Here is a 132,574-nt window from a genome sequence, read left to right on the forward strand (position 1 = left end):
TTACCTCAAGCTTCCCTTGGGGATCAGAGCTTGTTTGTATATTGCTCCCAACTTTTTTTCCCTCTCTTTTGCAGCCACCAGAGACTGGAAACTCCTGTGGCAGCCTGGAGGCTCCCCTGCCCAGTCCTGGGGGCTGGAAAATTCAGGGTGGTTTGTGCTGTCTGTCTGGTCTGACCAGGTCCTTTCCTGCTTTGGCAGGTTCTGGGAATTGCCCTGCAGCCCTCAGTTCTTCAAGCAGATCCCCATCTGCTGGTGAGGGACACAGAAATGGACAGCAGCCAGAATGTGGCAGGGCACGTTTTTTCTCCTGTTTTCAGCATGGGGTGAGCCCCTGTGGTCAGATAATTCTCCATCCTAACACAGCAGTGGTGTCAGTGATCCTTGGGCTGTGCTTCCCTTGGGGAAGGTGGAGCAGCCCCATCCTAGCACAGGGCCCAGCAGAATCCCACAGTAAAGCAGGGGGGAAGGGACAGAGTGAAAAGGACTGGGTTTTAGCACAAGCACAGTTATTGTACAACATGCTGTGCTGGAATTATTCTGTCACTTGTTTCATCCAACACACCCTCTGTGTATTCATTTATTCTCTTCTTTTTTTTTAAGCAACCTCTTATTTGGGGATTGTGGAGGAAGAGCAGGACACAAGAGAGGTCTGAGTAAGGAAAGTCACCCTGTGTGGCCCAGAGCAGGACCAAGGCAGGGTGGTGGTTCCCCACAAGGAATCAATAAAGAGATATCATTCTCCAAGATGGGTCATCTGCCACTTGTTCTCACTCTCTCTCTGTAGAGGATGGGGTTTTGTGTGGTGGAAATGTGATTTAAGGGAGGAGAGCTGAGCCTGCACAGGAGCTGCTCAAATCCAGAGAGGATCAGCACCAGCCTGCAGGAGACAAGACCTCACAGGAGCTTCTCTTATTAAGGTGGGCTTAGATTTGTGTGTTGGATGGAAATTTAGGATGTTTATGGCCAGGAAATGCACTTGTCTGCATGAGGCAGCTCTGCCTCCCAAAGGCCCAGGAGCAAATCTGCAGTGTCCCTCAGGCACAAACCTGAGCAGAGCAGCACAGGAGCTGCAGCCCTCCAGTTCTGGGAGCTTTCTGCATATCCAGAAGCCTTGTTGTCCCCCATTTCTGGTCCTAATATATTCCTGCACCTCAGGGCTTGACTGGGAGAGGGTCGAGGCACCAAGTTACTCTTGAGCGTTTCTTTTAGTTCAAACTTATGAAAACATAAAGTTATGTCAGAATTAATTACCTGTAGCAGTAGCAGCTCCTGGTCTGTTGTGCCCTGTGGGTTTTGTGCATATCCTGCCTCCTCCCCTCACTCCCTTGGCTGTGGGAGAGGGGGCAGCCAAGGCTGGGCAGTGTGTTTGGGGCAGCTCAGATGCCAGGCAGGAGCAATGATGGGCCTGGTGCTTCCTGGGCAGGGGGAAGTAGAGGCTGAGGAACACGGACAGAATGGGTTTGGCAACACACTGTGTGCCCACACAGTGGCAGAATGTGGTGCTGGGGTGCCCCAGGTGCTGTGGGTGCTGAGTCAGGCCTGGGCTTCCCCTCCCGTGAGGGGAATTCTGGACACTCTGACTATTCTTGGCGTGTCCTCTGAGCTAATCACAAGTGAGGGGTGGGCAGGGCAGTTTAGGTGGTTGGAGGTTCTCCCTTTTCATGACTCAGCCCGGGGGATGCTGAGCCAGGGCTGTGCCTGTCCAACCTTTCCTAAGAGCAGCCAGGGAGCTACAGGGTGGCCTTGACTCAAAATACCACTATCCCACAGGGGTCCCATGAGGCCATGACGAGGGGATTGAGCCAAAAGCATCAAGAGGGGAAACATGTTTTAATCTCTTTTGTCTGTCTGTCTGTTGGTTGCTGAGGCCTGGGGAAGTGACCCCTCTGGCAGGCAGGACCAGGGGCCTGGTGAGATCTGTCCAGCTGTGGCTGTGCAGGGAGTAAAAGAACTTGAGGGAAACCAAGGTAAGGATCTGAAGTCTGGACACTGCTTTTAATGTCTCCCCTTTCTAAAAGCTCCTGGATTAAAACTTAGGTCACTCTTTCCTTATTTAGCTAATGCTTCCCAAGGAGTTTGAGGGGGATAATCTGGGTAGAAGACTCTCTTCTAGGGGAGGTGTAATCTATGAAGACTCTTCCCTCTTCTCCAGTTCCCTCTGACACCTTGATATGAGCAAGAAGGGTGACTGTCACTCCAAATGCCAAATCATGCTGCTGTTTGGGTTTGATGAGACACTGAAGGGGCTCTATTGCAACAGTCCAGCAGTTCAGGGGGTATTTTGGGCAGCATTTGGCCAGTCACATGGCACAGACTGGCACATTTCCGCCCCACAGCCCACAATTCCTGTGCCTTGCACAAGGGCTGCAGAAAAGAGGAAACGTGGTGGGCACAGGAAAGTGACCAACACACCAACACATGCTGTTGCTACACCCAGACATTCGTGGCTCTGGGTGTTGGCCACTACAAACTTGTTCTACCTCCTTTAAAGGTGTAATGTCCATCTCCTTCAGAGCCTGCTGTCAGACCTGCCTGATCCCCACAACTTAATTCAGGGAATGTCTAGTGCCAGCAGAGCCACAACTTCCCAAATCTCCTCTGGGGGGAACTGGACCTGATGGCAGGAAGGATGTTCAGCAAATAATTATATGGACCCTGCAGTGTTAAATAGAAAGAAATGAAGAAATAGAATGTCCTGGGAAGCAGCCCGGGCTGGCAGAAGAAACAGCAGTTGAAGAGGGGTAAGGTACAGTGAAAACACAATTCCCAGCAGTGGAACAAGGAGGTAATGCTGGTGTTTGGACAAAGAGCAGTAGGAAAACCATGAGTGTTGCTGTGGCTCCTGAGCAGAAGTGTTGGCTTCACCTTTTCCTTCTTGGTAGCAGCTGGAGTCCTCACTTGAAGCTTCAGTTGTGACTGTGCCTGTTTTCAGTGTCAGTTTCTGCCTTCAGGATGCCCAGGGTGCTGGTGGAAGGTGTCACACACGAACCAGGCAGCAAGTGCAAGACAGGGGTTTAATCATTAAAAGTTTATCCATAAGCTCTTATATACACATAGTTATACACAAAGTGGTTCACGAGTCCCTCAGCTTAGAGCTGTGCTGGTGAGGCCTTTGTCAGCTCACAGATGGCTGTTCCCATGGGAAATGTCAGGGTTTGGCTCATGGAGGGGCTTTGCTGTCCTCAGCTGGGCACGGAGAGGAGCCCATATTCATCTGCTGTATCCAGGATTTTACAGATGACTGGAGACTCCACCTGCAACAGAGACACCAAAACCTCAGAGACCATGAACTCAGCACTGCAGGAATCCTGGGAAGAGTCCTGGGAAGGAAGGGGACACCTTAAACATACAGCTGGAGACCTGGCACCTGAGCTCAGGTGTGTCTTTACCTACCCCAAGGATGTATTGGCAAGAATGAGGCTCTAACATGTAAATGGTCACAGCGTGAGGGGAATCAGATTCCTTACATCTGAAACCAGAAGAGAAATTGGGCTGTTTGGTGTGTAACAAGCACAAGTATTTCACTGCTATCTGCAGCATTTTTACTAATTTAACAGTTGTTGCCCTGAGCTCTGTCCAACAGCAGCAGCTTCCCCCTCAGACCCCCAGGAAAGACACAAAACATCAGTTTACAAAGAGTTCACTTACTTCAATTTCACGGTCACCTGCCTTGGCTTGTCTGTCAAGTCACAAACATCTCCATTCCCATAGAAATGAGACACCATCCTGCCAGGAAAGAGCAGAGTGGACGGGTTGGGAACCACTCAGCTTTTGAGCAGGCAGGTAAGTGGTGTGAGCCAGCACCTCATCACTGGTCAAGAGTTTAATATACAAATTCTAGCAGGTTCTGCTGCAGGCACTGCAGAACCAAAGGGTTGCTCAGTGCTGGAAGACTTTTCTCTATGTCATCTCCCAGGTACTGAATTACTTATTTTTGCTGTTGATTGGGGGGATAAATCTAAATGTGCTGCTCTCCAGTACGTGCTGTCCCTGCTCCAAGCTATGCTGGCAGAGCTGTTGCTGTCCCTGCCCTCCTGTGCCAGGGCAGGGCCATACCTGACCGTCTGGGTGCCGTCCTCACGCAGGTAGAACGTCCTGGCCGCGTTCCTCCTCGACCACTCCACGTGCTCCTCCTTGCTCCACGTGCCCACCACCACTGAGGTCTTCCCATTCTCCTTATCCTGGCAAAGACAAGGCTGGTAATTGTACACAGGAGTTGTGCTCTGAAATCAGCTCCTTGACCCCAAGCTGTTGATCAGCCACGACAGGGAGGCAGATCCTCTAACCCCCCACCAGCCATCTATTAAAGGCACTATGAAACTAACAGGAGGTGTCTTTCCTCCAGATTCTCTAATCCCCCCAGCTATCTATTAAAGGCACAATGGAACTAAAATAACTCCAACTGCAGGAAACCAGTAGAACTCTTTAAACACACCTCGTGGTACTGATGGACGTATTTGCCGTAACAGAATTCGTATTTCCACCAGCCAACACCCTGGGCAGAGCGACAAGCTCAGTGTTAAAAACAACAAAGAGAACATCTCAAACAACCAAAATACCCCAAACAACCCCCTCCCTTTCCCTCCAGACCCTAAGCCAGCTATTTGAGCTGTACAACTTGCTATCTAGCAATGAACACAATTAGATTCTCATTGTCTCTTCTCATTTCACTGCTCCAATGAACTGAATTCCAACAGGCAGGTTAAAGGTAAAAGTAAACAAGTAGATCCAGCAGGATGTGCATTCAGGAGCCTCGTTCCTCACCCCGTGGAAGCAGTAGGAGCCACTGAGGAACTCCTTGATGAGCTGCTCATCAGTCAGTTTGGAGATGTGGGTTGTCCCCACCGTCAGGAGCTGCTGGCTCCCAACAGCCACGGGCTTGTGAATGGAAGAGAACTTCTCTTCTTTTGTTGAAGGCATTTCTTCCTGAAATTAAAGCATTCAATTAAATCCCCTGCAAAGTCCTTATAAATCATTGAAATTACTGAACATTGGGCCAGGCTGGCTGTTTTGCTCAGTTTTAGCTGAAAGGAAATTCCAGCCCAAACCTTCACAAATTTGTGAACTGCAGGTTACAAAGGCTACTAAAGTTTTAAATTAGTAGCCCAAAGTGACTTGCTTTGTTTTCCTTTCAAATAAGGGGAGTTACAGGTGGTTTCTACAAGCTTAAAGACTATTTGAAAGACTGACACCATCTTGCAGAATGTGCTAAAGATGGGAAATACTCCCTTATTTAAAATGAAACAAATCCTACCTCCTTGACTCTCCTGAAAGGCATCTTCAGGGTTTCCTGCTGCTTCTCCAGCTGCTCCAGGTTGTGGGGTTTCAGAGGGGATCCTGGCAGAGACTGGCAGAAGATGTCATTGACAGGGGACGCCCTGAACCTGCACAGCAAGGTAGGAACATGTTACACCTCCAAGTAAAGAGATCAGGTCTCTGTGGGAGGTCGAGTGGCTCTGCTGCTGCTCAGGAGTGCAGGTCCACCCTGGGTGAGATCCCAGGGGCAGGGACAGCCCTGGAGCTGCTCCAGAAATAACACAACAGGAGAAAACTGCATGGACCTTAAAACCTGGGTTGTGATTCCTGTGGTGCCACGGAGCACATTTCCAGCCTGTCACCTCCACCCTCCCTCATTTACTGAGGTGGAGAATGTTGATCCTCTGTGTTTGTTTTGGGTATTTCCAGCTGGTGGCCAGGAAACATTCCCTGCCTTCCCTTTGGAAGGAGGCAGCTGCTCTGGGGTTGGTTCTTATCAAGTGACAGAACCATCGGCCTGGGCACTTTCTGTTTATTTTGCTACTGAGAGAGAGGCTTAAAGACTCACCCAGTGAAGAGATAACAGTGCAACAGATAACAGAGCAAGGCCAAACCCATCCACAGGAGCAAGTTTATAATGGATATGAAACATTTAACAATAGCAGCACTTGGTTATTCCAGCTGCCAAGTGTTTATAAAATGCACAGTGGAGGATTTTGCCTTTAGCCTTTGTGGCCTGTTTCAGATCAGGGATTAAACACTCACCTGTTCTCACATCTATGTAAATTCAGGTACCCTGTCCATGATCCCCTCATGTTTGTATGTCATATTCCCTTTGTACTTCTCTTTACAGCCCTTGAAAGGTCCAAACTCTGTATGACTGAGGCCAAGGGATCCCTCAGGTGCACAGTACAGCTCAGGGAAGGGGAGGAAAACAAAAATCCTACTTGATTTTTGGAAAATAACATTGAAATTGTGAACTCTCCATATGAAATCCCCTCATCTTGGGAGGAGCTAAAATCAAGGTTAAGGTTAGGGCAGAGACCACCCTTTTGGTTCTGTACATAGACTTTTAGTCTACATACACACATAACACACGTGTGATATCTGCAGCCTTCAAACAGCATGAAGAGGATCTCTCCAGGTTTTGAAATCACAACCTAAGAGAAGATTAAGTGTTCTTCATCTGCCTTTAATGCCCAGTTTGTGGTTCTATTGGAAGTGAAGATCTGCTGCAACTTGGGATCAAGCGAAGGCAACGTGGACCCAACCCAGGTGTGTCAAGGTGAGGACCCCAGGTGCCAGAGCAGTGCCAGAGCAATGGCACAGCAGTGCCAGAGCCCAGGGCAGGTGTGTGACCCACAGGCAGTGCAGGGGAACACAGTACCTGTACTTGGGGTGGCTGCAGAGCAGCGGGGTCAGGATGACCACCTCGTACTCGCAGGTGGTGACCTCTGCCACGGAGAGGATCTCGTGCTTGGCCTCGGGGTGGCAGATGTAGAGCAGGGTGGTGGCACGGGGCCGGTTCTGCCGCAGGCTGCAGGGCGTGCCATTGCCCAGCTCCACGGGGTAGTACGGCGTCATCTGCCCCTCGATGTTCTTCGTGGGGATCTGGGCACACACAGCACAGCTAAAGCTCCTCCTGCTCCTCTGCAGCTCAAGGGTTTGATTTCCCACCCAGTCACCGGGTTGAAACCACACCCTGCAGCCAGGCCACTTGGTGTTTGTGCAAACCCCTCCCTGCACAGGCTCCCTGGCACCTGCACTGCCCCTCCTGGCATTCCCAGCCCGGGCTGCTCCTCATCCACAGGATCCCACACCGCCTGTGGCTCTGGCTAACCAAGCCTGAGGGAACACAAAGTAAATCCCACTTCCTCACACCTGTAAGTCAGCTCTCCGGGTTTGTTCCCTCACATTCCATCCAGAAAGGAATTCCCTAAAGAGGCAAAGCCCCTCTCCTGGCTCCTGGCTTGGAAGCAGCTGGAGTTCTTGGGCTCCCAAAGTTCTGTTTATGGCAGAGCCCACAAACTGACCTTTTCTTCCCTGTGCTGCTTGAGCTGCTGAAGGTTCTCAGGGCACAACAAAGGGGACTCTGTGCTAAAAGGTGGGACACTCAGAGGATCCAAGGTCTTCCTGTCCCTCACCTGCTTTGGCCTTTAAGCCACATCACCCTGTCACAGGCCACTGAGCCTCCCAAAAACTGCCCCATGAGGGAAGCAGTAAGACATTAACAGGGCTGAAGAGTAAATATGCCCTTCCCTGACTAGAGATTCCAAGTCTAAATTCTTTATGGACTGAAATCCAGACACTGAAAGTATGTCACAAATAGTGTTTAAAAAAAAAAGGGCAGTAAAAGACTTAAAATTTCCTCTGACACTGAAGGAAAAAAGCTACACTACAGCAGACCTGGGGTCTTCTTGACTTTCCAAGAGGCACAGCAACCACTGTCAGTAAAACAGTGGCAATGAGGTCAAACCTGCTCTTACTAATTCCAAACTCCAACTGCTTCAGGTACTCCCATTGCCTTGATACAAAATTAACAACTCAGAATTGAGGGTTGGGGCCTGAACAGGTGGGAAGGGGAAGCACAGAGTGGGGTGGGTCAGCAAGTCAGTCTCTTAAGGATTTTGTGCTTTGTTAAATGTTTCTCCCTACCCAAAATCCATGGAAGTGTCACTAAGGGAATGGAAATCTCTGATGTAGCTGGAAAAATAACTGTCTGTGGTTATTTGTAGCTACAGAAGGAGAGCACAGAATTCATCTTATTTAAGATAAGCATAATTTAAATTTAAAGAAATACACCAGCAAGAAATCTGAGCAGCCAGACTAAATTAACTTTCTGAGCTGGAACTGATCATTAAAAAGTTAAAATAGATGTTTTTCACTTGCCTCTTTTGCACTGTCTTTGGAATTTTCCTTCTCTTCTTGATCTGGGGAATAATTAAGAAAGAGGTAAGTCTGTGCACTTGAAATTAAATGAAATTATAGGCAGAGAAGCTTGCCTAGGTTGTGTATTTACACACTGCCAAGAGCCACTTGGAGGTGCAGAAGAGGAAAGAAAGGAAACAACCAGTGAACTGGAGTGCAGAGGAAAACACAAGTCAGCATGGCCTGAGAACAATCTGGGGCTGGTGGGACAGGCCCTGGCCCAGAATTACACAGTAACCCCAACACAGATGATGCTTTGTCTGTTCTTTCCAGCAACCCTCACAAATGAAGGCTTAGTCTATGGATTTTTAAGACTTCTTTGGACTCATTTACAGCCCAAAAGTGCTCTGAAAATCAGTTTTTCTAAACTGCTCTTTGAGTTTGGGGCTCAGCGACCTGATTTCCACCCAAGTCCCGCTTAAGGCACTTGAGGATTGCTGAGGATCTGTGCCAGGCTCCCTAAAAAAAGACTCTCAGACTGTTCAAGGATCAAATCTACCACCAAAGGTGTTTGGATTTGCAGGCTCTGCTTTCTTAGGGAGCAGCAGAGCCCAAGGTGTGCTGTGTGCTCAGCCCTATGCTCAGTGTGAAAAACTCTGCTCCCCACCCAAAAAAAATGGTGCATTGCCAAAATCTGGGCTGCCCCACATTGAATCCATGTCTTACATCCTGCATTTTCTGTCCCTGACACTGATTATTGCAGATTAATGCAGCTGATTAATTAGCACAGCAAAGGCAACTGGATGGATGCAAGGAGAGGTGCCAAAAATAATTAAATGAAACTCATTTATTCTGTTAAAACCCCAAGTAATCTACCAAATTCAACTCTGTTGCACTGGGAATCAGTTTTCCACAATGTGTTTCTCAGCCAGGAATAATTAAAAATCAAACAATTCATGACCATCAGCAAACTATAATAATCTAAGACAAACCTGGTTCTGATAACGGGTTCTTGATCATCATATTCCCCAGATAGTACTCCTGGATGTTTATTTTCTACAACCAAAAGAAGGTAAAACAAGGATCAGTGACCATTTTCCGTGCTTTTTGCAGGAATTCCAGCCTTCTGGAGGAGCTGAGAGCAGCCTACCTGCCCTGTTTCCTTCTCCTCGTGGTACTGACGGATGTGTTTGCCATGGCAGACCTCGTAAGTCCAGTAAGACTCAATCTTAAAATACATTTAAAAAATATATTTAGATATATTTACACAGGGAAAAAAGCCCCAAATGTTGGCTTTTGGGCAGCCCAAGCCCAAAAACAAGGACACAGTGAGTGTTCTCTGTTCCACAAACATTTGGGTGATGTTCCAAATAAGCACATCAGGCAAAACTTCATTGACTTTCACACAGATAAACCAAAGGGAAAATAAATAAATGAGTAAAACTGTAAATAAAATCCACATTTTTCAGTTGCTACCATAGGAAGTTGATTAATCTGAATCTTGACATCTTCAATCATATAGAATTTTAACAGCAATATTAACACATTATTTCAGATTGCATTAGTGCCTGATTTACGACCCTAAACCTTGACATGGAGGGGATTATAACCTTTTAATTAGCATTTCATTACCAACACAGAAGTAACATACTCTGTAGGAACAGCTGCTTTGCTTAAAGAGAGGTTCCAGCAGCTCCCCTGGGGTAGGACCTTTATAGTCCTTTTCTTCTTCCTGGAACAGAAGGATATTTTGTCACATTAAAAGTGACATGATAAAGGTTCACCTACAGTTTCTAAGCACAAAATAGCCCTGCAGGACTCACCTCGTTGCCACTGGCTATCAGAGGCAGCATACACTTGTACTTCTCTTTATCCACAGTGGTCATGATGATGTAATTGTCCTCCTTGTACAGGACACCGGTCGTGGGCTGTGGGACAACCAGCTTTGTGTCAGCCAGGTGGGTTTTCTGGGGGCTGCTGGGCAGGGACCGCCCACCCACTGCGGGGCTGCCCCTCCTGGGTATCCCCTGGGCATCTCCTGGGCCTCACTCACAGCTCAGCATGGGGCTGGAGCTCAAACTGCCTCCCAGCTGCTTGCTGGTCCCTGTGCTTCGGTCCTGCTGGCACCCACATTGCCACTGCTGCTCCTCATCCCTCCTGCCCCCAGATCCCAGTTCTCCACATCCCCCTGTCCCCCAGATCCCTCTTCTGCTCCACATCCCCCTGTCCCCCAGATCCCACTTTCTCCACATCCCCCTGTCCCCCAGATCCCACTTCTCCTCCACATCCCCCTTATTCTCGCTTCCCTATTTCCCTACACGATTCTTATAAAGACCTTCATCACACACCCAGACCCAGCCATGCCACTTCACCGCCGGAGCCCTCCCGTGCCGCTGCCACACACGGTCCCCGAGCCCTCCCCGCTGCCACACACGACCTAGGGATTGTCCTCGCTGCCAGACACGACCCCCGATCCCTCCGATCGAGCCCTCCCCGCTGCCACACACGGTCCCGGGGCTGTCCCCTCTTGTCACACACGGTCCCGACCCCTCCCCGCTGCCACACACGGTCCCAGGGCTGTCCCCGCTGTCAGACACGGTCCTCGAGCCCTCCCCGAGCCCTTCCCGCTGCCACACACGGTCCCAGGGCTGTCCCCGCTGTCAGACACGGTCCCCGAGCCCTCCCCGATCCCTCCTGGCCGTCACACACGATTCCCGAGCCGCCCCTGCTGTCACACACGACCCCCGAGCCCTCCCCGCCGCCGTTCCCGGCCGTATCCCCCCCCCTGGCCCGGCCCGGCCCCGCTGCCCGCCCCGCTCCGGGGCCCGCGCGGTACCGACCAGGCTGAGCTCGGTGCCGGGCCAGTTGACCCTGAAGGGGATGTCGTCGCTGAGCTGCGGCAGCGCCCGGCCCGGTTCGGCCACTCCGGCCAGCGCCGCCAGCAGCGCGCAGAGCCCCGCGGGGCCCGGACCGGCCCCGCCGCCCCTCATGCCGGCCCGCGGCCTGGCCGCCGCCACGTCGGCTTCCGGCACCGCCATCAACAACCGGGGCAGCGCAGGGGCAGCACCGCCCCGTCCGGGCCCCGCCGGGAGCACCGGGGCGGGCTGGGAGCGGAGCAGGGTGAGCGGCGGGGAGGAACGGGCAGGGAACGGGGAGGGTGAGGAGCTGAGGGAGGGAAGGAGGGAGGGAAGGAGGGAGGGAAGGGATGGGTGGGTGAGGAGCTGAGGGAGAGAAGGAGGGAGGGAAGGGAAGGGATGGGTGCGTGAGGAGCTGAGGGAGGGAAAAAAGGAGGGAAGGAAGAGTGAGGAGCTAAGGGAGGGAAAAAGAGGGAAGGGAAGGGTGAGTGAGGAGCTGAGGGATGGACAAAGATGGAAGGGAAGGGTGAGTGAGGAGCTGAGGGAGGGACAAAAGGAGGGAAGGAAGAGTGAGGAGCTGAGGGAGGGAAAGAGGGAGGGGAGGGAAGAGTAAATGAGCTGAGGGAAGGGAAGGGATGGGTGAGTGAAGAGCTGAGGGAGGGGAAAAAAGGAGGGAAGGAAGAGTGAGTGAGGAGCTGAGGGAGGGAAGGAGAGAGAGAAAGAGGGGGGAGAGAGCGAGTGAATGGCGGGAAGGGGTGTGAGGAGCTGAGGGAGGAGTGAGTGGTGTGAGGGAGGGAGTGAGGATTTTAGTGAGGGGATGAGGAGGTGAGTGAGTAAAGGCACAAAGGAGCGAGTAAGTGAGGGGCGTGTGAGGGGTGGGTGAGAATGGGATGTGAATAACTAACTTGGGGCCTTGGTGTCTGCACGAGGGGTTAGACACGACCAACAAGTACGAGCTTAAGAGTGTAAGAAGCGCTCTATGGGTTCCTGTGTGTGTCCCTGTACACCTGTGTGTGTATATACATATATATGTGTATATATATTTATATGTGTGTATATACATACACACACGTGGGTACCTGCAGGCCCAGCACTCTCCCCCTCAGAACAGGCTGAGCCAGTCCCGTCGGATCGTGGGGAACACGGAGCAGGCAAGTGTTGAAAAAGGAAACACACCCAATTACTGGCCATGCTGCAGAGATCCCATTGACTGGAGAGTCCTGGAATCCCCTGTGCTGGGAAATACCTTGGGGATGGAGTCCAGCCCTTCCCTGTGGATTTCGCTGGTCCGTGTGTGTTCTCTGTTAGTGATGGGTATGACAATTCCTTCCCCAAACGGTGTCTGGCAACAAGTTTAGCAGTAGCTTTGTGTGTGTGGTTGTGTAGTGAAGCCCTTTGCACAAATATAGATTGAGTTTGAACCAGCAGGGGAAAAAATGAAGTCCAAATGGCCTATGAAAGGTTTATATTAACTTTTTTGTGGTGACTAATGAAAGGCTTTTGGTGGTGACTGAACTGCATGCAGGCAGAGCAGAGGCTCAAATCCCACACAGCATAACCAAATTTATATGTTTATTAATCTATTCCTGTGCTTCAATTAGTCCCTAATGTGACACAGTTTATAGTAGCTCTTGTGTGCTGTTTTTCATCCCTGGCCCCAACATCATTTGGGTGCAATTAAGGCACACCTTGATGTCCATCCTCTTGTGGACACACTTTAAAGGTAACATTTTTGGAAACTTCCAACCCCATAAGTCAATGTGATACATTTTTATTGCACTCAAGTTGTACACACACACTGGAATGTGCATCATTGCAGGGCTTTATGGATTTGGGAAGCAAATGAACCAACAAAAAGCCTTGGAGACAATTAAAGATAGAAAATGTGGAGCTACAGAGAATCACAGTGCTTAAATAATTAGTTTTAAAGAGAGAAAAATCCGTGATGAGTTTGGATCATCAGTGAGTGTCCCCTGCCCTGCTTTAAGGAACAAGGAGAGAATTCTTAGATTTAAAAGAATCTTTAAAAGAGCAGAGAACATTCATGCCATTGCACATGGTTTTACTTTTACAAATCTAAACCAGGAAGATGCAAAGAAGAGAAAGGGATGACCTTTTTAGGAGAAACAGACATTTTTTGCAATTACTGATGCAGAATCCAGGCCTCCAAGCTGGTACTAAACACATTCCCTGGAGCAGAAAACAGGACATTACGTGGTGGTTGAAATAGGACCATTTATATTTAGATATAAAAATATAATTTGTTGAAAGTTAATAAAAATAAAATTTTTGAGGAGCAAAGCAAATCCATGCTGGGACGGAAATTCCATGTGCTGATGGATTGAGTCAGACTGGCCTCACTGGGGGCTTCTCTACCCTCTTGGGATGTCACTGGAAAGAGGGTTCCTTCCTTAATTACCTTCTGACAGTGAATCCCTGAAAACTGGCTGAAAATCTGTCCTTGGAGCTGGGTGGAGTTTTCAAGAGATGGGGTTAAAACAGTATCTGAAAGGAACAGGGGTGAGAGTTTCTGTTCTTGCTGTGTTGTGACTTCAAGCCATGCCCTTAGTTAATTTTAACATTTTAGGGTTATTTTTTACATTGGGCTGAAGAGGCACTGAGAGATCTTGGCTTGTTGGAGTCAAAGTGCCCAGAGCTTTGGTTTTCAGGGCTTGACAATTAAAGGAATTATTTCCTTGATAATACAAAGCTTTATCCTTGGTATTTAAGGATAAATTAATACATAAAGGATAAGATGACTAATTCAGTGGAGTAACTTCAGCTGAACATGGATATAAATGTTCTGCTATGCAATTTATAACAATCACTTAGAATTCCTCTCTGTAGCAGCACCGGGCCTGTGGTCTTGAATCAGAACAAAGCACCACTTAAATCTCTGGGGCTTGTCTCTGAATGCTGAGTTTGATCTCAAAAATAATCTAGAGATTTATGTTAAATCTGAACTAATAATTTTAAAAAATCTTTAAACAATGAGAAAAAAAATCTTTAAACAAATTGAAGCTTAGAGAAACTTTCATGCAGGTGTAGTCTTTGGATGAAAAGCCAGGACACCAAATTCAAACCTAAACCATTTTCCCTGCTGTATGACATTGGCAATGCTCCCCTGGCAATTTCAGTTTCTTTTTCGTGTTGTTTTTTAAAATTTTCTCCCTTTCCAAACAGCTTTTGGGGATGAGGAGACATCTGACTTCTCACCCGGGGGTAGAACAGGTTGGACTTGATGAGCTCAGAGGTCTTTCCACCCCAATCGATTCTGTGATTCTGTGAACACCATGAGGTGGTCACTGCCTTTGGTGATTCTGTTTTAATGACCATCTCCCATTCTGAATGCAGCATTAATTAAGATATGCAGCATTAATTAAGGTAGCATAGCACAGAGAAACACTCCCTCTGAGGACGCACCCAGGCTGTTACGAGCTGTGCTTTATAGACAGTTTTGGTTCTGGTGCTGTTCCAAGAGCTCCTTGACGAGCGTCTCCAGGGAGAAGAGGTGCTCGTCGGCGTCCTCGGGCACCAGCAGGCGGATGGAGTTGGCGAGCTCGAAGAGGTACTCGGTGTTCCTGCCGCTGGGCCCGGCGGCGCTCAGGATCTGCCGCGCGATGTCCTCCAGCGGCGCCGGGCCCAGGTAGTTGGGGTTGTCGCGGGTGCCGATGTAGAGCAGCACGTCAAAGGGCGGCACCGCCGCGTCCTTCGGGTAGAAGATCACGCTGGTGGTCCTGTAGCCGCCCTTCTCCCTGAAGTCCAGCTGCTCCTTCACCTGGCCCTCCTGCCCCGCCGGCAGCCGGTAGGCAACGCCCCACACGCAGCCCTGCCCAGACAGGAGCCAAAGGACACGCCACAATTACTGTGTGTAGCCAACAGTGTGCCCAGGTGGCCAAGAAGGCCAATGGGATCCTGGCCTGGATCCAAACTAGCGTGGCCAGCAGGCCCAGGGCAGTGACCCTTCCCCTGGACTCTGCCTTGGGGAGGCCACACCTTGAGTGTTGTGTTCAGTTCTGGGCCCCTCAGCTCAGGAAAGAGATTGAGGGGCTGGAGCGGGGCCAGAGAAGAGCAACGAGGCTGGAGAAGGGACTGGATGTGGCACTGAGTGTCCTCTTAAACACCTCCAGGGACAGAGAATTCACCATGTCTTGATCCAACCCCACTGTGATCACCAGCCCATGGCACAGAGTGCCAGAGTGATCGCAGTGGGGTTGGATCAAGGGTTGGACTTGGTGATCTCAGAGGTCTCTTCCAACCCAACTCAGAAGAGAAGAGCAACAAGACTGGAGAAGGGACTGGAGCACAAGTGCTGTGGGGAGAGGCTGAGGGAGCTGGGGGTGTTCAGCCTGGAGAAGAGGAGGCTCAGAGGTGACCTCAGCACTGTCTGGAACTGCCTGAAGGGAAGTTCTGGCCAGCTGGGGGTTGGTCTCTTCTCCCAGGCACTCAGCAATAGGACAAGGGGGCACGATGGGCTCAAGCTCTGCCAGGGGAAAGTGAAGTTGGAGAGCAGAAAAAATTCTTCACAGAGAGAGTGCTCAGGCACTGGAATGGGCTGCCCAGAGAGGGGGTGGATTCCCCATCCCTGGAGGTTTTTCAGCTGAGATTGGCCGTGGCGCTGAGTGCCATGATCTGGTAAAGGGACTGGAGTTGGCCCAAGGGTTGGACTTGATGATCTTGGAGGTCTTTTCCAACCCAATCCATTCTATGATTCTATGAAAACTCTTTTTGCTCCTTTTCTTCCCTTTTGCAGCCCCACAGCTGGTTCTTTATTCAGTGATTGCACAAATTGATCAACCTCCTTGCCAGTGCTGAGTATTTCTGACAAAGCAGTTTTTTGTTATGTAACATCTGAACTGGTGAACAGCCTTGGTACAAACTGCTGAGGAGCTGGCAAAAAGGACAGAAATATCTCCCTGCCCTCACAAAACTTCTATCTGAAAATTACAAATGTAAACAGTGCTGAATTCAAAGCAGTTTTGGTCAGGTCCTTTTTGTGTGTGGTCACAGTTTCATTGCCAAGGCCCTGAGTGTCACCTACACCTGTTAAACCTCTGCAGTGCTGTGGCCTGCTGAGATACCTTCACAATCAGGGACACCTTGTTCAGCTGCAGGAGGTGAAGCTGAAATTACAGCAGAGCTGTCATACCACTTGATGTTTATATCAAATTATATATATATATGGTTGATATATATTTATATCAAATTGTGCATCTTACAACTGTATGGCCAAAGTGACTATTACAGAAAATATTTAAAATATTTATATTTTAAATATTTATGTATTTTAAATGTATATATTTCAAAATAACAGACCCAGCTACCAAGTTCTTAGCTTAGATTAATTATCTCAATCAAGAGCCATTGGTGTAACTTCAAGAAACACTGAGAGAACTTTCCCCTAAAGAATTATAGCCTAATTATTTGCTTATAGAGAAGCAAAAATTAATGGAATGGGAATGCAACAGGACATTCTGGACACACAGACAGGAATTCTGTACCTCAGCATCTTCAACCAGAGTCACAACTCTTCCAGGCTAGAATTCAAAAGGAGAAATCAAAACTCAGTTAGAGGCTTTTACCCTAAATCATGAGCAAAACCAAAACAAAGCCAGAAAAGAACAATGGAGAGGAGAGAAAGGCTCAGAGAACTAAGTCAGGACAATCCCAATAAGGTCCAGATCCAGTATAAATATTTTCTGAGAATAGCTTTTGATAAACAAACTGTTAAATTCTGAGTGGACAGTGTCTGCAACACAGAGATCAAATGAAGGGCAGTCAGAAATGGGGAGGGTTTGAACACCCTTGCTTTATATTTACTGTCCAGGCTCAATTCTATTCCAGTTTAAAACAGTGGTAATTAATTAATGGTACGGTAGCAGTGATAATTAAGAGTTTTGTTAATGTAAAACTATCCTAAGGAGCCCTTGGACAGAGGGAGGATACCTTAAAATGGCTTATTTTTCCCCGTAAGTTATTTCTTGTAGGAAGATTAAGAAGCCATTGTGTAAATACTGGAAATAAAATAGTTGAAATTAATTATACAAAGTTTTAAAACATAAACCCCTCTGTTGAACTACATCTGCAGTTTAAAATTGCTAATTTTGGCACTGAATTAGTTCTCTCCCAGCATGAGCCATCTATTCCTGATCTGATAAAATAAGGCAACAAAACTACATGAACACTAAATGATTCCTGAGGAGAAAGAGGTCTGTTCCCAGGATCCATCAAAGATAACTCAGATATTCCTTTTGGAAAGTTCTTCCATAGCTATTAATGCATCCATAACTTGTACACTCCACACGGGTGAGGAGGATTTTTGTAAATTACGGATTTAAAGAGCCATTCCGTGGTGGAAACAACTTTTTGTTGTATAACCACAGCCTAAATTCTTTAACTTTCATCTAAATTAATCTGATTCCAGAGGAGGGGACGTACTTTGTGTTCAGGTGGGCTGTGTGGTGGGACAAGGATCTGTGTGCTCAGGAAGGGCGGGGGAATATTCAGTGTATTCAGAGCCCTTGGCTTGCCCGCAGCTCCCCAAAACAAACACCAAGGAACAAATAACCACTTATTGATACAGGAATTACTTAGTATTTGTACTATGAGAAATATTCCTCTGAGACGCCTTTTTAACCACAACTAATGTGCAGGTTGCTGAGTGTTTTACAGAGCGGTGCTTCCCCTTTTTCCTCCTTTTCCCGCTGTTCTTTATCGTGTGTCACGACCGAGGGCGCAGCTGCGGCTCCAGCCACGTTATCTTTAAGCGCCGTGCGAGTTATTTTATTCTGTTATTTACTGTTATTTACACCTACATGGCACTTTCTCCCACGCCACACACCGCAGGCTGCTATTTTCAAATAATCCTTCAGCTTTTTTCCCGGAGCAGGAGCTGTTTTAAAGCGCTATTCCAGTGCAGTCCTGGCTGCGGCTCACTCGCTCTCCTCGCTCCCCTGTGACATTGGCAACGCTCCCCTGGCAGTTTTAGTTTCTTTTTCGTGCTGGTTTTTAATTTTTCTCCCTTTCCAAACAGCTGTTAGGTGTCTCCTCATCCCTGACTTTTCACCCCGGGGGTGGAACAGGTTGGACTCGATCTCGGAGGTGTTTCCACCCCAATCGATTCTGTGATTCTGTGAACACCGCGAGGTGGTCGCTGCCTTTTCCCGCTGCCTGTGCACAGCCTGGCACCCTGGCCAGGGCTCTCCCCGGGTGTTACGGCCCCGAATAACAAACAGGCTGTTCCTGCGCCCCTGCCTGACCCCTGTTGTGCTGTTTGTTTGTTGTTGGCTGCAGCTCCGCCGCTCCCGGACGGGCCGCGCTCCCCGCCCGCTCACCTTGCCCGGCACGCCGCGGTGGTCGGTGCTGCCCTGCCAGAAGCGGCGGCTGTAGCCGCGGACGCTGCCCACCAGCTTCTCCTGGTACGGGAAATCCACCTTCCAGATCAGGGATCCGTAGCCGAACACCCACATGGCGGCCCGGCCCGGCCCCGCCGGGGCCTGCGCGCAGCCGCGGGGCGGCTCCGGCACGGGTGGAACGGGCACGGGCTGGGAACGGCCCCGGGACAGGCACGGCACGGGTGGGTAACGGCCCCGGCACGGACACGGGCTGGGACTGGCACGGGTGGGTACCGGCCACGGGGCTCCGGCAGGGCGGGTGGTGCCTCTGGGGCTGCTGCTTGAGGGGACCGGTTATCCCTAACCAAAACCTCCCCCAAACAACCACGTCCCCCAAACAACCCTCTCTCCCCCAAATCCCCCTAACAACCACCTCCCCAAACCCCCCAAACAACCACCTTCCCCTATCAAACACCTTCCCAAACCCCCCAAAAAACACCTCCCCAAACTTGCCAAACAACCACCTCTGCAAACCTCCCCAAAAATCACCTCCCCAAACAACCCTCTCTCCCCAAAACCCAAAAAAACCCTCTCTCCCCAACCCCCCCAAGCAGCCACCTCTCCCCCAAACCCCCCAAGCAACCACCTTCTGCCAAGGCCCACAACCAACCATCTGCCAACCCCACAAACCGCACCAAAGCCTCCACAAAACAAACACAAACCTTGCTTACAGAAACTGTGCCAATGTGCATCTCTTTTCCCCTCCTCTCCCTGCAGGTTCACCCCGAGGATGGATTTCACTGAAGCCTATTCCGACCGGTGCTCGGCCGTGGGCCTGGCAGCCAGACAGGGGGATGCTGAAATGCTGGGGAAATTAATTGCTCAGGGGTACAGCCTGGACGTTGCCGATAACAGGGGCTGGGTGCCCCTGCACGAGGCGGCAGCACACAACTCCCCGGAGTGCCTGAGGCTGCTCCTCCAGGCAGGTGAGCGGGACGTGGGACATGGTGGCGTTTTCTGCTCAGTTACCCTGTTGTAGAAAATAGCAAGGACAGAGATTTATCCTGTTCTTACTTGTTTAGGGAATTTCTGTGTGGTTTCACAGCTGTGAGAAACGTAGTCTCAATGTCATGGGTTTTTAGTTAGAATTTATTATATGATAAAAGCAGTTTCAGCTCGCTGAGTGCGACGGACACAAATATTGTTTCACCATCTCTCACTGAACACAGTGTAACTCCAAAATTTATTTAGTCTCTATATACATATTCATTAGACTCATGTATAAACATTCTAAGTACATTGTTAAGCAGTTTAACATGTACTACTATAGCTAAGTTACTTTTACAGCCTTAGTCATAACCCCGCCATAAATTCTGCTCCCCTTAGATGTGGGAAAGTTTAACTCTTATCACAGAATCATAGAATGGATTGGGTTGGAAAAGACCTCTAAGATCATCAAGTCCAACCCTTGGGCCATTTCCTGTCCCTTTACCAGATCATGGCACTCAGTGCCACGGCCAATCTCAGATTAAAAACCTCCAGGGATGGGGAGTCCACCCCCTCTCTGGGCAGCCCATTCCAATGCCTAAGCACTCTCTCTGCAAAGAATTTTTTTCTGCTCTCCAACTTCACTTTCCCCTGGCAGAGCTTAAGCCCATGCCCCCTTGTCCTATTGCTGAGTGCCTGGGTGACAATTCATGTGGTCCTTGACAAAATGATAGGAGTTAAAGTAATTTAACACTATCCTCTTTATCTCTCCATGTGGGTGTTAGGTGGAATTTTTGTTTAATTGGCTGGCCATGTGTTTCTTGTCATGTCACTGTAGGAGCTCCAATAACTCGTTGGTTTTACTGACACAAATCCATTCACACTCCTCACACAGCTGTGGTACAGAGGAATTGGCACGTTGTGGTTCACTGTGACATGTGAAAGAGGAGATACCAGCACATTGCCAGGCCTCACATCTCCCATAACTCCCTTCTTTTCTAACATAGCTGCAGTTTGTAATTCCCTGCCAAACCCCCCTCTTTGCCCCCTCGTCCCTCCCCAGCCCCATCTGATGACTACATCCACTCGAGGACGTTCGAGGGGCTGTGTGCCCTGCACCTCTCGGCTTCCCACGGCTCCGGGGAGTGTCTGCGTGTGCTCCTGGAGGCTGGCGCTGACCCCAACAGTGTCACCACCGATGCCACCACCCCGCTCTTCTTGGGTGAGCCTCCCTGGAACCCCAAACCCCCAGCTGGAACTCACACTGCTCTGAGTTTGAGCTCTCCAGCGTTCACTCACCACCTGCCACGGGCCATGTGTATGGAGTCTTAATGCCAGGCTTTAGACTCAGAGAACTGCAAATTACCTTTTATTTATGGATAAATCTGTTTCAGGCATTGTTTAAGAAAAAATCCTCTAAACCCAGACAGGTTTGCTGCATCACGTCTTCTTTATTTCTAGTACACAAAAGCTTTAGGAAGTACAAGTTTATATCTGTGTCAGGCTGTTTTAAGTCTTTTTGATTTTTTAGCTCCTCCTTTCTTATAAGAAAAGACTTGCTTTTTAAGTGTCATTCCTAGTTTAACACTTAAGGTCCATTGTTTTAGCATTTTTTTTCTGTGATTTACATTGGACCTAATTAAATGCTTTAAAGAATGACTCCTCAGGGTCTAAACCATCTGATTAAATATGTTTATTTTTTCCCCTCCATGCCCAGGCAAACATCACAGGTCTCTGTTACCTTTGTTTCCAAGTCTGGTCAAAGATTGTAGGAATTTGGGTATCCCTGTGGATTGTCTGTTGTGGAACTGTCTCCATGTTCCATGGGAAAGAGGGAGAAGAGAAACTTGTTTTTGTTACCTGTGGTGTTTTAACAAGTCTAACTGAAAACTTTGGATAAATTCCCATTCTCCAACACTGTTTTGGGGCGTAGACACAAAAGGCAGTAAGGAGATACAAGAGCAGTTTAAAAGAATTGTGATGCAGGAAGTTGGCAGTGAGGCCTTTTGAGTTCTTAAATGCAAATGTTTAAATTCTTTCTTTTTACAGTGCTTTAGTAACAATTATTTTTCCTTTTTTTCATTACTGTTCTGTTGAAGCTGTTAAAAGTAAACATGTAGAGGTCGTGAAGTTTCTGCTCCAACACGGAGCAAATGTTGAAGGCCCTCATTGTTGGTCTGGATGGAATTCTTTGCACCAAGCTTCTTTTCAGGTAACCTGTCAGCACACCCTATGATTTCCATGTAACTGGTGTATTCTGAGTGGTAATTTACTTATTTTATTGCATTTTTATTGGGTAATTTTTCCTAACCGACCTGAGCATCATCAAGTTGTAGTTACAAATATGTTGGCTTAATGATTCTAATAAACCTCTTTGATTACCATTTGTATGTATCATGTAAATGAGCAAATGTGATCAATTAATTTAAACTTATCTGCTTTGTTTTACCATTAATTTTTCATCCCTCTTTGTAATGCTGAATATATTGTGTCTTTCCTTATTTCAGTTTGGAATGTGTGGGGAGAAACAGACTGTGTAATTTCCTTGCTTTTCTGTTGGTTAAGAGTGCAAATACTTATTTCAGGGTTCCACTGACATAATGGAAATTCTGCTGGAGAAAGGGGCAATCAAGGACTGCAGGGATGACTTTGGAGTTACGCCCCTGTTTGTTGCTGCTCAGTATGGCCAGCTGGAGAGCTTGAGGCTGCTCGTGTCCCACGGTAACCAGGAGCCTTCATTTCCCTTCCTAAACCTTCAGCAACTGTCACTCAATGCAATTTCACTTCTGCTCTTGAATGTAGTTTGAGATTTTAGTTGGTTGGGTTTTTTTTTCCTTCCTTTATGCTGTGAGAAACTTGTTAATTGAGAAATAATGAGTGCTGAGCGTGACTTTGATGTTGTTGTGCATCAGGAGCAGACCTGAACTGCCAGGCCGAGGACAGAGCCACCCCCCTGCTGATTGCTGCCCAGGAGGGGCACCTGCAGTGTGTGCAGCTGCTGCTGGCACAGGGGGCAGACCCCAACCTCTACTGCGACAAGGACCAGTGGCAGCTGCCCATCCACGCTGCGGCCGAAATGGGCCATGTCAGGTGGGTGGTGGGAAAGGGTGTTCAGGAGGTTCTGAGACACAAATCTAAGCCCCAAAGAGGAAGTTCAGCCCTAAAAGGAAGACAAAGGAGTGTTCAAACGGATTTGTAGTTTAGAAGTCATAATTATTTTGATATTTTAAATGTTTGTTAGTTGTCTCTTTCAAACTGGCAGAGAGCAGGGTTGGATGGGTGTCACAAGAAAGGGGGGAGAGACAGACATGCAAAGACTTCTATTCCCACCTGTATTAATATAAAGTTATTGGCTATAAGCATCCTTGGAGCAATCAAAGCTTTATGAGCCCAGCACTGCCTGTTGAGTCTGGACAGAACACTGGCTGGAAAGATTTTTGACTCCCCTGTAAGGACCACACTTAAGCCAGGGAGAACTTATTAGCAATAAACGCCTCCAGACAATCAGATCCTTATGTACCCAACACTGCCTACTGACCATGGACAGCACACATGTTGGAGGGGTTTCTGACCCCTGGTATGAGACCACACTTAAGCCAGGGAGAACTTAATAGCTATATAAGCATCTCCAGGCAATCAGAGCCTTATGGAACCAACACTGCCTACCGAGCTAAGGATAGCACACAGGTTGGAGGGATTTCTGACCTCTGATATGAGACCACACTTAAGCCAGGGAGAACTTACAGCTATATAAGCATCTCCAAGAAATTAGAGCCTTATGCACCCAACACTGCCTACTGAACATGGATAGCACACAGGTTGGAGGGGTTTCTGACCCCTGATATGAGACCACACTTAAGCCAGGGAGAACTTACAGCTATATAAGCTATATAAGTGTCTCCAAGAAATCAGAGCCCTATGCACCCAACACTGCCTACTGAACATGGATAGCACACGGGTTGGAAGGGTTTGTAACCTCTGATATGAAACCATACTTAATAGCAAGAAAAGAACTTTCCCACAACAGCTCCCGAAATAACATTTATTAATACAAGTATGTGACAGTTATTGTGGGTTTTGCGTTTAGCTACAAGATTGTATTTAATTGATTACTAAAGACTCCAAAAGAAACCAGCACAAAACACATTTTACAGAGACAAGCACACCAAACTTAAGTTTCAATACAGCAGAGTATCCCACTCTCACGACAGACAGAAACTAGAAACAAAAAACTAGTAACTAGAAACACAACCACCTAAAACACTTCCCTGGACACCCCCTCAATCACATACGGCAATAAAATAGCTTGCAAACCACATTCTCTGTAGCACAAAGCACAAGGAAAGAGCAGAGCTGCTTCTCATCAACACACATGTTGGAAAAGAACTGCACACTGCAAAAGAACCCTGGTTAGGATTGAAATATTTATTTGTAGCCTAAACCCATGCCAAAGCACAGGGTGTGCCGAGGGTTTGTGTATGGAATTACAGAGGTTGTGCTATGCAAACTCAGGAGTGAAACCCCCCCAGGAGTTTCTTCCAAAGTTGCAATGACTGTGTGCAAAGTGACTGTGTATTTCAAATGGGTGATTGCCCGAGATGCCAAAGCAGGTGCTGGGAACACTTGCAGGATCCTGGAGCTGCTCATCCCGGTCACGGAGCGGAGCTGTGACAGGGCCGAGGGCAAGGTGAGCCCGGTGTACTCGGCCATCGGCGGGGGGAGCAGAGAGTGTTTGGAGCTGCTGCTCGAGCGGGGCTTCAGCCCAGATGCCCAGGAGTGCCCTGCCTTTGGCTTCAGGTCCCCCATGTGCAGGATCTTCGAAAAAGAGTAAGGAAATCTCACTTCTTCCTGCTTCTATTGAACTGATTTGAAGCGTGCAGTTTCCTGCCTTTCTCCCTCAATTGCTGTCTCTCATTTAATGCTTTTCCAGAATTCTGTTTAGTTCCCCCTTTTCAGCCACTGCTCCTTGGGAATATTAATGTCAAGTCCTGCTCTGTGCCTTGGGTGCTGCATTAAGGAAAACATCTTCAGTAAAGGCTTTTAAATCTTCTGGAACCCCAGATTCTAACAGAGTGTTCCATGTATATGGATCAAAATTTGTGGCTCAGGTGCTGCCTCTAAATTCATTGGGTTTGTTAGTGGGGAGTTCAGTTCATGGCATGCTCCTGGGAAGTTGCCTTTAAAAGTCCTGGGATGTTGTTTTTCCCATTCTCTCTGGGTTTTGCTTAATAATAAAGAATTTAGTAATGTCCTGTAAATGGGCAGGTAACAGATATCACCACTTCCCTGAAGTAATGTGCCCTCTAGTCATTAGCTGAAAAGCAGCACACTAATTAACACTCATGATCTCAGTTGTTATCTTAGTACCTTGTTGTAATGGATAGTGATAGAAGAATTTTAGTAGATAGTTTTGCTTTCAAACGCATAGCTGCCTGCAAGTACAGCTGGGTGTAGAAAGTGGTAGACGCTTTCTGAGGCAGAACTAACAGGATGCCCATTCATTCCCCTGTTCCAGGTGTTTTCACTTGGCCGATGTTCTCCTGAAGTACGGGATCACCCTGCGAGCCATTAACCTCGGCCAGTGCCTGTTCAACAAGCAGTTTGCTTTGTTTCGGCACTTCCTGAAGCTGGGCTGTCCCCTGCCCTCAGGGGAGGAATTACCGCATTTCATCCACTGCAGCAAGAAAGGGCAGAAGCAGTACAAGGAATGGCTGCCCTGCCTGCTCCTGGCTGGCTTTGATCCCGTGCATTTCATGTGTCAGTCCTGGTGAGCAGAGCTGGGTGTGGTTTGCTGGAACAGCCCGTGCTGATGTGCAAAGCTGTCAGGAGTGAGGGCTGGCTCAGCACGGCCCTGGAGGAGCAATTGGCACCAGCAGGAATGGCAGGGTCTGTGGGAAGGCTGAAATAAATCCTTCCCACCGAACGTTTGGAGCCAGGAAAACAGTTTGATGGAGGAAGAAAGCCAGAGTGGAGGTTGTTTTATCACTACCCCAGAAAAAGGCCTCACTGCCCAGCTTTTGTACAGAACATCTCTTAATAGCCCCCAAATTTAGCTGGAGTTTTGTCTGTGTGTAATACTGGAATCCAGCAATGGTAAGGAGAATTTCAAAGAGGAGTAATAGGTCAGGAGGGATGGGAAGCAAATGGGAAGTGAAGCCAGACCAAGGCTGGGAGGAGAGGAAACGGATGCAGTTCAAGATTGTTAAACAAAACAATGTGGCAAAAGTTCCAGTCTGGGATTGGTTTTGGTTTTTTTTTAAGTTTTTCCACATACACATGGTGGCTTGGTGATGTTCTCTATTTAATGAAACACTACAGAACTAAAGTTGTATTTAAAGTTCTGAAGTATCTGCATTTTCTGCTGGCTGTAGGAAACACTACAAGCTGCAACTGTGTGACTAAAATCTCATTGTCCTTGTGTATCACACATGATGCTTTTTGTTATTTTCTTTCCTAACTCCCAAATACTTTTATGCCAATCACTTCCTTTGTTTAAACACACCATAATGTAGAAAAGTAACTTACTTTTGGAAAGAAATGGAGCCAGATAAAATGACATTAGTAAAGGTTGTGCTGTCAGAGTCACTTTGGATTTCTCTGTAACGGCTTCCTGTTTCTAGACATGGGATGAGGGTTGTTAAGGATGTGTTAAAAAAGCTTTCCTTCTGTTGTTCTCATGTTTTGCTGTTGTGTAAAATGGTGTTTGAGGGGAGTTGTTGTTCCTCAGGATTCTCTCTGCACGTGACCGTGTCCTTAGTTTCCTCCTGGAGTTCCTGAATTGGAGCAGACTTCCTGCAGGGGTGGAGCAGCACCTTTCCCAATCCAAGGAGTTCACCTGGCTTCCCAAGAGCCACTTTGGTAAGCAACAGAGGCAGGAGGAAAAAGTCTGAGTGTGTGCCAGCTCCCAGGCTGGCAGTGGGGCTATTTAAGGGAGGATTATCAATGGGACTTAGTTATGTTTTATTTGTTTAATTTGATTTGCATCTGGGTCTAACTAACCCAGGACACCAGTGGAGGTCCTGTCCTGTTCTGTAAGCTTTGGACAGTAGTTAAGATACAAACCACAAAAAATCAAATCTAATCAAAAATGTGGTCAGCCAAAAAGATGCAGCTGGTTGTCCAGGAATTTTTGTCAGTTCACCCTTCAGAAAAGAGGCTTTAACACGCAGGTCGTGCATTGGTGACTGAAAACTTGTGCTCTGGGGTCTGGTAGTGGCTCCTTCCAAAGCAAATTCTTCCTTAGAAGGTCTATGGGAATTTTGGAAATGTGTGACAATGTTATTTAATAATATGTAGGGGTGACAGTGTGTGTGTGTATCTCCTGATGTCTGAGGTAATTAATGAATGCACCCTTAAGGATGCATTCATCAGTCACATCAGTCATTAGGAGATCCATACACACACCTTGTCACCCCTACAAGAATACTTCAAACCTTTGGAGTGTTTGAAGCTAATGAGGATGTTTTAGAGTTAAAAAAAACCTGGTTTATTTGGGGAAATTGAGATGAAATTGCCTCTTTGTTTCCTTTTTTGTGTTCTAAGAGCATCCAGTAACTAAAGCTGAAGAGGGAAAGCGAGGTGTGGGGGGACCAGTGGAGACAAAGGAAGGGGAACGGGAAGGGCTCAAGGATGACAACTCCCCTCTCTCTGGAGGGCTCTGCTCGTTCTATCACCGGGATCAGGGCACTGCAGGCCATGCCCCGTCCCTGCCTGACCTGGGTTTGGTTTTGCAGCCTCCCTGGCGCCGCTGTCCCACCTGTGCCGGCTGCGGGTGTGGGCCCTGCTGAGGAGCGAGCGGCTGCCGGCGGAGCGTGTGGTGCGGGCGCTGCCGCTGCCCCTGTGCCTGCAGGAGTACCTGCTGTACCGCGACGTGCTGCGAGCCCAGGCCGTGCCCCAGCGTCTGTGGAGCGAGCAGGGCGGTGCTGCTGCCCCTGCCCCTGCTGCCCCTGCCGCCCCTGCCGCTGCTGCCCCTGCCCCTGCCGCTGCTGCCCCTGCCGCTGCTGCCCCTGCCGCTGCTGTCCCTGCCCCTGCTGCCGCTGCTGCCCCTGCTGCCCCTGCCCCTGCTGCCCCTGCCCCTGCTGCCCCTGCTGCTGCTGCTGCCCCTGCTGCTGCTGTCCCTGCCCCTGCTGCTGCTGTCCCTGCCCCTGCTGCTGCTGCCCCTGCTGCCGCTGCTGCCCCTGCCGCTGCTGCCCCTGCCCCTGCTGCCCCTGCTGCTGCCCCTGCTGCTGCCCCTGCTGCTGCCCCTGCTGCTGCCCCTGCTGCTGCTGCCCCTGTCCCTGCTGCTGCTGCCCCTGCTGCCGCTGCTGCCCCTGCCCCTGCTGCCCCTGCTGCTGCCCCTGCTGCTGCCCCTGCCCCTGCTGTCCCTGCCCCTGCTGTTGCCTCTCCCTGCCCGGCTGAGGGCACACAGAGGGCAACCCTCCAGAACACCAGCGCTCCACAGCGGCACTGCCAGTGCCAGGACTCAGCAGGGGTTCCCATGGCAATGAGGAGACACAGCTGCAGATACCTCTTGGATTAATTCTTCTTCCTTTTGTACCAGTAAAAGTGTCTCTCTTCTGTTACAGTAGAAGAGAAGTTCACAAAGGCCCAGTTTGCACGTGGTTTTTGAGCAAACTCAATATTTTGTTCTATGAGTTACTTGTTTAAAAAGTCTGTTGTAGTTTTCTAAGTGAATATTTTCTGGGGGTTTTTCTAACTGGAGAGTAAAATGAGCTTATTCAATGAACACAGCTTACAGAGTGGTAAAAATCTGTCAGGCCATGCTTTATTCTAGGTACAGCCTTTAGCAAATGGAACAGTCTGACAGTCAAGGAACACGGTACTGTGTTATGTTGCCAATTTATGTGTTGGGGAGGAATGTAGCTGAACCAGAGAAAGGCAAATAACATAAGAAAGGAAATTGTTTGCTGAAGGAACAGTGGGTTTCTGGTTTTTTCTTCCCTTGGTCTTCAATAGTTGCCCAAATGTTGGAGTTGGAGGCTTGGAGCCTGTGCCTAGTCCCTGCTCTTGCACAGCCTCTGGACAAGGCAGGAAATGTCCCCATGAGCACCAACACGTGTCAACAAAAGTCCCTCCTTTGGTGAAGTGAAGAAGGACCTGCTGTCCCCAGAGCTGGGCAGGGACACCTTGGGGAGGACAGTGGGATCCCTCACTGGAAAGCCCTTGTCCTGCCGAGGAGAAGCTCTTGGATCACTGGTAGTAGATGCTGAAGGCGTGGAGGATGTACAGGAAGGCCGTGAGGAAGGCGAAGAACTGCACGAGAGGAAGAGCAAAAATTGGGGTCAGCTGGGCGAGTCCAACCCCACCTCCTCCCAGTGCTCTCCACATGGAGAAGCCTCCCAGCGTCGAGCTCTCCAGCCTCAGAGAAGAGGCAAAGTTCCCAGCTTTTGCCAAGACCTGGCTATGCAAGGTGGACCCTGGAAGCTCATGGTGGCTGCACAACACATCCGAGGTGTGGAGCTGAAGCTCTGCCCAGTGAGCCACTGCTGGCCTTGTGGTGGCCCTGCTGTGGTTGGAGATTTGCTGCTGCCCCTCCTGAGGGGCCTGTGTGCCCTGCAGCCTGTGGGGTGCTCTGGGCCCACTCACCGACGCTGCAGTGTTGAGTTGGTAGTAGAGCGGCGAGTTGATGCCAGTCTCAGACGTGATGGTGGCATTGGCCTGCAGGACAGCGGCGCTCATGTACAGGATGGCCGTGGCACCGTGGTACAGGCTGTCCTGCAGGGAGGCACGGGTGAGTGCCCAGTGGGACACACCGGGCAGGGCAGGGACTGAACCTGGGCAGGGCAGGGATGGAAGCCCCCAGGCAGGGCAGGGCAGGGACAAAGCCCCCCAGGCAGGGCAGGGACGGAACACTCCAGGCAGGGCAGGGATGGAAACTCCCAGGCAGGGATGGAAACCTCCGGGCAGGACAGGGACAGAACCCCTTGGGCAGGGCGGGGATGGAACCCCCTGGGCAGGGCAGGGATGGAACCCCCTGGGCAGGGCAGGGATGGAACCCCCCGGGCAGGGCAGGGATGGAACCCCCCGGGCAGGGCAGGGATGGAACCCCGCGGGCAGGGCAGGGATGGAACCCCCCGGGCAGGGCAGGGATGGAACCCCCCGGGCAGGGCAGGGTAGGGACGGAACCCCCTGGGGCAGGGCAGGGACGGGAACCCCCCGGGCAGGGCAGTGACAGAACTTCCCGGGCAGGGCAGGGACAGAGCCCACCGGGCAGCCCTGCACTGGCACAGCACAGCTCCCCCAGCACCTCCAGGAGGAGGAAGGGGCTGGTTGGTCACCAGCCATGGGGATCCTGCCCCCACACTGCCAACCCCTGCCGCTGGCCCGGCCCTCCTTACCAGCACTTTCCAGTTCTCGCTGTTCCTGTGCAGGCCCAGGAGGTAGCTCAGGAGGAGCAACAGGGAGATGAGGCAGGAGGTGAGGGACACGTACATCACCCATCCCTGCAGCAGCGGCAGGGACACCGAGGTAGCAGCCACGAGGATCCACACCCAGGTCCCGCAGAGCTGCCGGGGACAAACGGGCGCCTTGGGTGAGTGCGGGCTGAGGAAAGCTCCTTCTGCTCCCCAGGGCCCTCCTGGGCTGGCCCAGCAGCCAGAGGAAGCCCTGCATCCTTCCCAGAGCATCCTGGCACGACAGCGGCCCCAGCTTCCCTCAGCACTCAGGGGAAGTGAGCGTTCCCACCAAAGGGAGAGGTTTGCTGCTGCTTTCCACACAAGGAAATGTCTCACCCTGAGGCATTTGCTGCAGAAGCCAGAAAATATGCTTCTATCTGGGAAAGGTGAATGGGCCACCATGGCATCGACCCGGCTCGGCCCGGCCTGCCCCTGCCCGCTCGTTCATCTCCAGAGCTTGGAATCCCACACAAACCCTGCTCAGAATCCTGCTCACGACCCTCCTGTCCTCACGACCCTCCTGTCCTCACGACCCTCCTCTCCTCACGACCCACTCAACTCCCCTCACAACTCAACTCCGCTCACAACTCTCCTCACAACTCCCCACACCAGCTCGGAGTGAGTCACTTGCTCTAGATACACCCAAAATATTTACAGTGCACAAACAGCACCAGGGCTATGGGGATGAGCCCGTGCTGCCCTGTGCCATCCCAGCTCTGGTGGGTGAGACCCTGGGAACTGCTGTGGGGAGCTGAGCCCACTGGTGGGCACAGCAGGGATTGTGCCTGTGGAGCAGGGGGTGTGGGTCGCCAGCCCAGTGTCAAAGTACACCAGCTGTTATCGCAGCCAGTGCCACTGGATGCCCTCTGGACCCATAAGCAACCGAAAGAATCATGGAATGTCACACATCCGAAGACGCCCAACTGCCTTGAAGCCCTGGGAAGAGTCGATACAGGACAGATACAGACAAAGGCTTGATAGGGAGAGTGAAATTCCCTTCATTTTCAAGCAATTCCCATGTGCTGGCCAGGGTTGCTTGTGCCCAGGAGCAGCCAGCAGCTCTCCAGCCGCTCCCAGTCCCACGGCAGCCAGAGACTCCGGGATGGAGCTGCAGTGTTCTCATCCTCAGGCCGTTCCAAAATACCCCATGGTGAACACCAGCTTTGTGCATTCCGTACAGGCTCACAGACAAGGTGTTACTTCCCATTCCTGCTGTCCTTGGGATGGTTTGGGGGCTCTCCCAGGATTTCAGCCGCCAGCCGGGTGCCAGAGCGCGGCGGAGCACGGGATACTCACGATCTCAGGCAGGATGAAGGCGTAGGGGATGGTTTTGAAGACGGCGGGTCCGGAGGGCAGAGCGGGCTGCGTGGAGGCTGTGGAGGGACCCACCGAGGCCATGTCTCCTCAGCTGACACACACCAGGATCGCTCGGCTCAGCTCCCACTCGCCCGCACCGGGCTTTAAGGGACACACCCGCGGGACGTAAGCACAGGAACCAGCCCTGGCTGGCACCGTGCCCCGGAGCCCTCGGCACCCGCCTGGGGCTGCGTCTTCACGTGCCCCCTCCCAAGGATGTACAGCGTCTTCACGTGCCCCCTCCCAAGGATGGCACAGCACCAGGACCCCGGCGCCCGCCACACCGGCAGCTCAAGGTCATTGCCCACGGGGGAAAGGAAAAAACTCCTCCACGGCACCGGCAGAGATGTTTCCTGCAAACAGTTGTCCTCGGCACACTGCCAAGCTCAAAATATTTCCCTTGCACTGTTGTTGCCTCCTCCCCTCTCTGTTCAGGTTTCTGCTCCCTGTTCATGTCAGGCCCCTCCACACCCTCCAGGTGCATCCAGCCTTTGGAGACCGACTGGCAGGTGAGCAGTTTGGACAGACAGCACCCCAGAACATGCCAGGAGAGTTTGCCCCTGAGCTCCCAGGTGCCCAGAAAGGTTTGAAGGAATGCTGCTGGCATTTCTGCCTCCTGGCAGATGCGCTTTGGATTCAGGAAGCACTTGATGCTTCATCCAGCAGGCTCTGCCTCACCCCAGAACTCCCTAAAACCTGGTGAGATGAAAGGCTGAAGGTGACCCAGAGAGGACAGAATGACCTCACTAACTCCAGCAGGAGGAGGACACTGTCCCAGTAAGATATCCCATCTGTGTTAGGAGAGCCAGGTGATGCCCCAGCAGCTTCACTTCCGTGCCAAGCCTTGTGCAACACAGACCAAAGATCAAATCCATGTCTCTTATCTGAGCCCTTCCTTGGCCAGAGGAAATGCTCTGGGATTTCTGGAGGCTCAAGTTACCATGTGCTCCACTGGGAGCTGGTTTGGGGCTCCGTGCACTGTGCTTGAAAGATCTTGTTTTAAACCATTTCCCACCTGACAAAACTGTGCCTGGCCTGGGCTTAAGTCCATGTGTGACTCTGCCCAGATATCTCATCAGACACGGTGGCAACGTCCCCATCACCCTGCAGGAACATCCAGATGCTCCAGCACTAAAGAGAAACCAGATGAAGAACTTCCCCCCTGTAATGGCAGCACGCAGAGCCTGTGGTCACAAAGTGCTCAGGGAAGGGCAGCCAGCACAGGGGTCAGCACGGAGGGAGCACCAGTTCCCCTGACTGGGGGAGAAAAACAGGCAAACAGTCTAAAAATGGAGGAACCTGCTGTCCACAGATTGGGCAAGAGAGGATTTTTCCCCTCCCCTGGCTGTCCTTGCTCAGCAGCATTCTTAAGGATCTCTGCTATTTCCCTTCCCTGCTCCCAGCCTGCCGGGGGACTGGGACAAAGAGCCTTTTGTTCATCCCGATTAAACAACACTGGAAATTAAATGGAAACTGCACAAGAGAGGGGCAAAGTGCTGAAAAATGCTGCCTCAGCTTCGGAAAATACAACACTCGGTGTGGCTACAACAGGTACTGATGGACAACCAGAGCCTTGTCTAATGTTGCAAAGTCAAAAGTTAGTGTTACACTGCTAAAGTAAGTGTAGTCTCTCCCAAAAGGGAAATGCGTTAAATATTCATTACAGTTCAGTAGTACAGAGTCTCTTTGGTAAGAATTTATTTATATTGTTCCCCCATCCTTGGAGAGCCTGAATTGTCCTTGAGTCCATTCATTCTCCAGGATTGTTTCTCCTCACTTCTCCTAAGAAATCATAGGCCAGCTCTGAGATGTCAAAGGCTTTGTGGGTGGTTTCTGAGGACAGCAGGTACTGCAGAGCACCGTCATTGTCCCGGCTTTTCTGCAGGAAGTCATGGATCACCTTCCAGCGGGACACTTCCACCTCTTCCTCAGCCCACTTGTAGCTGGGCAGGAACGTGGACTGCAGGAGAGGCAGCACAGAGTCGTGGTACACCAGCACAAACAGAGACTTGAGGAATTCCTGATCTCTCTGCAGAGAAGAAAATACTTCATTGCAAATTCCTGGTGTTGCCAAGCTCTTCTGCAAAGTATTGTACACAGGGAGAAAACCCAGCCAAACAACCAACCCCCAGTTCCCAGGACGACAATGGGAAGAGATGTGACCTTCCCAACCAAACATCTGTTATCTCGGGTAAGCCTAAGGAATACAACTCACAGAGCAACAAATCTGCTCCCCAAACCCTGCCAGTATTCCCACAAACCACGGGCACCGGGAGCCCCTTGCTTGTAGGGTATTTATATTCCTTCCTAAAGCCAGTAGCACATCCTCCCTGCCCTGGAAACCCTCCAGCATTCCCACAAACCATGGGCACTGAGGGCCCTTTGCTCCTGGGGTATTTCTATTCCTTCCTAAAGCCAGTGGTGCATCCTCCCTGCCCTGGAAACCCTCCAGCATTCCCACAAACCATGGGCACTGAGGGCCCTTTGCTCCTGGGGTATTTCTATTTCTTCCTAAAGCCAGTGGCACATCCTCCCTGCCCTGGAAACCCTCCAGCATTCCCACAAACCACAGGCACTGAGGGCCCTTTGCTCCTGGGGTATTTCTATTCCTTCCTAAAGCCAGTGGTGCATCCTTCCTGCCCTGGAAGCCCAAATTCCACTCGTTTTCCTGGGGCACAGAGCCACTGATCCTGCACTCCTCAGGGCAAGAGGGGAGGCTGCCCATGGGTGCTGCTCTTTCACACTGTCTGTGCACGGTGAGAATTATGTGCTCCCCTGTAAAGGCCAGTCTGGAAAACACAGAGACTGAAGGATCATGCTGGTCAGACACACAGGAAACATCCCAACTGCTGCCTCCAGGAAACCTCCTTGAGCATGGAGTGTTCCAGAATGGCGAGGGCCATGCCCAGCATGGAGCAGTGCACGGCTCAGCAGGCAGCTCAGGGGCACAGAGGGTGAGCCCTGACAGGAGCTGTGGCAGCTCAGGGGCACAGAAAGTGAGCCCTGACAGGGGCTGTGGCAGCTCAGGGGCACAGAGCCATGAGGGTGAGCCCTGACAGGAGCTGTGGCAGCTCAGGGGCACAGAGGGTGAGCCCTGACAGGGGCTGTGGCAGCTCAGGGGCACAGAGGGTGAGCCCTGACAGGACTTGTGGCAGCTCAGGGGCACAGAAAGTGAGCCCTGACAGGGGCTGTGGCAGCTCAGGGGCACAGAACCATGAGGGTGAGCCCTGACAGGAGCTGTGGCAGCTCAGGGGCACAGAGGGTGAGCCCTGACAGGAGCTGTGGCAGTGCAGGGGCACAGAGGGTGAGCCCTGACAGGAGCTGTGGCAGCCCAGGGGCACAGAGCCATGAGGGTGAGCCCTGAGCTGGCAGCAATCCTCCCCTGGGAGCGGCACATGCCAGTCAGGTAGATCTGGATGGCTCTGGGATCCCAGGCACTCACCCCTTCCGTCAGCAGCTCACCTTTCCTCTTGGATGAATGGCCCTCAAAAAGCCATTCTGACTCAGGGCCCTTGGGTTGGTTTGTGTAAACAGGGAGCAAGCCTTGAGTATCTACTCAGTAGCTGCACAGGGAATGAGACATCCCAGTGCTGTTCCCAGCAAGTCCTGGACTGACAGCCAGTGGTTTTCTCACTGAATTCCCTGCAGGAGCTCCCTGTGCAGGGGACAGGAGGGAGGACAAGGTGTGGGGGAGCCTGGTGACAGCCAGGTCAGTTCTCCAGCTGCCTACACACCAAAACATGGGATTAGAACTGTCTGGGTAGTGAGATGTGAGGAATTTGGGGGCCTTTTCCCAGGCAGATTGTGGGAGGATGAGCTCAGAGGGTGGAGGGAGGAGGATTTTCTCTCCATGGAAAGCTTTTACCACTTGAGTACTGGAAGCACATCATGACAGGGAGCCACACGTTGCCTATGAGCCCATAACATCTTCCCTGCTAAAAATATTTCATTGCACTGAATATATGGAAAGGAAACTGTAGTTTTCTTACCTTCTCAGTTCTCTTTAGTGTTCTTTCTCTGTCTGCCCAAGCGCTCTAAAATGAAAGGTCAAATCAGCCCAAGGCTGTGGAGAACTTTTATCTTTTCCCAGGACAAAAAAGCCCTGAGATTTGGTCTGGAAATCCTGCCAAGGTAACGTACCCGAAGCGCATCCATCAGGTCTGGCTGATCCAGGAGCTGAGGGAAGGTTGCTAAAACAGGGTTACAGATTAAGTCTGAAACAGAAAACAAGCACATTCCAGGCTAAGGATTTGCACATCCAGGTCCTCAGCACATCCCCTCAGATTACTCCAAAGGACAAAGGAGCTGTAAGGGTTCTCCAGAGAACAGGGAAGGCAGGAGAGCTCCCTGACAATGGAGATCTCTGAGTGCAGCCAACTCTCCTTGGCTGGGAAACAGGTCAACCAGGAGAGGAGACATGCAAAAACCTGGGCTACTGACTGGAGTCTTGTGTTCCATCCTGAGAGAACCAGGTGCCAAGTGGCACAGAGAATTTACCCAGTGAGGCACATCAGCCCAGAGGAATTTTGCCTGAACTATTTTCCTTCTCTTGTGATTTCACATATTTAATATGCACTGTTGTTTCTTCACCTTGAAGCTGGTGGAAAGTTTAGTAAACACAAAGCAGTTACTAAACCAAAACATTTAAAGGATGAAAGGCAGAAGTGATGCCTTCTGTGAGACACAACAGGCATTTTGTCTTTTTCTAAAGTGATGGGTGATTTTGAAATAACAGAAATCTCCTTTAGTCACACAGCTGCCAGAACAACTTCTGAAACACCTTTCAGTCACTTCAAATGAAGTCTGGATCCAAAGGGATGCAGTTTAATCCCAGGAAAGCTCATCAGCCTCATCTACTGTCCTACATTATGAGGATCAGATCAGGTAAGTGTGGCAGTTCCCACCTGGTCTTTAAGCACTTTAGTGGTAAGTTTATTAATTAATGCATTAATTTATGAAAAGGTCTGGGTTTCAACTACTGAAATCACCATGGGATAGATATTAAAGCTGAAGAAAATCAGGAGGGAAGTTAAGCACCTCTGACAGATGAACCTGGTGCTTAAGGATGGCAGATTCTAAGTTAAAAGTGTCAGTAAGTGCATGAGGAAATGTATTTGTATAGGAACAGATGATTCATAATTCACTCTGGAGAAGAGATGGGGGAAAATACCAATATAAATTCACCTGTAGTTCAGTTAGGAAATGTGATTTGTCCCCATTTCAAAGTGATTTTAAAATGGAGAAGGCTATAAACTATTACAGGTCTGCTGGAGGAATAACAAAGAGTTGCAAAATCAGGGCAAGACAGAGTTCCAAACCCAGAACTCTTCCACTTCTGTCTCTCCCTGCATTAGTCAGTTAGTAAACAGTAATTAAAAATAAAAATGGAGAGGATGATTTACCTCAATGACAGAAACATCTCAGAGGGGTGAGCAGAGAGTGATGCTCTGAAGAGCCTCAGCTCTGCCTGTTCTCACCTGTGCCCTGCAGGCTCCCCCTGTCCCTCAGGAGGGCGTCTCCCAGGATTTGCCAGTACAGGGCCAGCAGGTGGATGCAGCTCATGCTCCCAAGGAACGTTTCTGGCAGAAAACTGTTGGAAAAACAAAGGACAACAGGTGAGAGTGGGACTGAAAACTGCTGCTCCAGAACATCTGGGCCTCTCAGTTCAGGAAAGAGATTGAGGGGCTGGAGCGGGGCCAGAGAAGAGCAACAAGGCTGGAGAAGGGATTGGAGCACAAGTGCTGTGGGGAGAGGCTGAGGGAGCTGGGGGTGTTCAGCCTGGAGAAGAGGAGGCTCAGAGGTGACCTCAGCACTGTCTAGAACTCCCTGAAGGGAAGTTCTGGCCAGCTGGGGGTTGGTCTCTTCTCCCAGGCACTCAGCAATAGGACAAGGGGGCACGGTCTCAAGCTCTGCCAGGGGAGGATTAGGTTGGATATCAGGAAGAAGTTCTTTCCAGAGAGAGTGCTCAGGCATTGGAATGGGCTGCCCAGAGAGGGGGTGGATTCCCCATCCCTGGAGGTTTTTCAACTGAGATTGGCCGTGGCACTGAGTGCCATGATCTGGTAAAGGGACTGGAGTTGGACCAAGGGTTGGACTTGATGATCTTGGAGGTCTTTACCAACCCAGCTGATTCTGTGATTCTGTGATCACTCCCCAAACCAGAGGGCAAGGACAGCTCCATGGAGATTACTGTGTCCATGGCAGCTCCATGAGTCCTGCTCCATTTCTGGGCATGGATTCAGCTTCCAAGGCCCAACTCCTGCTGCTACTCTTTTCCATCTCACCTAAACTGAAAGACTTGATTTCCAACCAAACAACCCTCAGTATCAAACAGACATCAAGGACAACATGCAGGTGACACAATCCTCGGGTTCTTCCACAGCCAGTGTTCCAGGGAACAGGAACAGGATCCCTGGCACCACTCTGGACACACAGGCACTTCCTTCAGGCTCTTCTGTACTTACTTCAGGACATCTCTGCACTGCACACTCGGGGCCCTGAGTTTCACCAGCAGCACAGGCTGTTTCCTGAGCGTCAGGAACTGCTGGAACACCCCACCACCTGCTGCAGGAATAAATCCCAGGATGGAATCAGCCATTTGGAAAGTGCAGTAGGAATTGCATCAGAAAATGGAGTTCTCAATGGCTTGGGAACTCCTCAGCACCCAGCACCCCCCAGCCAACGTAAGTGGAGGGGAAGAAATAATTCAATAGATGCCAAAGGAGAACACACCCACCCAGACCAGGCTGCTGTAAAAGAGGCACAGCATTTGCCACAGTGTTTATTTATATCATATTTAAAAGAAACCACACCTCTTCTGGATATTGAGGGGTCAACCTCAACCCCTCTCTCGTAGGGAGTTCCACCACTCAGCACCAGCTCGTACATCCTGGCAGGGAGAGCAGCACAGCTCCAATTAACACACTTGGGGACATGGGAGAACAGCACAAGCACTTGCTGAGAAAGAAAAATCTGCTGTCTCAACCCCTGGCCCAGCCCCTGATGGTCAAACCAGTGTGTTTGTCTGCAGTGGCTACACCTGATGAGGCCACCAAGCCCCAAATGATAAATTTGAAACCTGTATTATACCAGGGAGAATTATTTTGGGAATTTAATTGTATTGGGAGGTTAATTATTTTATAAGCAATTGGCAGTGCTGTTTCTTTCCCACAGCTCCAGTAATTTTCTTGTGTGACATTTAGCAATTGTTTCACTAAAATGTTTTTGAGGAGCCCTCACTTCAACATTTCAGATCTTCCATATTTAAAATTTGTTAAAGAATAACTAATCTCTGCTCTGTTGAAACCAGCATGAAATTCAGCCTGCAGATACCACCTTTGAATTAATGAAACATATAACAAAATTAGAAATTAGATTTAGAAGAGGTTTGGAGGCTCACAGAACAGTGGGTGTTTTTTGCCCTGTGATCCAGATAAATTCAGAATTTATATATATATATCTACCAATATTTGGTCAAAACCAAGTTGTGCCAGCCTGAACTGCAATGAATCATTTGTGTAAATGAACAGAAAGCTCTCCTACATTAATAAAATAGAACTATGTACACTTCATTATTCTTTCAGATCACTGCACCCACAAGCTAACCACAAATCAGCTGCAAAATGTAAGTTTATTCACACTCTGCAATGTGGTGAGAAATTCCTTCCCAACAGCTCTTCCCTGTTCCTAGGTCTTGGAATGCAGTCTCCTGATTTTTACATGGCAAAGGGATGAGCAGCAAAGTGCATGGAAAGAAGAGGCAGAATCCCAGAGTGCTGGTGTGGATGAGGCTTCACCAGCAGTGTGTGAGTATGGAAGGTGGGCTTTACTCATGGTGTAACACAGATGTATGTAGGGGGGTGTGTAAGTGCAGAGAGCAGGAAAACACCCCAAACTCACTTGGAAGGAACAGGAATTCCATTAGGAGTGAAAAGCTTCAGGAATGCCCAGCCACAGCTCAGCTCTCCCCTCACACCTGTTGACTGGAAAAAAGACAAACATAAACAATTTGAGTGGCTGACCAAAGCACAATTAATTACCACAATCCCATCAAAACCTTGTCCTCTTTCACCCCTGTGTGTCTAAAATCATAATCTGCTTCCCTTTGGGGAGCTTTTCTGGCCTTCACCACCTGTTGTGTTACTACCTGTTGTGCTTCCCAGCAGCACAGCCCAGCTGGACAGGCTGGGTCTGTCTGGGGAAACTGGAGTTACAAACCACTGTAAATTTAGTTCCCAAACTGTACAGCACTTTAGTGTGAAACAAAGCAGAGAGACAGCAAACCTGCAGAGAACTGGTCCTTCCCCATGACATGGCCAGGGGCTTTGGAACAAGTTATGGCAGTGTAAGGACAGGTGTGTTCATGTGCATTAGTCATTAGGGGTTTATTCTCTAATTAGGGCTGTCTCCAATAATAGAATCCCAGCAGGTTTGGGTTGGAAGGGACCTCAAAGCCCACCCAGTGCCACCCCCTGCCATGGGCAGGGACACCTCCCACCAGCCCAGGGTGCTCCCAGCTCTGTCCAATCTGGCCTTGGACACTTCCAGGGATGGGGAAGCCACAGCTTCTCTGGGAAGTCTGTGCCAGGGCCTCACAGGGAAGAATTCCTTCCCAATTCCCCACCTAACCCTGCCCTCCCTCAGTGAAGCCATTCCCCTTTGTGCTGTCACTCCATCCCCTGGTCCAAAGCCCCTCCCCAGCTCTCTTGGAGTCCCTTTCCACATGGGCAAGACAGTCAGGATGTCATTTTCATGGAGAGACTCCCAGAAATGCTCCAAGTAGCTCTTTGGGAAGTCCTGGTCAAACACTCCCCAAAACTTCCCTTTGGGGTGTGGAGGGGCAGGTTTCCCTCAGCTCCCCACTCCTCACAAACACTGGGAAGGAGCTGAGGGGTTGTCTGTCTCCTGGAGAAGTCACGGAATGCCCCCTCCATTCCCTGCAGGCATTTTCCACCTGCTCTCTGTGCTAGGTGTCCCAGTTCAGGCCCATTGCTTGCTCTCATGGATGTGGTTTCTCTAACTAGGGGCAGCTGGTTCCCTTCATAACCCCGCCCTTGGAGAGGTTCCTGCTGCCCTTCCCACACTCACACTGCACCAGTAGGTGATGCCAAGCTCAAATAAGATGCCAATGTCCGAGGAGAGGGAGCTGGACCTGACAAAGCAGTCCCCGTCGAGCAGGGTGGGTAAGAGACCCATCACCTGGGGCAGAGAGAGGGAGGGGGAAAAAGAAGTTAATGGACTTATGAAAACCAAGATCTTGATTTTCAAAGCACATCCCTCATGCACACAAACCTCAGACCCAATCCCACTGCATATAAAAATGAAGAGAACCAGTGTCAGTCAAAACCTGATTCTCTTTCCATGGAGCACAGAGATGGCACTTTCTAATGACAAGGTCCTGTCCCCAAGCAAGGAGCTGTCACTGGTTAGTCAGTGGCTGTGTCACCTACCCTTGGAGAAAAGGTCCATGTCTGAGGGCTTTTAGGCAGCCACGTAGCTCTCACTGTGTGGATGTTACTCAGCACCTAAACATGACAGTGGGGAAAAAAGCTCAGGCAAGTTCTCCTGGAAAGCTCTGCTGCTTCAGGAAAATGCAGAGATATCCCAGACCAATCCAACCCTGCACACAGCAAAGACACCCGGGAGAAAACTGCTGGATTTGGGACAAAAAGCTGCTCTGCACACACACAAAGAGGGACAGAGGATGGAGGGCAGAGAGGGAATCTGAGCCTGGCCCAGCTTCTCCAGGGCAGAGGGGGAATCTGAGCCTGGCCCAGCTACTCCCAGGGTAGAGGGGGATTCTGAGCCTGGCTCAGCTTCTCCAGGGCAGAGGGGGAATCTGAGCCTGGCCCAGCTTCTCCAGGGCAGAGGGGGAATCTGAGCCTGGCCCAGCTACTCCCAGGGCAGAGGGGGAATCTGAGCCTGGCCCAGCTACTCCCAGGGCAGAGAGGGAATCTGAGCCTGGCCCAGCTTCTCCAGGGCAGGGGGGGAATCTGAACCTGGCCCAGCTACTCCCAGGCCCATGACAGGAGGGCAGCCCCCAAAATGCTCATCTCCACAAACACAAAGGGGCCACGAGCACAATGGCAGGTGGGGGAACTGGAATTATGGGCTCAGAGAAACTCCCGCCCCAGCCCCTCCCAGGGCCACCCAGCACAGCCCTCAGCCCCAGGGCAGGGTGTGACTGTCACTGTGAGTCAGAAGCAGCTCCAGGGGCACCTCGGGCTGCTCAGGGCATGAGAGGGCAGGGGAAGGGCACCTTGGACTGTCCCTGACTTAGTGGGATGGAAGCAGCAATGGGCAGAAAGCAAAGGCAGAGGAAGGGAGGGCTGGAGGTGTTTGTGGAGTCCAAGGGTGGGACAGAGGGGTGAGTGTGCATGTCTGGCCATGCCTGGTGCTCTCAATGCAGTCTGGCCTGTTTGCCCATTAAACCCTTTTAGAACTATTTTTCTGGCTGAGTGGGCTCAAAGCAGAGCAATCTGAGCATGAGTTAAGCAACCTAGGGGGCAGACTGTGACTGAATGAGACTGCTGAGCAGCTGGGCCCAGGGAACCCCAGAGTTCCTGATGGGCCCAGAGAACCCCAAAGCCCTCCTGGTGGTCCCAGGGAACCCCAGACCTCCCAGTGGGCCCAGGGAATCCCAAAGCCCCTCCTGGTGGGCCCAGGGAAGCCCAGAGCTCCTGGTGGTCCCAGAGAACTACAAAGTTCCTGGTGCTCCCAGAGAGCCCCCAAGCTCCTGGTGGGCTCAGAGAACCTGAGAGCTGCTGGTCGTCCCAGAGAGCCCCCAAGCTCGTGGTGGTCCCCCAGCTGCTGGCAGTGCCAAGCAGAGCTCCTCACCCGCGTGCCATCAAAGAGGCCGAACCGGACGTGCCTGCTGAGGATCTGCAGGCTGGCTCCTGGCACAGGGATCATCCTGCAGCCACACAGGCTCACAGCCTGGGCCACCCGGGTGGGCCTGGGCCAGATCTGAAACACAGACAGCGAGGGTCACCCCTGGGCACTGCCCAGTGCCTGGCATGGGCACCGTGTGGCTTCCACCAGCCTCAAACCCTGGGCACGGTGTGGCCTCCCCCAGCACAAACCCTGGGCACTGTCACTGCCCCCAGCACAAACCCTGGGCACTGTCACTGCCCCCAGCACAAACCCTGGGCACTGCCACTGCCCCCAGCACAAACCCTGGGCACTGCCACTGCCCCCAGCACAAACCCTGGGCACTGTCACTGCCCCCAGCACAAACCCTGGGCAGGGTCAGCAGCCCAACTCCTCAGGGAGCCTCTGTCCCACTAAAACCCCTGCAGAATCTCCTCAGGACAGAACCAAAGTCCTGGCTGGAGAAATATTCCAACAATAGTGCAAATTAAGACATAATTATTAGGCAGAAGGAGAGAAGACAAATTAAATTTGTGATTTCACAGTTTTCACAGTTTAAAACCTCACACTGGTCACCCTCTGCTCTACCCCAGGTAGGGAAGGAACCCACAGACTTAAATGACTCTTAAAAGACACTCAACGTGACAATTTATCCTGATTTTTTTGCCCAGGGGAGAGCAGGGTGTGCCAACATCTCCTGCCCAAGGAGCCTGGAAGGATGTGGAAATCTGCTGTGTTTCACAGCAATATTCATCCCCCAGCAGGAAATCCTGCCAGGAATTCCCACCTGGAGGTCCCACCACTTCCCAAACCCAAAGGCATGAAGGTTTTCACCAGTGATACTCACAGTATTTTTTTCTGAGTTCCACACCAGGTCTTTGAAAGCCAGCTGGGATGGGGTAAGCCCAGGCTGCAAGTAGGAACTGGCTCGAAACTCATGGCCTGCAACGAGGGTAAGTTCAGAACTCCTTCATTTGTTAATTGTCTGTGGTGCCACACAATGAGCAGTCCCCAAAATTCAGGTCCAGGGGGATGTTTGACCAACTAGAACGATGGAGGTGCTTCCTATGAGCACTTGTTACAATCTGGGAGTTCTCTGCTGTATTTCATCCCAGGAGCACAATAATTTAATTAACAAAAAGAGCTGAAACATTTTAAACACCAAGACTAACAAAACATGAGATGTGTAATAATCTTCCCCAAGAAAAAAGGGAACATTAAAATAAAATTAAAAAATCATCATTTCCTCCAGTGTCAACAGGATCTTCCAAAGAGGAAAATTTTGAAACCACAAGGAAATTTGTCAGGATTTCAAGTAGATAAATTAAAACTTAATGGAGGGGGGAAAATTAGCATTTCACACGTTATTTGATGGGTCAAGTCCAGCCAATTCCCCAATTACAATTTAGCAATACTGATTGCAGTCCAACAGGCTGGTGCCCAGGGTGAGGAACTCGCCACAGCCACCCGAGAATCCTGCACTGGAACTTCAGGAGGAATCCTCACCTTCCTCCAGGAGCTGGAAAAGTGTGGAGGGGCGGAATCCTGCCGGGACTGCTCCTATGGTGGTGAGAACCTCCACTGTGTCACTCTGGGGAAAGCAAAAGGGACCAGAATTCCTGATATTCAGCAGTTAATTCCATCCTAATCTAAACTCTGTTTGGAGCCAGAGCCCCGGGGCATCAGCATTGCTGGGGCACTTCTTGCTACCTAAACCTCCCCAAAGAGATGTTAATTAAAAACAAAGGTCTGTAAATGAGGCACAGCGTTTGGCAAAGGGCAGAGCTTGCCCCTGAAATAATTAATTAACATTGTGGCAGGTTTGGGGTGTGAGAGGGGCACCCACCTCTGTGATGGCTCGTACAGCGCTCCAGTGAGAGTCTGTCCTGGAAGGAAAACAGGGGGTTTGGAATAACCCATAACAAACAATCCTTGTGTGGACAGATTTAAACACTGAGATTTCTGTTTTCAATCAGCAGCAGCTTCATGACCAGCTCTAAAATCTGAGATACTAATAATGACTCAGCCCAGCCACTCAGAGTGATTGTGAGACTGTCCCAGGAGCTGGGACATAACCTGATACATGAGCTTTTCTTTGAGTTTGGAAGGGAAGAAACCAATCAAGCCAAAACTCTACAGGCAGACCAAAGCAGAACTCCCCAGCAAACCCACTCAAGAAACAAACCACATGACTGTTGTACTGAAAAGAACCAAACCCCCCTGCGAGGTGAGGAGGACTTGTTTGCTTTCACATCACTCCCTTTACCTTCTTTTAATTTCAGTCCCATCTGCTGTTTCATCCACCACTTCTATGTGTTCTTCCCTCTCCTCCTGGCTTTCTTCCTCTTCCTTAGGAACCTGTAATTCAGATTCACAATGGCAAAATGCTCGATTTCTTCCCAGTTCTGCTCCTAAAAATGCCTTCTCCCACCACAGCCCCTGGGAATATTTAGAAAAGGAGAATTTCTGTCTGTGATTTTCAGTGTAACTGCAGACAACTGTCCAACATGTTCATGGACTCACATTGCAGACACATCATTAAAAGCCCAAATTAACCCACAGCAGTCTGGAGTCATCAGAGTTGACCTTTAGTGACAGAGGTGATGACTTTTGTATTCATGAAACTTCTCTGCCACATCTTCACCAGGCACAAAAATGCTGCTTTTGCTGGGGATCTCCAGCATAGAATCATAGAATGGATTGGGTTGGAAAAGCCCTCCGAGATCATCAAGTCCAACCCTTGGTCCAACTCCAGTCCCTTTACCAGATCATGGCACTCAGTGCCACGGCCTATCTCAGGTTAAAAACCTCCAGGGATGGGGAATCCACCCCCTCTCTGGGCAGCCCATTCCAATGCCTGATTACTCCCTCTGGAAAGAAGATAAAAACCACGGTGCTGTTTCCACAATCCTGGCACCATTTCCCACTAACTGGTGTTTTCAAATGCCACACTGCTGCATGTCCCCACACAGGCAGGGGGACCAATTCCAGGCAGCTGTAGGATCATTAATGACTCTAAAGAGCAGAGTGAGACAGGACAGAGGGCACAGCACACCAACCATGAGGTAGGTCCTGGGAACAAGGCCTCTCTGCCCCCTGGAATTCTCAGCCACCCACCAGCCATCCGCCTTCTTGTCGTGGATCAGCAGCACTTCACCTTTCTTAGGCATTACAAAGACAGACAGAGACAAAAGACAAGCAAATATTTAAAGCCCCACAAGCTCTTCATTCTCCCTGCAGCAGATCCAGAGGGTGCCAAAGGGGCTCCCAGGAAACACCATTTCCCCCCAGCTCCCACCAGGAACTGGCTGAATCCCCAAAGCACAGGATTTCATTATAGTTATTGCTCCATATAGACTGATCTGCAGTAAAACCCCCTCACAGAGTGTTTACCTCAAATGTGAGATCCCCTTCCTGCTGTGCCTCAAAGTTTCCAACAGCAACACATTCCTTGACATTTGGATCATCCAACAACTTCTCCTCATCTTCTTCACTGTCTTCCTCCTCACTACTTTCTTCATCTTCACTCTCCTCCTCTTCTTCATTTCCATCTTCTCCATGAGGACCTTTCTGATGTTCCTCATCCCTACCCAACACAAATCAGACCTTTTTTATTCTCATTTTCACCAAACTTTTTGGAATTGCTGCCAGTCTGGGTTTTTCTGCAAGGGCACTATCCAGACACAGCATTTTCAATCCTGTGTTTTATTCTCTGTCCTGGAGAAACTCCACAATCCCCACGCTGTGTCCTCTCTCCTTCCCTCTCCTCCAAACATTATCCAACACCCTCACAAAATCCCAGCAAGTCATTAATGACCCCCCTCATCTTTTCTTGTTATTTTTTCAGATAACAAAGGGGATGAGAAAACAATTTTTCAGGGTCCTTTCCAACCATTCTGTAAAAACACAGGTTCCATTTGTGTGTTTAAGCGGCTCACTCTGTGTAATCCTTTGTCACACTCTCCTGAGCCAAGGCAAGAAGGACTTTCTGCAGCTGCTGGGAGAGTTTCAGCAACAGCTTTTCCTCTTCCTCCTTCCTCTGGCTGTAATTCCCCACTGGTGCAGGCTCATCAGCCTGAAAAAGAACACAACAAATTGCCCAAAGAATCAAAGTTCCTCTATAAATTTAGTTTTCCAGACGTGCCTTACAAGCTTTCCCCTCCCTGGGCTGCTCTCACTCCCTCTTTGGTGACATTTTCTTTGCTTTTTCACTCTGACAAGGTGGAATTCCATGTTAAGTTTCAAATTGCATTCTCTGCTTCCAAAGGATGCATTGGGCTGATAAAGATTTTAAGTGTAAAACTTGGACACAAAAAAGCACTAAAGTGAGTTTTTAAATTACAGGAATGGTTATAAACAGTGTACACTGAGGAAAAGCCAAGCAGGGAGTGTGCAGAGCTGGGCATTGCTCTTGTCCTGCGGCATCTAAAACAGAAGGTTGGTGGTCTTGAAATGCTTTCTGGGGTGAATTTTTGAGAAATCCAAACAAATTCATCTCCACACTTACTTTTTTCAAAGCATGGAGGGCATTTGTGTTCTCCTCCACCAGTTTCTTCAGCTGGATACATCTGCATGGGAAGCAAGACAGACAGATGGTATTTTCTTGAAATTCTCCCCCAAACTGTGCCTGCTGACTGATGTGTGGCATTTTAGGTGCTCTGTGTCTGGGCAGCTTGAGGATTCCAAGCCCAAACATCAGCCTGGGTGATCATTCCCTGTGATGTGCACCCTCCCCCTTGCATTTGGCAGAATCCCAGAGTAGCTGGGCTGGGAAGGGACCTCTGGAGGTCACCCAGGCCAACCAAGGCAGGGTCACCTGGGGCAGGGACACAGGAACACATCCAGGTGGGTTTGGAATGTCTCCAGAGAGGGAAACTCCACAGCCTCCCTGGGCAGCTTGTCCAGGCTCTGCCACCTCCATGGGAAGTTCTTCCTTTTATCGAGGTGGAACTTGTTGTGTTTTAGTTCATGGCCATTGCTCCTCATCCTGACACTGGCACCACTGAGCAGGGTGTGGGACCATCCTCTGCCTCCCCCTGGAGATGTTTGTGTGGATTGATGGGCACCACTGAGCAGGGTGTGGGACCATCCTCTGCCTCCCCCTGGAGATGTTTGTGTGGATTGATGGGCACCACTGAGCAGGGTGTGGGACCATCCTCTGCCTCCCCCTGGAGATGTTTGTGTGGATTGATGGGCACCACTGAGCAGGGTGTGGGACCATCCTCTGCCTCCCCCTGGAGATGTTTGTGTGGATTGATGGGATTCCCTCTCAGCCTTCCCTTCTACAGGGGGAAGAGCCAGCCTGAAAAACAGGAGTGCCAAGGGGCAGGGAGACACCTGGACAGTTGAGGGAGGATGCAGAGTGACTGGAGGGATCTGCGGGGGCTCCGCTCATCCCACACACGGCACAGAGCCGGGCACTCCTGGGTAAGGTGACAGAGGGGCGAGGGTTGGGGACTGCCCTCACCTCTGCCGAAGGAGCTCCCGCTGCCCGGGGGTCGCGGCCTCGCTATCCGCTCGCAGCGCATCCACCTGCGACAGGAACACGGCCGGTCGGGGCATGGCACGGGCAGGGCCACCCCGGTACCTGTCCCGGTTCCCGTCCCGGTTCAGCCCCGGTTCCCATCCCGGTCCAGCGCCTGTCCAGCCCTGGTACCTGCCCTGGTCCAGCCCCGGTACCCGCGCCGGTACAGCCCCGGTACCCGTGCCGGTCCAGCCCCGATCCAGCCCCGGTACCTGGTCCCGCAGCTCCCGGCTTCGCCGCTGCACCCGCTGGAGCGGCCCCCGCGCCCGCCGCTCCGACATCGTCACCGGGCAACGGGAGCGCGGACGGCGGCGCCGAGAGATGACGGGCCGGGGCGGGGCCGGCGGGGGCTCCGCCGCACCGGGGAATGCTGCGGGGCTCGGTACCGCGCCGGGGAGTGCCCCAGCCCGGGCTCAGCCGGTACTCGAACTCGGTACCGCACACACGGATGGGGGCTCAGCCCGCCCCGAGGTTCGGTACCGCACACACGGATCGGGGAATGCCCCGGGACTCGGTACCGTTGGTAGCCTGCCCCGGGACCGCTTATTTGGCTACACGTTATTTGGCATTTTGTGATTCTATTCACGGTGGGAAAGAGCTCCAAGACCATCCAACCCTCAAGGGCCGCTTCCCCCGCCCCCCGCCCCCCGCCCCAAACTTTTAAAACTTCATCAATCCAGTTGAAAAACAGCGGCCTGCAACGTGCAGTAAATCCCTCAGCACTCCCTTCTCCCAGACTCCAGGAAATACTCTCCTGGAATTCCCTAAGAAGGGAAAAAGGAAACATGCTACAGCCTTCTCCACAGTTCCTTATCCAAAGTGCCAGGAGGAATTCTGACTCCAAAGCAAACATCCTACATTTAATTTGCTGGTTCACCCTGCCAAGGCACGAGCACTTTCACCACCTAATTGTCCCCAAGCGCTGCCATAATGAGAGTTGTTACAAGTGCCCATAAGGCACATTTTTCACATTCATTTCAGAAACAAACACGTGTAGGAACACCATGTCATGATTTTGGCTACTTTATTGTGCCAGCAGCGCTTCCTGGCAAGGGCAGAGCAGCAGAAGTAGAGCTGGACAAGGGCAGGCTACCTTTAGAATATGGAAATCACAGAACCACGGAATCATTGAAGTTGGAAAAGACCTCCAGGATCATCGAGTCCCACTTATGACCAATCTCCACCTTGTCACCCAGTCCAGAGCACTGAGTGCCACATCCAGTCGTTCCTTGGACACCTCCAGAGTTGGGGACTCCAAACCACGCTGGGCAGCCCCTTCCAGCTTTGGTATCGTTGCTCCTCCTGGATCCTTAGTATTTTGTTAGGTCTGTCAGACACAGTTTGGGATCCTGCCTTCTGAGGGGTGGAAGAGAAACCTTGGTATTCCATGGATGTTGTCCCTCTCCAGCAGCCCTGCTATTCCATGGATGCTGTCCTTTTCCAGCAGTCCTGCTATTCCATAGACACGATCCTTTTCCAGCAGTCCTGCTATTCCATAGACACGATCCTTTTCCAGCAGTCCTGGTATTTCATGGATGCTGCCCTTTTCCAGCGGCCCCGCCGTCGCACGTGTGTCACCCTTTGCCAGCAGCGCTCTCACTCCGTTCCCCCGGCGTTTCCCACTCCGTTTCCCCGGCTCGGTGCCCGGGGCAGCCCCGCTGCGCTCCCACTCCGTTCCCCCGGCGTTTCCCGCTCCGTTTCCCCGGCTCGGTGCCCGGGGCAGCCCAGCCGCGCTCCCGGCGCTCAGGCCGCCTCCAACTGCTTCTGAGCCGCGTCGAGCCGGCGCTGCAGGTAGCGCTGCCTCCAGCGCAGGAAGCGGCGGCGGAGCCGGCCCGCCTGCCAGCCCACGGCCACGCCGGCCGCGAAGGCAGCGAGCAGCGCCCAGCGCACGACCCGCGGCCGCAGCGCCTCCAGCACCATCCCCGCCCGGCCCGATCCCGATCCCGGCCCCGGGGCCCGGCCCGGCACCGCCTCCTGTTGCCGACGCGCCGGGGGCGGGACCGGCCCCTTAAAGGCGGAGGGGCTGGGGAGCGACCGCGTCTGCCCAGCCATGGCCGAGGGGGATGCGCAGGTTCGCCCCGGGGCACCCTAACCCCCCCCCTCTCGCCCCCCCTTCCCTTCTTGTCGCCCTCCAATAGCTTCCCCTTCTCAACCCTCTTCTTGTCGACCCCCTTCTCCCTCCCTCCAATAACATCCCCTTCTCAGCCCCCTTCTCCCTCTCTCCAATAACATCCCCTTCTCAGCCCCCTTCTCCCTCTCTCCAATAACATCCCCTTCTCAGCCCCCTTCTTCCTCTCTCCAATAACATCCCCTTCTCAGCCCCCTTCTTTTGTCGCCCTCCAATAACTTCCCCTTCTCCCCCCTTCTTCTCGCTCCCCTTCTCCCTCCCTCATTTCCCTCTTCTCCAATAACCTCCCCTTCTCGCCTCCTTCTCCCTCCTTCCAAAATTTCTCCCTTCTCGCCCCCTTCTCCCTCCTTCCAAAATTTCTCCCTTCTCGCCCCCTTCTCCCTCCTTCCAAAATTTCTCCCTTCTCGCCCCCTTCTCCCTCCCTCCAATATTTCCCCCTTCTCGCTCCTTCTCCCTCCTTCCAATATTCCTCTTTCTCGCCCCCCTTCTCTCCCTCCCTCCAGTATTTCCCTTCTCACCCCTTCTCGCCCCCTCTCCAATATTTCCCCCTTCTCGCCCCCTCTCCAATATTTCCCCCTTCTCGCCCCCTCTCCAATATTTCCCCCTTCTCGCCCCCTCTCCCTCCCTCCCTCCCTCCCTCCCGTAACTTCCCAGAGTTTCCTCCAGCTCCTGACCGCCCTGCCGTGTTCCCCCCGTGTTTCCCGCAGGATCTACTGTTGGCAGCCGCTTTTGTGTCCGATGCGCAGTACAACAGGAACATTCCCTTCAGGACCTCTCCGGGGGCGCTCAGGTAAGCCGGGATGTGTCCCCAGGTCATGGCAGGCAGCCGTGGGGACAAACTGCACGCACAGCCACTGCCACAGCTCCCAGAATCGAGAGTGAAGCTGAAACGCTTAAAACGGGGCTCAGCGTATCTCTGTGTTGAGGGTGGGAAAGGGAATTGGAACCTTGTGTTTTGCTGGAGGAATAAAAACAGCATAAAGTCTTCCAAGCCTCGGTGGGGATGAAGAGCCTGGGAGGCTTGCTCAGCCCTCAGCTGTGTGTAAGGGGCAGGGTTTGGAAGCAGTGGGTTCACAATTCCCCTGAGTATGCCCCTGTGTCAGGTGGGCACACCTGGAACCTGTTGCCTTGGAACGGGTTACACCAACCCATTACCCCCAAAAACTTCATGTGGTCCAGGGGGAGTGTGGTCCTGCTGCTCAGGTCTGCTCCAGAAAGAGCTGTAGCTGAGGGGAGCAGGAATAATAAAAACACTGTGTTGATTGTGATAAGTGGAATTCCCTAAGCCAAGGACAGTTTTCCCTGTGAGGGCGACTCCCCTTCGAGGTGCTGGGGGAGAGGCTGAGCAGCTTCAGTCACACTGAAGTCACTCCTTGGCCTTGGAGGCCAGGAGGAGTTCAGTGTGTTTGGCCCAAGGCTTGGAGCAGGTGTGAGCTGTTGAGGACCTGTAACACCTCTCTGCTTTGGGAAAGCACCATTTCACAGGAGCTGGTCCTGATACCCAAAGAATGAAATGATCAGGTTTTGCACTGTCACCTCTGGATGGAGTTATTAGAAGAGTAACCTGAAAGCAGGTTATTATAACCTCAATATTATAATATGAAAGAATAATTATAAGGAGATTAATGTATTTGCATACTATAATAAACATTAAATAATGTAAGACTTATTATATATGACATAAATTTCCCCTGAAATGGAGTACAGCAAGGGAGCATTCCACAGTGAGGGGTGGAGGGCAGCCCTTTCCCATGCCCACCATGCCCTCTGCCAACTCTTGGGCCCAGGGCTGATGGGCTGGCTCAGTCCCTCCACAGAACCCTGGGCAGGGAGTCAGGCCCAGAGGGTGGGAAGCTCTCTCTTCTCCCACTGGGAATGTGATCCAAGGGTTTCAGTGACCTGGCACGTGGCAGGGCCAGGCAGCAGCTGGCCATGCCCTTGGCTTCTCTGGGATGTTTGGAAGTGTCTGGGAGTGGTCCAGTGATGAAGAGATGCCTGGGTCATTTCCCAGCATCTTCCCTCCCTCTGGCCTTCCTTGTGCGGTGCCAAGCCCTCTGGGATGGGGCTGCCTGTCTCCAGGCACATCCTCCTGCACCAACAGGCTGCAGCTTCAGAGAACTGGCTCGAGGGAAACAGTAAAACAGAATAATGACACTAAATGTCAAGGTGTGTTGATTTAAGACAGATTCAGAAATGTGCATGCTTAAAATCAATGAGGACTTTCATGGTTAAATAATGTGGCCTCCAGTTCAATACAGTCACTGAGTTTCCCTGAATTAATTTGTGCTTCAAGTTCAACATGAGGTATAATGAACATCTATTGATATTTCCCCATGTGGAAAGTACACCCTAAAACCTACATAATTTTGTCTAGATTTCCTGATCTGATGAAAGATGTTTCTGCCTGTGTGGGGTGTTTGGACTAGATAATCTTCAGAGGTCCCTTCCAACCCAAACCATTCTGTGATTCTGTACTAATATAATTGGAATATAAAGGGAGTATAATAATGTGATTTGGAGCAAATTGCCAAATTTCTGGCTGGCAAAAATATTTTGTCAGCACGTGGTGTTCTTGCAGGATGATTTTGATGAGCTCCTGGGGGTGTGCCCCTCACCCTTCGTTTATGTGCCTCTGCCTCTTCCTGCAGACTTTACTACCTCTACAACCACTGGATGATGAGAACAGCCACCTATTTCTTCATCTTCCTCAACCTGTCCCTTGCCATATTTGAAGAACCTGCTGTGTACCCACTCCCCCTCCTGGTGAGTTTTTGGGGTGGGAGCAGCAGCTGCCGGAGGGTTTCCTGCTGGGCAGCGGTTGGCAGAGGTAATAAGAGATAATGGATGGATGGATGGAGAGAGACTGCTTAGGAGGGCCTGGAGGGGCAGGACAGGGGGAATGGCTTCAGACTGGCAGAGGGCAGGGTTAGGTGGGATGTTAGGAAGGAATCCTTCCCTGGCACGAGTTTCCCAGAGAAGCTGTGGCTGCCTCATCCCTGGAAGTGTCCAAGGCCAGGTTGGAGCAGCCTGGGCTGGTGGGAGGTGTCCCTGCCTATGGCAGGGGTGGCACTGGGAGGGCTTTAAAATCCCTTCCAACCCAAACCATTCTGGGATTCTATGATCTGTTGCAATGGGGACAAAAAAGGGGCAGAGGAGCTGGACAGGGACTGTAGGAGCCACCGTGGCCATCAGCAAAGGCCAGTGTGACTGTGAGCAAAGTCATGTTGCTGTTCTCCATCTCGGGAAACAATTCCAGCCTTTTATGTGATCCAAGTCCCACCTTCATGTGTGAAAGCAGAAGGCAAGTGTTGCCCTTAGGCCTGACTTCTCTGCAGCCTTTGTTTGTTCTGCAGCAGTGTGATTGTTAGAGATGTGCTCCTTGAACCCTCAGCAAACCCAAATCTGCTGGATTTAACCTGCCTGTGGCAGGGAACTGCACACAGGGAAGCTGGAACTGTTGGGTGCCAGATGTGTGAGTGTGTGAAACAGCTGCCAGTGAGCCCCTCCTGGGTGTTGCCTGAACCCTGCTGTGTGCAGGGAGGGACAGTGCTGCCCCTGGCACTGCTGCCAGCCTGTCCCTTCCCTCAAGTGACATCCCTGCTGTGTATGTCTGAGCCCTGCTGTGTGCAGGGGGGGACAGTGCTGCCCCTGGCACTGCTGCCAGCCTGTCCCTGCTGTGTGCAGGGGGGGGACAGTGCTGCCCCTGGCACTGCTGCCAGCCTGTCCCTGCTGTGTGCAGGGGGGGACAGTGCTGCCCCTGGCACTGCTGCCAGCCTGTCCCTGCTGTGTGCAGGGGGGGACAGTGCTGCCCCTGGCACTGCTGCCAGCCTGTCCCTGCTGTGTGCAGGGGGGGACAGTGCTGCCCCTGGCATTGCTGCCAGCCTGTCCCTGCTGTGTGCAGGGGGGGACAGTGCTGCCCCTGGCACTGCTGCCAGTCTGTCCCTGCTGTGTGCAGGGGGGGGACAGTGCCGTCCCTGGCAGTGCCCTGGCAGTGCTGCCAGCCTGTCCCTGCCCTCAGGTCACATCCCTGCTGGAGGTTCTGTGCCTGCTCGTGTTCCTCGCCCGCCTGGCGCACTTCGGCGCCATCACCCTGCACGGCACCTTCTGGAGGGACACCAAGAACATCTGCATCATGGTGGCAATCCTGGTGAGTGGGGCCCAGAGGAGCCTCCGAGCTCCAAGTGGCCAACAGGGAGAGTTTGTTTTTTCCCTCCTGTTGCTTTCCTGGTATCACAGACCTGACAACATCTATGGCCTACCCAGCAGCTCTCACAAACCTCTGTGTGTACCCATCTTGTATCAGCACACACGATTCTCTTCTCCATCTAGACACATTTCCGGCATTACTTCTGGGATTTTTCCCTCTTTCTCCTGCAGTTATCCCTGGCAGACTTGACCATATATGGGATTCTCCTGGAGTATGGTGTGAGGAGCATCCGATGGTCGAGAATTGTGAGGCCCCTCTTCCTCATCAACTTTGCAGAGAGTCGCCAGGTAAAGGTCTGGTGGGAGGTCCAGGGACCTGGTTTTGGACAACTTGCTGCTTTCTGAGATGCAGGGAATTGAGGAGAAAAGTTCTTGTGCATGAGGGGCAGGATTTGTAGTTCTGGGAGTGAAGGTTTCTCTCGGGAGTAGCCCGAGATGGACAAAAGGGTGGATTCACACCACCAGACTCCAAACCTGTTTCTCCCTCAGTCAGGGACCAGGTTACTTATTCCTGGAAGTCTCCTGGGTAAACAATGTCATACTGTTGTCAAACTTGTAGCCCAGATGGGTGATTTGGACTCTGATTCCTCTTGTCACGGAGAGATCTTTGACCTGATGCCCCACACTGCCCTGGTCCTGACTTACAAATGAGTAAACTGTGCTGTGGAGCCTGGGGGAGGGAGCAGGTGAGCCTTTGGGCTCAGAGCACGTGTTTTGTGGCCTGGAGTGGTAGATTTCTGTCCCTCGCTGGTCCCCTGGTTTGCTGAGTTTGGGGTGGCCTGTGGGTGGGGTCTCCTGTGGAGAAGGATGGGGAAAGGCTGGGACTCCTGCACAGGTTTTGGCAGAGCACAGCTGGCTCATCTATAGCTGTGTCCCACCTTGCTGGCCTGTCCCTGTGTGATGCAGATGGGATGGTGAGAGGGAGAGGGTCCCCCTGGGTTCTGAGCACTTCCCTTCCCCGGCAGATCCGCAGAGCGTTCCGCAGCATCCGCAACACGCTGCCCGAGATCACCTACGTCTTCCTGCTCTTCATGTTCAGCCTGCTCATGTTCTCCCTCATGGCCCTGAAGCTCTTTGGAGAGAGGTGGGGACACTTTTGCTGGGAGCTGGGTGGGGAGAAGGTGCAAGATCCTTTGGGCAGGGGGGTCTGGTGACCAGTAACTGCTGGGGAATACAAGCACTGCTGCAATGTGCAGCTCCCTCTGTGCTGAGCCCCAGCCTGTCCTTCTCCTCCCAGGAATCTCCAGACAGCAGAAGGTTTGCCATATTTCAGAAACTACCTGGAAATCGTGTTTGACCTCTACGTGCTGGTGACAACAGCCAACAGCCCAGATGTCATGTATGTCCTGTGCATATCATCAGGTGTCTTTCTCTCATGATATTTCCATGCATATGGAATGTATTCATGCAGACAGTTTATACTTCTGTGCAGCCTTCTGTAATTTGCACAGCACTGTTAGCATTTGGTGAGGGTTAGCTTTGCCATCCTCATCTGTTCTCACTGAGATCTCACTTGGGCTGGCACTGGGAAGGTGCCATCAAAGAGTGGGACAGGGAGGAATGACACATGTATATAAGTGCTGGAGATGTCCTGAGCACAACTGGGATGGGACAGGAATTCTGGGAATTTGGAGAGAGGAATAAAACGCTACTCATCCTCTTAGAGCGTGGAAAAAGAGATCTGAGTGCAGTGAGGGTCTGAGGGCAAAAACCAGCTTTTGACTGAGGCATCACCTCAAGTCTCTGCCCTTAAATGTGGCCACACTGGCAGCAGATGAATCTCTGTGCTCTCTGTTCTGCATTCCCTCAGTCAGGACAGAGCAGGCTGAAAACCCAGCAGAAGGAACACTGTTTTCTCACTGAACTGAGGCAGCTTTTAGCTCAGGTGTTACCTGGCTGTGCACAACAGCACTTAGAGATCCAGCTGGGGGGCCATGTCCTTGTGCACTTTCTTTGCCTGTTTGTCAGCCCGACCAGCAGCCACCCCTCTCCCCTTCTCCAGGATGCCAGCATTTGACTTCAGCTCCTGGTACGCCCTGTTCTTCATCGCCTTCGTCATCGTCAACACCTACATCTTCATGTCTCTCTTCCTGGCTGTGGTGTACAACAACTACAAGAAACACCTCAAGGTAATGCTTGGAGGGGGATTGCCTGTAACCTTGTCAGGAAACCTCTGCCTTTGCCTTGGAGGGTTTTCATCTTGTGGGGCTTGCTGTGAGCTGTGTGTTGGAATGGAGCAATGAGATTCTCTGTGGTGCTTTGAACCAACAGATAGGAAGCACATGTCTCTGTGTTATCTGAGGCTTAGTGCTCACTCAGAAGTGCTGTCTCTGTGCAGGGAACTGTTCTCAGGTGGTTTCAAGTGCACAGCACACTTGTTGTGCTGCTACATGTGCTCTTAAAGCAAAGGAACTGGAAATGGGAAGTGTGAGTAAATCAGAATGTTTGTTCTACCCAGATTAGGTAGGGACAGTCTGGGACTTGTGATCAGACAGTGAGAGCTGGAAGTTTCCAGGTGCTCCCATGGGGGGATTGGCTGGGTCTCTGCAGGGCTCCAGGTGCTTCGGCCTGTCCTAATGCCTGGCAGAAGAGGATCTCCACCCTGATCCCAGCAGCATTCCCTTACAGATGGGAAGCATGTGTGGGCACATCCTCTTTGCTTCTGTGACCGTGCAGATCCCGTGATCTTTGTCACCTCCTTCCTGTTTGACACTTGCCTGTGTCTTTCCTTCCGGTTTTTCAGTGCTCTCCCAGAAATCTGCTGATCCTTCTGACACCATTTCTCATCCCCCCAGTAACTGTGCTGTGTTTGTGTGTAATACCACCCCAGGAGCCTCTCTTGCATCTCTGCTCTGCAAATAGGATTATTGATTGAGAAGAGAGGGGCAGGGGTGGCTGGAGACCCCCTGAATCTCGATGCTCTCCCTAGAACGAGATCCGCAAACTCGCCTACATGAAGCGCCGCAAGATGGTCGAGGCCTTCAACCTCCTGAAGGAAGAGGAAGGGGAGCAGTTGGTGGTCCGGGAGGGCCGGTGGAGGCAGCTGGTCCAGCTGGTGGCTCCTGATATCAGCAACTCCCACCGGGAGCTGCTGCTCCGCATCTCGGATGATGAGCAGAAGGGCTTTGTAGGTGAGCGTGCCCAGGGGTCTGGGGGGGAGCTGGGCCAGGAGCCTGGCCCTGAGAGGGGTTTGGCTCTGGGACTTGTGGTCTCTAATGGCTTGGAATCACAGGAGCATTCTGGTTGGAAAAGCCCTCCAAGATCCTTGAGCCCACCCTGTGCCCAATGCCCACCTTGTCCCCCAGCCCAAAGCACTGAGTGCCACGTCCAGTCATTCCTTGGACACCTCCAGGGATGGGCACTCCAGGCCCTTCTTTCTCTTTCCCTCCAGGTTCCTGAAGTCCTGAAGGTTGTCCTTGCTGCCTGTGCTGTAGCCCATGTCCCACACGCTGTGAGTGGCTCTTCATGGCCATTTGACACCAGGCCAAGCTTTCCATGGAGTGTGGGACCTCCTGTTCTCAGCACAGGACAAGGAAAACACCCCTTGTGATCAGATTCCTCCAGGCAGTGGCTCCCCACACAGTCCTCTAGATCCTCTCGCTCTGCTCCTGCTGGAGTGAGAATCTCAGGAGGGATGGGTCAGTCTCCTCATGCCAGATCACCCTGGGGGGCCTGTTGGCCTGTGGTTTGAGCTGGTTCCCCAGGAATCATAGAATGGATTGGGTTGGGAAAGACCTCTGAGATCATCAAGTCCAATCCTTGGTCCAACTCCAGTCCCTTTACCAGATCATGGCACTCAGTGCCACGGCCAAGCTCAGTTTAAAAACCTCCAGGGATGGGGAATCCACCCCCTCTCTGGGCAGCCCATTCCAATGCCTGAGCACTCTCTCTGTGAAGAATTTTTTTCTGATCTCCAACTTCAATTTCCCCTGGCAGAGCTTGAGCCCATCGTGCCCCCTTGTCCTATTGCTGAGTGCCTGGGAGAAGAGACCAACTCCCAGCTGGCCACAACTTCCCTTCAGGGAGTTACAGACAGTGCTGTGGTCACATCTGAGCCTCCTCTGCTCCAGGCTAAATGGGGCAGAGGAGCCCTGGAATGCCACGTTCAGCCCGTGGTGTGGTGGTCGCTGCTCTGGGCTCAGGCACTGCCAGTGCTGTGAGTGGGATTCTCAGGAGGGGATGGGTCAGTCTCCTTGTGCCAGATCACTCAGTGGGGGTTGTTGGCCTGTGGTTTGAGTTAATTCCCCAGGAATGGGGCAGAGGAGCCCTGGAATGCCACGTTCAGCCCGTGGTGTGGTGGTCACTCCTCTGGGCACGGGCACTGCCGGCGCTGTAAGCCCAGGCCGAGCCCAGGTTTGCATTTGCCGGCCCGCGTCGTTATTTAGTGCCAGCAGACTGACGTGTGCCGCTCTCCCCCTACAGACAAGAAGTCCTTCGTGCAGCTGGCGGACCTGCTCAACATCCAGGTGGTGACACTGAAGCTGCGCAGCCACCCCCTGGCGCGGTGGGTGCCGCGCCTGTACCGGAGCCGGGCGAGCCGGGTCCTGCGCGGCGCTGTGCGGCACAGGTGAGCCTGCCAGGGGTCATAGCAGGTGTTATGGGGTTAGCTACGTGTAGGCCTCGATTTAGGCTTTAGATTTGAGACTACCAGCTGACTGTCTTTGTTCCATTCTGGCCTCCCAGCCCTGAGCCACCCTCACCTTCTCCCCCCACTCCTCAAAGCAGGGAATAGGAAAAAAAGGGGGGAAAAAAACCCTTGTGGCTCTGAGTTAAGTCAGGATACATATATGTGTATATTTCTAAATGTTCACAATTATATGTATACAATCTGCACCCATAATAGGAAAAGTGAAAGGGAAGGGGGAAACAGGGTCAACAAAGTGACAAAACAAAAGCAGTGGGTACCAAAACACCTCCACCCACCCTCCAGTTAAACCAGTACAATACAATCCCACCAACCACTCTGAGAAGAAAACCAGCCCCCTCTCTCACACCCCTTCACTCACATCTTTTCTCTGATCTTCTACATGGCTCTGATAAGGGACCAAGAGCAGCAAAAAACTCACTGCCCCCAACCCCCCAAAGCTCATATTCTCCCTTGTCCCTTGGGAGGGGAAAGAATAGGTGAGAAATACCTGGGAGACAAGCTCCTCCCTAGTTACATCTGGTTAACAGGGAAGGCCTGGACAACCCATCACACTGAGAGCTGACACTACTGGCCAATGGTATCCATACCATATTCTGACATCATCTCAAAATACAAAAGCTGCTGTGGGAGTGCCTTGGGCAGCTCCTCCAAGCTGTGGTCCCAGTAGGACACACTGTGCTGTTCCAGGAGGGATGGGAGGCCCAGGTCCAGCACCAGCTCACCACCTTGTTATCTTGGGGAAGGAAAATGTTTGTTCTTAGTCTTTCCCTCTGCTTGGGTCTGTCTCTGGGGAATTGAGTTCTCCAGTAGTTAGAATGGTGGGATTTGTGTTTGATGGGGAGTTACTTTTTGTTATTTCTCACTTGTGTAAGTGTGTGCTGTATTGTAGTTTTCATTTTTTCTTTTTTTGTATAAATATATAGTTAGTTTAAGTATAAACCTAGTTTGTTTCCAGAGGGTTTTTATCCTTCCTTTTCTCAGCAGGGAGACTCTGACACTTTATATTGGGCAGTTGGCATTTTGCCAGCTCAGCCCAAGACTCCAAAATGCCAACTGCCCAATACAGAGTCAAAGCCTCCCTCCCTCCCACTGAGAAAAGGGAGAATGGAAAAAAACCTGGAAACTCAAAACAGGTTTAAACTTAAACTAACTATATATATTTATACAGAAAAGAGAAGATTAAAAGAAAACTTCAATATAACATACACTTACCCAAGTTAGATATAACAACAATTTTCTACCTCCCACCAAAACCAGATTCTATTACTCCAGATTCATAAAGCACTTTAAAAGACACCCAGCAAGGCAAGAGAGAGAGAATAACAATAAAATGTTTCTACTTCCCTGAACTAAAACAAAATGCAAAGTGTCAGTGGGCAGCAGCCAAGGCCCAGCTCAGCAGCACAGCCAGGACTGTGGCCATGATGTCAACTGAGAACCCCCTCCTACTCCAGCTTTGATATTTTGAGATGATGCCAGACTATGGTGTGGAATACCATTGACTGGTACCAGTTGGTACACTGGACTGCTAGAGCTCTGTTTCACCTCTGAGGCTTCCCAGAATTGCTGAGGATGGAAGGAACATCTCGAGCTGGTCTGGTGTAACACCCCTGCACAAAGCAAGGACAGCTGGAGTAGAGTATTCAGGGCTGGGTCTAGAGCATCTCCAAGGATGGAGACTCCATAATCCCTCTGCAACCCATTCCAGTGTTTGACCACCCTCAGTTAAAGGAAAAAAAGCTTTTTTGTTTAAATGGTAATTCCTGTATTTCAACCTGTGCCCTTTGCCTCTCGTTCTTTCACTGGGATACCACTGGGAAGAGTCTGGCTCCATCATCCCTACACCTTCCCATCAGGTATTTGTACATTCTGAGCTGCTCCTGTCCTGTCTCCCCATCAGGCTGGACAATCCCAGCTCTCCCAACCCATCATCCATTGTCCTTCCATTGGAGTTGTGACCTTTGGATGCACAGCTCGAGTGCGCTCAGGTCTCTTGCACTGGGCAGCCCAGCTGGCACAGCACTCCAAATGTGGCCTCACCAGATCTGAGTAGGTGGGACAATCCTTTCCCTGGGTCTTTTACCACCACTCTCTGATTTTTGTGTCGTGCTTGAAGAGGAAAACCAAACTCCTAAATAACCTCCCTAAACTCTCAGGTTTGGGGAGAACTGATGGGTAGAGAATGTTTGAGAGAGGAGGCAGAGAAGTTGTGCAGTAAGTGTGTGACTGTGAGAGAGGCAAACTGACCTTTGCTTCTGGCAGGGCTTTTGTTTGGGCTTTCGACGCCATCATCCTGATCAATGCCATCTTCATTGCCCTGGATGAGCAGAGCCCCTACATCTCCTACACTGAGTGGGTGTTCCTGGCCCTGTACGTCACCGAGATCCTGCTGAAGGTGTACACCTACGAGCCCAGGGCCTTCTTTGGCAAGACTCAGTTCTGGAACTGGTGAGTGGGTGGCTCCTTGTGCCAAGGGTGCTGTGAGGTATGGTGATGGCTTTGTGTTGGGCTCCTCAGGGACTGAGATGCTCTTGGAGAGATCACAGAACCATAGAATGGATTGGGTTGGAAAAGACCTCCGAGATCAAGTCCAACCCTTGATCCAACCCCGCTGTGATCACCAGCCCAGGGCACAGAGTGCCCTGGGCTGGTGATCACAGCGGGGTTGGATCAAGATGTGGTGGATTCTCACTCGGTGTCACATCCATAGAATCACAGAATCACAGAATGAATTGGGTTGGAAAAGACCTCTGAGATCATCAAGTCCTAACTCTGTGCCCTGGGCTGGTGATCCCAGTGGGGTTGGATCAAGATGTGGTGGATTTTCACTCAGTGCCACATCCATGGAATCACAGAATGAATTGGGTTGGAAAAGCCCTCCGAGATCATCAGGTCCAACCCTTGGTCCAACTCCAGTCCCTTTACCAGATCATGGCACTCAGTGCCACAGCCAAGCTCAGGTTAAAAACCTCCAGGGATGGGGAATCCACCCCCTCTCTGGGCAGCCCATTCCAGTGCCTGAGCACTCTCTCTGTGAAGAATTTTTTTCTGATCTCCAACTTCAGTTTCCCCTGGCAGAGCTTGAGCCCATCGTGCCCCCTTGTCCTATTGCTGAGTGCCTGGGAGAAGAGACCAACCCCCAGCTGGCCAGAACTTCCCTTCAGGGAGTTCTAGACAGTGCTGAGGTCACCTCTGAGCCTCCTCTTCTCCAGGCTGCACACCCCCAGATGGGCTGCCTGAGTGCTGTGCCAGGGGTGTTTTAAGTGGTGTGCGGGTCAGAGAATGTTGTGCCCTCCCCTGGCCTCCCCTGGCTCTGAGCTGCTGTTCCCTGCCCTGTGCAAGGTGACTCTGCAGCACACGAAGGTGGTGGCCAAGGGAAGGAGTTCTACCAAACAGAACTTCCCCACCTGAGGTGACACAGATGTGAGGAAGAGGGGGCGCTCCTTGCTGAAGCCCCTCCCGTCACCCCAAGTCTAACAGCGCTGCCTTCCCTCGTGCCAGGTTTGACACTCTCATCATCTTTGCTGCCCTGACTGCCACGGTTCTCAATGCCACCCTGAAGTCGAGTAAGTGCAGCTTTAGCAGCCTGCATGCCTGGGAATCCTGGTGTCTCCATGAGCCTTCTCCATCACCTGGGCTTGGGTGGCTTTTGGACAGGACCAGCAATTTCCTCTCGGGTTTCTAAGAACTAACACAGTCTTTCTCTTCCTCTTTTTTTTTTTTTTTTTTTTTTGTAGCTCCCTGTTACAGTGTTTAGCAAGGACACAATAGTAACAAATTGATGAACTTTATCTTGACACTTCCCTGCTTGCTTTCCTAATAAAAATGTCCTTTTCCTCTCCTCAGCCACGAAGTACAACAGCCAGCAGGTCCTGGACATCGTGTTCATCCTCCGAGTGCTGCGGCTGATCCGGATTGTTGACAGCTTTCAGAGGTGGGCAGAGGGCAGGCTGGGGAGTGGGTTTTGGGGAGGGGTGCCCTGTGCCACCGGCTGGTGAGGCAGTGCCTGCCTTGAGTGCCCTGCATGGCCCCTTTGGAGCCACTGTGGCCACTCCACAAAGCATCCCAAGGCCTTGTCCCTGCCTGCCTGAATGAGCCCAGAAGCTGCAGCCTCTCTGGAGACTTGGCTGATTAATGTGGGGAGCATTTGGTGGCCTGGAGGTGACAATAGAAGTGTCGAGGGGCCTCCCACAGCAGGTGTTGTGACTGTTCTGCTGTAGGTTCCGGGTCATCATGAACACCCTGATCAACATCGTCCCAACAATGCTGACCTTTGGGGGGCTGACTCTGGTAAGAAATCCTGATCTCTTAGCTCAGAGCACTCCAGTTTCACAGGAATGTGTCTTAACTCTCATGCTGTTCCCAAGAGGTTAAAAGCAAATCCCTGGATGGCAGGCCCTTGGAATTGTAAGTGTCCATTTGCTGTGTGGTCATTGCTCAAGCAGATGTGTGCAGTGGGGCTGGTGGGTTCCTGCTGCTGCTGGGTCAGGACATCCTCCTTGGATCCCTGGGGCAGTGAAGGTGTTCTGGCAGTCTGGCCTTTGCCTCAGAAGGAATCAAACCTGGTTCTCAAATGATTTCCTGAAAATGGCTTGTGCTGTGATTTGGGAATGCTTCCTCTCTGTGTGATTGTAGTTCTTGGCTCGTTATTCCTGCCTGGTGATTGCTGGTTGTGGCTTGGGTCTGTTGGGCTCTGTGCTGCTCCCCAGCCCCTTGCTGTGCCCGTGGAGATGGGCAGACCTGCTGGGTGCTGAGCCTGCCCTGGAGCTTTGCTGCTTGCTGGAGAAGCAGGTGATGGGGTTTGTCTCCCCAGGTTGTGTACTGTGTGTTTGCCATCATTGGCATGGAGTTATTCCACGGGAAGATCCAGTTCTTCCCTGCTGGCTCGGATGCCCCTCACAACCTGGAATGTGGGAATCCAGCTCTGAAGGATTCCCTCTTTGCCCGGGGGAAGTACTGCAAGAACAACTTCAACAACTTTGCCTCCTCCTTCATCGTCCTCATGGAGCTCACTGTGGTCAACCAGTGGCACGATATCCTTTATGGTCCCACCTGGAGCTTGGGAGCAGAAGTTGGACTGGGTGATCCTTGTGGATCCCCTCCAGTTCAGGTTATCCCATAATCCATGCTCTGCTCTCCCCTGGTATTGCGCATGGACAGACAGCAGAGAAATGGTCCCTGGGGAGGGTTTTTTGGGTGGTCTTTCCTGGTTCCTCCCTCACACCCTGTTCTCCTCCTGCCCTCTTGTCCTTAACTCCTGCTCACTCTTTGCCAACGCGTTTGCCAACGTGACAGCCCAGCCTGCCAAGCTGTACTTCATTGCCTTCCACATTGTGATGGTGATCATCATTGTCAAGTGAGTTTGGGGTTGGTTTCCTCTGCTTTGGAGGGAAGAGGGACCCAGCCCCCTGCCAGGGCACTGCTGGTGGGCCCAGGGTCACCCCTGCTGTGCTCCTGGAGACAGAGGGGATGTGTTTGGAGGGGTCTGCCATGTCCTTGTCCCCACTGAGTGCTCTTCTGTCTTAGAGCCCCCATGGCCAGCAGAGGGAGGGGATGGAGCACTGGGAAATGAGTCTGGGAATGCTGAGGCAGTTGTTGGTGCCAGTAAGGAAGTGCTGCCATGTAATTCTGCTCATCCTTTCCTGCAGTATCTTCGTGTCCTTCATCTTGGAGGCTTTCTTTGTGGAATACTCCCTGGAAAAGAGTGAAGTGGAAACTGCCATTGAACAGAAAATCCAGGAGCTGGGAATGGGAGTTCAGGAGTAAGTCCCTGAATGGGTAGTGCTGGGTGTGACAAGGGCTGTGGGACTGGAGGGAAAAGCCACCCCCTGTGTTGAGGTGTGAGCTGAGATTCCTCTTCCTTGTCCAAGTTCTGGCTCCTCAGCCACTGGCACTGCCCACCCTTGGCACCCCTGCCCAGAGGACAGTGCTGGGAATTAACCCCATGGCTGGTGTTCTCCCTGCCCTGGAGAACCCATCACTGCTGGGATCTTGTGGGCCCCAGGAGTGGGATGTGCCCCCTTCCCAGGGTCACTTCCAGCCCTTCCTGTGCAGGGATGAGCTCCAGGATGAACAACTCCTTGTTAACATGGAGGGGGACGAGCCTGACCTCGAGGGGGAAGGTGGGACGAAGCCACAGCCCAAAGGGCTCGTGTTTAAAATTGCCTCCAAACGTGAGTGTGCCCCTCCAGTGTGCCCTGGCCTTTGGAGAATCCCCCAGGCTTTCCTGCTCCTTTTGGGCTATAAAAGCAGCTAAAACCCACCTGGAGATTTTGGGAGAACTGATGTTTGCCGTTTCTTTTTATTCCTGTAGCAACTTTTCCTCTCCTGCTTTGGCCCTTCTGTGTTCCTTGTCCTCATTAACAACCCTCTGAAGACACTGCCTTGGTGGCTGAGGTCCTGCTGTGCCAAGAGACCTGTTTTCCTTTCTCCTTCCTCTATGGACTTTGCAATCCTCCTGGCTTGGATCACGGGGTGACTATATCCTCCTTTCTGCTACTACTTGTCCTTTTTCCTCCTGGCTCTCTTGCTGTTCCTCAGCAGCTCCCCAAGCTGCTTCTTGCCTGGCTGGGGTTGGGAATCCATTGGGTGGGAATAGAAGGGGTTAAAATCCTAAATAATGGTCTTATCCTTGACAAGCACCCCCAATGCTTAAAGTTTAAATATATATCTATGGGTGGGATACCTTGGAGTGTATTTGGGGGGTTTTCTTGCCCGGGTGCCGGTGCCAGTGCGGGCTCTCCTTGTCCGTAGGGTACCGGACGGTGGACGCGCTGCTGCAGCGCATGTTCGAGGCAGAGATGCCCCCCGAGGACGAGGGTCCTTCCCTGGAGGAGCTGCTGACCTTGCCCCCCAGTGCTGCCATCCCCAGGACCGCGAGCTCCGGGAGCGCAGCGTGACGGGAGCGGGAGGGAGGGAGGAGCCCCTTCCCGGCTCCCCAGGCCCTGCACTGATCCCTGGCTGCCCCGGGTGGGCACAGGGTGGGAGGGCAGTGGTGCCCCGAGAGCTCCGGCATCTGCAGGAGTTTATCCCACGGGACAACCATGAACGCTGGGGCTGGAAGGCAGAGGGGGGTCCGGCTGTGCCCGGCGGTGCCGGTGCCAGGCAGGGTGTTCTGGGATGTAACTTTTGTAACTGGAATTCTGTATGGCAGCACTTTCCTGCACGGCTCTGGAGCGGTGCACGCTGAGGGAGGCGCCGCTGGAGCACAATAAATGCAGCACTGTGGAAAACCCAGGCAGTGTCTCGGTGTTACTGGGGGAGAGGGTGGGGCTTCCACGAGAGTGTGGCTGGGGCCGGGAGGGGACTGCTCCTCACTGGTGCTACACATCCCAGCCCTGAGCTGGGAGAAAGCCTGGAGTTTCTCTTGGGTTTGGGCTTGGCGTTTCTCTTGTTCTTTAGCCCAAGATAAACCTTTCAGAGTTAGGAGCAAGGCAAGTGAGAGGGAAGAGAAGTCCAAGAGGGTGGTGGCAAGGGCTTTCTCCCAGGCCTGAGCACTACTCAGACTGGAACGATTTAAAAGTGTTTCTTGTCACTCTCTTGTTTCCCAGCCCAGACCTAAGTTGGAGTTCCCTGAGCTGGATGTGGAGTGAGGAGGTCTCTGTTGGAGAAATGTCCCTGCTGGGTGCAGTGTCCTTGTGGGGGCAGAAATCTGAATTTAGGGGTTTATGGATATTAAATCAGTCCAGGATATTTGATTATGGATATGGAATCAGTGGCACCAGGGGTGCCAGTGGGTCAGGGCAGGGGAGCAGGGGCTGGCACTGGGTGTTTGGCAGTGGTTGGGAATGAGCAGCTGGACCTCCCCCAGGGCTGGGCTGTGGATTTGGGTCCTGTCTGGCCACAGGGCTGTGCAGCAGCTGGAGCCTGGGCAGGTTTGGGGGCTGTGGAGTCCCAGCCTCCTGGTTTATTGTCACTCTTGTTTCCTTTTAGAGGAGAAGTGTCCCTACTTGGCTGTTTGTTGCCCTGCAGACAGAAGACCTCAGCCCTGAGATGCCTCAGTGTTGGTGTGACCCACAGCCTGTGTCCCCTGCCCTTGACACAGTCCCCCCTCTGCCATCCCCTGCTGAAGGGTGGGAGCTGCTCAGAGCCTGGAGCATCCAGGAGGATGCAGCTCCTCTTTACAGGAGGTAAGAGAAGGCAGTGCAGGAGCTGGGGGGAATTCCAGGCAGGGGGAGTTGCAGTTCCAACCAACAGCTCTGTCAGTGCTGGACCCAGGGCTCTGTTTTAGGAGATGTCTCATGATCTGACTGAGAGAAGATCTCCTCCAGGATAATTGCAGTGGAAGAAGGCAGATGAAGCCCAGAGTGTGGAGGAGGATGCCCCAGACCTCTGCCAAGCCCAGGGGCGCCTGCTTGGTGTTCCTTGTGCCCAGTGCTGGTCCTGCCCTGTCTGCTCAGGGCTTGTCCCTCACTGTTCAGTCCCAAATAAAACTGAAGGGACAGGCAGAACCTGCCCCTGCTGCTGTGGCTGAACTGTCTGCAGTGCCTTGGGCTGGGCAGGGCTTGGTCCTGGTACCTGGATGCTCTCCAGACACCCAGGGTGGATCCCAAATGTCATTCCCTGGCTCCATCACTGGAGAAGAGGATGTTCCTCCAAGCACAGCTGCTGTGGGATTGGTCCTGTGTGCTCCTCTTGCCCTGGCCTGCAGTGACTGTATCTGTGTTGCAGCTCAATAAAGTCCATTTCAGTGGTGATTGAGTGTGATTGTGTGTGTAATTAAAGCCCCTGCCAGTTCCTCTCAGCTCCTCCCACTCCTTTTTAAACCCCCAAATTTGCCCTGCCAGCCCACTATTGATTCCCTCTATTTTAACACAAACTGTTTATTCTCTCCACTGCAGGTTAGCTCAGAGTGAACCCCCAAAGTTTTCCCCACCTCTCCAAGGAGGGAATGAACAAACTGAGGTGATCACTGGGGCACAGGTACACAAAATTTGGGTGTTAAACTTCAGGTGATCTCTGGGGCAGAGAAGCAATATTTGGAGGTAAATCAGCAGTGGAAAGGGAGGGATAATTCAGGGGTAAAACTCCCCAGTGCACTGAATTCTCTTTGTCTCCTCTCTCTCAGGACAGGGCAAAGCACTGAACTGGGCCCAGCTCTCCAAGTGCTTTGGTGTCTGAGCAGCCAAACCAGCAGCCTCCAGCCCCTCCTGCTCCTGCCCGTGGGGTGGGTAAGTCAGAGGGACACCTTCTCTTTTCCTGCCTGTTGGCAGTAACTCCCTGGGCAAGGGCTTTTTTCCCACTCCACTCCAGTCCTGCACGTGTCTGCTGGGACAGGGGTGAATGCCCAGGGGAATTTGGGTTGACAGAGCAGTGGGTTGGGCTGTGCTAAGAGAGATGGGGGTCCCTGTGTGTGAGGCTGAGGGGTGGTCTGGGGGTGTGTTTGCAGCTCTGCAGGGCTGGGGAGAGCTCTGAGCTGGGCTGGCTGCAGGCACTGCCCATGGGACAGGGCCAGGGGAGCTGGGGGGACAGACAGGGACAGCCCCAGCCTTGGGCTCCTTGCCATGACTGTGGTGTAACCCTGGGACCAGGCTGAAAGTGGGAATTAGGGCTGTGTTCCACACTGAGCCAGGGCAGGTCAGTGTTTCCCTGCAGGGGGGAGGCCTGGAGAAGAGGAGGCTCAGGGGAGACCTCACCACTCTCACAACTCCCTGAGAGGATGTTGTAGCCAGGTGGGGATTGGTCTCTTCTCCCAGGCAACCAACAGTAGGACAAGAGGGTGCAGGCATGACCTCTGCCAGGGGAGGTTTAGGTTTGGGAAGAAATTCTTTACAGAGGGAGTGACCAGGCATTGGAATGGGCTGCCCAGAGAGGGGGTGGATTCCCCATCCCTGGAGGTTTTTCAACTGAGCTTGGCCGTGGCACTGAGTGCCATGATCTGGTAAAGGGACTGGAGTTGGGCCAAGGGTTGGACTTGATGATCTCAGAGGTCTCTTCCGACCCAATCCATTCTGTGATTCTGTGATTTGGGCCCCCAGGCAGAGTTTGAACAGGAGGAGGCAACAGACTCTGTGTTTGTTCCTCCTGAGATTTCATATCCCCCCTCTGAGATCTCTCTCCAGGATGTGGCACCTCAGGGAGCAGGAGGGAAACCTGCACAGCCCATGGGCATTGGCCCCTTCCCAGTGTCCCCTTCTTTACTTCCCTCTGATAAGTTGGTCTCCAAACTGCCACGAGCAATTCTTCTTGCCTTGTAGATGATGGCAGTGCCTCTGTGGTGTGCTGAGCTCTGCCTGCAGGGCCCTTGATGGCTGTCAGGTCTGTTCTTCTGCCTGGGAAATTGGAAACAATTATTCATTAGGTTGCAGAAATGTTGTCTGAAACCTTTCCCTGCTTTCTGCCTTTTGCCAATAGATATTCTCTCTCTGCCTTTGCGGCTGAGCCCTGGTGTCCCTGTGGCCTGAGCTGGCCCTGAGCTGGGGTGGGACAGAGACAGGGAGCAGAGGAGCCTCGGGCTGGGCAGGGGCAGGAGGGCAGAGACACCTCCCTGGGGCACCAGGTACCTGCAGGGCACAGCAGGAGCACTCTGGGGGGCACACTGAGGGCAGGAGGGGAGGGTGTGGGGGTAGAATGGGAGTTCATGCACAGGGGACAAGTAGGGGATGTTTTTCAGGGAAGAGAATGCAGAGTTTGGGGGTAAAAGGGGGAAAGAAAATTTTGGGGACAAAACTTGATGTTACCCAGGAGAGAGAATGACCATTTAGAGACAGGCTGGGGCAGTCAGTAGTGGGCAGGTAGGGAGAGTTGGGAGAGCAAACCTGAGGTGGTTTATGGGGTAGAGATGGAACATATTTTGGTATAAATGAGGTGATGAGATGTGGAGAGGCAGGGAAAAATTGTGAGTAAAATCTGAGCTCATGTGTAGCAGAGAGAGGCAAACTGAGGACTCAGGAGTGGACAGGTGAGGAAATTTGGGGGATAAAATCTCCTTGGGAATTTTAAAGGTGCAAATGAGGTGATCAGTAATGGACAGGCAGGTTTGAGGGTGAAAAGGGAGATATTTTGGAGGGAAAATCACATTGGCCCAAGTTGTGTTTGTACAAACTGGAGCCAGAGGGGAAGTTCAATCCAAAGCAAATTCTGCTCAGCCTCTAAATTTCAGGATAAATCCTACAAGCTCCCAGCTGAGGGAATAAATGGATCTAAGGACACTAATAAGGTTCCTGGGGGTCCCATTACGTTGTTGTCATTGCATTTTTAACAGATTTTTAAACTTATGATAACAGTGCATTTCTTCCTTTGGATTACTCCCTCTGTAGGATTTGAGGTTTATTTGGATTTTGAATCTCTCACTGTGGCCCTGACACTGATCTGGAGCTGGCAGGAAAAGCAGAGTCAGAGCTCCTGGCAGGGACAGGGTGTTTGCCCCCAGGGTGGGTCCAGTTGCTGCCCACCAGCCTGGCCAGGTGGGGTTTGCTTTCTTTGCCTCCTGTTTTCTGCCAGGGACAGAATATTTTTAGTGCATTTAAATTAGTTTCCAGCAGCTCCATCTCCTGGAGATTCCCTTGGGAAGCTGATCTGCTCTCCCATGTCTCCTGCTCTCAGTTCCCACCCAGCCAGAGCCAGCTGTGCCAAGGACATGAGTCCTTTGCACTCTGGATGGGGAATGGGGGACTGGATTGTGTAGAAAGCACCAAAAAAAGTGGAGGAAAAAGGGGACTATGTGAGTATCTGGTTCCTCTGCTGGAATTAGAGAAGCACAACCCCAAATGTCCAGCTCTGGGGGGAGTCCTGGAATCTAAACCAGCCCAAAGTGATACCCAAAATGAACTGTGAGAGGACTGGACCAAAGAAGTGTCACTGTGGAAAGGCAAAAGGAATTGTTTGGACCTTGGATTGTGCCCTTGGGTGATGGTGCTTGCTGAGATTTAGAGAATTCCATACATTTGAGTGCCAAAGTCTCCCAGCCCAGGAGCTCTCCCTGACACAGCAGCACAAAGATTGTTCTCTCTGTGGTGCCAGGACTTGGGTTTCAGTGTCAGCTTTGCAGGGTTAGAGGAATTCTCCCTCTAGCCCAGGATTCCATGCTGAATTCCTGCTGGGATGGCCTCACATTACCCCATGGAGCCAGGATATTCCCCTGCTGAGCTGCTGCTCCACCACCAGGTTTGTCAGGAACCAGCCAAGCTTCCAAGGAAGCTCAGTGGGATCAGGACTGGTTTATATTCCATACAATTTGCTCCCCATAACCCTCTCCCCCCTTCCCCACTGATGTCCCTGGGAGGGACTTTACCCAGTTCCCTGGAATTCAGCTGATTTTCCCCATGAGCTTGGGCTCCAGGTGGTGTTTCCCAGCAGGAGAAGGTGGTGTCTGGACAACATCCTGGCCATGAGGCAGCACCTGAGCACAGGTGAGGATGTCCCTCCATGCAGGAAGCATTTCCCAGCCTCAGGACTGGCCTCTGGAAGTTGTTTTCCCTGAGGAAAGGGATGTACACACATGCCTTCAGGGCACCTCCAGCCTGACCCACCTGGGAAAGCTTTCCATGGGTTCTGCACTTCCAGTTGCAGCCCTGAGAAACTCCAAACTTCATCCAAATAAAACTTGATCCAACTGTACCCTTTTATTTTAAGGCATCTCTGAGGGCTAGGGCTTGGGATTTAATTCCTGCAATGGAAGATTCCCCTGGCTGGAATGCTGGAGCTGGATGATGTCCTGTGGCTGGAAGGGCAGGGATTTGGAGGGGGTAGGACACACCTGGGGCTGTATGGGAGCTCTGGGAGGTCAGCACAGGGAACTGTCTGTGCTGCTCCACAAACACCCTGTGCCAACATTCCCAAGTGCCAACTGCTTTCTCTGGGTACCTTTGTGGTGCTGGGGGGTCTGTCCAGGGTGAAACATCTCGTGGTGCCTGTTCAGAGCAGCCCTGGGGTGAGGAGGTGTGGGCAGACCTTTATTCATGCCCATCCCAGTGCCCATGGCTGGGCTCCCATCCCAAGGATGTGTGTGTTGCCTGGGAGACAAATCCCTCTCCTGCCAGAGGGAAGTGCTGCCCCTGTGCCACTCCCTCCCTGCTCCCAGGGACTGTGCTGGGAGCCCTGTGGCTCCAGGTGGGATTCTCTAAGCTCTGGCCCCTCCAGCATGCTGTGTGTCCTGAGGAGGGCACGGCTCAGCCCCTGGAAAAAGAAGGGACAAGAAGGGCTGAGTCACTTTGTGTCACTCCCAGCCCACATTCCCTGCCCAGGTGGGACACACGGAGGAACCCCAGGAACATTCCTGGCAGGGAGCAGGAGCCACTGAGGGCTCTGTGCAGCTCCAGACACAGAACCAGCCCCGGCTTGAGCACCCCCCAGGAATTTAGGTTCCAAACACTCACCTGGAGGAGACGCTCCCGTGCAGGCGGGACCAGACGGCAACACTCAACAAAACACCTTTACCACGGACCAAGGGATCCCTCCGGACTTGTTTGGCTCCTTTGTCCCTGGAAACGAACCTCAGGCGAGCACCTTTGCAGCCATCGGGTAAATCCCGGCCAGGGCAGGAAACCCTCCCGAGCAAAGTGAATTTTGGTCACTCCCCACGTGGTCCCCGCCCCGCCGGCCGCGCTCCCGGGGCTCGGGCAGGGCCGGGGGAGCTGCAGAGATTTAATAAAAGTGCGTTTCCTGTCAGTATTTCCCCGCTTTGACTCACGTGGCAGCCTCCGGTTTTGGCATTTTTTGGTTTCCTCTTCTGTAGCCGTTTCCATCCCTGGCAGGACCTTCCCTATCTGGAAATAAAGATTAAATATTTCAACTGGGTTTTTAATAAACAGAGATTTTGGCGTGGGAGGGTGCGAGTCACAGAGCAACTGAGGGAGAGGAAGGAGCGCGTCAGGTCTTACCTGGCAGGTGACGGGTGAGCTGCACTTCTTTGATGGAAGGGAAGAATTTCCAGGCCCTGCTCAGCACCTGTACGAGGGAATCAATCCCGTTCTGCCGCGCCCGGCCGAGCCGCAGAGGGTCAGTCCAGCCCCGCAGCCGGAGGGGCCCCGCGGGGCTCGGCACCTCTCCCGTCCCGGAGCGCCGGGGCGGCGGCGGCGAGACCGGGCTGGGGTGAGCCCGGTCCCGGTCCCAGCTCCAACCTCGCCTCGGTCCTGCGGCCCCGGGACCCGCAGCGGAGCCCGGCAAGACCCGAGCCCCCAGTGCCGGTGCCGTCCCTGCTCAGGGGCCCGGGCTCGGAGCAGCGCCGGGAGCGGCCCCCGGGCCGGAGCTCCGGCCCCGAGCACTGGTCGGTCCCGTTGCGGTCCGTGATGAGTAACCTCCGTCCGGGCGGAGCAGGCGCGGCCGGGCCGGCTTTGAGCGGCGCGGGAGGGGCGTGGCCGGCCAGGTGAGAGGGGCTGCAGGTGTGAGGGGCGGGGCCGATGGTATTTGAGCCCCGGGACCCGCCCGCGGCCCCATTTGCTCGGGCAGTGCGCGGAGGGGCAGCAGCGCCCCGGGGCGGGTGCGGGGGTCTCGGGCTCTCGCGTCTCCTTTATTTTATGTGTTATCATTTATTTCATTCCTTTTCTTCATTTTATTTCTTTCTCTTTTCTTCTTCCCCTCCTCTCCTCTGCCCCCCTCCCTCCCCACCCCGGTCTTCCCCCCCCACCCCTCCCTGCCCCGACACCCACCCAGACCCCCCCCTGCACCCCTCACCCTGCCTGCTCCTCCGACCCGCTCCTCCTACTCCCCCTACCTGCCCATCCCGACCCGCTCCTACCTCTTCTTCCTCCCCCTGTCCCCTACCAGCCCCCCACTCCTCGTCTCCCTCGCCCCTCTCCCTGCTCTCCTGCACACCCCGATGCCCCCCATTTTCCCATCTCTCCCCCCCACTTCTGGTCCTCCTCCTGCCCTCCCTCTCCACGCTCCTGTTCCTCTGCACATCTCAAACCCCCGGGCCCCGCTCCACCATTGCTTCTCCGACCCACCCCGACAGCCGGGGCAGCGCTCTGGGAGCCTGGTCTGAGCCCCCAAACACGGCCCCGGCTCTGCCTCCAGCCCCGCACGCGGCGCTGAGTCGCGGCTTCGCAGCTCTAATCGGAGGCGGGTTTGGGCCAAAGGCTGGACTTAGAGCTGAGACACAGAGACTCACGCTACCCAGATGAACCTGGTTTGAGCTTCAAAACGCGGGATTTGGGCTTTAATCCAAGCCCCCCAAAATGCAGTGCTTGCTCTGTGAAGCCCAAGCGCTGCCTGACCTGGCTTTCAAGACCCCACAACACAGGACTTGATCTCTCTGTGATCCCAAATGCCGTCTACGTGACACTGGTTTGAAGCCCCAAAACACAGCTTAGTGTGTTTTTCTGAACTTGGGCAAATGAGCTCATTTCTGGGCCCAAACACACAGGACTCGGTCTCTCCTCAAGCCCCTAAAATGCAGGACTTGGTCGCTCTTGCTGGTTTCAGGACTCCCAAATGCAGCGTTTAGTCTTGACCTGAGCCTGATTTTGAGCCCCCAAAATGCAGCACTTGGATGTCTCTGTTAGCCCAAAAACTGACTGAGTGCACCTAAACCGCCGCACTTGGTCTCTCCGTGAGCCCAAGTGAGGCTGGATCTGAGGACCCCGACCCGGCCCAGGGTCATGGCACGACCTCAGCTGGGCACCAGCAGCGGTTCCCTCACCCTCACCCGCGGGAGAGACCACAGACACAAACACGGCCCTGGGGTGTGAGCAGTTTAATAACGGGCACCAAGAGAACAAACAGAGCGGCAGCGGCGGCCCCGCCCCGGCCCCCTATTATGGACATCGCCCCTCGCATAGTCAGTCACCCCGGGCACCGCCCACCCGCTCCTATTATGGACATCGCCCCGCCCCTCGCACAGTCAGTCACCTCGGGCACCGCCCACCCGCTCCTATTATGGACATCGCCCCGCCCCTCGCACAGTCAGTCACCCCGGGCACCGCCCACCCGCTCCTATTATGGACATCGCCCCGCCCCTCGCACAGTCAGTCACATCGGGCACCGCCCATCCGCTCCTATTATGGCCACTGCCCCGGCCCTCAGGCTGTCAATCACTTTAGTCACAGCCCACTCCTTTTGAGGAGCTCACCCCGCCCCGCACGCTGTCAATCACCTTAATTACCGCCCGCCCACTCCTTTTATGGACATCGCCCCGCCCCTTGGAGCTGTCCAGCATCTTAATCACCGCCTCTGGGCCCTCACACTCCTTTAAGGGAGGCCACCCCGCCCCCAGAACTGCCCACTCCTTTTATGGGCATCGCCCCGCCCCTTAAACTGACACTCATCTGAGTCACCGCCCACTCACTCCTTTTATAGACACCGCCCCGCCCATCGCGCTGTCAATCACCTCAGTCACCGCCCACACGCTCCTTTTTTGGACATCGCCCCGCCCATCGGCACTGTCAATCATTCCGTGACCGCCCGCCCACTCCGCGGTCCCTCTTTATTCTCTGTCGCTCCTGTCTGTCCCGGTCCCTCTTTATTCCCTGTCCCTCCTTTCTATCCCGGTCACTTTTTATTCCCTGTCCCTCCTCTCTGTCCCGGTCACTCTTTATTCCCTGTCCCTCCTCTCTGTCCCGGTCACTCTTTATTCCCTGTCCCTCCTCTCTGTCCCGGTCACTCTTTATTCCCTGTCCCTCCTTTCTGTCCCGGTCCCTCCTTTCTGTCCCGGTCCCTCTTTATTCCCTGTCCCTCCTCTCTGTCCCGGTCCCTCTTTATTCCCTGTCCCTCCTCTCTGTCCCGGTCACTCTTTATTCCCTGTCCCTCCTCTCTGTCCCGGTCACTCTTTATTCCCTGTCCCTCCTCTCTGTCCCGGTCACTCTTTATTCCCTGTCCCTCCTCTCTGTCCCGGCCCCGCCCGGTCGCGCATTCCCAGCAGGATCGGCCGCTCCCGCCCGCGCCGTTCGGGCCGGGCACACTCCGGGCCGTTTTCTTTGACTCCCGGCAGGTCTCGCTGTCCCCACCCCGCCGTTTCTTCGGGCCCCTCTGACTCCGAGGTCTCCCTGCAGGAAGAGGTCAATTAGTGGTTCTAATTGCCAGAGGTAGGGAACAACTATCAGCATTCCCTGAACAGCGCCGGCACTTCCAGGAGTAACCCGGGATGGTGGGAGGTGTCCCTGCCCGTGGCAGGGGGTGGAATGGGATGAGCTTTAAGGCTTTAACCCACTCTGGCATTCCATGAGGACTCCACGAGTTCTCCCTACCCTTATTTTGCACCGTTTTCTTTCAAATTCTCAAAGTTTTGTTAAAGGAATAATTCTAAGATTATTCCAGGAATAAAAAGGGGAGTGTAGAACACACCAATCAGTCCTACACCCACGAAATCCTCATTAATTGGAAGCCTATTCCCTCAGCCCTGCCCTTCTTTGGATTTCCTGGAAAACCTTAACAATCCTCCAGTGTGTAAGAGGTCTGGGATTACCAGCTTTGCTCTGACAGGGCCAGGGCAGGTTTGGATCCCTTGTTCCTCTGCATTCCTTATTCTTTAACCAGGTTTCCCCCAGACTAGGACAAGTTTGGAATTATTAGAAACGGGTCAAGTTTGCATTTTTTCCCCACTGTTTAACAACTATTTCCAAATTCCTGGAATTCCTCTCAAAAGTGCCCCAGAAAACTTTTCCAAGGTCCTCAGGAAATTCCTGACTCATTACCAAGTACAGAGCACAGAAGAAGGGAAGAACCAATTTCTCAGCACTTCCCACCTGGAATTTTCTTTCCCCATAACTCCTCCCTGTTGCTCGTTTTCCTTGTGGAGCCTCAGAGGGTGCTGGGAGGAGATTCCAGAGTTCCAAACCAGGATCCCAGACCCAGGGGGTGTCCACAGAGGGGAAGGAGTCTTGGCTGCTCCAGTGGATTCCCTCCAAATTCCCTGGCCTGCCAGTCCCAGCTCAGCCCCCACAGAGGCTCCTGCACCACCTACAAGGCAAAAAGCAGCAGAAGAAAAGGATTTATTTTGTATTAAAGCTATTTCAGGTTCTTAAACCCAACCCAACCCTTGCTTTGGAATTTTGTTGGGTGACTAAATGGTGGTGGGCACAGGGCATGTCATTAATTAAGCTCATTCAATTAAGCTCTCAGTGATGCTTTCTGGGCAAGACCAGCTCATTCCCCACCTTCAGTTCCTGCCCAAGGACTGGTTTGCACAGGACAAACCCCCTTCCAAGCAGGGATTTTGCTCCACAACATCTGAAAATGAGTCTCAGAATCAGCACAGATGTCACATCCCAGTCAAGGAAACCACAGCAAGTTTGAATGAAAATTCTGAAGTGCCCCACTTGGGACATGAAATAAATCCCAGCATTGCTGGGCACGAGAGGTTTAGCTGAGAACAAAGTGATTTTTCAGAAGAAGCAAACACAAATTGCTCAAAAGTTTGCAAAAAAAAAATTTCTTTTTAATTTAACACCACACCAAACCCCTGGTGCCACCCCTGGGCTGATTCAATATCCATAAACCCCTAAATTCAGATTTCTGTGCCCACCAAGGACATTTCTCCAACAGGAACCTCCTCATTCCACACCAACTCAGCTCTGAACCATTCCAAAATCACCCTGGGATAAAGCCCTTCCCAGGACCAGGAGGATCCAGCCTGGCTCACTGTTGTGACACCCAGGCCATAAATTAAGCAAATTTAAAAGTTTAAAACAGGTATGAGAGCCCAGAGCCAGGACCTTGTGGAGTTAAAGCCAAGATTTTCCAAGTCTGACATGGAACAAAGGAAAGGCAGAAATCCAACAGGGATGAAGATGCTTTAAGCCCACCCGAGGGATGAAGGCAGGAAATCATCACCCAAATTCCAAGCCCAAAGGGAAACTCTGCCCAAGATTTCATTTAGTCATTAATATCGAAATTAGAAGGTGTAACCATGACCCCAAAACTGTATAAATTCCTTATTTTACACCAACAAGCCAGGCAAGTTTCTGCCCAGTATGAACTGGCTTTGCCTCCAACACCGTTAATAAATCCCTTTGCTGCCAAGAGAATAACAAAGTCTCTTAAGCAGTTATTTATTTCGGGGCTTCTGCGGCTTCAAACCCCCCAGCAAAAGGTGTTGGGCACACGGGATATCCCGGAGGGATCCCACATTCCCAGGGGAATGTCCCGGGAGCGGCCCTGGGCGCTGCCCCCGCACCCCACACCTCCCGGGGAAGGTGCTGCAGCCCCTCAGGGAGCCCCCAGAGCGGCTGGCAGCGAGCAGAGCCCCCGTCAGTGCCCCCCCGGCAGCGCTCCCCGCAGTGCCCCCCGCAGTGCCCCCGGCAGTGCCCCCCCCGGCAGTGCCCCCCGCAGTGCCCCCGGCAGCGCTCCCCGCAGTGCCCCCCGGCAGTGCCCCCCGGCAGTGCCCCCCGCAGTGCCCCCGGCAGTGCCCCCGGCAGAGCCCCCCGCAGCGCTCCCCTCAGTGCCCCCCGGCAGTGCCCCCCGGTAGAGCCCCCCGGTAGAGCCCCCGGCAGTGCCCCCAGTAGAGCCCCCGGTAGTGCCCCCCGCAGTGCCCCCGGCAGAGCCCCCGGCAGAGCCCCCCGCAGTGCCCCCGGCAGAGCCCCCCGCAGTGCCCCCCGGCAGTGCCCCCCGCAGTGCCCCCCGCAGTGCCCCCCCGCAATGCCCCCCCGGCAGTGCCCCCCGCAGTGCCTCCCGCAGTGCCCCCGGCAGAGCCCCCCGCAGTGCCCCCGGCAGAGCCCCCCGCAGTGCCCCCGGCAGAGCCCCCCGGCAGTGCCCCCCGCAGTGCCCCCCGCAGTGCCCCCGGTAGAGCCCCCGGCAGTGCCCCCGGTAGAGCCCCCGGCAGTGCCCCCGGCAGTGCCCCCCGCAGTGCCCCCCGCAGTGCCCCCCCCGCAGTGCCCCCGGTAGAGCCCCCGGCAGTGCCCCCCGGCAGAGCCCCCCGGCAGAGCCCCCCGGCAGTGCCCCCCGCAGTGCCCCCCGCAGTGCCCCCCCGGCAGTGCCCCCGGCAGAGCCCCCGGCAGTGCCCCCGGTAGAGCCCCCGGCAGAGCCCCCGGCAGAGCCCCCCGGCAGAGCCCCCGGTAGTGCCCCCGGCAGTGCCCCCCGGTAGAGCCCCCGGCAGTGCCCCCGGCAGAGCCCCCGGCAGTGCCCCCGGTAGAGCCCCCGGCAGAGCCCCCGGCAGAGCCCCCCGGCAGAGCCCCCGGTAGTGCCCCCGGCAGAGTCCCCGGCAGTGCCCCCGGTAGAGCCCCCGGCAGTGCCCCCGGCAGAGCCCCCGGCAGTGCCCCCGGTAGAGCCCCCGGCAGAGCCCCCGGCAGAGCCCCCCGGCAGAGCCCCCGGTAGTGCCCCCGGCAGAGTCCCCGGCAGTGCCCCCGGTAGAGCCCCCGGCAGTGCCCCCCGCAGTGCCCCCCGGCAGTGCCCCCCCGGCAGTGCCCCCCGGCAGAGCCCCCGGCAGTGCCCCCGGCAGAGTCCCCGGCAGTGCCCCCGGCAGAGCCCCCGGCAGTGCCCCCGGTAGTGCCCCCCGCAGTGCCCCCGGTAGTGCCCCCCGCAGTGCCCCCGGTAGTGCCCCCGGCAGTGCCCCCGGCAGTGCCCCCCGCAGTGCCCCCGGTAGTGCCCCCGGCAGTGCCCCCCCCGCAGTGCCCCTCCCGTCAGTACCCCCCCGTCAGTGCCCCCGGTAGAGCCCCCGGCAGCGCCCCCGGCAGTGCCCCCCGGCAGTGCCCCCCGGCAGTGCCCCCCGGCAGCTCCCGCCGCCCTCAGGCCGCTCCCGGCCCTCAGGGCCCGGCCCCTCCCGCGGCCCTCGGGACGCGGCGCACGGACAGCTCCGTGCCCGCCCTTCCCCGGGCAGTGCCCCGCAGTTCCCGCCGGGAGCACAAGCCCTGCCCTCACCAGTGAGGACGCGCAGCAGCTCCCGGAGCAGCTCCCGGGCCGATCCTCCCTGCCCACAGCGGCGCCTCAGGCCGCGCCGCCGCCATGTTGGCCGCCATGTTCGGGCGGGGCCGCCGCCACTTCCGGGTTCCACTCGGTGGTTCCGGTTCCGTCTCGATGATCTTGGAGGACTCGCGAAGCTTTTTTATTTTTCTCTGCCGTGGTTTTTAAGCCCTTTTTAAGCCTTTGGGGTTTTTCCGTGTTTTTCTCTGTGGTGTTTTCCTATTTTTTAATTTTGCTCTGTTTTCTGCAGGAGTTCGGGAGCTGGCGGCTGAAAATTCTTCCGCCCAAATTAGCATCACTCATCCATATTTTGCATAATAACTCATCAATAACTATTATTAATAACAATTATTAAATATAACGGTATTGCTATTGATTACATTGTTATATATTACAATATATATTACGATATATATTACAATATCTATTACAATTTATATTACAATTTATATTGCTATATACTATGTTGTGCTGTCACGTTATTATTAAATGCTACGTTACTAGAGTTTAATAATATTTGTTATTGTTAATAACTATTGCTAATTATTAATGAGCGCTCGCGGTGGAGCCCGCGCGGTTCCTGCGCTCCAGGCGCTCCCAGGAGATGCCTCATCCCCATCCCCTGGGAAGCTGCAGGAAACGGCATAATTATTTGTTTGGATTTTTTTTTAATTTTCTATTTGGGGTTTATTTTATTTCACTTTTAGTTTAGTTTTGGTTTTCCCCTCGAGCATTACGCCGCGCCCCCAGGGAGATTGACAGGTGAAGCAGCCAATGAGAAGGCGGCACCACCGGCCGGGGGGCGGAGTTGGCCGCGCGATGACCAATGGGAGGGCGGTGCGCCGGTGACGACAGCCAATGGGAGGGCGGTAGGTGACTCGTAGCGTCTGCGCGGGCAGTTTGAATCGCGGGAGCGGTTGGGGCGTCGGGATGGAGGGGAGCGCGCGGTGAGCACGCCGGGACCCCGGGATAGCGGGATAGCGGGATAGCGGGATAGCGGGGCCAGGGTCGGGATAACGGGACCTGGGTACTGGGATCGGGATCGGAGTACTGGGATCGGGATCTCGGGATCAGGGTCGGGGGACTGGCATTGGGACCCCTCCGCCATCCTGCCCTTCCCTGCAGGAGCTTCGAGGCGCAGATCCGCAACTACCGAGGGCCAGACCCGCTGGAGCCCTGGCACAGGTGAGCACGGTCCGGCCCGGACCCATCCCTGCCTCGGGAATGGTCCCATCCCTGGCTCAGGATTTGCCCACCCCTGGCCCAGGAATTGCACACCTCTGGCTCAAGATTTGCCCATCCCTGGCACAGGTATTTCCTTGGCTCGGGATTTGCCCACCCCTGGCTCGGGATTTGCCCACCTCTGACTCAGAAGTTGCCCCATCCCTGGCCTGGGTGTTTCCCTGGCTCAGGAACTGCCCATCCCCGGCTCAGGAATTGCCCCCCGGCTCAGGAATTGCTCACCTCTCTCCCGGCTGTTTCCCTGGCTCAGGAATTGCCCCACCTGGCTCAGGAGTTGCCCCACCCCTCTCCCGGGTATTTCCTTGGCTCGGGAATTGCCCCCCCCGGCTCAGGATTTTCCCCTCCCTCTCTCCCGGGTATTTCCTTGGCTCAGGAATTGCCCACTCCTGGCTCAGGAGTTGCCCCATCCCTGGCCTGGGTGGTTCCCTGGCTCAGGAGTTGTCCCCACTCTCCCTGGTGTTTTCCTGGCTCAGGAATTGCCCCCCCCCCCCCCCCCGGCTGTTTCCCTGGCTCAGGAATGGAATTGCCCCATCCCTGGCCTGGGTGTTTCCCTGGCTCAGGGTTTGCCCATCCCTGGCTCAGGAATTGTCCTCCCCTCCCGGCTGTTTCCCTGGCTCAGGAATTGCCCCCTCTCCCGGCTGTTTCCCTGGCTCAGGAATTGCCCATCCCTGGCTCAGGAATTGCCCCATCCCTGGCCTGGGTGTTTCCCTGGCTCAGGAATTGCCCATCCCTGGCTCAGGAATTGCCCTCCCCCCTCCCGGCTGTTTCCCTGGCTCGGCGCTGACCCCGGATTCTCCTCAGGTACGCTCAGTGGGCAGAGGGATGTCTCCCTCTCCCAGAGAAGGAATCCTGCTGGCCCAGGCTCCTGGAGGAGCTGGTGAGGACGTTCCTGGGCGACCAGAGGTACCACCAGGACCCGCGGTTCGTCTCCTACTGCCTCAAGCTGGTGGGTACAGCGGCACTTTCCGGGAATTCAGCTGTCCTAATGGAGCAGTTCTGGGGACACAAACCTGTGGGAGGCCCCAGGGAGGGAAATGGAATTCAAATCCTCTGCAGAACTCCTGAAGGATAATGTGTTTTTAAGCTGTAGTGTGAGAAGGAGTTTATCTGCTTTTATCCTTATAAAATTATACTTCCCTCTGACAAAAACTAAGAACTTGTCGCAGTTTGTTTTGTCTGTGTCTCCCTTGGGTTTTTTGGGAGTCCTGATGGTTGGTGCCCCCTCTCCTGTGCAGGCAGAGTTCATCTCCTCCCCGTGCCAGTTCTTTGAGTTCCTGCACGGGAAGGGGGTGGGAGTGAAGAGCTCGGAGCTGTACACGGCGTGGGCTCTGCAGCTGGCGGGCGATGGCGACACTCAGGGGGCAGCGGCCGTGCTGCACAGGGGGCTCCTCTGCAAGGCCCAGCCCAGGGACCACCTGCAGCAGCTCCTCTGGTAACTCTGGGGCCCTTCTCCTCCCTGCTTCACTCCTCATAAAGCTCATTAGAGTCATAGAATCAGTTGGGTTGGAAGAGACCTCTGAGATCATCAAGTCCAACCCTTGGTCCAACCCCACTGTGATCACCAGATCATGGCACTCAGTGCCCCATCCAGTTTCACCTTAAAAACCTCCAGGGTTGGAGAATCCACCCCCTCTCTGGGCAGCCCATTCCAATGCCTGAGCACTCTCTGTAAAGGATTTCTTCCTGATATCCAATCCAAACCTCCCCTGGCAGAGCTTGAGCCCATTGTGCCCCCTTGTCCTATTGCTGAGTGCCTGGGAGAAGAGACCAACCCCCACCTGGCCAGAACTTCCCTTCAGGGAGTTCCAGACAGTGCTGAGGTCACCTCTGAGCCTCCTCTTCTCCAGGCTGCACACCCCCAGCTCCCTCAGCCTCTCCCCACAGCACTTGTGCTCCAGTCCCTTCTCCAGCCTCGTTGCTCTTCTCTGGCCCCGCTCCAGCCCCTCAATCTCTTGCCTCAACTGAGGGGCCCAGAACTGAACACAACACTCAAGGTGTGGCCTCCCCAAGGCAGAGTCCAGGGGAAGGGTCACTGCCCTGGTCCTGCTGGCCATGCTAGTTTGGATCCAGGCCAGGATCCCATTGGCCTTCTTGGCCACCTGGGCACACTGGTGGCTCCTGTTGAGCTTCCTGTCCCTCAGTCCCCCCAGGTCCCTCTGCCTGGCTGCTCTCCAGCCACTCTGTGCCCAGCCTGGAGCGCTGCAGGGTTTGGGGTGGCCAAAGGGCAGGACCTGCACTTGGCCTTGTTGAACCTCATCCCATTGCAATCAGCCCATCTCTCCAGCCTATCAAGGTCCCTCATTAGTGCCCCTCGTTAGCCACAGGCGGTGTGTGGGTCAGTGTTTCTTCTTGTGTGCGGTAGCAGAGGCAAGTTAATAGTTATTCATATTAGATATCAATTAAATACTTCTCTGCTCTTCAGTATTTGTTGTTGGGTGTTTTGGGAGGTTTGTTGAGATAAACTGTCCCAGAGTGGCTTCAGTGATTTCACTCAGAAGGCAAATCCCTGAGCTCAAAGTGCTGGGATTTTAGCAGTGAACTGGGGGAAGCTCAGTTCCAAAATCCATGTCAAATATAATGCAAAATTAAAGCAAACACCCAGTTTTATTCTCCTGTTGGAGGCTTTTTTAGTTTTGCAGCTGTGAAGGGAACAGGAGATGTCCATGTACAGCAAAGATCCTGGTTTTCAGTGCCAAACTCCAGGGCATGATTGCACAAGGAACTCCAAGTTCCTGGGAGGTGGGAGGAATGCAGGGCAGGGGATTTCATGGTAATAACTGACACTTTTTGCAATTCAGCTGCTTGCAGAGTTGTGATCCTGGGAATCCTCCTTTGCCAGGTGAGGCTGAAAATACCTGTCTGAGTTGGAACTCCACTAAATGAATCTTTCCCTTCAATCAGTGAGTTGTGTCATTGAAGGAAACAAGTTTTCTGTTTCATTTTTTCTTGACTTTCCTTAAAAATTCTTAAGGAAACTGAATTTGAAACAAGTCATTAATTTTCCATTGCTCCAAGTTAATAAAAATTCATTAATGAGCAAATGATTTCTGCTTGTTAATTAGTGGAAATATTAATGTTCTCTGTTCCAGGTGCTGCTGTTGTGAGACCACTGCAGACCTCCCATGCTGACAATCTAATAATGGCTCCTCAAAAAGGGGTTTCAAATGTTAATCCCTGCAAAAATCAGGTAAATTATTAAGATTTTGGGCGTTGTGGGGAAGATGTTTCATAAAAAGTTTGGATTGATGAGCTTGACTTCAGAAGAAAGATAAAATATAGGTGTGTCTTAGAACTGTTGGTGCTGTTTTCCTGCTGCATCACATCTCCAAAGGAATGTCCCTTTATTCTTGGAAGGACTAATATTATCCATGGATTCTGTGCCAGTTGTGCAGCTTGGATTTTATTTTAGTTTTCAATCTGATGTTTTCTTGCTTGGATTTTATTTCAGTTTTTAATTTGATGTTTCTTCCCCCCTGCTCCTCTTTAGGCTCCCGATGCTGCTGGTCCTGCTGCAAAAGAAGTGTAAGTGTTTGGGTGAGACTTTTGAGGTCACACCATGAGAAAATGAACTCCCTCCAAGGACAAATCCAACCAACCTGACCTTTCCCTGCTTTCTCCTGGCAGGAAGTACATCACCTACATCTCCAAGTCCGAGGTGGTGCCCAAGCCACCCTGTGCTGGTGCTGCTGGGTGTGAGCAGGTGCCCATGTACAACAAGAACCTCCTGCTGTGCGAGGGCTCCGAGCTCTCCTTCGAGGAGCTGAGAGCCAGGAGATACTTCCAGAGGCACAAGCAGCTCAGGAGGCAGCAGGAGATGGGTAATCCCTCTTTTCCCACCTATCCAAGCAACTGTTTCCTGGGTCTGCTCAGCCCTTGGCTTTGTCTTTCCAAGCCCAGGGTTGTCCTGGTGCTGTTTGTCCTGAGCAATTGGAGATCAGGAAAAAATTCTTCACAGAGAGACTGCTCAGGCATTGGAATGGGCTGCCCAGAGAGGGGGTGGATTCCCCATCCCTGGAAGGTTTTAACCTGAGCTTGGCTGTGGCACTGAGTGCCATGATCTGGTAAAGGGACTGGAGTTGGACCAAGGGTTGGACTTGATGATCTGGGAGGTCTTTTCCAACCCAACTGAGAAGAGCAACGAGGCTGGAGAAGGGACTGGAGCACAAGTGCTGTGGGGAGAGGCTGAGGGAGCTGGGGGTGTTTAGCCTGGAGAAGAGGAGGCTCAGAGGTGACCTCAGCACTGTCTGGAACTCCCTGAAGGGAAGTTCTGGCCAGCTGGGGGTTGGTCTCGTCTCCCAGGCACTCAGCAATAGGACAAGGGGGGCTCAAGCTCTGCCAGGGGAGGTTTAGGTTGGATATCAGGAAGAAATTCTTTGCAGAGAGAGTGCTCAGGCATTGGAATGGGCTGCCCAGAGAGAGGATGGATTCCCCATCCCTGGAGGCTTTTCAACTGAGCTTGGCCGTGGCACTGAGTGCCATGATCTGGTAAAGGGACTGGAGCTGGACCAAGGGTTGGACTTGATGATCTCGGAGGTCTCTTCCAACCCAGTTCTGTGGATGTGGCACTGAGTGAGAATCCACCACATCTTGATCCAACCCCACTGTGAACACCAGCCCAGGGCTGTGAGTGCCCTGGGCTGGTGATCACAGTGGGGTTGGATCAAGGGTTGGACTTGATGATCTCGGAGGTCTTTCCAACCCAATCAATTCTATGATTCTGTGATAATTAGCAGTGCTGAGGGTTGTTGTGCACAGCAAATATGACTAAATTTTAAATGCAAGCAGCTTTGAGAAACCCAGGATTAATTGTTTGATTAAATATCCTCATTTAATCCTTAGAAGAAGAGGAGAGAGACTCCATGAGGAAGAAGGAGTTGGCCATGCTGGAACTGCAGGCCCTGAAGCAGAAGCTGGACCAGCTCACCCAGCTCAGTGAAGGCCTGGAGAAAACCAGGCTGGAACCAGCAGCTGAACCAAACCAGAGGGTGGTGAGTGTGCTCTGGGCTGGGCATGGGGTCTGCCCCACAGGATTTAGGTGTGCCTGAGGAACCAGAGGGGATTGCCAACCAAATGTGCAAGTTCTGCCTGTGATGCTCACACAGATACTTGGAGCAACTTAAAATACTCAGATTTTAATGGTTACACCCCAAAGGTTTGGGGTTTGCATCTCTAGAATTTAGTTTTAGATGCAGAGAAAAGTTCTCTCAAGTGTGAAAAGCTCTTCTAGTGATGCAGAACTAAAGGGGAAAGTGAGAGTGGCTGAACTTGGGGTTTTCAAGGGAACTTTCTTGGGTGTCGAGGGAACTTTCTTTGGTTGTCGAGGGAACTTTCTTGGGTGTCGAGGGAATTTTCTTGGATTTCACAGCAACTTTCTTGGGATTTTCAAGGCAACTTTCTTGGGATTTTCAAAGGACCTTTCTTGGGTGTCAAGGGACCTTTCTCGGCTGTACTTTGTGGACTGTTTGGTGTCAAAGGCCATTTCTTGTCCCTAAAGGTGCCCCGACATGTGAAGCCCAGCACAGGGAAGAGGGTGGCACCTGCTCCAGCTCCAGAACTGCACAGAGTGGCAGAGCAGCCCCAGCCCAGTGTCCCCTCAGCTGCTCCCACCCTGCCCCCAGCACAGCCCCTCGGCCACCGGGGCACATCCCTATGGGAAGGAAGGGAGGACAAGGACAAGGACAAGGACAAGGACAAGGACAAGGACAAGGACCCAGCCAGAGCTCAGCCAGAGCCTGGGGAGCTCCACAGGAGTGTGGGACACCCTCCCTTCGGTGCTGCCTCAGCTCAGGAGCAGGCCCAGCCCAGCTCAGCCCTGCAACAGTGAGTAGGAACTGGCTGCTTTGGTTTGTGTCCTGGGAATGAACTAAAAAGGAGTCTCTTCCCCTTCTGAAACAACAAACCCAGCTGAGGTAGCCTGTGGAAAGTGGTATTTGTTAGGCATAGCTCAAGCTTGGGCCTTGTTGCAGGGTCTAATTCCTTCAGGCCCTGGGGATTAATTGTGGTAAGAGGAAATTCAGTGTGTGACTGCCTGGCTGTCCCTGCCATGCCTGGAATAAGCACCAGGAATGCTTTGCTCGTGCAGATCCCACTCAAAGGTCTCCAGGGAAGGATAAAAAGTGTTTGTATTTCTCTCCTGCACTTGTGCTGTGGGGCTGGGCCAGTAGAGGACACAAAATTGGGGGGCAGGGGGGCAACCCAGGCTGGCAGAGGAAGGGGTGGCTGAGCAGGCTTGGCCTAGCTGGAACCAGCTATTCACTCATGGAATTCTTGGAAGCAAACTGTGCCCAAGGAAAGCACTTCATGCATTGGGAGTCTGGAGGACTCTGCTGCCTTCCAGGTTTTACATTTACTGGCACCTGTAGGAGAGATTCTGGGGTTGATATTTATTAATATGCTAAAGGACTTGTCACTTCGTTTCAATAGGGATCAAAATGGGCTTTGAAAGGTTTTATTCCAAGCTGATGTTGTCCCCCTTTCCTCTGAAGGCACCTCACCAGGAGATGCACTGGATTAACCCCTGCTGTGGATGCGAGGGAAGGTGAGGAGCTCGCTCTGGATGGAGCCTGGGGCTGTGACTGCTCCTGGCTGAGGATCAACCATTGCATGGGAACTCTGGTTCCAAGCCCAGCAAAGCTTTTGGACTTCCCTGGCTCCATCCTGTGTGTCTGGGCAAGGTGTCTCCATCCCTTCCATGGATCCAGCGCCTGTTCCCACCCTCTGGGCAGCCACTTGGTCAGGGTGGTTGTCCTTGCTGGGACACACCATTCCTGGGAATTGCAGGTGGATTCCTCAGAGCCCACCTGGCTGTCCCAGGTCCCTCTTGCCCCTCAGGGCAGTTTCCCTCAGGAATTTGCCCTCCAGAACCCTGAACAAGCCAAAACCCCTCCCAAAACCCTTCACTGTCATTCTGCTACTTGCCTTGTTTCCTCCTCCTCACTAACCCTTTTCACAACTGGAATGTCCATAAACAACCCCAGGCTCCTTCAGGAATGATCTTGCTCTTGTCTTTTCCAGCCTCCAAGGGTGGAAATACCTCCTTTGCCTCTGGAAACGTGTCCCAGGCCACCCCAAACACATCTCTGGGAGGAACAACACCCTTCAAGGTGCAGCCGTCGCCCACAGTGCACACCAAGGAAGCCTTGGGTAAGGTTTGGGATCACATCCTGCTTCCTCTGGAACAGTGGGATCTGCCTGCACATCCTGGTGCTCCACCAGCCAAGGAAGGTCCTTCCTGATGGCCAAGTGCACCATTCAATCAGCAAAGACAATGTGAAATCAGGAATCTTCTGCTGGGGTTCGGGTGACCCAAAACTTCGGACCAGAAATGGATGTTTTTAGAACATCCACAGCCCACGAATCCCTGGATAAGTCACTGCCACATCCCACGAATCCCTGGATAAGTCACTGCCACATCCCACGAATCCCTGGATAAGTCACTGCCACATCCCATGAATCCCTGGATAAGTCACTGCCACAACCCATGAATCCCTGGATAAGTCACTGCCACAGCCCATGAATCCCTGGAAAAGTCACTGCCAGGCTTCCTTAGGAGTGTCTTCTATCATTGCTCTCAGGGTCTCCTGTTTTGGATCTAATTTGGAAGTTAATAAGCTCTGATTGTGTTGAGCTGAATAAATCTCTGTAAGAAGAAAACAAAAAACACCCCCCCCCAAAACTTGTGGCATTCATTAGTTTTCTAAAAATCCAAGAAATTAAAGGAGAACTTGCTCCAATGGAATCTCCTCTTGGAAAGGAAAAGGGCCAAGGCACCACCACTGGACCTTCCAGAGTCTGTTCAGTTGTCTGAGGTGTTTAAATGCAACAATAATTGATATTGCCATTTAATAAATGATAAGGACATTACAACTGATTAGCATTTCAGGCTTCTGTTCAACTGGTATTTGATGTGACTACTACTCAGTGGAAGAACCTCTGAAAATTTCTTTGCTGGGAGTGTTATTCGGTTTTTTGTTGGATTTTCTTCTTGACTTTTCCAAATTTTCCTTCTTTTCTCTGTATTTCTTAGGCTTTCTCATGGATATGTTCCAAACCCCCATCTTGCCTGAGTCATCTCCCCTGGCAAACAATGAACTGGAGGCCCTTTGCAGGAAGAATGGTGGGTGCTGTTTATTGACCCAATCCATGACATTCCAGCCTTCATTTCCCACTTCCAACATCCCACCAGTCCCTGTTGGAAGAGTTGATAAGGGTGAAACCACCCAGGGCTTTGCAAGATGAGCACAGAGAGATTCCACAACTGCCTTTGGGCTGGAAAAATGTCGTTTCCAAGCATTTCTAGGAAAGGGGATTTGAGTGGGAATTCTGCAGTTGGAGGGTCCTGGATAGGGGGGGAAATGGGGCTGTTTAAATAATCTGTTTTGGGTGAAGACAACATTGGGTTTCTCTTCTTTTTCAGAGCCTACTGGATGTTTGAAAATGAATGTTGGTGTCCCTGCCACTCCTGCATTTTCCATCTTTCAGGATGAGAATGAAAAGGAGAACAGCAGGTAAGGAAGGGGAAAGGAACAGCCAGGCTCAGCTCGTTAAGAATTCCATACAGGATCGAGTCCATTCCATAGAACTTGGCCATGTAGCAGAAACTTTGGGGGGTTGATATTTAATAGTCAGTTGGGATTGGGCTGGATACAACTGGTAGGAGCTGCGTGGAGTAGCATGAGGAGAGCTGGAGTTGCTACTCCATGGAATGACCCAAGTTCCCTGCCTGGACAGTGCATGGGAGGCTTCATTTCCTGGGGAATTGGTGGATAACTCGTTTCTTGGAGCTGCTTTATCTTCTCTGAGTAGCTGCAAATGGGACTCTTAAAAGAGAAACAAAAACTTAAACCAGGAAAGTGTGTTGTGGTCGGTGTACCTGGGAAAGTTCCTGGGAAAGCTGCTCTAGTCTCCCTGTTTTTCAGGATCCCACAGCACAGGAACAAGGCAGAGGAGCCCAGAGCTCTGGGACAACGGCCCTTGGCTGACTGTGCAGCAGAAGTGAGTGATGATCCTGCAAGGATCAGCTTTGGAAGTGGGTTATGGACTTTGGGGGAGGGATCAGGTTTACCTTTGTCCTCTCCCAGTCCCACAATATTCCTGGGAATGATGCCCAGCTCAGTCTGGATGCCCTTTCCCGTTTTCTGCCAATGGGATGAACTGTTTGATTGTTAATTGTCATAAAATTCCTGGGAGAGCAACAGTGGGGACCTCCAGCCCTGGAATGGATCCAGCTGCAGTTCCTGGAGAGGGAAAGAGACATTTCACCTTCCAGCTTCACAGATTCCACAGCCAGGGAGATGCACAAAACCTCAGTCTGCTTGGCTATGTGATCCCTGAATCCTGAAATTGGCTTTTTCAGACTCTCATGGCAAATTTTTTTGTGCTCTGGTGCTGCTTATTGCCAACATTCAGGTCTGATCCAAACCTGGGATGTAGTTCATGTTGCCATTCCTTTATTTTCCCAGCAATCCTTTATTTTTTCTGATATTACATCAGCTGACTCCCCATTATTGCCAGAGCCTGCTGGAGGTCCCAGTGCAGAGAATCTGACGGTTTCATTTGAGCTCTTTTTCCTCCTGTGCAGGAAGAAACGGGGGCCACAGAATTCCTGAGGGATGATTACACGGTGTGGAACGTCCCCTGCAGCAACAAAACCTTGGCTGCCAGTCCAAACAGCACCAGGGACTTTGCCAGAGCTGCCCGGCTCGTCTCAACCCCCTTCAGCTTCTTGTCTGCTCAGCCCCGACCGCCCTTGGAGGACAGAGGTAAAATCAGGGATATTTGGGGTTGAGAGCAGGGAATTTGGTGTTTCCTGACTCCAGTTCTGCCCGAAAATCCCCCCCAGGGGGGGCTTCAACTGCTGCCACTCCTGAGCCCACATTCCCTGTGGAAAAACAGCTGGGAGAGTTGGCCCAGCACATCAGTTTTCTAGGAATTTATAATGGGAGGGATAAGATGTTTAAGGGAGAACATAATGGGTGTGTCCAACCATTCCAAGGGGTTGGGAAGATCAGAGCATTGGCTGAGTCCCAGCCCACCTTCAGGCTGCTCTGCCCCTTTTCCTCCTTGGAATACCCTGGAGAAATCCAGCCCTGAGCTTTACTCTCATATTTTAAATTAGGCTCATGGAGTTGTAGTTATTGTGGGGGAGAATCCTCTAAATGTTCCTGCTTTGGGGGGAAACAAACACTGATTTCCTCTTGTTGCTGCTCCCTCTGTCCAGCCCGTGGGGATGAGCAGCCACAAATGGACTTGGAGTTTTCTGGAGAGCTGCACAGACAGACAAAAATCAAGAAATTAAGGTATGTCACGACTTGCTGGGATTGTCAGGACATCCAGAGCAGAGCTGGGCTGCTCTGCTGCTCCCAGTGCAAGTTTTCCAAGGAATGGGATGGGATGTGACCCTGAGGTGGGTGACAATGCCCCAGAAATGCTTCCAGAATTTCAGTTTTGCCACATTTAAATTCAAAATGGACTGTCCAAAAATCCAGTCCTGTCTTCTCTATTGGCTGATGAAAACTTTTGGGTACTGAGGAATGTGACTTGACCAAGTCTTGCTTTCCCAAGAAAATTCCAGTTTATTTATCTCAGGGTTGGCCAAGGCTGTGAGTGTGAACATCTGACAGGTTTTGGCTTCCTGAAGGTGCCAAACCCCCTGGCAGAAGTGCCAGTCAGGAATATTTTGGTTTAATCCAAGTGCCAGTCAAGAATATTTTATTTTAATCCAAGTGCCAGTCAAGAATATTTTGGTTCAATCCAAGTGCCAGTCAGGAATATTTTGGTTTCAATCCCCAGCCCTGCCCTTGAACACGTCACAGACCAACAGGAGCTCCAAGGAAACATCCTGAAACACGGGAATGGGATTCAGGGAATTGCTGCAGCTGCTCCTCAGCGGTTCCTCGAGCAAAGCACCACAAGCAGAGCTGAATATTCCTGTGCTGGGCTGGACAGAACTTCCCAGGAGCAGCTTTGTGGAGCTGGGACAGCCCAGGGTATGAGAGCTGAAGGCACGGAGCATTCCCTGGGTTTTTTTCCTGGATATTCCAAGGCTGGAGCACTTGGACCCTCTGCTCACCTCCAAGGGGTGTGAGGAGGGACAAGGGTGGGATGTGCTTGGATGGGGCCCAAGATATTCCAAAGTGAGGGAATACTTTGGAGCACTTCCAGGCTCTGTGCTCATCAAGGTGCAAATGCTTTGGGAAAATCTAGCATTCTGTAAAAGCCAGATTTCTGGAATGTGAAAATCAAGGAATATTTAAATGACTCCTCTTAGGAGTTATCCCCTGACAAGGGATTAGAACAGGATAATCTTTAAGGTCCTTTCCAACCCAAACCAGTCTGGAATCCTGTGATAGGTATTTTATTTGGTGGAGAGGGAAAATTCCAAATCTCCCATTTAAAAATCACAACCTGAGAGGAACTTCTGCTTTTAATGCTCACAGATTTTCCCACTAAATCCACTTCTTGCTTCCAGGTCCAGGACTTTATAATATTTTCTTTAAATCAGTGATGTTCAGTCAAGTATAACCTTGTGTTAGCTCTTTGTTATGACACTTATTGCTTAAATCCTTAAATCTGTTTTTTTCCATGAAGTCCTTGTGGAGAACCCCTGGGATAAGGACCTGATTTGCCAGTTCCTGTCAGAGCTTCCCAAACCACTGCACAGCTGTGCCAACTACTTTGAGTGGAAATCTGCCCTCCCACTGATCACCCTGAAGGCTGAACTCCCACTGGGTAAGAGCTTCACACATTCCATTTCTTGGTGTTTTCCTGGGAAAACTTCTCAGGACTGCTTTGGAATTCAGCTTCCTTGGGTGTATATCCAGATACCTTCCAGATTATGCCAACCTCAGATTTGGGATTAGACCAGGGCTTGGTTTGTAGCATAAACCTTTTAGATGGGGGAGTGGGAGTGGCCATTTTCCCAGTTTCCCTTCCCATCTCAATCCCTGCATGGCCATTTTCCCGGTTTTCCTGATGGAAAATGAGCTGGAGCTGACCAGAAATCCCACAGGATTTCCTGCATAGGCTGGAGAGATGGGCTGATTGCAATGGGATGAAGTTCAACAAGGCCAAGTGCAGGTCCTGCCCTTTGGCCACCCCAACCCCTGCAGCGCTCCAGGCTGGGCACAGAGTGGCTGGAGAGCAGCCAGGCAGAGGGACCTGGGGGGACTGAGGGACAGGAAGCTCAACAGGAGCCACCAGTGTGCCCAGGTGGCCAAGAAGGCCAATGGGATCCTGGCCTGGATCCAAACTAGCGTGGCCAGCAGGACCAGGGCAGTGACCCTTCCCCTGGACTCTGCCTTGGGGAGGCCACACCTTGAGTGTTGTGTTCAGTTCTGGGCCCCTCAGTTGAGGCAAGAGATTGAGGGGCTGGAGCAGGGCCAGAGAAGAGCAACGAGGCTGGAGAAGGGACTGGAGCACAAGTGCTGTGGGGAGAGGCTGAGGGAGCTGGGGGTGTTCAGCCTGGAGAAGAGGAGGCTCAGAGGTGACCTCAGCACTGTCTGGAACTGCCTGAAGGGAAGTTGTGGCCAGGTGGGGGTTGGTCTCTTCTCCCAGGCACTCAGCAATAGGACAAGGGGGCACAATGGGCTCAAGCTCTGCCAGGGGAAATTGAAGTTGGAGATCAGTAAAAATTCTTTGCAGAGAGAGTGTTCAGGCATTGGAATGGGCTGCCCAGAGAGGGGGTGGATTCCCCATCCCTGGAGGTTTTTAACCTGAGCTTGGCCGTGGCACTGAGTGCCATGATCTGGTAAAGGGACTGGAGTTGGACCAAGGGTTGGACTTGATGATCTTGGAGGGCTTTTCCAACCCAATTGATTCTATGCATGGCCATATTCCCAGTTTCCCTTCCCATGTGGGACTCAGCTCCCAGTCCCTGCATGGAGCAGCCACGTGTCACCAAAGGCTGCAGGACAGAGATTGCAACACTTGTGGCACTCAGACATTAGTGTTTACTTTTGAGGACGTGGCCTTTGCAATTTGATCACTGACTGAAATGGAAACACTTGGGTTTAGTGTGTGGCACTTCCAACACTCCTGGTTTCCAGAGTGAGTCCAGGATTTTTCCTGCAGAAGGCATGACTTGGAGGGAAAGACCAGCACTTAAATAATTCCTGTGGGCTGGTGCTCTCCTGTTTTCCCTGGGTGGGGATTCTCTCCCTGGGGTTTGCAAGCAGGATTTAATATTGTCCATCTCTCCAAGGTTCCAGCTCATTCCGTGTGGATTGCTTGGTGGGAGAGGGAGCTTTTGCCCAGGTCTATCAGGCCTCCCTTCTGGACTCCAGCAACCCAACGAACAGGCAGAAAGTCGTGTTCAAGGTCAGTGGGGGGGACCAGGACACCTTTCCTGGAGTAATCCTGGACTCTGGAGGTGATGACACCTCCTGGCCTTTCCACTTCAGACTGTCCTTTTGGGGGATCTTCTCATCAACATTTAGGCTTTCAGAGAAAACCTTTGTCTTAAAACCTGAAGGATGTTTTTAGGAGAAAAAGGTGATTTACATTTTTCTTTGAGCATCAGAGAAACACCAAAGAGTGTGTAGCCACAATGGAATTGTGGCATGGAACTGAATTCCTGGTTCAAGAGGATTAATCACTGGATGTGTTGACCTGAGGTTGTTTTCTGTGAGGGGACTGAGGCATTGTCACAGTTTTCCCAGGGTAGCTGTGGCTGCTCCATCCCTGGAAGTGTCCAAGGCCAGGCTGGGCAGGGCTTGGAGTAACCTGGGATAGTGGAAGGTGTCCCTGCCCATGACAAGGGTTTGGAACAGGATAATCTTTAAGGTCCCTTCCAACCCAAACCAGTTTGGAATCCTGAGATAAGTATTTTATTTGGTGGAGAGGGAAAATTCCAAATCTCCCATTTAAAAAACCCAACCTGAGAGGAACTTCTGCTTTTAATTTTCCCACTAAATCCACTCCTTGCTTCCAGGTCCAGAAACCTGCCAACCCTTGGGAGTTCTACATTGCAACCCAGCTGGTGGAAAGGCTCGACCCCAGCCTACACCACCTCTACGTCCACTTTTATTCTGCTCATTTCTTCCAAAATGGGAGCATTTTGGTGGGTGAGCTCTACAACTGCGGGACGTTGCTTGTAAGTGACATCGACTTCTCTTCTGGAGCATCTCTGTCCTTTTGGAGTGCTGACAAATTCTGGCATTCAGATGTTTCCTGCACTTCATTCCCCCTCATTGTGAACACATTCTGTGCATGCCCACAGCCCTTTAGCCATACCAAGCTGTCCATGTGTCCTTTGGGTTGCAGAACGCCATAAACATTTACAAGCAGCTCCCTGAGAAGGTGATGCCTCAAGCCCTGGTCATCTACTTTGCTGTCAAGATCCTTCATATGGTGGAGGAGCTGCACAGCTGCCAGATCATTCACGGGGACATCAAACCTGACAACTTCATCTTTGGGCAAAGGCAAGTGTTTCCCACCCTCATGAGACGCCGACACGTCGCGATATCGGCGCCGTGGCTCACGTGGCTGTTTCTTGTCGTGGTTGTTGAAGGTTCCTGGACAACGACATGTGTGACATAGATGGGCTCTCTCATGGCCTGACCCTCATTGACCTGGGCCAGAGCATTGACATGAAGCTCTTCCCTGAGGGAACGGCGTTCACTGCCAGGTGTGAGACATCTGGATTCCAGTGCATTGAAATGCTGACACAGAGACCGTGGAACTACCAGGTAAGGGATTCCCTGGAATGCTGGAGCTTCCTGCCAGGATGAGTCTGGCAATACTGGCAGTTGTACCTACAGCTTGTTGCTTTCCAGGCACACTCCTGAGCCCCCTTGCAGAGCTTGTCCCCACAGGGGGTTCTCAGCCCATTTCCAGAGAAGAGCAACGAGGCTGGAGAAGGGACTGGAGCACAAGTGCTGTGGGGAGGGGCTGAGGAAGTTGGGGGTGTTCAACCTGGAGAAGAGGAGGCTCAAAGGTGACCTCAGCACTGTCTAGAACTGCCTGAAGGGAAGTTCTGGCCAGGTGGGGGTTGGTCTCTTCTCCCAGGCACTCAGCAATAGGACAAGGGGGCACGATGAGCTCAAGCTCTGCCAGGGGAAATTGAAGTTGGAGATCAGTAAAAATTCTTTGCAGAGAGAGTGCTCAGGCATTGGAATGGGCTGCCCAGAGAGGGGGTGGATTCCCCATCCCTGGAGGTTTTTAACCTGAGCTTGGCCGTGGCACTGAGTGCCATGATCTGGTAAAGGGACTGGAGTTGGACCAAGGGTTGGACTTGACGATCTCGCAGGTCTTTTCCAACCCAATCCATTCTGTGATTCTATGGATGTGACACTGAGTGAGAATCCACCACGTCTTGATTCAACCTCACTGTGATCACCAGCCCAGGGCACTCTGTGCCCTGGGCTGGTGATCACAGTGGGGTTGGATCAAGGGTTGGACTTGACGATCTCGCAGGTCTTTTCCAACCCAATCCATTCTATGATTCTGTGGTCTTGGCACGTTGTTCACATGAAACTGGTGTGTTCTTGTTTAGACAGACTACTTTGGCATTGCAGCCACAGTTTACTGCATGATCTTTGGCACCTACATGCGGGTGAAGAACGAAGACGGGGTGTGGAAGCCTGAGGGAACCTTCAGGAGGTTGGTGTCAAAACCCTTCCCAAAACCTTTGCTAGAAAGACATGCCCTTAGCCCTGGTTGGGTTGTGGGTTCTATCACAGCTTTCAGCTCCAAACTGAGGAGGTGGAAATAGGAATGGATATTTTAACAGCTGGAATTTGGCTTTTTTGGGGCTCCTTTTGCAGACTTGTCAACGCTGAGCTGTGGAAGGAGTTCTTTGAGACCTTGCTGAACATCCCCAGCTGCCACAGCCTGCCCTCCCTCAGGGCCCTGCGCCAGAGGCTGAAGGATTTATTCTGCAGGTCCTACCGAAAAGAAATCAAGTTCCTTCGGAGCAGATTCGTCGTGTTGCTCAGCCAGAACAAACGCTCCCGAAAATGAGAGTTGATTTTGCACAGTTATCAAGGACTTGGGGGTTTGTGGCTGTGAAATGTTTATATGGTTACTTGTTTTTAATTAAATCGGTTTAGTCTTGACTTTAGCAATAATGACTTGCATCTTTCTGTGCTTTTAGGGGGGAAAATACACTAAAATGAGTTGTTAGTTGAGCTTGCCCAGGTTTGGAAGGCTTTGGGTTGGGGCTTCTTCTGCTCTACCTGTTCTTAGGAGCTTCCAGGATGGAAGGAATGGAGGTTTGCAGGTCAGATTTAGCTTGGGTAGGACTGAACTCACCCTTGACACCTTCACTTCTGACTTTCTAAACACCATTATTAGAACTCAGGGGAAAACCAAGAGGAAAGTGTGTGTTGTTTGCCTTTGCAGTGGCAAAATATTGGGAGAACACTCTAGGAAAGGGTTCCTTTAAAAGGAGTGTTTGATCAGCACAAGACCAGCGAGGAGGAGAAGGCATTAATCTCACTTGTGCATCTCCCCACAGGAGGGAGACAACGGACCTTTCCTTACCCTCCCTCTGCCTCTGTCTCAGGGGTATCTCAGGTGGAAAACCAAGGTGAGCTCAGCCCAGCCCAGCTGGTACAGCCTGGGACAGTGAGGAAGGGCTGGGATCATTCTGGGATTACTCTGGGATCCAGCACAGAGGGAGGTGTCAGGAAGGGCTGGGATTATTCTGGGATTACTCTGGGATACAGCACAGAGGGAGGTGTCAGGAAGGGCTGGGATTACTCTGGGATCCAGCACAGAGGGAGGTGTCAGTCAGGAAGGGTTGGGGTTATTCTGGGATCCAGGACGGATTAGGTGTCAGTGAGGAAGGGCTGGGATTATTTCGGGATCCAGCATGGAGGGAGGTGTCAGTGAGGAAGGGCTGGGATCACTCTGGGATCTGGGAGGGAGATGTCAGTGAGGAAGGGTTGGGATTACTCTGGGATCCAGCACAGATCAGGTGTCAGTGAGGAAGGGCTGGGATTATTTTGGGATCCAGCATGGAGGGAGGTGTCAGTGAGGAAGGGCTGGGATCACTCTGGGATCTGGGAGGGAGATGTCAGTGAGGAAGGGTTGGGATTACTCTGGGATCCAGCACAGATCAGGTGTCAGTGAGGAAGGGCTGGGATTATTTTGGGATCCAGCATAGATCAGGTGTCAGTGAAGAAGGGCTGGGATCACTCTGGGATCTGGGAGGAAGGTGTCAGTTCTCACAGGGTTTGCTGTTCTGCAGCTGGGGCTCCTCTCCCTGCCTTTATGACAGAACCTCCTGGATTCCCCTTGGAAGCAGCCTGCTTTCCCTCTTGTTAGGCTTTCTGTGGCACATGGAAAAGCCTTTGGCTTTTTGAGCCGAAGCAGCTGCTTCCCAAGTCAGCTGGAACAACTTGCACAGGGAGGGGGATCAGCTGGAGAGACCTCGGAGCCGCTGGAAACATAAACATTCAGTGCTGGGGTGGCTTGCTTGTTCCCTTTCTTCCCTAGTTTAATTTTTTTATGAGCTGAGCCAGAGCCAGCTGTTCTCAGGCCAGGCCAAAATCTCTTCCAGGCTCAAGTTTTTAGATCTATCTTGTAAAAATACAATTTTTAGTCCCTCATCTCTGCTCTGAAAAGTGCACAATGAGCTCAGCGGGGTTTTTACCCATCTTTCCCCCTCAGAAATGCTGCCATTTTCCATTAACCACCCTTCAAATTCCCCCCCCCTGTACCAGCCAGCTGCTCCTGCCCCCCTCACAATCATCCCATGGGGAGCAGGAAGGATAAAAGTTAAACCCATCCCATGAGGGGCCAAGCAGCGTGAACAGGTCCATGGAGAGCCGAGCTGGAAAGATAAAGATTAAACCCATCCCATGAGGGGCCAAGCAGTGTGAACAGATCCATGGAGAGCCGAGGTGGGGAGGGGGTTGGAGGCTCCTCTTTTCTACCTGAGTGTAACCAAGCTGCTAAACGTGCAGGAGCAGCAGGCAGAGCCCCAGCTGGCCCCGGTGACATTTCCTCCCCAGCACGTGCCGATCCACACCGGGGAAGGGCTCGAGGTATCCCCAGAGTTGCCCTTTCAAGATAACCCATCTTGGGGCCTCCACCACCCACACGGAGAGGAGAGATTTCCTGGAGCGTGGGTGGCTCTGCTCTTTCTTCTGCACAGAACCCAAGGTTGCTCATTTTTCACCCTCTGCCACCGAGCCAGGGCCCCCACGGGGGTCTGGGGCTCTCGCCCAGCTCCTCCATCCTTTGCTGCTCACAACCCATCACTGGTTAGCCCTGGCCAAGCCCTTTCTGCTGGCAGCATTTCTCCACAATTTCCAGCCAAATTGCTGAGTTATGGCTTTTTATGGTTGAAAAAAAAAAGAAGCGTGAGGTTGTTTAAAGCTGCGAGCACCTCACTAATTAGTCAGACTCGTGCTAATGAAGCAGGGGTCCTGGTTCCCATCCAGGTGAGGCACAAAGGTCACCCAAGGGGATGTCAGTCATCCCATCAGGAGCAACAAATAACTTCAAATACCTCTTAGCAGGTACCAAATCCACTTGGGGCAGCAGTGAAACCAAGTGACAGCACCCCCAGTCCAGGGGCCACTTGGGTCAGCTCAGGACCATTCTTGTGTCCCTTGGCCCATCCCCACATCACTGTCTTGCATGTGGCTGGAGAGCTGTGACATCCCACACAGAGGGTTCAGGTGTTCCTTTAACAAAAATGTCCATCTGTGGAACAAACCCCACCTATTTTTATCTATAGCCAACCTTTACAGTAGCCCCTGGGGACACACAACACGCTGATGGGGCCACAAAGGCTTGATTTGGGGTTGTGGTTTTTTAAATTCATCGCCCCACTGCTCACCTGGGATGGGGAGAGCCAGGTTTGCTCCCCGCCTGACACACAGATGCAGAGCCACAGCGAAGCCTGGGCACTCCCTCTGCGTGGCAGAGGGGCTGGCGGGGGCAGGTTTGGGGGTTTTTGGTGCTGCTGATGTCACTCACAGGTGCCCGAGCCCGGTGGCAGCTCAGGGCACGTCCCACAGCTGCTGTCCCCACATCTGTGCCCAGCTCTGTGACCCACGTGTTGTTCCGCTCCACCGAGCACCCCGGCCATCCCTGGGTCCCCCTGCTCTCCCTCCTGTCCCCGGCCGGGAAAAACTCCTCCTGTCCCTTCTCCGCCGGCTCGTGGACCGCGTGGAGGAGCTGCGGGTGCCGCTCCCTCCTTCCCGGGGCTGCGACCCGGCGGCACCGCGCGGTAAAGGTCAGGCTCCAAGCCCGGCTCAGATAAAGCCTCGTGTTTGAGGTGTGTGGCTTAAACCTGATTTTATCTGCCAGCTCGGAGTGAAATAACATTTGTCACGATGGGTGCAGGAGAAGGAGCAGAACAAGGCGTCGGGTTTTTTTTCCGTTGCTGTGTTGTTTAGTTCAAAATGGGTTTGGTGAGCAGTTGGTGGGGCAGGGAGGAGATGGAGGGGGGTTTTCCCTGTGATACTGGGGGTTTTCATGCCAGACATCATCTCCTTTCCTCCACGCTCCTCTCTGCCCCCTTCCCGACGGCAGGGACAGCCTGCTGGGATTGGGCTGGGCTCGATGACCTTGAAGGTGTTTTCCAACCTGAGTCATTCTGCGATAGCACAGGGGGAGGGCAGGGTGGGAGATGCCGTGGTGGGGACTGGGAAGCGGCAGTAACACGGGATCCCCACCATCATTCTCCATCCCTCTGCACCTCCCCTCTCCTTTCTCCCTTCTCAATTCCTTGTGGGAGACAAGACACTGACTGAAACAAGGATTCCGATGGGTCCAAGGGGAGCTTTGTCACCAGCCCCTGTCAGCGCTGCAGAAAATCCATGACCTTTGGGATGTGGCTTCGATGCAAATACCTCTGAGGTGGCTCACAGCGACAGGAACGATGACACCGTCGAAACGGATTTGTTCCAGGAGGCTGGTGTTGTGATTAACGGGGGAAAAATGCGCTCAGAGAAAGAGGGGATGACGCCACTGGCTCTCCAAAAACCCGAGGGCAGGATGAGCCCTGCGAGAAGGGCCGGCTCCCTTTGGGGGTTGAGAAGGACGGGCTGTTCCCCATCACCGTCTACTCGCATGAGCCGCCCACACAGCAACCAAAACGAGCCAGGAGGAGAAAATAGACGCAGCATCTGTCGGCTGGCCCCGCGTCCCACAACCCCGACACCCTCGCTCTGCCTCGGAGGGCTCCCGGAGCCCCGCCGGGTCCATGCCGCGGGTGCCGCTGCCGGAGGGCTGGGGAAGGAGGCACAAGCCTAATTTCCAGCCCTGCTTCTCCCTCGCTTTCCTCTTGTGGAAAGGTGGCAGTGCCACCAAACCCACTGGAAGGACCCGCAAGTCTTTTCCTTCCCCTTCCTGTCCCTGCCTTCAAATTTTTACCTAATAAGTTTTCCTAATGAATTCCCCAAATTATTTTTGCCCCTTCAAACACCCCCACAGACCTTTTTCCTTTCCATCCCGTTGGAGTGGCATGAAGGAGGTGGGAACAGAGCCATGGTGGCAGTCAGGGATGCTCCAGCAGTGTATAGGAACACCCTGGACTCTCATGGATGTGCTGGAGGAGTCCTGGGCGGGACGGGGGACCCGTGGCTGCCCCAGCATCTGCTCCACCAGCAGCACCCAGCCCCTGCAGCGGCTGTGCCGGGTTTTTCCTCTCCATGGAAGAGGTTCCTCCTCTCCATGGTCCTTCCCCTCCATTATCCTTCCTCTCCATGCTCCTACCTCTTCTCCATAGTGCTTCTTCCTCTCCATGCTCCTTCTTCTTCTCCATGCTCCTTCCTCACCATGGCTTTTCTTCTCTGTGGTCCTTTCTCTCCACAATCTTCCTCTCCACACCTGTAACAGGTGTGTGTGTGTGCTCAGGGCAGTGTGTGTACCAGGCACATGTACAGACGTGGGGGTGTGTGCAATGTGTGTGCTCAGGGCAGTGTGTGTGCCAGGCACATGTACAGACGTGGGGGTGTGTGCAATGTGTGTGCTCAGGGCAGTGTGTGCCAGGCACATGTACAGATGTGGGGGTGTGTGCAATGTGTGTGCTCAGGGCAGTGTGTGTGCCAGGCACATGTACAGATGTGGGGGTGTGTGCAATGTGTGTGCAGTGTGTGTGTCGGGAGTGCACAGGGTGTGTAAGGTGTGTTCACACACATAGGTGAGCATGGGGTAAGGTGTGTGCACAAACTGGTGTGTAACAAGGTGTGCAGGGGGTGTGCAAGATGTGCATGTCCAGAGCAAGTGTGAACAAAGGGGTGAACCTGTGAGTGTGTAAAAGTGAGTGCACAGTGCCAGGAGTGTGTGTGAGGGTGTGAGCACCCAGTGCAAGGACTGTGTGTGTAAGAGTGTGAGTGCAGGAACGGTGTACAAGAGTATGAGTGTCCAGTGCAATAGTGTGTGTGTGTGTATAAAGGTGTGAGTACACAGTGCAAGAGGGATGTGCAAGGGTGTGAGTGCATGGTGGGAAAAGTAAAGGTGTGTGCACAGTACACATGTGTGTGTAAGGCTGTGAATGGCTGTGTGTGTAAGGCTGTGAGTGCACACGTGTGTGTGAGGCTGTGAATGGATGTGTGTGTGAGGCTGTGAGTGCACACGTGTGTGTGAGGCTGTGAATGGATGTGTGTGTGTGAGGCTGTGAGTGCACAGGTATGTGTATGTAAGGCTGTGAGTGCACACGTGTGTGTGTACAGGTGTGTAAGTGCAAAGGGCAGGGTGTGAGTGTATTTGTGCGTGTCAGGATGTGAGCACTCAAGGAGTGTGTGAGGCTGAGAGCACAGGCAGGGTGTGTGTATGTATTTGTATGGATAAGGATGTGAGCACACAAGGTTGTCCATGCAGGGTGTGTTTCCGAGCGCCGCGCGGGCTGTGACGGCGCCGCGGGGCGGATCCGTAGCCGGGCTGGGGCGGTGCTGGGCCCTGGGCGGTGCCGGAGGAGGCCGGGCCTGTGGCCGGGTCCTGGGCGGTGCCGAGCCCGGGGCGGTGCCGGGCCCGGGGCGGTGCCGTGCTCGAGCCCGGGATGGTTCCCTGGCCGAGCCCGGGGCGGTGCTGGGCCCGGGGCGGTGCCGTAGTCAGGCCGGGGCGGTGCCGAGCCCGGGGCGGTGCTGGGCCCAAGGCGGTGCCGAGTCCGGGGCGGTGCTGTGGCCGGGCTGGGGCGGTACCGTGGCCGGGGCGGTGCTGTGGCCGGGCTGGGGCGGTGCCGTGGCCGGGGCGGTGCCGGGCCCGGGGCGGTGCCGTGGCCGGGCTGGGGCGGTGCTGGGCCCGGGGTGGTGCCGCGGCCGGGCCGGGGGAGGCCGGGGCGGTGCCGGGGCTGTAAACACGGGGCGGAGCGGCAGCGGGGCCGCGGCGGGGCCGTTCCCGCGCACAGGCGAGCGCAGCCGCGGCCGGGGCCGCTCCAGCGGCGGCAGTAGCAGCGTGAGCGGGGCCGGGGGCGCGGGCGGGGGGGCCGGGCCGGGGCAGGACGGGGCCGGGCCGGGCCGGGCAGGGCGCTCGGCAGAACAATGGGGCGGGCGGGGGCCGGGCCGGGCCGGCCCCGCTCACTGCCCGCGCTCCGCTCCCCGCAGGCAGCCCCGATGGCCAAGCAGCCCCCCGAGGTGAAGGCGCGACGCGGCGGCGAGGGCGGGCGGCTGCCGGCGGCCGAGGGGCCGGGCCCGGGCGCGCAGCTGCGCCCCGGCGCTCCCGCCGCCCTGCCCGGGGCCGGCCCCGACAGCGGCCCCGACAGTGCCCCCGGAGCGGCGCGGGGCCCGCCCGCCAGCCCCGGCCCCTTCGCCACCCGCTCGCCGCTCTTCATCTTCGTGCGGAGGTCGCCGCTCCTGCCGCGCTCCTCTAGCGGTTACTTCTCCTTCGACACCGAGCGCAGCCCCGCGCCCCTGAGCTGCGACAAGGCCACGCAGACCCCCAGCCCGCCCTGCCAGGCGCTCAGCCACTGCCTCAGCGCCATGGGTAAGGCTCCGCCGCCGTCCCGCATCCCCCGCGCCTGCCCGGGCTGCCAGTCCCTTCTCCTCCTCACCTGGCCGGGCTCCCCTTCTCCTCCTCACCTGCCTGGGCTGCCTTTCTCCTCCTCACCTGGCCGGGCTTCCCTTCACCTACTCTTACCTGTCTTGGCTTTCCCTGGAGTGAAAGAGGCGGGTTCTCGTAGGGATGCACAAAGGTGCAGCCGTGCAATGTAAGGAGAAATGTGTAGAGATGTGAGTACACTGTGCGAGGGGGGGGGTTTAAGTACATGAAGGCTCCTTCCACTCCTCACCTGGCTTGGCTTTCTTTGCCTTCTGCTCCTTACCTGGCTTGGCTTTTCTTGGAATGCTGGAAAACACAGATTCTTGTAGGGGTGTGCAAAGGTCTGAAGACACAGTGGGAGGGGGTTCTGTCCAGGTTTGAGAGGCAGAGGGTGTGCAAGGTGTGACTGCACAGTGCCAAGGGGGATGTTGTACAGCTGTGAGTGCCAGAGGTGTGTAAGGTGTGAGTACACAGTGCCAAGGGGGTTGTGTCCAGGTGTCAGTGCCAGAGGGTGTGTAAGGTGTGAGTAAACAGTGGGAGGGGGTTGTGTCCAGGTGTGAGAGGCAGAGGTGTGTAAGGTGTGAGTACACAGTGCCAAGGGGGCTGTAGGTGCACGAGGGGTCCTGCTCCTCCCCTGCCGTGGCCTCCCTCGGTTCTCCTGGTTGTGTGACACACCTGCCACAGCAGCTCCCACCTCCCCCCGTGGATTTGGGAGCCTGGGCTGGATGCTGGCCCGGCACTGGGATCGGTGGGAGCTGGCGGGGCTGCCGAGCAAACACTGCCGGGGAACTCCCGCGTGTCCAGCGCCGGCGCTTTTATTACTATGATGTTTATTCTTTTCCGGGCGGGGTCAGTCCCTGCCAGGGGAGGAGGGGACAGAGCCGAGTCCAGCTTCCTACTCTTCCAAGGCTGTTTTGCCAAGCAAGTGGCTCCTGGCTCGTGTGTAGCTCCTGATGCTCTCTCAGCGTTGGAGGTGATGGGGTCATGGAACCCAAAATCCCGCGGGGGGGGTGTGTTTACATGTGGCTTTGCCAGGTAAAGCCTCTGGGGCGGGGAAAACCTGCCCACGTGTCCAGCATTCCCCTCTCCTGATTAATTCCTCTTAGCTGGGAGAAACCTTTTAACTTTCACGGGGTGAAACCAGGGCAGAGTGGAGGGATAACAAACACCAACTCCAAGGTTTCCCGGATCAAAACATCTTTTTTTGTCGGTGGTGTTTTTGCTCCCTCCCGGCTCCGGGCTGTGGTTACGGCTGCCGAGGCCTCGCTGGAACGTGCCCTCAGGAAAGATTTTGGGACATTATTGCAGTAATTACAGCTCAGTGCAAGTTTCACAACCTCGGGTTGGCACAGCCAGGCCAGGGTGCTCCCGGAGTTCCTCACAGGGGGAGCCACGGCTTCAGGTTCTTTTTCCTGGGAAGAAAGTGAGGTTTTCCCTGATTTTTCCAAGTTCCTGCATTCTTGTTGGTTGGTTGAGTGTATCCTTTGCTCTGTTGTTGTTGCCACGGGCATCATCCTAAACAACTATAAGCAAATGGAAAAATTCTTGGTGCTGTTTAACCAGCACCTTTAGATATTCCCAAACACGACTGAGCCGCGAACATGGAGCTGTTTTATCCCTGTCTGGGACCACAATGCTCAGGCTGTGACTTCCCACAGAAGTCTTAAGAAGGATCCCTGGCTTTGCCCTGTGTGCCTCTTCCTCACCCCCTGTGCCTTGGCAGAGTCCCACTGGATGTGTGCTGTGAAGTTTTCCGGATGGAAGTGGGTCAGTCCCTGGGGAAGGAAGCACGGGGTATATTTTTGTTGTGCTTTTATGCACTGATTTTATCTGTGGTGAGGTGGAGAGTTTCTCTCGGAAGCACAAGCAAGTGGCCTTTGATAATAATAATTATAATAATAACAAACAGGCGCTTCCTGTGAGCAGGAGCAACGGATGCTCCCAGGATAAAACAGCTTGGGGGAATTGCTCCAAGGCTGCTCCAGCACAGCCAGCTCGTGCTCTGCCCCAAAACAGCTTCTAAATCTTGTGAAACCTTTCCCAGAGTTTTTGGTGGAGGCAGCCCTTGGGAATGCTGGAATGCCTTGGGTTATGTGAGGAAGAGTCGTTGGTATGGAGGTGGTGGGTCCCTCCAAAGCCTTTTTTGGGGGGGGGAAATGAGACAAAAGCAGTGAGGGGGTGTTCTGGGATGGGGGAGGAGGAAAGGTTGTGTTGTTGGCTTGGCAGGTCCAGGAAGATGCTTTTGGGGATGGGTAGGAGGGGAGCAGGGATGAGTTGGTTTGGTTGTGCCAGGGGAGATATGGAGGAAGAGGATGATCCTGCTTTTTGAGAAGAGGTTGGGAGGGTTGGTGGGTGCCCTGCTGGGAGGATAAATCACCCAAGACAAGAAACTCACCCTTTGCAGGGAGGTTGGGAGACTCTTTTCCTGGTGTTTCACATCTTGGGCTCTTGGTGGGAGGGGATCACATCCTTCCCTTGGGTTTTCCATCCACGTGAGTTTGGGGAATGTGTTTGCAGCAAGTGGTCTGTAAAGGGGTTTTCCCAGTGTGTATACTCCCATGGGCAGAGAAGCATCAAGAATCTCTTGTCCTCTCAGGAGATCTCCACGTGGGAATTAGTGGATTTCAGGGGCAAACCTTGGGCTGGGCAGCAGGTGGTTGTGTCTGCTGGAGTCGCTGCCATTTCCTTCAGGGAGGTTTTCTCCAGGGGGGTTGGATGACCAAGCCCAGGAGTTAAAGGTGCAGTCTGGGGTTGGTTTTTTGCCCTGCTGAGTCGGGACTGCAGCGTGGCCGTGCTGGAGCATCCCCATGCTGGAGCAGGACGTGTCCCCTCCCCGAGGGTGGCGGTGGCCCCGGGCTGTGCCCGTGCCCACGGCGGCCGTGCCACCCTCGGTGGCGGGGCCAGCTCGCGGAATGACTGTGCCCCCCGCCCCCGAGAGCACCTCTGACTGGTTTGGGGACCAGTTATGACTGGACCCTTTTGACTCAGCGCCACAGAAAGTCCTTTCTGAAAACCTCAGCCCGATTTCGCTCTCAGCCACCAACCCCGGGGCGGATGAGCCCGTGGGCGATGCCGAGGCGGGGGCAGGATGGGGAGGGCGGGCAGGATGGGCCAGGGGCACAACCTCTTCCCGGCCGTCCCGTGCCCCGCACATCCCCCCCCCCCGGGGCCGCCCCGTGCCCCGCACATCCCCCCCCCCCCCCCCGGGGCCGCCCCGTGCCCCGCACATCCCCCCCCCCCCCCCCGGGGCCGCCCCGTGCCCCGCACATCCCCCCCCCCCCCCCCGGGGCCGCCCCGTGCCCCGCACATCCCCCCCCCCCCCCCGGGGCCGCCCCGTGCCCCGCACATCCCCCCCCCCCCCGGGGCCGCCCCGTGCCCCGCACATCCCCCCCCCCCCCGGGGCCGCCCCGTGCCCCGCACATCCCCCCCCCCCCCCGGGGCCGCCCCGTGCCCCGCACATCCCCCCCCCCCCCCGGGGCCGCCCCGTGCCCCGCACATCCCCCCCCCCCCGGGGCCGCCCCGTGCCCTGCACATCACCCCCCCCGGGGCCGCCCGTTCCCGCATCCCCGCTGCCTTTCCCGCATCCCCTCGCCCCGGGATCGCGTGGTGTGTGTGTTTGCCCGGCCGTGGTGCCGGCGCTGGGCTTTGGGATGCTCGCTCCGCCCAGCCTGGAATGCTGTTTTGCCTTCCCGGAGCGCCGGGCTGGGAATATCGCGAGGGCTGCGCTTCATTCAGCGCAGGAGAGGAGAGGAGAGGAGAGGAGAGCAGGGAAAGCATCGCTGCTACTACAGCGTGAAAACAAAACACAGCCCCGAGCCAAGCGCGCTGCCTTGGCTCCCAAACACATTTTCCAGTCAGGTCGGAGCCAGGCTTTTATTTAATTTTTTTTTTTTTACTGCCCCGCTAATCCTTTGAATATTTGGAGATTGGAAGCTGTTCCCATTCCCTTGGGATTCCTCCAGAGCTGTCGTGCCAGAACACTGTTTTGTTTTGTGTAGTGGATTGTTGTTTGGTTTGAGTTTGGTTTGGGTTTTTTTCTGGTTATGTGGGGTTGTTTCATTTTTATTTTATTTATTTTTAATTTTTTATTTTATCTTTATTTCTATTTTTTTTCTTAAGACTGTGGTTCCTGCCAGGATCATGCACTTGGGTTTGCAGGAGGTGGAAGAGGCAGTGCCTGTTCCATATGTGGTCCTGCCTCCTTTTTTCCCTATTTGAGGGATTTATGATGTCTTTAATAACCTCTTGAGATTGAGACTGAAATAATTATGTATCATAGAGTATAATTAATACATTAACTCTTTCTTTCCCCCTCTTAGAAGCCAGCACTTGGTTTTTCTGGGAGTGTGGTTTCTGCACACACAAATCCAACTGTGGCTTTCTCCTCCTTTTCCTTTCCTTTTTGGGAACTTTGGGATGATTTGGGGCAGACATATGAGAAGTGGGTTAAACTATCCAGGCAGAGGGTTTTTAAGGTTAGGGAAGGAGTTGCTGCTGTGCCTGCAAGGAAAGAAAATTGCTGAGGAAGAGGAGGTTTGGTGAGGGAATGGAACTGGAGAGTGACATCGTGGATTTTCTCCTTATTTAAGAGGGGACCAGAGCTTGGAGATGCTCCCAAGGGGAAGCCTATAATAATAAAAGGAATAAATAAATAGAAGTAATAAATAAATAAAAGGAATGAATAAATAAATAGAAGTAATAAATAAATAAAAGGAATAAATAAATAGAAGCCTTATAATAACAACAATGATGATAATAATAAAAATAATAAGGAATAGAAGTGTGGCTTGTAATGGCAAGTCCCATTAATGCTGCGGAACATCCGGCACCTGGATTTAGAATGAAAATACAGTCGTACTAACAAGCACTAATGCAATGGCAGGAGTGGCTGGGCTGCTCTGAGGTTCTGCAGAGCATCTCCTCCTGGTGCTGCCCCTCCCTTGCCAACGCTCCCGTTGTCCCCAGCAGCTTCCCGGTGGCACTCGGTGGCCGAGGACGTGCAGCCCGAGGTGTGGATCGCGCAGGAGCTGCGGCGCATCGGCGACGAGTTCAATGCCTCCTATTGTCCACGCAGGGTAACTTTCCCCTCTCTGCTTTCCTTTTCTTTGCACGGTTTCTCTGAAAGGGAAAAGCTTAATCATCTCTGGAAAGTGCTGCGGTGAGCGCTGGGGGTGCACTCAGATGGAGAAAGGGCTGCGCGGGTGGTGCCGGCGCCCGGACGGGGCCACGCGGCGGCTGCGGCTGCCACGGCTCAAATTGGGCCAAAATAACCCCCAGGTTGGGGCTGGGGGCCCTCGGGGGGTGAGTTTGCAGCAGCTTTTGGGGGCCACTGGTGCTGGGTTGGGCCTGGGCCTGATGGTAATGAGGAAGAGACTTCTAAGAGTTAAACAGAAAGAGTTTGGGGGTGTTGGGGATATTTTGGGGGTGGAATTGGGTCTTGACCTGATGGTAATGAGGAAGAGACTTCTGAGAGTTAGACAGAAAGAGTTTGGGGGTGTTGGGGATATTTTGGGGGTGGAATTGGGTCTTGACCTGATGGCAATGAGGAGTAGACTTGTATGAGTTAGACAGGGAAGTTTGGGGGTGTTGAGGTTGTTTTGGGGTATTTTGGGACTACAGTTGGGCTTTGACCTGATGGCAATGAGGAATAGACTTGTAAGAGTTAGACAGGGAAGTTTGGGGGTGTTGGGGTTATTTTGGGGGTGGAGTTGGGCTTTGACCTGATGGTAATGAGGAATAGACTTCTAAGAGTTAGACAGGAGAGTTTGGGGGTGTTGAGGTTGTTTTGGGGTATTTTGAGGGTAGAGTTGGACTTTAACCTGATGGTAATGAGGGAGAGACTTCTAAGAGTTAGACAGGGAGAGTTTGGGGGTGTTGAGGTTGTTTTGGGAGTGGAATTGGGCCTTGAACTGATGGTAACAAGGAAGAGACTTCTAAGAGTTAGATAGAAAGAGTTTGAGGGTGTTGAGGTTGTTTTGGGGTACTTTGGTACTAGAGTTGGGCTTTAACCTGATGGTAATGAGGAAGAGACTTCTGAGGGTTACACAGGGAGTTTGGGGGTGTTGGAGTTATTTTAGGGTTAGAGTTGGGCCTTGACTTGATGTTAATGAGGAATAGACTTGTAAGAGTTAGACAGGGAAAGTGGGAAAGTGTTGGGGTATTTTTTGGATAGTGTTGGGAAGAGCCACCCTGGACACAGTGCCTGGCACTGTTGCTTTTAGGGAAGCCTTCAGGGAGTGAATGCAGTGGGATTCTAATCCCAGCTCCCAAAGCCCTGTTGCTGTGTGTGGAAGCTGCAAAGAGGAAACTTGGTCCAGTGACTTATTTTTCTTGCAAAGACTCTGTTTGGAAACATGAGTATTTATACGATGATAAACTCACTCACCTTGGAGTGTTGCAACAAAAATCGATGCAGCAATGCCAAAAAAAAGCACAAACCCAAGCCCAAAGCAGCCCAGCTTGGGTGAAGCAAGAGGAGTTTGCAGCAGAGCCTGGGCTGCCGAGTGTTCCCAACGGCGGCGTGTCCGTGCTTGTGGTTCCTGGGCCGTGGAGTCGTGGGAAGAGGAGCCAGGGGAATGGCAGCTGCCTGGATCCTTATCCATCCTCCCCATCTCCTGAGTCACTCCTGCAGAGTTTCCTCACCATTCCCAAGGTCCACAGGGTTGGCTTTCCCCCAGAATGGGGCCCAGCTGCCATGATCCAGCTTTCTGCATCGTCTCCATCCGCTCCGTTCTCTTTCCAGGCTTTCCAGACCTGCAACAGAGTGTGACAAGCTGTGTTTTATCCCAAATCCAGAATGTGCATCTTCCAACCTCCCCCATCCAGGCTGATCCCTGGAGAAGCCCCTTTTTGGGTTGAAAGGACCTGTTTCCAAGGAAAGGGAGGAACCAGACTGGTCAGAATGCTCGAGGCACCTTGTGAAACAGTCAGCTGATCCAGAAGAGCTGCTGGAAATGTGGAATGCCATGTCATGGAATATCCTGAGCTGGAAGGGACCCACAAGAACCACAGAGTCCCAGTCCTGGCCCTGCACAGACACCCCAACAATCCCTCTATGTCCCTGAGAGTGTTGTCCAAATGCTTCTGGAGTTTTGGCATCCCTGAGGCTGCAACCACTTCCCTGGGAAGCCTGTTCAGTGCCTGCCCACCCTAATCCCTTTTCCCATCTCCTCCAAGCCTCCCAGAGCAGTGCCTTAAACTTGGCAAACCTTGGAGCACCTTGTGTGAGTGGGTTTGTGAGGAGCAGGAATGTCCTCCATGTGTTATCCCCTGGGGACTGGCTCCCTCACCGCTGGAATTCTGTGCCAGGCACATCCCAAGCTTCCCACCCACTGGCCTGGGGAGAGACTCAGAATGCTGGGGCCACATCCTGCCACTCTGTGCCTGCCTCAGTCAGCACCTGCCTGCTTGTCCCTCAGAACTGGAGTGGTTTCAGAGCCCCTCAGCAGTGGCTGTGGGATTGTCACCCCCGAGGCGCGGGGCTGTTGTGCCATGGGGAGTGTCTTTCCCTTTGGAACCATTCCAGCCGCTCTAGAGCCCCTGGGGCAGGAGGGGAAGGTGGGAACGGCTCGTGCCAGGCCGGCCCCGCCTGGCTGGGCTGTGCCCTTTGAGCCTGAGGTTAGAAATGGGGAACTAAGAGCTGTGCCAGGGCGGCACCGGCCGGGCAGGTCGGGGCTGTCGGACGGGTCGGGCCGCGCGTTCCCGTCACGTTCCCTGTCACGTTCCTGTCCCTGCGTCACCGCTGGCACCGTGGCGGGCAGGACAGCGGGCAAGGGATGGGGCAGCTCCACACCCAGCCCCTCTGTGCCCCACAGAGACTTCAGCCCAGGGGCCACCAGAGCCCCCAGCCATGCAGAGCTGCTCCTCACTGAGGCTTTGGCTGCAGAGGGTGGGGAATGAAGGAATCACAGAACCACTTAGGCTGGAAAAGACCTCTGGGGAATGAAGGAATCACAGAATCATTTAGGCTGGAAAAGACCTCTGGGGAATGAAGGAATCACAGAATCACTTAGGCTGGAAAAGACCTCTGGGGAATGAAGGAATCACAGAATCATTTAGGCTGGAAAAGACCTCTGGGGAATGAAGGAATCATGGAATCATTTAGGTTAGAAAAGACCTCTGGGGAATGAAGGAATCATAGGATCGTTTAGATTGGAAAAGACCTCTGGGGAATGAAGGAATCAGAATCATTTAAGCTGGAAAAGACCTCTGGGGAATGAAGGAATCAGAATCATTTAAGCTGGAAAAGACCTCTGGGGAATGAAGGAATCATGGAATCATTTAGGTTAGAAAAGTCCTCTGGGGAATGAAGGAATCATGGAATCATTTAGGTTAGAAAAGACCACTGAGATCCATCCAACCTGTGGCTGAATCCCACCTTGTCACCCAGCCCAGAGCACTGAGAGCCACAACCAGCCATTCCTTGAGCACCTCCAGGGCTGGGGTCTCCACACCTCCCTGTGCAGCCCCTTCCCATGTTTAACAACCCTTTCCATGAAGAAATTCCTCCTGATTTCCACCCTGAATGTCATTTCAACTCCCTAACTATTTTAACACCTCTTTCTTCAACAAACCCCAATTTTGGCATTTCTCTTCCATCCTTGAAGCCTGATGGGGGTTTTTATTTGCTTCTCCCTTGGTCTCTGCTGTGTTGGAGGTCAGGAAGCATGGTGGGCTTAGCCTTGGGCTGGTGGTGGGTCTGCTCTGCCTGCTGAGGGAGGGTTTATTTTATTTTGGTTTGAATATTTTCCCCCCACCCCGTGGTTTTAAACCCCCTGGGTGTCCTTTGGGATGTTTCAAACCTCCCAGCAGCATTGTGTGACTCCCATGTGCCTGTGCAGGTGCCATCCCCATTGAGTGGCATTGTGGTGGTGCCACTCAGTCCCAAAATCCACATTTGTGCCCAGTGTGGTTGGGAGAGGACAACTTTCACCCTTTGGGTTGAAACCTGAAAGGTCACTGGGTTTATCCTCCTTCTTCGTTCCACACTTGATTTTGTGCCTCTGGAATACCTTCCATGTGTTTATAACACAGAACCTTCGTGCTGAGAATGAAACTCACGGGTTTGTTTGGGTTTTCTTTTCCTTTCCTTTTTTTGTTTTTGCTCCCCCTCTCTGTTTCAGGGTTTCTTGGATCCCCAGGTGGGAAACCCCCAGGTCGTCATCCTGCGCCTGCTGCGTTACATCGTCCGCCTCATCTGGAGGCTGCAGTGAGTGCCCGGCCCATCCCGAGGCTCCAGGACTTCTCTCCTCGCTGGGAAAGCCGGGGCAGGACGGAGGGACAGACAGACAGACAGACATGGGGCTCTCCCGGAGGATGAGGGTGTCCATCCCACGCCGACCCGCCGGTTTCCGGGGCAGCGTTTTATCCCAGAGTGCTCTTCACTTGGGCTTTCAACTTTGATCAATTTTTATCATTTTTTCCAAAAGAGTCTTTGGAAAATATGGAGTAACTTGTTGTCGTCGTTCCTGGAATCCCGTGGGCTCATCTGGGAAACCTGAGCCAGCTGATTGATGGGTGTGACTCAGATTCCTCCCCTCTGCCTTTGCCTCTGGGGCATTTGCCCACCACAAGGGCTGGAAGAAGGGCAGAGGGCTTTAAATCAGCACTTCTTTTACCTGTAAATACCTAATGCTACCCCAAATCCAACTTCATTTGCATCATGCAAATCACCTATTTCCTGCTGACTGATTTTTTTTGTCGTTTTTATATCTCTATTTTTTATACACTCTGAATTTCAAGACTTGGCTGTCGAACTCCAGGGTCCAAACCATCACAACCAACCAACCGAACACAACCCCCCAGCCACCAGGTTGCCTTTTTTTAAAGAAAAGTCTTTCTATAAAACGTGTGAAAATGCTTCTGTAGTGTGGAATAGAATATCTGGGAAGGGGGAGACTGAGGAATTCAGCAATAAATCAGCCGGAGGCGGATGGAGCAGCTCCCGGGACACCCCGACAGCGGCAGGACCTGGTGGGAGTTGGCAAACCAGGAGGTTTCCAAGGTGCTGGATTGTGTTTTCCTGGGATCTCCTCTGTGTTGGGACAGAGGGATGAGCAGGCACCATGAAGCCCCTGGATGCAGCTGGAAGGAGCCAGCCTGGCATGGATTCATTCAAGGAACTGCCATGGGATCCATCCCCACTGGCTCCCCCTGGGAATGTGCCCTCCCACCTGGAGACCCCATGGCATGGAGGAGCCCAAGGGGCTGGTGGCAGACACAGGTGTGTCCCTTGTCACCAGTGCCCACGGGGTGTTTGGGGCAGTGGCTGCTCCTGCAATCCCAAGTCTATGCACACCCCTTGTGCCCCTTCCCTGGGCTGGAGCAGGTGGTGCCCACCCCACACCTGGTTGGTTCTGCCCTCACCCCTTCCACCAGTGCCATAGGAAAAAAACAAGGAAACCCCAATCCCAACCCCCCCAAGTGGTTCTTCCCCCAGGGAGAAGCTGCTGAGTGCCATGGGAGATGGTTTGTGTCCAGGATGGACACAGTGAGGGGGACCTCTCTGCCCTGGCTGTGCCTCCTCCTGTGCTCCTGGGGGTCCTGGAGCCAGTTTGAACCTTGATTGCCAATTTTATTCCCATTTTTTTCTCGGCTGTGCAAGGTGTGCATCAGTTGCAGGAGCAGGGAATGTTTTGGGAATGGTTTTTTGGAGGGGGTGTGGGGAAAACCTTCACACTGGTGGAGAGCAAGGGGTTCAATAACTGGGGAGCTCCCAGGGCAGGTCCTGCTCCTCATCCCCTGGGATTTGGCTCTGGCTTTGCCTCAGGATTCCCATGGGAACCTCCATGGGATTCCGTGGCTGTTGAAAACATCAAATAGGTGAAATTTGGAAGCGGGGGGGGGGAACCAAGTGAGATTTTTCTCCCAGTTGAGCTCCATCATTGCTGGTGGATCAAATGGTGCTTGGGGGTCTCCCAGCCTTAGGGAATTCCCAGCCCTGCCCCGCCTGGAATGTGTCCCTTGGAATACACCAAAGAATCACCCAGCACTTTACCCCCTCCTCCCATGGAGACAAAATCTAGGTTTGTTTTAAGGAAAAGAATTCAGAGTATTGGCCAAGTCTCCCAGGGGCTTCTCCCCAGGAGGGATTCCCGGCCAAAAGGCAGAGGAAAATTACCCCCCAAAGAGCAGGTTTAGGGGGAAAACCCCCCACCAAAGCCTCAAACCAGAGGATTATGTTCTAAAATAGGAGTTGTGCCCATTCAGCTGTGTTGGCTCTGGGCTGTCTGAAGCATCTCCTGTGCTCTGTGTTGCACCAAAAGGATGTGATGAAGAGTTTTCCTTGGATGTGGGGAAACCAGATTTATTCCTGCTTCTCCTCTTTCCCCCAACTGTAAATACCCAAATATTTATTAGATTAGGGCACCATATTTTCATCATCTGAGCCAAATATCTGTGTGCAATGTACTCCCTCTCCTTTCTCTCCTGTAAGTTTTGTACAGCTTATAAATACATTAAAAAAATTATTAAAAAAACCAACTGTTTTTTCCTAAACTTTTTTAGAGTTGAACTTGGTAAATACTGTAGGGCCTTTTTTTTTTTAATTTCCTGTGTAATTAATGCACTCTACTGTTTAATGCTGTAACTTGTAGAAATGTTGTATATTTATTTTCTGCTTATTTAAGTTCCTGTGAAGATTTGGTTTCCCCCCCTGCCATAAGTGTTGGATCCCCTTCCAAAGCCATCGTGGGGTGGAGAAAGGATGGAATCATCAAGTGCCTGAGTCCCCCAACTTCCCAGGAGTGATTGAGGCACCTCAAAGACTTCAGCATTAGTGAACTCCAGTGGGAATGTGGCTTCTCCTCGCCCTGGGCTTGTCCCTTCCAGGGTTGGCTCCACCTGGAGCTGCCGCAGCCCGAGGTCACCGCAGGACCCAGCGGATGTAGCATTTTTTTGACTGCAATTTCCCTGCCTTCCTTGTGTTTTGCACTGATGAATTTTGGACAGGGTAATTGCCACTTGACTTGTGCAATACTGCTGTAAATAATCGCAGATCCTCGGGGGGTTGGGGTTGTTTTTGTCGGGTTTCAGATGCAATCTTTTATGGTCTTAATATGAGTTTTATATGAATAAAAACTTTCAACTATTGGTTGTGAGTGCTGGTGGTTTTTTGGGGGGGTTGAGGAGCACCTTGGGTGGGCTGGGAAGGGTTATTTGTTCTTTATCTCCCTGTTTATCACCAAGTTCTCCCTGTTTTTCACCCATTCTCCCCAAGATCTCCCCCAGACCTGAAATTTCCCTCTCCAGGACACCAAAATGCAGCTGTTGAATGAAGCAACTTTATAAAATATTCCCTTGAGTGTCCCCAAACCCCAAAGCTGCCCCATCTTGGAATACTTTGGGGTTTCCTTGGAATTTTCTCTGCTTTTCCCAAATTCTGGGTCTCAGCAGTTCTGGGCTCACACCCAGCTGAGGGGCACCTTCCCTGCACTCCTTGTCCCCAGTTGGTTTTCATCAGTACTGACAAAGCTTGGGGGGTTATTTTATTATTTTTGTCTTGTTTTGTTATGTTTTTTACTTAATTTTATTATTTAATTCTTTTATTATTTAATGTTTTGATTAGCAGTGGTTTGATTTTATAATGTCACTTTTCCTTTATTATTTCACGTGGTTATTCTTTATTTTATCATTTTAAAGCTGAAGCCAAACCTCCCTGCAAATTCCCACCTCACTTTCCTTCTGCTCTGCCCTTCCATCCTATTTTTCCCTCCAACTCTTCCTACCCCCCTCCTCCATGCCCTGGCACCCACCACCCAAAAGGGATTTAAAACCAACCCTCCCCTCCAAGTCCTACTTGATAAACAACCTAAAAAGATTCTGGATTTTTTTTTTTTTGTTCTTGAGTGTGTTTCAAATTACAGAAGTTCCTGAAAGGGAAGTTTATTGGTTTCAGGTGCTATTTTAGGGGCTTCTTGAACTCAAAAAAAAAAGGTTTTATTGCCCAGCAGAGGCTGTGGCAGCTGCTGGGCCTGTGGCTCTTTGGTCCTGATGGAATTTGGGAGCCCATGGGTGGGTTGTCACACCTGGGACATGACATGACCTTGCTGGGACTCAATGTTGGAAGGAGCTTGTGACCTGCCCGGACTCAGTGATGCCTCTGGGACAACAGGGAAGAGGAACCAAGGAGAGATCCCCAGCAGGGGATTCTCCCCTGTCGGCTTGTGCTTGGCCATGGCCAGGTCTGGGCTGTCTGTGGTCATGTCGAAGGTGGGCTTGGCCCAGGCTGGCCATGGCCATGGTTCATGTTGGCCACGGCCCAGGGTGGTTGTGGCACAGGTTGGCCATCGCCAAGTCCAAGTCAAAGCTGGTCATGGCCTAGGTTGGTCAAGACCAAGTCAAAGGTTGTCATGGCCCAGGGTGGTCATGGACATGGTTCAGGTTGGCCATGGCCCAGTCCAAGGTTGTTATGGCCCAGGGTGGCCATGGCCAAGTCAAAGGGTGTCATGGCCCAGACCAAGATGGTCAGGACCCAGGTTGGCCATGGCCCAGTCAAAGGGTGCCATGGCCCAGGGTGGTCACAGACATGGTTCAGGTTGGCCATGGCCCAGTCCAAGGTTGTTATGGCCCAGGTTGGCCATGGCCATGGCCATGTCAAAGAGTGTCATGGCCCAGGGTGGTCATTGCCAAGTCAAAGGTTGTCATGGCCCAGTCCAAGGTTGTTATGGCCCAGGTTGGCCATGGCCCAGTCAAAGGGTGCCATGGCCCAGGGTGGTCACAGACATGGTTCAGGTTGGCCATGGCCCAGTCCAAGGTTGTTATGGCCCAGGTTGGCCATGGCCATGGCCATGTCAAAGAGTGTCATGGCCCAGGGTGGTCATTGCCAAGTCAAAGGTTGTCATGGCCCAGTCCAAGGTTGTTATGGCCCAGGTTGGCCATGGCCAAGTCAAAGGGCGTCATGGTCCAGGTTGGCCATGGCCATGGCCCAGTCCAAGGCTGTTATGGCCCAGGTTGGCCATGGCCAAGTCAAAGGGCGTCATGGCCCAGGTTGGCCATGGCCAAGTCAAAGGGTGTCATGGCCCAGGGTGGTCACAGACATGGTTCAGGCTGGCCATGGCCCAGTCCAAGGGTGTCATGGCCCAGGGTGGTCATGGCCAAGCTGAAGGTGGTCACGGCCCAGGCTGTCCATGGCCTGCATTGGCCATGGCCAAGTCCAAGGTGATCCTGGCCCAGGTCCACCAGGGACACACCTTCAGGCTCCTCCCCAAGAGCCCTTCCTGTGCTCTCACCTTTGCCTTAGGAACTAATAAATCCCATTTTGTTCGAAGGATGCCAGACTTCCTTTATTCCTTGAAACGGAGCCAGCCCCTGGATGCCATTCATGCAAAAAGCCACAGCACCGTGTGCCCGTGGGGAGACGGGCACCCTCATGGCCTCTTTGTGCCCGCGCTGCTGAGGGCACACAAGGTGCCAGAGTGGGATGTTCCCACATCCCTTATCCCCTGCTGGCCTCAGGAATGCCCAGCAACCACAGCCCAGAGTGAGGTGGTGACCGGCTGGTGCCAGGGGAGTGACCCCTTGGCACTGCCAGGCCTTGGCATACACTCATATAAATATATATTTATTTTTTCCAATGACTCGCCGCTGACCTTTCAAACACCTGTTCTGCCTTAAACAGCTAAAAATACCCCCCGAGCTTTGCATTTGATTTTCATATTGCAACAAAGCTCACTGTTTCCAGAGGGTTCTCTCGTGGTTCTGGCAGGGGCTTGGAGGGGTGGCCTCTCCTGGGGTCAGCCCCACGTGGAGACGGGGATGGGACACAGTTGGATGCCAGGAGGTCCCTAAAGGCAGCAAAGGAAGGTTGTAGATGCTCCAACGTGGCTTTTATGTGGTGCAACACAAGCCCAAGGATGGCTGGACCAAGACAATGTTCCTGCTGCTCTTCCTGAGCATCCCAAACCTGCTGGGGCTCTTCTCAGTGGAATTCTAAGACATGAAGATCTGCATCCTCAGGAAAGGAGGAGAAGGGGTTACCCCTGATGGTGACACTGCTGTGGCAGCTCAGGCTGGTGCTGTGGAGCCCAGGGAACCTCCCCAGCCTCGGGGGGATGTTGGGCCTTTCCTGGCCTGCTTTGATGGATTTCTCCTTGCCAGGTTTCTGACAGGCTCGTCCGTCCCTGTTGCTGGAGGACATGCCGGGAGCCGGCGCTTCCCGGCCACAGGGCCGGTAATTAAACCATCTCAGTGCCACTGTGGGCCGAGCCGACAACTGTGTGACAATCCCACAGCTCTCCTGGCTGTTAATTAGTGGGAATAACTCTGGCAGGTGGCAGGATGGCCATTCCTGAGGGAGGGAAAGGGCGAGGAACTGCCTCTGCCTCACTGAGCACGGCACAAAATCCCGGCTTAAAAAAGGCAGGATTTGCAGGAATCCTGTTCCTTTTGGGTGTGAAGCACAGAAATAACCCCACTGAGGATGGAGGGGGGAGCCACAGGAGCACAGAACCCCCCAGGCCTCCCTGGGGTGGGATCCCAGCACCCATCCCTGCCAGAGCCCCCTCGGGAGTGGGGACAGGCACGAGTGCTGCCATCGCCATTCAAAGGGCTTATTGGCAGAAATGGGTTTAAAAATAGGGGTTTTATGATAAACAAACTAACCTCATACAGGAAGTGAGCTGCAAATACTAAAACATGTTGTACAAAGCTGGTGGAGAACAGAGCTGCCCCACAGAACCGAAAAAACAACAACAAGAGTGAAGCCCTGGGGGGTGGGGGGGTGGGTTTTAATATTTTCTTGGAGGTTTTGGGTTATTTTGAAAGGGTGAATTGAGGGGAGAGAGGGCTGAGGGATGAGAGAATTTCTTCAGTGCTCGTGGCCCCTAAAATAAAGGTGATGCCAAGCAGCTCCTCGATGTGAACCCCAAGGCTGAGCGTGACAGGACTTCAAAAAGCATCGGGTTGTGCTGCTGCAAAGGTTAAACAATTTTCCTCCCGAAACCCCGAGTGTGGGCTGTGAAAGAACATGGTAATGAAGAAAAATTTCCCCAGGGCTGCTCTTTGATTATCACCAAAGCCATCGAGTTTCAGTTTGAGTGATTTGTATTTATTTATAAAAACAAAGATGAAATAAGTAGAACGAAAACAAAAACCTCATCCTAATTTCTGAGCTCGAGCCTGATTTATTCAAGCAGAGATGCTCAGGTAGAACAGGCTGGGGTGAGAAAATAAGCTGAGGTGCTGTTGTACTGCCTGGTGAGGGTATCTGAGGTTCAAAAAGTTTAAGAAACCCACCAAAAAAACAGCCAACCTCCTTGGTGGGTGCAAAAATGCTGATTGAAGAGTGACCGGGCTGGGCAACAGCTCCAGCCCTGGGGTCGAGCCTGGGTTGGTTCTGGGGCATCTTAATTTGAGTGGGAGAACAAAAGACATTTCTCTTTTCATGTGTTTTCACTTCCATCGTGAGAGAACTGGTTAAGAAAACACACAAAAAAGCCCTTCAGTGGTCTCGCAGCCTTTACCGTGTTGTTTTTCTACCTATTTTCTGTTGTTGGCTTTTGTTATCAGTCTCATCTGCAATTTGTGGCCGATTCTGGCAGGTTTCAGGCAGACAGCGTGTTCCCAAAACTGTTTGCAACCTTTCAGCGAGGGTACAGCCCCGAGGACGGGCACAGCACAACGAGAAAAAGGGCACGGTTAACCCCCCAAAGCCTCTTTGGGCAGATTTGGGTGCCCGAGGTAGGGGCGAGTGCCAGGGCAGTGCTGGGCACCCCCGAGCCAGCCGTGCCCAGCCCACGGGGCATCCTCACTGCACCTGGAATTCTCTCCATTTCCCCATCGCAGGAGGAGCCAAACCCATCCCTACGTGCCCCGGTGGGTTTTCCTCGATGCCAAACAATTTCCCAGATAATTCCCCCCCCGTTTTGCCCCCCCAGCTGCCCAGCCCCGTCGCTGCCCCTCCGGCCGAGCCCTCCTGTCGTGAGCGCGACGCGGCTTAAATCACTTGAGCTGTGAATTACCACCGAAAGCCAATGCCGCCGACCTCGCAGAGATCCGATATTAATAACGAAACCAAAAAGCAAATTAATACCGCAGGATGGGAAGGAATTTGGCGATTTAGGTGTGGAAGCTCAGCGGGGGTGATGGAGCGCCCGGCGGGCTGGGCGCGGGGGTGGCTCTGGCCGTGGGCAGTCCCGGTGGAACAGGGGGATGGAGGGGGGTGTTGGGGGCTGGAAGGGCTGCGGGAAGGGCTGCGGGAAGGGCTCGGGGAGCCGCGGCCCCTCCGCAAGCCCGCGATGCTGCCGGGGGCGGCCGCCGAGGGAAGCGCCGCGTCCCGGCCCGCAGAGCCCCCGGGGCTCCGCCATCCCCCGGCTCGGGGGGTTTCCCGAGGCTGGGGCGGGTCGGCGGGGCCAGCCCGGCCGGGGGAGGACTGAGCCATTGTGAAACCCGGCTCCTTTTCCTGAGGCTGCCGCTGCCGGAGACGCCGGAGCCCGGAGCGTGCCCGAGAAAAAGCTCAAACGGTTTCCCGAAGCGCGGCCGCCCCAGCACCCCCCGCCCCTCGGGCATCGCCCCCCACAATTTCGAGCTCCCTGGCACGGGGCAGCACGGCTGGCTGCCCCCCCGGGAAGGGCTGCCCCCCTGCCCCGGAGCCCCCCGGCCCCGCAGCTCTTCCCCTGCGCTTCCCTGCGAACGGGGCTCCCCCGGGCCCGCTCCCCACATCCCCCCGAGCCCCCCGTTCCCACCAGGCGCAAATCCATCCTATTGTTTGGGCCAGGAAAGCGCTCAAATCTACACTTTAAAAGCAATGGCTCAGGGCTCTCCCAAAGCTCTCTCCACTTCCTGTGACAAAACAAAACACGCTTCGCTTGAAACTTATTCTTCCTCTATTTAGCGCCGAGAAATAATGACCAAAAGCACCACAAAAATAAAAAAAAAAAAACAAACCAGGGCGCTGCTCCCTCTCCCACCCCGTCCCCTCCCCGGCCAGAGGATGGAGCCAGGCTGGAATTCCCTCAGCCGGCCACGACCTCTTTGCTTTCAAGCCTTTATTTCAACTCAAATCTCGAGCCGAGGTGAATTTCCACTTCGCTATTTTCGTCTCGCTGCTGTTCGAGTCAAACATCCCCCCCCTCCCTTCTCCTCCTCCACGTCATCGATTTAAACCAGAGTCAGAAGTGCCAAAAATAGCCGGGGGTGGATAAATTTGGGGCTTGGGGGAACGAACACAGCGGGAATATTGGGCAATTTCAGGACCAGCAGCTGAATTTTGAAGATCCCTGTGGGTCCATTTCAACTCAAGACATTCAGTGATTCCCATCCCCAGCAGTTTTGGGCATCCAAGAGCTGCAGCTGCCCCGTGGCTCTTGGAGCATCCCGTGGGCAGCTGGATGGAAAACCACAGGGAAAAGGGAATTTGGGGCTGATCTGATTGTGCTCCATCATTAATTTCCAGCTGCTGATTGAGGGGATCCCTCTGGCCTGAGGAGGGATGGGTTTTATCCCAAAAAACCAGGAACAATTGGCTTGGAAATAAAACCCACCTGGAAAACTAGACAGGATTTTTCCAGGGGTCAGGATTTGCCTCGAAGAATTAAATGGAAAATTAAATCCCAGGAAAGCCACCAGGAAAATCAGACAGGCCTTTCCTAGAGGTTGGGAATTTGCATCTAAGAATTTTAATCTGGAAAATTCAGTATCAAGGAATCCACCTGAAAAATCAGGCAGGACTTGCCCAGGGATTGGGAATTTGCCTCTAAGAAATAATCTGGTAAATGAAGAATCAAAAAAATCAGATGGGGTTGGGAATTTGCCTCTAAGAATTAACCTGGACAATTAAATATCCATGCCTGAGCTCCAGGAGGAATTTTTTGGCTGGTCAGTGCCATGTGCTGGGTGAAACCTCCACCTGGAGAGCAAAAAATGGGAGTTTTTGGTGCCCTGAGCCCAGCAAGGAGAGGTCCCCCAGGGAATCCCAGCCCTGCTCCAACAGGATGACTGGGAGCACCCATCCCTCTGGGGGCTGCATCCCAAGGGATGCCAACCTGCTCTTGAAACTCAAGGAAAACATTCCCAGCAAAGCTCCCCCTCAGGCCTGGCTTAAACTGAGCAAATCCTCACAATTCAGTTGTTGGTTCTCTCCAATCTCACCGGAGCCATCACACCCCAGGAATGAACTCCCAGGCTTCCATAAATCAGGGAGACACATCCAATTCCAAAAATTCCAGCCCCAAAAGATGGGCAGAGCTTAATGAAAAGCCCAACACAACCCTAAAACCAAACCCCACAACCCCCAAAACCCACCCAAGGCTGCACTTTGGGCTTTTCCTGCCATAATTCGCTCCACACTGCAATGACACCTGTTCAATCCATCTGGGCTTCCATTTGTTCCCAATCCTTGCATTTATTCCCAGTCCTTCCATTTGTTCCCAATCCTTGCATTTATCCCAAATGCTTCCATTTATTCCCAATGTTTCAATTTATCCCAAATGCTTCCATTTATTCCCAATGTTTCAATTTATCCCAAATGCTTCCATTTATTCCCAGTGCTTCCATTTATTCCCAATCCTTCCATTTATTCCCAATCCTTGCATTTATTCCCAGTCCTTCCATTTATTCCCAATCCTTCCATTTATTCCCAGTCCTTCCATTTATTCCCAATCCTTGCATTTATTCCCAATCCTTCCATTTATTCCCAGTCCTTCAATTTATTCCCAATCCTTGCATTTATTCCCAGTATTTCAATTTATTACAAACCCTTCCATTTATTCCCAATCCTTGCATTTATCCCAAATGCTTCCATTTATTCCCAATGTTTCAATTTATCCCAAATGCTTCCATTTATTCCCAGTGCTTCCATTTATTCCCAATCCTTCCATTTATCCCCAATGCTTCAGTTTATTCCCAATCCTTCCATTTGTTCCCAATCCTTGCATTTATCCCAAATGCTTCCATTAATTCCCAATGCTTCAATTTATTCCCAATCCTTGCATTTATCCCCAATCCTTCAATTTATTCCCAATCCTTCCATTTGTTCCCAATGCTTCAGTTTATTCCCAATCCTTCCATTTGTTCCCAATCCTTGCATTTATTCCCAGTCCTTCCATTTATTCCCAATCCTTCCATTTGTTCCCAATCCTTGCATTTATTCCCAGTCCTTCAATTTATTCCCAATGTTTCAATTTATTACAAACCCTTCCATTTATTCCCAATCCTTGCATTTATCCCAAATGCTTCCATTAATTCCCAGTGCTTCAATTTATTCCCAATCCTTGCATTTATCCCCAATCCTTCCATTTATTCCCAATCCTTCAATTTATCCCCAATCCTTCCATTTATTCCCAACCCTTCCATTTATTCCCAGTCCTTTCATTTATCCCCAGTCCTTGTATTTTATTTCCAAAGCCTGGGATCGTTTGCAGTCCTATCCCCCATATCCTCTTCTCTTATTCTACCAAATTCTGTTGTTCTGTTCTACTCAATAAATATAAATTATATTTCCATATATTTATTTATGACCACTTTAGTAAGAGTAAGAACTCAATAGAAACTCTACACATGTAAATCTATATCCAATAATTTTATTTAACTGGAAATAAAAGTATCTGCATGTAATATATTAATATTCATAGAATAACAGACAATATATTTTATATAAAATATATTTATAGACATAAATACATGTAAATAGACAGATATAATATTTATTTAAATATAAAAAGCAGCACAGTGGTTGGAGCTGCCAGATTTAATTAATTAATTAATTAATTAATTAATTACCCTTCCTGATTTCATTTCTCCTGATGGATTTTAATTAATTTTCCTCCCTGACTTTAATGCCATGGAAAAGGGGGGAAGGAGCTCAGTGAGGACCTTCGTGCCAGGATTGGGTCCCAGCTGGCAAAGATTTCCAAAGGAAAATAAACGCCCAACACCTGGAAGGTCCCAGATCCATAAAACTTGGACTGGGTGTGCCTGGAGATGGAATTCCCTGGGGTTGGATGGTGGGATGAATGGGCTGCCATTCCCAGATCTGTGTCTGCCCCGGCACAGAATGGGAATTCCCAGCGGGAGAAGCGGTGGCTGCGGCCGAGCTGGGCATGGGGGGAGAGGGGGCAGCTGCTCCGGGGGCACTGGGAGCCTGCCCGGCCCTGAGGGGGCACCAGGAACACCAGTAACACCAGTACCAGTAACACCAGTAACACCAGTGCCAATACCACCAGTACCACCAGTACCTCCACTACCACCAGTACCACCAGCACCAGTACCACCACCAACACTGCTACCATCAGTACCACCAGCACCAGTGCCACCGGTACCACCAGTACCACCAGTAACACCACCACCAGTACCACCAGTAACAGCAGCACCACCAGTACCACCAGTCACCAGCAGCAGTACCACCAGTAACACTGGTACCACCAGTACCACCAGCACCAGTGCCACCAGTACCATTACCACCAGTATCACCTGTACCACCAGCACCAGCAGCACCAACACCACCAGCAGCACCAGCATAACCAGTACCAGCAACACCAGGATCACCATCAGCATCCCCAGTAGCACCCACACAACAATCACCAGTAACACCAGCACCACCAGCAGTCCCAGCACCATCATCACCACTATGACCAGCCCCAGTAAGAGCAGCCCCAGTGAGCCCAGACCAGCCCAGCCCAGCAGCCCCAGTGAGCCGAGCCCAGCCCAGCTCAGCCCAGCCCAGCAGCCCCAGTGAGTCGACCCCAGCCCAGCCCAGCCCAGCCCAGCAGTCCCAGTGAGCCCAGCTCAGCCCAGCCCAGCCCAGCAGCCCCAGTGAGCCCAGCTCAGCCCAGCCCAGCCCAGCCCAGCCCAGCCCAGCCCAGCCCAGCCCAGCCCAGCAGTCCCAGTGAGTCCAGCTCAGCCCAGCCCAGCCCAGCCCAGCAGCCCCAGTGAGCCCAGCTCAGCCCAGCCCAGCCCAGCCCAGCAGCCCCAGTGAGCCCAGCTCAGCCCAGCCCAGCCCAGTCCAGCAGCCCCAGCAGCCCCAGAGAGCCCAGCCCAGTCCAGCAGCCCCAGTGAGCCCAGCCCAGTCCAGCAGCCCCAGTGAGCCCAGCCTAGCCCAGCCCAGCCCAGCCCAGCCCAGCCCAGCCCAGCAGCCCCAGTGAGCCCAGCTTAGCCCAGCCCAGCCCAGCCCAGCCCAGCCCAGCAGCCCCAGTGAGCCCAGCCCAGCCCAGCCCAGCAGCCCCAGTGAGTCCAGCCCAGCCCAGCCCAGCCCAGCAGCCCCAGTGAGCCCAGCCCAGCAGCCCCAGTGAGCCCAGCCCAGCCCAGCCCCAGCAGCCCCAGCAGCCGCAGCACTCTCGGCTGACTCATTCTGGGGGAGCCCCAGCTCTCCATCCCCTCCTGCGGTGGCTCCGTGGGGTTTTCCCTTTCCTTCCTCATCAAACAGGCCCCAAATTACCAACACCCCCCGTGACGTGGCCCCTCCACTTACTGGAACTGCTGGGCCTCCCAAACCCCCAGTTTCCAGCTGAGGAGCCGACTGGTGGCACTTGGGGTGCCGGTGGCACCACAGCCTCCCCTGGCACAGGGACAGAGACCAGCACCCAGGGATGGGGACCCTCATCCCGGTGCTTTGCACCCCAAGCAACTCATCCCGAAGCCATTCCATGGAGACGTGCCCATTCCATGGAGAGCTGCCCATCCTGAAGCCATTCCACACATCCCACAGAGACCTGCCCATCCTGAAGCCATTCCATCCATTCCACGGAGACCTGCCCATCCTGAAGCCATTCCATGGAGACCTGCCCATTCCACAGAGACCTGCCCATTCCAAAGCCATTCCACTCATCCCACGGAGACCTGCCCATCCTGAAGCCGTTCCATTCCACCATTCTATGGAGACCTGCCCATCCCAAAGCCATTCCATGGAGACCTGCCCATTCCATGGAGAGCTGCCCATCCTGAAGGCATTCCATTCCACCATTCCATGGAGAGCTGCCCATCCCGAAGCCATTCCATTCCACCCATCCCACAGAGACACTCACCCGACCCGTGGCTCCTTCCCCGAAGCGGCGCCTGCAATGGGAGAGCGACCGTCAGGCCTGGGTATGTTTCCATGGGAAAACTGATTGCACAAATGTCACTCTTTTCCCACCATTAAGTGGTGTTGGAAATCAGTAGGAGGGGGAAAAAATCCCCTCTTTCCAGTTATAATCCCAGTGGGACAGCCATGCTCCTGCTGACTCACTCTGTTGGCTTCCCTGGGGAAAAATAGGAAAAATAGGAATTTTTTAGTTTAAGCTGCTTAAAAAACCCTCTTTTCGTTCTTGTGTGCCAGTGCTGGGCCAGGGAATCACCTGTGGAAGAACCAGGGAATCACCTTAGGAGGAAGCAGCACTGGGAATTCCAGAGACAGGAGAAGAGCAGGATGTTCTGCCCCTTCACCCCCAGGTTTGTCCAGGTGGGTTTTGTGCCACCAGATGGGAATCACCTGGGGCTTTGTGAAACCTCCTGTCCCCGTGGGATGTTCCACCACAGGGATTCATCCCTTTGCTTCCCACATTTCCCATTCTACAGGCATTCAATAGCAAGGGGGTAGGATCAGCTTCCCTGGGAAAATCCCTGTCCCAACCTGCACAGTTGCTGATGGAATGTCATTAATGTTTCAATATTAATGGGAATTATGAGGGGAATGTTGGGATGGCAGTGGGAAGCTCAGCTCCAGCATCCTTCCCCAGGCTGTGGGAGTGATCCAGCCTGGGTGAGGGACAACATGTGTCCTTAGGGTGGGTAAAAAATCCATCAGCCCGGGGAAAGTTGTGGGAATTGCAGTGATTTAAGGGTCTGACTTTACCAGGTGTCGCATTCCCTCGGCTCAGAGCCCCAAACCTCCCTCAGTAAACCCCCTGCAGGGCAGATTCCAAAGCCTCCCATGGATCCCCTGCAGTGGGACCCCTCCATGGATCTCAGAGCAGGGCAACCCACCCCATGTCCTACCTGTCCTGTCCTCTCCAAGCGCCCAGCCCGGGATGTGCCGGGGGTTTTTATGGTCCTGTCTCACCCCAGGGGGGCAAGGAGGGAGATCTTCCCACGGCTCTCCCACCTCCCCAGGGTTCCACCCATCAGGAAAGGATCAGGGAGTTTTTCTCATCAGGAAGAGCCTTTGCTGGGAAAGCTCTCGTTTCCCAGGGCTTGGAGCCAAATCCGTGGGGACAACGGGAGCAGAGGGGTCTGGGGGACAGCAGGAGGTTCCGCTGATTGATCCCCCACTGCCCTCCCTTTCATCCAGGTGATGCATCCCCAGGCTCTCTCTCGGGCCCCTGGATGCCATTCCAGCCTGTCCATTGGGAAGGCCCCTGTTTTTTACCCCCATCCCCACCCAAAGGGAGCCGTGACCTCCCTGCAAACCCCCGTGGGAAAGGCTCTGACTGCACGTGGGGGGTGGAAACCACCCCCATTCCTCAGGGAATGGCTCCAGCAAGAGCATCCAAGACATTCACCTCCCCCCAAGCCCTTTTCCTCCCAGCTGAGGGACCCCTTCCCTCTCTCCCGCTGCAGGGGGGTGGTTGTCCCCGTGCTTGTGTCCCTGCTCTGGGGTTTTCCTGCTCTGTTCCCTCTTTGCGTGACTCTGGAAGGGCAGGGCTCTGCTGCATTTCGGGAAAACAACGTGCCCCACGCGTGGCTGATGGGAAGGTCGGCGCTCCCGGACTCAGCCGGAGTTCAGGGATGACTCAGCCGACTCAAGAGGGGGGGACGCAGCGGGAAGGCGGGTCGGGACAACTCGAATTTCTGACCCCTCGGAGCCGGAGGGGGTGGGCACTGGGTGCTCCATGGCCGTGCCTGGGTCCAGCCGAGCATCCCAACCTCAATCCCTCGAGCCGGTGGCTTTAACCCTTCCAGCTCTGGACTGGCGGTGACAACACAGCGCCGGGACAGCCCCGAGGGAGCTGCCCTGGGATGGGTGAGGGATGTTCTGGCTCAGCTGAGAGCCAGGGAACACCCCCCAAAACCAAGCCCTCTGTGTCCTCATCTGTGGCTTTCACCCATTTCCCATCCAAGACACCCATCCTTGGCCGGGATTTGAAGGATCACATGCCTCCAAATGAACCCAGGAGGTGTTGGAGCCTGGCACCGGCTGCAGTGGCACCTCATGTTTGGATATTCCCCCAGAATCAAGGGGTTGGATGTTCCTCTTTGTCTGGTGCTTCCCAGGGACAGCCCTGGAGCTCATCCCAGCAGAGCACAAGTTGATGGGAAATATCCTGGACAGTCAGTGAAGGAAATCACTCCACAAGCATCTCATGGGAAGGAGAAAGAGGAGGAGGAGGAGGGATGTCACACTGCGGTGGGAAAACACTCAACCTGCTCCCTTCCCACCTCTTTCCCCCAAAAACTGACAAAACCATAAAACATGTTGACAGTCATCAGCATTTCTCTGGAAAATTCCAGTTTGCTGTCCCAGCTTCCAAATCCAGCTCTCCAGAGACACCCCGGGCTCTCAGGAACGTGGCTGCGAGATTTAGGGAATGCCAGGGCACCGTCAAAAATCCAATTTCCCAATTTTCTTTCTAAAAACAAACGAACAAGCCTTGAAGGGGTGGAAACTGTTCCAGTCAGACTCAGGGGAAGCATCAGCTGCCAGATTTTCCCTGTGGGATCGAACTGTTGGTGGGATCCCAAGGGTAGGATCACGTTCCACCCCACCTTCTGCATCCCCTGCGGGGCTCGGCTGCAGGAATCCAACTCCAGCAGCCCCAAACCCGGCGGCAGAGGCCGCGATCCCGCCGGCCAGCCGGGATGCTGCGGGATTGCCAGGATGCTGCGAGATTGCCGGGATGCTGCGGGTTTGCCCGGGATGCTGTGGGTTTACTGGGATGCTGCAGGTTTACCAGGATGCTGAGAGTTGGTCGGGATGCTCTGGGTTTACTGGAACGCTGCGGGTTTGCCGCGATCCCGCGGGCAAGCCGGGATGTTGTGGGACAGCCGGGATGCTGGGGGTTTACGAGGACGCTGCGGATTTGCCGGGACGCTGCGGGTTTGCCGGGATGCTGCGGGCTTGCCGGCATGCTGCGGGTTTACAGGGATGCTTCAGGTTTACTGGGATGCTGCGGGTTTACAGGGATGCTGCGGGTTTACTGGGACGCTGCAGGTTTACCGGGATGCTGCGGGTTTGCCCAGGATGCTGCAGGTTTACAGGGATGCTGTGGGTTTGCCCGGGATGCTGCGGGTTTGCCCGGGATGCTGCGGGTTTACCGGAATGCTGCGGGTTTACCGGGATGCTGCGGGTTTACAGGGATGCTGCGGGTTTGCCGGGATGCTGCGGGTTTACCGGGATGCTGCGGGTTTACCGGGATGCTGCAGGTTTACCGGGATGCTGCGGGTTTGCCCGGGATGCTGCGGGTTTACTGGGATGCTGCGGGTTTACCGGGATGCTGCGGGTTTACTGGGGTGCTGCGGGTTTACAGGGATGCTGCGGGTTTACCGGGATGCTGCAGGTTTACAGGGATGCTGCGGGTTTGCCAGGCATGCCGGCACCTGCCTTCCCGCAGAGCGAAAAAACAAGTTGCTAAGTCACAGCAAAACCATGAAAGCAAAACCACAGAGCCCCAAAGCGCCTCTGAGTCACTCCCCGGCCGCCGGCACGGCCCCACAGCCTCCAAAACTCGCCGCCACCTGCAGCCGGGCCGGAGCTGCTGCTCCGAGCTCGGATGGCACGGACCGGGCAGCCCCAGGGCTGCTGGAAGCCTTTTCCAGCAGGGAAAGTCGCTCTGAGCGTGCACGGGCACGGCTGGAGGGGCTGAGGTCACACCAAACCTGACTCATCAGCTCCCACTCACCGGCACCCAAAGCACCTCCTTCCCTTCTTTCCTGTGCTCTCACCTGGATTTCTTTTTATTGTTGTTATTGAATCGCGACAAAAATACTCGACTGAAAGGGGGACGGAGCCGAAGCAGCGCCAGAAAGCGCTCCCGGGATTAGTCACCGGCAGTGTTGACATGAGTCACGGAGGTTTGGCCACGCACATTCAAACCCCGAATTTTCGGCTTCTCGGCTTTGGGGTTGTCCCCGGGAGACCTTTCGGTAACTTGTCACCGGTTCTGAGCAGAGCTGGCAGCTGCATCCCGGCACCGGCGCTTCCCGAAACGCCAGAGCAAGGATTGTGGAACGGCCGGGAGGGCGGGATGGGCCCCCCAGAGCCCTCGGGTGGGAAGAAGGAGCCGATGGATGCGTGGGATGAGCCGGGCCACAGCCAGGCCGGTGCCACCGGGCCCGTGGCGATGCCGACAGAGGTCACTGTTGCCGAAAATTTGTGCGTCCCGGCCAAAAAAAGGAACTCGGGGTGGGGGGGATGGCAGCGATGGGGCCCGGGCTGGAACAGGAGCCGCGTCCCGCTGGAGAGGGATCAATGGGAAGATTCGGGGGGATGCCCCGGGCAGCAGAGATGCCACGGCGATGGGCTGGAGACGCCGTGCTGTGCCCCACAGCAAGGGCCGAGGCGCCGAGAGGCTGAGATTAAAGGGTAAATTAACGAGGAGAAAGGGAAAGGGCCGGGAATGTGGTCCCGGGATGTCCTCGGGGCCGAGAGCTGAGCCAGGGCAGGAAAAGGAGGCGGCCCAGGGCTGTTCCACCCCTCCCGGAGCCTGGAGAGCCAGGGGAAAACACGAGCAGTCCCAAAGCAAGCGCCCTTTGGGATGTGTTACGTGGATGTGTCCGCTTCCATGGGAAAACCTGGTAGGGCCCGGGGAGGGGCGGCAGGAGGAGAACTCGCCGCTGTCTTTCCCAGCCCGAAGCCCAGGGGAAAGGAGAGAAACAGCTCGGGAGTGCAGCACAAAAATCCTCCCCAAAGGTGACTAAGCACTCTGGGTGCGAGGAGTGACAACAGCGGAGCCCGAGCTCTGTCCCTACCTGTGCCGCTGCCGCCGGGAGTTATCATGGAATCCCGGAATGGTTTGGGTTGGGAGTTAAAGGCTCATCCCATTCCACCCCCTGCCATGGGCAGGGACACCTTCCCACTATCGCAGGTTGCTCCACGCCCCGTCCAGCCTGGCTGGAACACTTCCAGGGATGAGGAATCGGGATGCAGGACCCCAGTGTGGGAGAAGGAACATTCCCATCCCAATCCCATCTGCCCCATCCTCGTGCCCGAACAGAGCCGCTCCCTCCCTGCGGCTCCCAGGGCATCCCTCAATCCCTCCCACCATCCCAGCGCATCCAGGGGCCCTCCAGCAGACCCGGAGGCGGCTCCTGCTCCGGGGGTGCTGCAGGACAAGCAAACCCCAAACCCCACCCAGCAGCCAAGGCAAAATCCCCAAATTCCCCCCTGTCCGAGCAGCACACGGGGCGCAAGGAATCGCAGACCATCGCACGGTTATTTCGTGCAATTCCTGACAGCAGCCAAAGCCCGGCAAAGGAAATATCCCCTTACCCTGCGTGCCGGGGGAGCCGCGGACCGGGAAGCCCCCCGGGATGGGAGGACACGGGGAGCTCCCCGCGGAGCCGGGATGCGGAGGCGCTGGGAGCGGAGACGCTGGGAGCGGAGGCGCTGGGAGCGGAGCCTCTGGAAGCGCAGCCCTGGCATTCGTAACGGGCGCCGAAACTGCGCCGAGCTCTGCCCCGATCATTGGTCCAGGTCACGGCAGCCGCTGCTTTCAAATTCTGCTCGAGCTTCAAAAGGAAACAGGAAGAGCCCCAGAGCTCCTCGCCAGAGGCTCGCGCGGCACCCACGCGTTCGCTCCGACCCCCGCGCCCTGGGAATGGCGTGTTCCCGGCCCTCGGGAGCAGCCGGGAGCATCCCAGCTCCGCGCGGGGATTTGCTAGAGCTGGGTCACTTCATCTTACTCACTTTCTTCCATCTTTACTCATCCTTTTTCATCTGGTTTGTGGTCAGGCGCAAATTCCCCTCCCGGCTGCCGGGGCCCCCTGCAGTGCCCTGTCCCAACGAGGGATGGATCCCACGGATCCATCAGGACAGCCAGAGGCATCAGGACACCTGCAGGTTTCCCTGTTTTTCACCCCAAATCCAGCATTTGTGTTTTCTGCTTTTTTTCCAACCTGGGAGACTAATCCGGGGTTGGGAAGGGGCTTGAGGAGGCAAAAAACAGTTGTCCTTGGAAAAGTCAGGGGAGAATCCCACTGGTCTAGTGGGAGGTGTCCCTGCCCACAGCAGGGTGTTGGAGCTGGATCAAGCAGTCTGGGATTCCATGAAAGCCCAGGTTCATTCCCTTTGGGAAGTGAGGGCTTCATGCTTCCCATTTAGAAGGAAGAAAACAACTTCCCCAAGCTGCACCCC

The 132,574-nt window shown here is 53.2% G+C and overlaps 8 protein-coding genes and 3 long non-coding RNA genes across 14 annotated transcripts; 5 read left to right on the plus strand and 6 right to left on the minus strand.

Moving 5' to 3' along the window:
• Positions 1–3,000: 3,000 nt before the first annotated feature.
• Positions 3,001–11,215, minus strand: ERLEC1 (endoplasmic reticulum lectin 1). The gene is made up of 14 exons (XM_071582265.1): positions 10,965–11,215; positions 9,948–10,052; positions 9,776–9,856; positions 9,275–9,352; positions 9,117–9,180; positions 8,146–8,186; positions 6,644–6,867; positions 5,255–5,384; positions 4,765–4,926; positions 4,436–4,495; positions 4,057–4,181; positions 3,649–3,726; positions 3,394–3,469; positions 3,001–3,254 (listed from the first exon to the last, which is right to left on the minus strand). The coding sequence occupies exons 1-14, from the start codon at positions 11,160–11,162 to the stop codon at positions 3,183–3,185; spliced, it is 1,494 nt and encodes a 497-aa protein (XP_071438366.1). The 5' UTR covers positions 11,163–11,215; the 3' UTR covers positions 3,001–3,182.
• LOC139668130 (uncharacterized) lies at positions 11,178–18,438 on the plus strand. The gene is made up of 3 exons (XR_011696979.1): positions 11,178–11,244; positions 12,065–12,130; positions 18,273–18,438. It is a non-coding gene; the product is annotated as an uncharacterized lncRNA (long non-coding RNA).
• Positions 12,735–18,491, minus strand: CHAC2 (ChaC glutathione specific gamma-glutamylcyclotransferase 2). Its single transcript, XM_071582269.1, has 3 exons — positions 18,314–18,491; positions 16,481–16,516; positions 12,735–14,808 (listed from the first exon to the last, which is right to left on the minus strand). The coding sequence occupies exons 1-3, from the start codon at positions 18,446–18,448 to the stop codon at positions 14,425–14,427; spliced, it is 555 nt and encodes a 184-aa protein (XP_071438370.1). The 5' UTR covers positions 18,449–18,491; the 3' UTR covers positions 12,735–14,424.
• ASB3 (ankyrin repeat and SOCS box containing 3) lies at positions 18,461–28,266 on the plus strand. 2 transcript variants are annotated; one of them, XM_071582262.1, is made up of 10 exons: positions 18,461–18,599; positions 19,091–19,299; positions 20,364–20,522; positions 21,400–21,512; positions 21,886–22,021; positions 22,213–22,390; positions 23,930–24,127; positions 24,816–25,067; positions 26,028–26,158; positions 27,034–28,266. In XM_071582262.1, the coding sequence occupies exons 2-10, from the start codon at positions 19,104–19,106 to the stop codon at positions 27,816–27,818; spliced, it is 2,148 nt and encodes a 715-aa protein (XP_071438363.1). In that variant the 5' UTR covers positions 18,461–18,599; positions 19,091–19,103; the 3' UTR covers positions 27,819–28,266. The 2 variants fall into 2 exon arrangements, with proteins under 2 accessions (XP_071438363.1, XP_071438362.1); XM_071582261.1 differs by having other exon boundaries at positions 18,461–18,555.
• On the minus strand, positions 28,037–31,355 carry MALL (mal, T cell differentiation protein like). The gene is made up of 4 exons (XM_071582266.1): positions 30,991–31,355; positions 29,638–29,805; positions 28,886–29,014; positions 28,037–28,552 (listed from the first exon to the last, which is right to left on the minus strand). The coding sequence occupies exons 1-4, from the start codon at positions 31,090–31,092 to the stop codon at positions 28,490–28,492; spliced, it is 462 nt and encodes a 153-aa protein (XP_071438367.1). The 5' UTR covers positions 31,093–31,355; the 3' UTR covers positions 28,037–28,489.
• Positions 31,356–32,731: 1,376 nt separating this feature from the next.
• Positions 32,732–47,739, minus strand: NPHP1 (nephrocystin 1). Of its 2 annotated transcripts, XM_071582263.1 has the most exons (20): positions 47,656–47,739; positions 47,387–47,451; positions 46,427–46,487; positions 45,858–45,994; positions 45,313–45,505; positions 44,979–45,080; positions 44,186–44,277; positions 43,766–43,805; positions 43,426–43,510; positions 42,767–42,861; positions 41,887–42,015; positions 40,500–40,574; positions 40,138–40,248; positions 38,950–39,032; positions 37,863–37,939; positions 37,515–37,614; positions 36,528–36,640; positions 35,191–35,264; positions 35,040–35,084; positions 32,732–33,079 (listed from the first exon to the last, which is right to left on the minus strand). In XM_071582263.1, the coding sequence occupies exons 1-20, from the start codon at positions 47,722–47,724 to the stop codon at positions 32,801–32,803; spliced, it is 2,025 nt and encodes a 674-aa protein (XP_071438364.1). In that variant the 5' UTR covers positions 47,725–47,739; the 3' UTR covers positions 32,732–32,800. The 2 variants fall into 2 exon arrangements, with proteins under 2 accessions (XP_071438364.1, XP_071438365.1); XM_071582264.1 differs by lacking the exons at positions 37,515–37,614; positions 37,863–37,939.
• LOC139685427 (uncharacterized) lies at positions 37,435–43,992 on the plus strand. The gene is made up of 5 exons (XR_011700104.1): positions 37,435–37,733; positions 38,741–38,855; positions 42,794–42,872; positions 43,344–43,487; positions 43,899–43,992. It is a non-coding gene; the product is annotated as an uncharacterized lncRNA (long non-coding RNA).
• A 711-nt stretch (positions 47,740–48,450) lies between the features above and the next one.
• MTLN (mitoregulin) lies at positions 48,451–49,412 on the minus strand. The gene has a single exon (XM_071582268.1). It carries the CDS (start codon positions 49,361–49,363, stop codon positions 49,187–49,189), a length of 177 nt encoding a protein of 58 aa, XP_071438369.1. The 5' UTR covers positions 49,364–49,412; the 3' UTR covers positions 48,451–49,186.
• On the plus strand, positions 49,177–96,499 carry BUB1 (BUB1 mitotic checkpoint serine/threonine kinase). Its single transcript, XM_071582270.1, has 41 exons — positions 49,177–49,514; positions 50,279–50,361; positions 52,220–52,334; positions 53,590–53,718; positions 53,949–54,065; positions 54,743–54,861; positions 55,015–55,116; positions 55,780–55,906; positions 56,707–56,908; positions 58,200–58,344; positions 60,688–60,873; positions 61,927–61,991; positions 62,272–62,359; positions 62,646–62,715; positions 63,239–63,458; positions 63,691–63,781; positions 64,074–64,187; positions 80,323–80,382; positions 81,241–81,385; positions 81,675–81,871; positions 83,238–83,278; positions 83,529–83,626; positions 83,927–83,961; positions 84,064–84,257; positions 85,279–85,427; positions 85,934–86,259; positions 86,925–86,977; positions 87,454–87,582; positions 88,466–88,555; positions 88,856–88,946; positions 89,358–89,433; positions 90,020–90,200; positions 90,659–90,737; positions 91,231–91,427; positions 92,029–92,169; positions 93,641–93,756; positions 94,370–94,531; positions 94,702–94,859; positions 94,949–95,126; positions 95,933–96,039; positions 96,204–96,499. Exons 1-41 carry the CDS (start codon positions 49,494–49,496, stop codon positions 96,397–96,399), a joined length of 5,193 nt encoding a protein of 1,730 aa, XP_071438371.1. The 5' UTR covers positions 49,177–49,493; the 3' UTR covers positions 96,400–96,499.
• Positions 96,500–102,647: 6,148 nt separating this feature from the next.
• BCL2L11 (BCL2 like 11) lies at positions 102,648–115,464 on the plus strand. 2 transcript variants are annotated; one of them, XM_071547559.1, is made up of 4 exons: positions 102,648–102,792; positions 102,942–103,320; positions 108,340–108,449; positions 112,497–115,464. In XM_071547559.1, exons 2-4 carry the CDS (start codon positions 102,951–102,953, stop codon positions 112,584–112,586), a joined length of 570 nt encoding a protein of 189 aa, XP_071403660.1. In that variant the 5' UTR covers positions 102,648–102,792; positions 102,942–102,950; the 3' UTR covers positions 112,587–115,464. The 2 variants fall into 2 exon arrangements, with proteins under 2 accessions (XP_071403660.1, XP_071403661.1); XM_071547560.1 differs by having other exon boundaries at positions 108,343–108,449.
• On the minus strand, positions 107,201–126,542 carry LOC139668132 (uncharacterized). The gene is made up of 3 exons (XR_011696980.1): positions 126,330–126,542; positions 109,760–110,127; positions 107,201–108,492 (listed from the first exon to the last, which is right to left on the minus strand). It is a non-coding gene; the product is annotated as an uncharacterized lncRNA (long non-coding RNA).
• Between the last annotated feature and the right edge of the window lie 6,032 nt (positions 126,543–132,574).

The sequence above is a fragment of the Pithys albifrons genome, chromosome 2, assembly GCF_047495875.1.
Source record: "Pithys albifrons albifrons isolate INPA30051 chromosome 2, PitAlb_v1, whole genome shotgun sequence".
NCBI lineage: Eukaryota > Metazoa > Chordata > Aves > Passeriformes > Thamnophilidae > Pithys > Pithys albifrons.

Excerpts from the sequence above, each read along its gene's own strand:
- NPHP1 (XM_071582263.1), bottom strand. The coding sequence starts at position 47,724 with ATGTCGGAGCGGCGGGCGCGGGGGCCGCTCCAGCGGGTGCAGCGGCGA. Across the intron at positions 37,940-38,949 it reads GGAATTCCTGTTCCTTCCAA|GATGTACGAGCTGGTGCTGA; the intron begins GTGAGTTTGGGG and ends TCTCCCTGCCAG. Across the intron at positions 35,085-35,190 it reads ACCTGATGGATGCGCTTCGG|AGCGCTTGGGCAGACAGAGA; the intron begins GTACGTTACCTT and ends CTTTCATTTTAG.
- BUB1 (XM_071582270.1), top strand. The coding sequence starts at position 49,494 with ATGGCCGAGGGGGATGCGCAG. Across the intron at positions 50,362-52,219 it reads ACCTCTCCGGGGGCGCTCAG|ACTTTACTACCTCTACAACC; the intron begins GTAAGCCGGGAT and ends CTCTTCCTGCAG. Across the intron at positions 92,170-93,640 it reads GAAGGCTGAACTCCCACTGG|GTTCCAGCTCATTCCGTGTG; the intron begins GTAAGAGCTTCA and ends CATCTCTCCAAG.
- MTLN (XM_071582268.1), bottom strand. The coding sequence starts at position 49,363 with ATGGTGCTGGAGGCGCTGCGGCCGCGGGTCGTGCGCTGGGCGCTGCTC.
- MALL (XM_071582266.1), bottom strand. The coding sequence starts at position 31,092 with ATGGCCTCGGTGGGTCCCTCCACAGCCTCCACGCAGCCCGCTCTGCCC. Across the intron at positions 29,806-30,990 it reads CCTTCATCCTGCCTGAGATC|CTCTGCGGGACCTGGGTGTG; the intron begins GTGAGTATCCCG and ends TGTCCCCGGCAG. Across the intron at positions 28,553-28,885 it reads AACTCAACACTGCAGCGTCG|TTCTTCGCCTTCCTCACGGC; the intron begins GTGAGTGGGCCC and ends CCTCTCGTGCAG.
- CHAC2 (XM_071582269.1), bottom strand. The coding sequence starts at position 18,448 with ATGTGGGTGTTCGGCTACGGATCCCTGATCTGGAAGGTGGATTTCCCG. Across the intron at positions 16,517-18,313 it reads ACCGCGGCGTGCCGGGCAAG|CCTGGAAGAGTTGTGACTCT; the intron begins GTGAGCGGGCGG and ends TTTGAATTCTAG. Across the intron at positions 14,809-16,480 it reads CTCTGGTTGAAGATGCTGAG|GGCTGCGTGTGGGGCGTTGC; the intron begins GTACAGAATTCC and ends CTGTCTGGGCAG.
- BCL2L11 (XM_071547559.1), top strand. The coding sequence starts at position 102,951 with ATGGCCAAGCAGCCCCCCGAGGTGAAGGCGCGACGCGGCGGCGAGGGC. Across the intron at positions 103,321-108,339 it reads CCACTGCCTCAGCGCCATGG|CAGCTTCCCGGTGGCACTCG; the intron begins GTAAGGCTCCGC and ends CGTTGTCCCCAG. Across the intron at positions 108,450-112,496 it reads CCTCCTATTGTCCACGCAGG|GGTTTCTTGGATCCCCAGGT; the intron begins GTAACTTTCCCC and ends TCTCTGTTTCAG.
- ERLEC1 (XM_071582265.1), bottom strand. The coding sequence starts at position 11,162 with ATGGCGGTGCCGGAAGCCGACGTGGCGGCGGCCAGGCCGCGGGCCGGC. Across the intron at positions 9,181-9,274 it reads AGGAGAAGGAAACAGGGCAG|AAAATAAACATCCAGGAGTA; the intron begins GTAGGCTGCTCT and ends TTTTGGTTGTAG. Across the intron at positions 4,927-5,254 it reads CTTTCAGGAGAGTCAAGGAG|GAAGAAATGCCTTCAACAAA; the intron begins GTAGGATTTGTT and ends CTTTAATTTCAG.
- ASB3 (XM_071582262.1), top strand. The coding sequence starts at position 19,104 with ATGGATTTCACTGAAGCCTATTCCGACCGGTGCTCGGCCGTGGGCCTG. Across the intron at positions 22,022-22,212 it reads GAGGCTGCTCGTGTCCCACG|GAGCAGACCTGAACTGCCAG; the intron begins GTAACCAGGAGC and ends GTTGTGCATCAG. Across the intron at positions 24,128-24,815 it reads TGCAGGATCTTCGAAAAAGA|GTGTTTTCACTTGGCCGATG; the intron begins GTAAGGAAATCT and ends CCCCTGTTCCAG.